This window comes from Hakea prostrata, chromosome 3, assembly GCF_041222555.1.
Source record: "Hakea prostrata isolate BN-2017 chromosome 3, UWA_Hpros_2, whole genome shotgun sequence".
Taxonomy (NCBI): domain Eukaryota; kingdom Viridiplantae; phylum Streptophyta; class Magnoliopsida; order Proteales; family Proteaceae; genus Hakea; species Hakea prostrata.
In genome coordinates, this window is record NC_142602.1 from 65,906,155 (window position 1) to 66,050,333 (window position 144,179).

The 144,179-nt window shown below is 37.1% G+C and overlaps 4 protein-coding genes and 1 long non-coding RNA gene across 12 annotated transcripts in view; 4 read left to right on the top strand and 1 right to left on the bottom strand.

Moving 5' to 3' along the window:
• The first annotated feature begins 12,566 nt into the window (after positions 1–12,566).
• On the top strand, positions 12,567–80,816 carry LOC149022792 (myosin-6-like). The gene is made up of 40 exons (XM_089150719.1): positions 12,567–13,174; positions 14,755–14,883; positions 15,180–15,323; positions 18,027–18,172; positions 18,266–18,422; positions 18,566–18,624; positions 18,725–18,884; positions 19,554–19,703; positions 19,794–19,930; positions 20,004–20,150; positions 20,264–20,365; positions 26,464–26,521; positions 26,624–26,725; positions 28,818–28,855; positions 28,981–29,107; positions 29,230–29,400; positions 29,487–29,618; positions 29,841–29,950; positions 30,051–30,111; positions 36,303–36,480; positions 36,636–36,841; positions 36,982–37,101; positions 38,848–38,946; positions 64,394–64,606; positions 64,996–65,208; positions 65,371–65,472; positions 65,636–65,775; positions 72,557–72,671; positions 72,749–72,793; positions 72,890–72,973; positions 73,092–73,262; positions 73,953–74,270; positions 76,624–76,752; positions 76,945–77,015; positions 77,102–77,201; positions 77,840–77,896; positions 78,027–78,083; positions 78,186–78,266; positions 78,365–78,447; positions 78,523–80,816. The coding sequence occupies exons 1-40, from the start codon at positions 13,172–13,174 to the stop codon at positions 78,635–78,637; spliced, it is 4,830 nt and encodes a 1,609-aa protein (XP_089006845.1). The 5' UTR covers positions 12,567–13,171; the 3' UTR covers positions 78,638–80,816.
• Positions 80,817–93,676: 12,860 nt separating this feature from the next.
• On the top strand, positions 93,677–95,926 carry LOC149022793 (putative indole-3-pyruvate monooxygenase YUCCA5). The gene is made up of 3 exons (XM_089147347.1): positions 93,677–94,518; positions 94,615–94,986; positions 95,121–95,926. Exons 1-3 carry the CDS (start codon positions 93,853–93,855, stop codon positions 95,367–95,369), a joined length of 1,287 nt encoding a protein of 428 aa, XP_089003473.1. The 5' UTR covers positions 93,677–93,852; the 3' UTR covers positions 95,370–95,926.
• Positions 95,927–99,562: 3,636 nt separating this feature from the next.
• On the bottom strand, positions 99,563–115,719 carry HCAR (coenzyme F420 hydrogenase family / dehydrogenase, beta subunit family). 3 transcript variants are annotated; one of them, XM_089150721.1, is made up of 19 exons: positions 115,567–115,719; positions 115,354–115,468; positions 115,141–115,225; positions 112,834–112,945; positions 110,427–110,496; positions 110,288–110,329; positions 110,109–110,187; positions 109,914–110,025; positions 109,755–109,817; positions 109,454–109,551; positions 106,415–106,450; positions 106,262–106,323; positions 105,837–105,864; positions 105,254–105,333; positions 104,971–105,040; positions 104,802–104,859; positions 101,631–101,695; positions 101,425–101,519; positions 99,563–101,331 (listed from the first exon to the last, which is right to left on the bottom strand). In XM_089150721.1, exons 1-19 carry the CDS (start codon positions 115,640–115,642, stop codon positions 101,241–101,243), a joined length of 1,437 nt encoding a protein of 478 aa, XP_089006847.1. In that variant the 5' UTR covers positions 115,643–115,719; the 3' UTR covers positions 99,563–101,240. The 3 variants fall into 3 exon arrangements, with proteins under 3 accessions (XP_089006847.1, XP_089006846.1, XP_089006848.1); XM_089150720.1 differs by having other exon boundaries at positions 99,567–101,331; positions 110,427–110,511; XM_089150722.1 differs by having other exon boundaries at positions 99,569–101,331; positions 109,914–109,965; positions 110,427–110,511.
• Positions 115,720–135,189: 19,470 nt separating this feature from the next.
• LOC149022795 (uncharacterized) lies at positions 135,190–136,085 on the top strand. The gene is made up of 2 exons (XM_089147703.1): positions 135,190–135,574; positions 136,000–136,085. Exons 1-2 carry the CDS (start codon positions 135,190–135,192, stop codon positions 136,083–136,085), a joined length of 471 nt encoding a protein of 156 aa, XP_089003829.1.
• A 1,932-nt stretch (positions 136,086–138,017) lies between these two features.
• Positions 138,018–144,179, top strand: part of LOC149022796 (uncharacterized) — an 11,031-nt gene continuing 4,869 nt past the window's right edge. The window contains exons 1-3 of one of the 6 annotated variants that reach the window (XR_016172467.1): positions 138,018–139,008; positions 142,711–142,748; positions 142,937–143,298. This is a non-coding gene — a long non-coding RNA (uncharacterized LOC149022796). Of the gene's footprint in view, positions 139,009–142,710; positions 143,299–144,179 lie in introns of all 6 variants that reach the window. The other 5 variants (XR_016172465.1, XR_016172466.1, XR_016172463.1 and 2 more) reach the window with 5 other exon arrangements.

The window sequence follows — 144,179 nt, forward strand, 5'->3', positions numbered from 1 at the left end:
AGATAGAATCAATCACATACACATAACACAGGGTTTACTTGGTTCGGTCAGAGACCTACATCCAAGGATGAGATATGCTCTCACCAAGCATATGCAATCTTCAAATACGAGAGGTTTCGCCCTAGCCTGTCAACTCTATCGACTAAAATCAACAACTAAGGTAATGAACACCACCGATCGTGCAACCCTGGAGATCTCTCTTGCGTGATCCGCACCACAACCGAGTCTTTCACGCCCGGGTTCTATTCCAGCCTTGATCGAGCAACCTCCCGCCACAGCCAACCAAACCCTCACGGTCGCCGGGCACTGAGAGCATGAGGTGATTCTGCGTGAATAAAACCTCCCCCAATCATATCCTCTATTTGCATTACCCTTTGCCCTCAAACATTATAAGACAAACTATCCTATTACATGGCCATCCCTTTGCTACCCCTTCATATTCATTCTCCACCTTGCTCGTCATTTTGCCGTGCATATACCTAGGACACACCCATCTTTAACAATGTAACAAATTATAGGGATACGGTTTCAATGAGTTTAGGCGATTTAAACTTATTACGTACAACCTTAGCTGATATCTGAGGGTTAATGGAGTATCTATCTTACACACTCAACTAACCCTTAGCAATATTCCCTTTGCAATTTACATCAACATGTCTTGTTCTTTCATGAACACATTGTTCCTAGCAGACACAGCACTGGATCACATCAGAATGCAAGTCATGAAACCGCTCCCTGGCCCCTTGCCACATGCATTCCTTACGCCTCAAACAAAGCAATGTACTCGCCTCGGTGGTTGGGCCACCACATGTTGGAGGGTGGACTTCAACTCACTAGATTCCCACCAAGAGTAACAAGTATCCAGTTGGACCTTCTCTTATCCAAATCGGGGCATCTGAGTCACAATATCCAACAATGTCTAACTTATCAACACAAGAGTTATCATGAACAATTTTATAAGATGTAGAATTTTTTAGATATCTCAACAACCACATAACTGCATCCCAATGTGAATCACATGGCCTACTCATGTATCTACAAACAATACCAACTGCATAGCAATATCGGGCCTACAACAAACCATAGAATACATGAGACTACCAACACATTCTTGATATGGTCTATTAGTTACGTAGCAATAAAATCCATTCTAAGCTTGAAATGAGCACCAAGAGGAGTATTGCGGTCCTAATATTATCATGTTCAAACTTGTTAACAAGTTTATGAATATATCCAACCCGAGACAAGGTCAAATACCATTAGGCCTATCTCTATGATATCATGCCAAGAATCCTTTTAGCAGCCCCTATCTTTCATTTCAAACTCGGATTTCAATATAGACTTAAGCTTACAATCTGAGATTTATCCTTTGATGCAATAGCATGTCATCAACATAAGTAAAGATAAATGAAGAATTAGTGCTAAACTCACAATAATAAATACAACTATCATAGGAGCTTCTCTTGTAACCATTCTTAGCATGATTCATCAAACCTTATATCCATTGCCTAGGAGATTGTTTCAGCCATACAATGACCTTAACAATAAGCGACCTTTGTCTCACTCCCCTTCACAACAAAGCCCTCGGGCTGAACCATATATATGCTCATCTAACTTACCATTCAAGATGCGGTTTTACATCTAATTGTTCAAGTTCAAGATCAGAGACGCCGGGCAAGAGTACTCTAATAGAAGTATGCTTCCGGTGACACTTCATTATAATCAATTCCCTCAACTTGGGAATACCCCTTAGCTACAAGTCTTGCCTTATACCTAGGTTGTTCAACACCGGGAATACCAGCCTTAAATTTATAAACCCACTTACAACCAATAGTTTCTTTCCTTTGGGTCTATCTACAGAGTCCAAGTCTGATTTTTCATTAAAATTCCATTTCATCTTCCATGGCAACAAGCCAAAGCTTGCTATCCCCACATCCAAGAGACTCTTTATAGGTTCTAGGCTCACATCCCTCAGTGGTCACTCATTTAAGCATAAGTAATCGATTTGGACTCCCATTAGAATCACACATATTAGCATATTTAGAGGTCTCTTTATCTCTCTTCTAGACCTATCTCTTGCCAATAAATAACCATTTAAAGGATCCTCATCTTTAGCTCTTCTTTAATATCAAAAGAATCACTATCAACTTCTAAATCATCATCCTCAACCTTAGGATCGATTCATCAACCACGCTTTAGATTTATCCCCTAACTCCACCTCAAATATGCCTTATCTAGATTATTGGAGTTAGGTCTAACACTTGATGAATCGGTTTTCAGAATTCAAGTTCATTGAATTTAACATCTCTACTAATTACAATTTTCTTATCTTGCAAACACAAAAGCCTATATCCTTTAACACCTAAAGGATACCCTAGGAAGATACACTTCCTACCCCTAGGCTCGTTTACCCTTGTTTTGATGAACAAACAACACAACCAAGGGTTTCAACAAATTGTAATCGTATGCACTTTACTCCACCTAAAATCAAGTGTTTCAAACTCCGGAGGAACAAGGAGATTTATTAATGACATAACAAGTCGTACTAGCGGCTTCAGCCTAGAATTTCTTACTTAGGCGATTCAATCAACATGCATCTAACCCTATCCATGATTGTCCTATTCATTCTCTCGGCCACTCCATTCTTTGGGAGTATGGTGCATGTTCTATGTCTAGTAATATCATGTTCCTTACAAAAATCGAAACTTTTCATTCACAAATTCAATACCATTATCGGTTCTAAGTTTCTTGATTTTCCTTTCGGTTTGATTTTCAACCAATACTTTCCACTCTAGGAACTTATCAAAGACAACTGATTTATCCCTAGAATATGCCATGTCTTTCTGAGTAATCATCAATAATAGACAAGAATATTAGGGACCAAGAGATAGTTACATGTGGACTTCCCCCAATCGAATGTATATATTCAGCACATGAGAGGTTTTATATGAGAATGGGGGAATTTGTCTTATGGAGCTTACCCATGGCACACACATCACAAAGTCAGGACTAAATTTCTTAAGACTTATCTGACCACTTTTATACAAGTGTCCAGCGCCTTACTACTTATATGACACAATCTCCTATGCCATAGCTCCACCTCACTAGAACCCCACTGAGCTGATATGCCCCTAAACCACACTTCCATTGAAGAGTATAACCATTCTTCAAATCACGTTAGAATTACACTACTACCCCTCATAACCCTAAGAGACCATCCCTAGAGGTATAATGAAACCCCTAGTATCAGCCACTCGGGCACCTTTCTCCTAAGTCCGGTCATGTCTTACCTCCTTTAAGTCTCTACGGTCCCATCATTCAATTTAGTCTTATTGATCCAATTCCCATAACATCACAAGCATGATCATTACCCTTAAAATTTTACCACTTCTAATAGACTCAGTGATAAACCACTCCCTTCTAGGAGTCATATGGGTCGCGAATCTAGATCCATGCATCATGATCACTACAAGATGAAACCACTAGTGCATCACTAGTAACATCGCCACATGGTGCCTCCATTCTCCTTTGCAACTTTTGGTTTCTCTCTACAATACTTTCTTATGTGACATTCCTTCTTATAATAATACAACCCTCTTGTTATTATAGACTTTGCATTAAAATTCTGATTTGTATTAACATTAGTGTTCTTTGCAACAAACTTCTTCTTTTTCTTATTATTATTGTTGAACTTCTTCTTAGTTTCATGCTGGTTTTATTATCAAGCCATCACTAACATGCTTTACCTTCCTCTCGTTTTCAATTCTATGTCCCTAATTTTCAATGCTTCCATCACGTTATCAGGGTTATAGATTGTCTACCATATTTAATAGCATTTTTGACACCAACATGAGAATCGGGCAGATTTCAACATAGGACAGCGGGTATTATCGGATAACTCTTCGTCCAAATCAGCCAAATCACATGACAATTTATAAAAGTCTTCTACATTATCGTTAAAGACTTAGAAGCATCCATCTTGAAACTAACAATTGTTCTTTTAATAATGTAACACTAGGAATAGAAGCAGCCATATATAGTTGTTCAGTTTGCCAAACCTCGCCGTCTTACACTCTCTTACCCTTCTCATTACGGTGTTACTCAAATGCAAATGATAGTGCTATAGCACATATCTTGCATATCTTCCTTCTCTTCATCAGTCATGGACAAAGGAGTTCCTTATCAATCTTCATGCCTTATGACATTTGTTTTGTACAAGAATAGCATGCATCCTATTCTTCCACACCATATAGTCCCCCTTACCATCAAATTTCTCCAACTCATACCGGGTAGGAGCCATGACAAACAAATGAAGAATATACAATAAGATTGTATCTCAAACTAGTAACACAAGATATTATCAATTCTATCAAATTTCAATTTAAATAACCACAAAACTGAGTAATGATATATAATAATATCGGTTTAAACCAAGAGAACAGGGATAGAGATCTGTGTTTTATCAAATACAGAATTCAATAATAATCACTAGAAATGTTACAGTACAGTTAATAGAATATCGATTATATAATCTATATGCAACTATAACCAAAAATCAAATCAAATTGAATTTCTTATAAACTAACTCAACAGTATTACATATATGCAATCTATTTAGCATAAAGTCCCAATTTATTTTCAAAGAACCAAGCAGCCAACCACTTATCAAGTCAATCCAATTAGATTCTAATTTCAAACATAAACATGAGATTTGATATGCATCCTAACAATAATAGATGCAAAGCCCTAACTCAATTTCAAGAACCCCCTGGCCGCCACTCCGTTAAATTGCCAAATCAAAATTTGATTTCGGTGAATTGAGAAGAGAGATTACACACAACAACTTCAATTGATCAATTACAACACCCCAACCTAATTTGGTAAAACCCTAGATTAGGGTTTCGGTCAGATTAGGGTTTAACGAAGTAATTGAAGCAATAGAGATTCAAGAATCAATCATATTAGCTACCGAATCAATGTTACACACAAATCAACAACATAATCTAGGTTAACCAAGAGTTAACGGCTCGCGGCAGCCTCGATGCCAAACCGTTAAGGAAATCAACCTAATGCGCGGATACATAACCAATGGAAGAGATAGAAGCAATCACACACACTAACACGGGGTTTACTTGGTTTGGTCGAGACCTACATCCAAGGATGAGATATGCTCTCACCAAGCATATGCAATCTTCAAATAACGAGAGGTATTCGCCCTAAGCCCGTGACAAACTCTATACAAGACTAGAGATCAAACAACCGGGTAATGAAACAACCACACCCGATACAAGATGCAAACCCTAGAAGAGATCTCTCCGTGAATCCAAGAACACCAACACCGGGTCTTTCCCGCACCAACGAGGTTCTGTTCCGCCTTGATCAAGAGCAAACACCATCCCGCCCGAGCCACCGAACCCTCCACGAGATGAAGAACCCCGCAGAGCCGAGAGCAAACCGGAGAGCAAATAGAGAGGAGAGAGGTGATATCGTGCAATGAGATGAAAACCTCACCCCAAATACATATCCTCTAATAAGAATATGCTTCCCTATTGCCTCAAAACATAATAATAGACAAACTATCCTATTACATGGCCTCCCCCCGTTCATATTACAAGTCAGAGTCAGATACTTCTATTCCTTGCCTCTCGCAATCCTTTCCGGTATCCTTCTCACTAGAGTCAGCGTATCCTATGGCTACAACCAACTCGGACTACTGACTCATCAACCCTATTGGTCATCCACTAATAGTAAATGGGAAGCTCTCATGTCCTCTCACGAGTTGGTTACCGGTCTTGAACGCCCATGAGCCCAAGTCTACTATTGCAACCCTACCAATGAAAGACCCCCACAATGTGATTCATGTCCTCTCACGGGTTGGTTACCGGTCTTGAGCACCCACAAATCCCCATTGCTACCACGGATTACTCGATCTCAATACCCTTCCGAATAGGGTCTAATATAACAGGGGCATCCTAGCCATACACTGCTAGACAAGCCCTAGGTATGTCAACCAATAATCCGGGAAAGAGTCAAGGGGCACCATAAGAAAGCGTCCCATACCACTTCCACTGATGTCCAAAGACAGAAATGTCAAAAGGACATTCCCCATTCCCAAATTATACTTAAGCAAATCACATTCTCAAATCAATCATTCGCATACACAACTGACAATCCAATACATAGAAAGATAATCATTCATACATGATCAATTTAATAAAAGAATTACATGAACAAGACCTACTGTAGTTGAAGAAATTACACTAGCAATACAATGATAGGAAAGCTAAGACAACAATAGTATGATCATGCAAATCCGAATCATAAACCAAAGATCATGCATTCTAGGTTATTAGAGAATCAACCATCCTTACCTTAAATAACTTCAAAGAAATCTAGACGAACAAAGAGGATAGGTCCAAGGTTAGCAAATAAACCCTAAACAAGCATAGTTCAATCATTAGGAACAAACCCTCAAATATCACAAGTCAAATGGATCAAGGCAAACAAAGAAATCAACTACTATCAGCTTGGGCAACCTGGCTGAGTCGATTGGTCCAATTGACCCAGGCAGTCGACCCAATGAACAGTACGAAGCAAAAATTAGAATTTTGATCCGAAACTCATCTTCCGGAATGCAAAACACTCCGAAAATTCAAAGGAACTTCTAGAACAGTAAACTAAGATTAACTAGCATAGATTAGACATCAACATTGATCAAGAGAATGGAATTCTAAATTGATAAAAAAAAATAGGGTTCTCAGAGAAAATAGTCCATGGATTCAACGGAGAGGCTAGAAAGAATGAGAATTCACTCTAGAAGAATGACAACAGTAGATCAATGATAGAAACTAATATAAGAATGAATCTAACATGCTTTGAAATCAAACACAATAGAATGATCACACCTTCATGAAGATTTCACAAGATCTCTTCATAAATTCAATTGTGTAGATCATAGAAGCGTTGGAGTAAATGGAGATTCACTCACAACTACAGAGATTGAAGAAGAGGTGTTTGCAAGGATAGAAAACCATTTTCATAATCACAGAGATGAGAAGAAATCAATATAAGAGTATACCAACAGAAGGTTAAGAGAGATTACTAACCTTAATAAGGAATAATCGCCGAAGAACTTGAGAATTCGCAATGGATCTTCCACAACACCAAAGAGAGGGCTTGAGAGAGGTTCTCCACATTCTCTAGAGGTTTTAGAAACAAGTGTGGCTGAAAATCACGTAGTCCCATCAAATAGAGCAATAAAACCCTAAAACCAGAATTCACAATTAAACCCTAGGAGTGTGGGTTGATTGGCCCAGTCAACCCAGGCTGTCAGCAAGCCCAAGTCAGGGAATTGAAGCTCCAAACCTCCACATTATAAGTGGGGCTTCTCCCAACTCAACAAGCAACTTGCTTAGCATGGAGGAATCCCTTCAAACCATGTCCAATTAGTTTTTAAGTCCATCAACCAAGCTCTTCTTCTTCAAGGTGCAGTTTCTTCTCCAACTCTGACAAGGTTTCCAAGTATGGAACTCCATCATCAATCTCCATGGGTTCTAGGTCAAACATCATGTCTTCCATTGAGATGGCCTATAATTGTCTTCTACCTTCACTTCGGTCTTCGGACCTACAAATAAAAGGGTTTCCGGATAGGATTAGGGCTGAATTTCACACGTGGGGCTAAAATTTTAACTTATTTAGGGTCTAGTGGAACTGTCCAACCGTGTTCATGTTGGACCATAACTTTGCTGGCTTCAAGGGCGTTTCCTTGGAGTATCTAATATGAATATTCTTTTGGACAAAAAAAAAAAAAAAAAAAAGGAAAGAGGTAGAAGATGCCACCTAAGAGTTGGGTTGGATCTTCTTAAATAAAAGTAAGGGCATTTGAGTAAATTTTATAATTCATTTTAACAGTAAAGTTAACTGTGGGTAACTTCTAATTTACTTGTAGGTGCCATATAATATATGAAGTAATAGTGGGTGGTCAAGAGTTTTGCTCCAAATATAGTAGGTGCCATGTAATTTGCTCTAAAAACTATCATAATAATATAATTGAGGTATACATAAGTTGATCCAAATGAACTCATATTAAAAAAAAGAAAAAGAAAAATTCAAATGCCACCTAAATCAGCACGTGCAAATACATGGAAAGAACATGATAACAAATTTGTTATAAGCAAGGATCCTCACGAAACATGACACCCCACGCCCACTTTTCTTTAATAATTTCTCCAACCCCAAGCAAAGTAGATGGATGGTTGGATACATTATCATGATCATTTATAATTTCTTTTTCCTTTTTCTAATTTATTAGAAGCAATCATCATTTATATTCTAAGTACCCCAAATTGTACTTTACCTCTAATTAAAGTTAATAACCTCTTTATTCTTTATATCGTGCATTGTGAGGAAGCTAGAAGCTTGAGTCTCACTTGATCAAAGTTTGAAATTTTCAATCATTTCTTTCTTAAGGTATCTCTCAATTTAAGGAATAATAATTCTTGATAGAATTAAGTCTAAGGAATTTTTCCAATTGGTAGAGACTAACCCATCATAGTATGCAGTTTAGAGATTCAATTTCCTTAAGACCAAAGCAAAAATGTATATACATAAAATAATTTTCACATGTTTTAACGAGATACATATTGAATAAACAATCGTTGAAGAAGAGTAAGACAATTTACCCTACTTTTTTTTTTTTCCAAAAAATTACTTTGATTTTTTTTCCTTTTTTGAAGGCATTTGCACTTTATACTCAACTATTGATTGTCAATCCCAAGATTACTATCCAACTATTGAAATCCTTACTTTGTATACATTGTGATTTAACTAAATCTCAAGAGATTGATTCAGTTGGCAAAAGACTAGAGCCTCATAGTATGAATCTTAGTGAGTTGGTTCAGTTGGCAAAAGACCCACCTCATAATATAAATTTGAGCAAATTGTCACTGGCACTCCAAAATAGAGACCTTAAAACACTGACACCCCACTTTATATTTAAAAAGCAGAGAGACCCCAAAATTGAATTTTCATTGGATATATTTGTTCAATTTATCACTAAAAACCTTTCAAATATTGATTATTATAGGGATATTTTTTAAAATAAACAATGATTTAACTGTTTACAGTGATAAATTTGACAAATATATTCAATAAAAATCCAATTTTTAGGTCTCTGTGCATTTTAAACATAAAGTGGGGTGTCAGATCTTTAAGGCTTCCATTTTGAAATGTCATTGCAATTTGCTCTATAAATTTTAAAGGGTTGATTCAGTTGACAAAAGACTAATTATTTATAGTAAGAGATTAAGAGTTCATATCTTATTGAGGCAAGAGACAGAACCCAGCCGTATATTTAAATTATGTATAAAAAATTACTTTAGCATGTAATTGAAGAGTCTAGATCACCTTGCCGTTTTGGGGATTTAATTTTTTTTAACCACACGTATTCTATGGGATCTATGTGGGAGAGCCACTAGAAATCTTACTTTGTAAATTATTTTATCAATATTCAAACTGGGTTCTACACAATACGTATGAACGAGAAAATGACCCAGACTCGACAGTCTGATGAACCTCACATCCAAAAAAAAAATTCAAAATTAATTTTATAGATGTGCAATAAAAGTATAAAACCATGTATCAAAGAAGTGCCATTGGTGTTTGAAAATGGAGAAAGTTTTCCTTTGACGTTACTTTTAATACAAAATATTAATATCTTTAATCGATCTTAAATTGATACGTTATCAGATCATAAATCTGGTGTTGAATAATTCATCGTGTAAGGAGAATAAGACAACTTACCCTTTTTTCTGGAGAAACTACTTTGATTTTTTCTTTTCTGGAGGCATTTTCACTTTGTACTCTACTACCGAATTGTCAACGCGAATTACTCCATGTCTAACGGAAACCCTAACTCCGTTGTCTAAGTTGAGTCTGTCCGTTAACGGCTTAAAGCGGTGACTCTCAAGTCTCAATCCATGTCGGTCCCACCACCGCTAGTTCGTTACATGATCCAACGGTAAAAGCTAACTGTCTCAGGTGGTGATCTTCAACCGTCGATATAAATTTATTCGTTTTCGATTTTTTAATATTCGGAGTTGTTATCGTTCGCCACACGTCCTATATGTTACATGCACCAAATCACGCAAGAACGTGCTTGTAACTTTGTAGTATCTCCGACCATTTCTACCTTTATAAAAAAAAAAAAAACTCCGTCATGGAGGAATGTTATTGTACTTCGCAATCTCTGAGGTCGTTCTTTCGGTGATGTAATCTGGACTGTCCACCATCCTTGATCCTTCCAACATGAGAGGTTCCTACATTCGAGGTAGCAGTTGTACGACTTGTTATTATAATTGTTTTATTTCCAGAAATACCCTTATTCGTCCGATTGAATAACGATTTTACCTTTATGTCTTTCTTTTGTGTCAGGAGGACTCACGACTCTTGAAAGTTTGAAAAACGGGAAAACTGAAAAGTCGGAAACGCCATTCACAGATAACGGACAAAATTACATTTTCATATCGTACTTGGCGCCAAATTCTGGTTCCAAAGGGGCCAAAGAAATAGACTGTTCATTTATTTAGAGATGTATCAATGAGTAGTGATTAAATCAAAAGAAAAAAAAATTATCTTAAATTTAACTTTTTTTTTTATAAACATCTTAAATTTAACCTCAACTCTTTAATGTAGTTTAAGAACACATATCACTTATTCATAAAAAAAAAATGGGTGATTTATTTTCTAGAAGAAATGAACTAGACAAGGGACTAGTTGAATTCAAGTTACTAATTTTTTTGGAACAAATCAAACCTGTTGTTGAATCGAATGCCACTATCCTAAAACTTAGGATGTATTTGCTTTAGCTTGGATCCTGACGCTTTTATGTGCGGGATCATCAAGCATAATTTGTGGTCGTAAATTCCGATCCCACCGCCCAAAGTGAATGGTTTGATGGTCCTGGGCATTTATTGCGCAGGACCCAAGCAACATCCATGTGTTTGACAACTCACTGAGAAACTGTTTTTGATGTTTCTTGCTTCAAGACACACAAAAATTGGTCTTAAAAACTGTTTGTTATAACTATTTTGTTTTAGATGATTTTTCAAGTATGACTTGAATTTTATGAAAATTTTTGTTTTAAAAAATAGTTTTGATGCATCTATTTCTCTAAGCAAACATTGGGTGCATTCCATATTTAAGTGATAGAGTTTGGAGAGAGATATTCATGGAATTTGACATTCTAAACAAAAAAAACTATGTTCGGATCCTGTAATACTATTTTCCTAAAACTTAGGATGTGTTTGATAATTCACTGAGAAATAGTTTCTATGTTTTTTGCTTCAACACATAAAAAAATTGGTTAATAAAAGGCTCCTGTTTGCTTCAAAATCTGTTCAATTAGTCTCTCGGTCATTTGAAGGGAACATGACTTTAAATTCATTTGTAATATTTTTTCTTTAAGGATTTTCTTCTTCTTCTGGTGTTGGTACTATTCTTGTATACAACAATGTAGATCCCACGGGTCGCAACATATGGACAGTGGAAAAATTCATTTTTACTCATGTAATGGGAACCATGGGATCTAAATATCTAAATTGCAATGTATATTGGATGATATCCATGTGGTAGAGAACGAAAACCATGTTTTTAGACATTCTCTCTCTCCTCTCTCTCTCGTTTCCTGTATTGGTAGCTTTTTCATAATAGTGGTTGAGGAATTGTTTTTGTTATTTTTTGAAACAGAAACACTTGGTGGATTATCAAAGGCTCCTTACTTGCTTCACAAGTTTGTCTGATCAATTAGAATTTCTCGTTCATTTGAAGGGAACACAATTTATTCTATTTGTAGCATATGTGTCAATAATCATTATGAGTATTTTTTTGACTTAAAACATCTCCTTGAGACTAATGTTTTTGATCTCATGGGTCGACAGTTAAAAAGTACATTTTGAAAACCCACGAATTTGTAACCAATGGGATCGATACAATTGCAATGTAATAGTATCGTTAATGATATCCATGTAAAGGTCGAAGATTATAGCAAAATAAGGTTAAAAACTTAAAATACAAGAAATAGGAAAAAGAAGGGACTTTTGCGACAGTAATTCGTAGCTTTTTTGTAAATATCGTGGTTGCTAGGGAGTCTTGGTGGCCCCATCACGGGCAAAATATTACTGACACTTTATACCACGCATATATTACAGAGAGACTCGAATCCATGACCTTTTCAATAAGAGGTGTCGATATTACATATTCTCTCCTTCTTATATTCCACAATACCATTACCTATTGTATCCATTGGCCTAGCATAATTTAAGATTATTCTTTTGGTCCAAAAGAAAATGCATTTTGATTTTTTCGAAGTTGCAGGTTTGTTAAAGTAAATGCAAGAGCAACAAAGACCAGCCAGAATTTTGAGTGAATCCCATGGCGTTGTTTTATGGTGGGTTATTCTCGTGATTTTGGCAATAAGAAGGGCTAGTTTAGTAAAATGAATTAATTAAATTGGTTTTTATATTTTATTTACGTGTTTTTTGCCGTTAAGCAGAGATGACCCAAAGAAAGAAAGGAGGGAGGAAGAAGGAAAGAGGAAGATAGATACAGAGAGATTTGGAATTGGAGCAGAAGAGAGAGAGGGAGAGCAGCAAAGAAAGAAGCAAAGGAGGGTTACACATCTTCTTCACACAGACCGGTTCCACGGCAATCGGGCTGGTGAAGGTGAAGTGTTGAAAAGGCTTGTTTGTTATAAAATCAAAAATATCAAACACAACACCTCTCTGAGAGAGAGGAATAGCCTCTGCAACACTTCACATGTGATGTTGTTAACTTAATGCATCACCACCGCCGTTTGCTGTCATTACAAAATTCCCATTTTTGATTCTTTGTTTTTTCATCAATATTACAGAAGAGAATAGAATAGGAGCCATGTCCATGGGGAAATTAACAAGAGAAGATAAGCCTTGTTCGTTTGATTGAATAGGTTTAAGAAAAGGAGGATTAGGGTTGAAAGAAGGCAGTTTTGGGAGAAAATATTGGATCTTGTTGTCGCCATTATTCTGTATTGCTGAAAAAAGTCGATAATTTGAGGGACATTGGATGGCCTTTGTTGAAGGAATTCTGGGTTAAATCGAGAAGCAGCTGAAATTCTATCAGATTGACCTCTGTGGAAATGGTATGAATTTCCACCTTTTATCCTGGAATTTTTGTTAATCGGAAGGTCGTAATCTGTTGGTCATTAGATTTTTTTTTAATTTGGATCCATTTTGCAATTCTGATCAAGGTATCTATGCACGGAAGCTGCATGTTTATATTGAGATAAATGGAAATGGAAAATTTCTGTTGTCTATTGAGTGCCGTTTATTCTAATCCAACTGAAAAGCACCTAATACAGTTTTTTGAGGTGCCCATTTGGACATAATGGCACACGCTTGCAGGACTTCCACTTTCATTTCCTCTCGTATGAAATTGTTTGAAAATGCATTGCTGGAGAGTTTGAATATTTAATCCACGTGTGCATTCAAATCAGCTGAAATCCTTTCCTCAACCAGGATGGAAAAGAGAATATGGAAAACAGAAAGCAAAAGACTGACCTAATCTGTATTGAGGCAAGAAAATGCTTTTGTTAGTGGTATTAGCTCTAAATAGGTTTCTCTAGAGCTAGGAAACTCGACGCATTTACCCGTAATTTTTAAATACCATGAACTTGTTGAGTTCTTTGTTTCATGCTATAATTCATTGTTGTGAGATGTAATTAAGTTCAGATCATATTAGTCAGAATTGCTTTAGTCAGTAGTACCCTTTAAATCTAGCCCCAAATGAAACAGCAAGATGACTTCTAGCATAGAAAGGGTTCTTACCTTCATTTTTTGTGGCACTCTCTATTAAATTCTGCTGTAAAGGGAAATTCTCATTGGTATAATGTACCTCACCTTCAGACTCCATAAATTAGCAACTGCATTTGCTTTCATATTTTGAAGAGGCTAAATTTTGTCCACTAGTTTGATGAAACTTCTTCCACTACATTTAATAAATTAAACTAGTTTGGTACTGAGATGTGGTTCTGTGACCCATCTTCATGTATGTTATTGCTTCACAAATTAATAACTATGAGGGGGGTGGGGGTGGGGGGTGGGGAGTGGTTGATCAGCAAACTGACAACTAGAACTTCAGCATATGTACTATTGTTCTAATAAACATACACTGAGCATACCGAGCATGCTGAGTTGTGGTTTAAGAAACATTTGTTTCTTTTTTTCTGCTCCACAATTGGAAGTTAGAACATTTTTTGTCTGGGTATGTTTCTTTAAGGAATGCCACTTAAACCAATGGTGTTAGTTGAATCATGAAATTGTGGTCTTTCGTGTTGCAATTACCTGAACTTGTCTCAATATTGGCATCTGCATGGCTGTTTTTGTTTTGAAGGGAGGAGATCCTATAGGAACCTATCCCAAATTTTCTTTTGCTAGGCCCATAGCTAAAAACCCCACTTTCTTACGATTACGAGGTTCATTCGAATATGAAATCCAATCCTGGAAATACAGCATCCCGTAGTTGTATACTTTTCATTTAACTTTGACATGGTTTCATTGGTTTCGGAAGTTGCCTCCAGAAGGTTTCTTGTTATCACTGATTACATTGTATCATGTTACCTTTTTTTTTTTTTTAAATTTGTTGGGGGGGGGGGGGGGATTTCTTTTCATGAGATTTGATACTACTTGAGGGATATTAACCTATCAACACCATTGGCTGTAGGCTGCTCCTGTCAATATTGCGGTTGGGTCTGTTGTTTGGGTGGAGGACCCTGACGAAGCTTGGATAGATGGGGAGGTTTTAGATGTCAACGGTGAAGAAATTAAGGTCAGCTGCACATCAGGGAAAACGGTGAGTGCTCTCAGTAAGGTTTTTTTTTTCTTTCAACAAAATTCTTAGAAACTGTTCATGTTTGTTGTTTTATTTGTGTATTTGTGTATGTGAATGTGTTTATTACTTTTTTCTCGTATGCATTTTTTTCTCATTACGTTTGAAGTGAGCAGTTTTATTCTTTTGATTTACTTTTTACATGCTATAATTTGGGAGTTGCGATTGCTATGGGTTATGGGAATCAGTTGGAATTGAACTTTGAACATTTTTTGTTTCTGAAACACTCCCATTCTGACCTGTATTCATGGAAATTGCAGGTTGTTGTCAATATATCTGATGTCTACCCCAAAGACACTGAAGCTCCGTCATGTGGTGTGGATGACATGACAAAGCTCGCATATTTGCATGAACCAGGCGTCCTTCAAAACTTAAAATCTAGATATGATATAAATGAAATTTATGTAAGTACTTAATGGAAGATTAGTGGCTTTTAAGTTCTAAGATTCCAGTTTTCACTGTGGTTTTAACATTGGTCCAGACTGAAACATAACACTGAAATAGCCTATTGATGAAAAGACCTTTTTGGGTGAATGAATAAATTAATTGAAAGCATAAAGCTTTGGAAGAGGATTAGAGGAGGGGGATGGGAGATGCCCCAACCTAGCATTTGTGTGTTTCTGGGGGTGCCATTACAACAAACAGTAATAGAGAAACATTTTGCTTTTACACCAAAGGAGGTGGATTCTCAAATTGACCAAAAGGTCTGGAGTTGGAGATCCATTTCCTGAGGTTTCACTCCATCCAAATTTGATTTATAGTGGCAGCAAAGAGTTACATTGGAGATCCTTCAATTTTTATGCTATTTCATTGCAATTAATGTGAAATTGAAATAGGTTGCTGAAAATTGTAAATTTGGTTGAAATTGTGAACCTTTAATGAATTTAGTATTTCCTTACTCTTCAGGGTTCTATTTTAAGTGAACTGAATTCTTATCACCAACTCGTGTGCAGTATATAATAAATAATTTTGCTCTTGATAATATGTGTTAATGGGTGTTAACATTCTCAGTGGTCCTTGTATATGTGACGGATTGAACTTCTTCTTCTTTTTTTGTCTTTTTATTTATTTATTTTTATTTTTATAAATAAGCTTTGTATTACAAAAGAAGATTACAGAATAGGGAGCCTCCTGGGAAAAACACCAATTACATTTTGTTATAAATAAATGATTCTGCCTCCTTAATGAGGTCTTCCAGTTCCTTAGGGAACTCCATAGATTCCAAAGCAGATGTCCGATATCCACCTGAACATCAGCCATATAATTCTCTGGCTGGTTTTGCTTTCTCCTTACATGCCTATATTTCTTCTCTTGAAGCAATGCAACCTCCTCAAGGATTTATCCTTTTAAGCCTTGCACTCTCTGAGGCCTTTGAAATTTCCCATTGGATATGTCAACCTGCTAGCTTTGACTCCAAGATGACACATTCCATAGTTAAAACCAACAACTCTTCTCCTTTTCCTGCATATGCCAACATCGGCCCTCGATCTGCATTTCTGATCAAACCTCCATAATTTGCATTCCAATGCACCACCATGATGTGAAGAGCTGGTTTAATCCAACAGCAAGCTTTAAAGACTCCTTTTTTTCCCACTCTGATGTAACCAAATTCTAGGGTTAGGGTTTTGAGCTTTTCCCCCTAGAATTAGGGTTAGCCCAGAATCTAATCCTCTTGTGAACCAGCAAAGTAATTATAAAATCTAGATGGATGGATAATATTGTTAAATTTGAGTTTTGAGTAAGGATGGGGATTAACTAAACCTAATTAGGTTGCAGCCTGCAGGGGTGGGATGGTAATGGGTTTAGGATTTATGTAGGAATAATTTGGGGATGGGTAAATTTGTTATGGATAGGTTTTGGGATGTTTGAGGTTTTAACAAATTTGTGTGGGCTGGTTTTTGTGGGACTAAGAGGAATAACAAATCCCTATGGGTTGTAACAAAGAATTATGGGGTGTGTCAAGTAACACCCAGGAAGCCTACAGTTGGGTTGGGGAGGGTTTCTAGAGATCTTTGAGAAAATTTTGGGCATTCTTCTGGTTTCTTTCTATTTTTCTCTCTTCTTTCTTCTCTTTTCTTTTCTTTTCTTTTCTTTGTTCTCTCTTTTCTTTAATTTTTCTTCGACTTTCAGATCTGCTGCAAGAAAGAAGGGGGAAAGGGCGAGGGGCTGAATGGAGGAAGAAGGGGGGGGGTGCGCAAGGTCAAAGGGAGGGAGGGGAAGCTATCTAAGCTTGCCACAGGGGTGGGGGAGGGGCCTAGGGAGGGTTGCATGGAGGTGGGATGGGTTGTTGGGGCTACCACAGGATTGGGAGAGGGGAGGGGGTTCTTGCGCGAGGTTGGTGAAGGCTGGTGGATGGCTGCGAGTGAGAGAGGATGCAGAGGAAGGGGATGGGGCTGCTGTACTTTGGTAGCTGCTGGGTTGTTGAATTGATGCTGGAGATTGGAAGATGCTGAATCCTGAAGATGATGACTCTCAAAACCAACCATGCCCCACCAAGAAGACTAGGATCCTATTCCCTCAAATTCAGATTCTTTATTCAATTCAACGTGCCTTTACAATGAACGGGGTGGACTATTTTAACCCTACAAGAGGAGGAAAAGACTTACACTCTAGCTGGGAATTAAAGACTGACTCATTTGGTGAATCCTTTATAGACTAGGATCCCCTTACAACCAATTAAATAACCACACATTATAAAAGAAACTTAACTTGCAATGGAACACCTAATTATCCAAAAGGAATCTTAATTTAAAATAGATTCCTAGTGTTACTCCAACTCTAACTAAGACTCACTTAACTGACTCAAACTAGGAAATAAAAACAGATTTAGACTCATAAAAAGAAAACAAAATTACTGGAATAAAAATAATTAACTAAATAGGAGGGGAAAGTGAGTGAATTGTGCCCCTACGGTGCTTCAGCCAGCCCTAGTTGTACCACTTGGGTAAGGCCTTGGGGCTCAAATTAGAGTTTTGACCAGGAGAGAGTTTCATGCTTAGATCGCATTCAATAGGGATATAACACTTCGCAGCAGTGTATTCTGATTTTGCATTTTTCTTAGGTGATTGAATTTGGTTATTGTAGCTAATCCAAATATATTGTTCCAGACTTATACTGGAAGTATATTGATTGCTGTCAACCCCTTTAGAAGATTACCTCACCTGTATGACAGCCATATGATGGAACAATATAAGGGTGCGACTTTTGGTGAGCTTAGTCCTCATCCGTTTGCTGTTGCAGATGCCGCATACAGGTAAACTGCCATACTTTCGTTTTTGGCTTGGCTTAAACTCTGCTGATGATATCCCATCTCTCATTTACAAAAAAAATTGCCATTATGTTGCAGACAGATGGTCAATGAGGGGGTTAGCCAAGCCATTCTAGTAAGTGGAGAAAGTGGTGCTGGTAAAACTGAAAGCACTAAAATGCTTATGCGCTATCTTGCCTTTATGGGAGGAAGAGCTGCGACTGAGGGGCGGAGCGTAGAACAAAAAGTATTAGAGGTAACTTTTGTATACCAGACGAAAACATTTTGAATTCTTCTTTTGATACTTTTACTTCTTTCTGGATGTTTAGCAAAAACAAGATACTGATGATGTGAATTTTCATTCTGTCTCATCTTTTCCCCCACTCCCCCCTTTGGAAGTCCAATCCTGTTCTTGAAGCATTTGGTAATGCAAAGACTGTGAGAAACAATAACTCAAGGTTGGAGGACCACCTATCCCAAAGTTCTCTTCTTATGCAACCTGCATATTCCCCCCCCCCCTTCTAATTATGTTAATTCAAACACTTTTGACAATTGCAGTCGTTTCGGCAAGTTTGTGGAGATTCAGTTTGATCATCAGGGGCGGATTTCTGGAGCTGCAATCAGAACTTACTTGCTTGAGCGATCACGAGTTTGTCAACTGTCTGATCCTGAGAGAAATTACCACTGTTTCTACATGTTGTGTGCTGCTCCACCAGAGGTAATTGGTCTATGTCCTTCCCTTTACTATATTTCATCACTAAGAAATCAGGTGTTGTTGATTCTTGTTTAGCCATTCAGCACTTATTTCTTATGGCCATGATATTTTCCCTCTTCTGTATGATATCTTGTTAGTCATATACAGACACTTCTGAAATAATAGTGAGAATTTATCATGGATATAGTTTCAGGTGACTGATTTAAATGTGGCTGTAGCTACTATTTATCTATGCTTTTGGCCTGGATGCTGACTTAGATTGGTAAGGTTATGCATATTTAGGGTTTGGGATAAAGATAATGAAGTAAACTACCTTAAAATCATTGACAGATTGGACTCTTTAGTATCAGCCCACGTTGTTCCATTGTAAGCTAATTTCTTCCTATTGTAGGTCTTCCTTTATTTCTTGTATAAAACCACAGTTGGCCCTTATATTTGGTGTTGGAAAGCTCTTTGGTTTGTAATGTTTCATTTGCATTTAGTTTTGTGATTGCTATTATAATCTGTCCTGGCAGCATTGTTTTGTCACATCAGAAACTTCCATCTCTCACTGGTGGTGCTAACTTTCTTTCTCTATTTATGATTTGCTGAGTTCCTCATTAGCCATCTCTTCGGTTGGTCCTCTAAATATGAGGTATTTATTCTCTGTTTCCATTTCTTGTCTGGTAACAGGATGTTGAGAAGTTCAAATTGGGAAATCCAAGAACATTCCATTATTTAAATCAAACAAATTGCTATGAGTTGGATGGAGTTGATGAGGGAAAGGAATACCTTGCAACTAGGAGGGCAATGGAAGTTGTTGGAATTAGTTCTGAAGAACAGGTGCAGATTCCTTCCGTTGGCAGATTTCACTAACAAAAATGTTTACTTTTCTAACATATTTTCTGTATTATTGTTCTTTTAATTTTATAGGAAGCTATTTTCCGAGTTGTGGCTGCGGTCCTCCATTTGGGCAATATAGAATTTAAAAGGGGGGAGGATGCTGATTCATCTGAACCCAAAGATGAGAAATCTTGGTTCCATCTAAGAACTGCTGCTGAGCTTTTCATGTACATGAACTGAATACATATGCTTGTGAATAATATATGCATGGATGTACACTAATCTACGAGTTTTCTTTAGGTGTGACGTTAAGGCTCTTGAAGACTCCTTTTGCAAGCGTGTTATTGTAACTCGTGATGAGAGTATAACGAAATGCCTTGATCCAAACTCTGCAGCTCTTAATAGAGATGCTTTGGCCAAGATTGTGTACTCAAGATTATTTGATTGGTAGGCTTCAGGAGTGCCATTTCTGAGGAGAGAGTATTTGTTTTGCTTAGAGATGATTTTGTCAGGTTTTGTTGTTACTCATACACTTGTCCTACTTTTTTTCTTTGTTACAGGCTTGTGAATAAGATCAATTGTTCAATTGGTCAAGATCCGCATTCGAAATTCTTAATTGGAGTGCTGGATATATATGGATTTGAGAGTTTCAAGACAAACAGGTGCTTAACTGGTACGCTTTTTGTTTCTCATGTTGAGGGGTAAATATTTTGCAGGAAACAGCTCCAAAAACCCGTGTTTGATGGAAGGGCATTTTATCTTGTGATCAGTGATTTGGGAGCTTCTGTAGTCACTATGCCAATTTTCTTTCAATCCAATGGGTTTTTGAGGTTCTGTTATTGAAATAATACATACGTAGACATACCATTCTGCAAGCAGCATTATTTGTGGTGCTGGTTATCTAGGGTGTTGGGCTGGCATTGGGACTGCCATAAAGTACATTCGTAGTACTGCAAGCATTTGATCTGTCCCATAAATTGGAGCTGCCACTCCGTATGATAGTAAAAGATCACTCTACATGCATGAAGATGTGGGCTTGTGTTAGACACTGGCTAACTTTTCATATATGACCAGATTCCAGTCGACCTCTCCTATACCATGCAAAAGTGTGAGTCCACCAGAGTCCTTTGGCCCATCCCAGAAAATAATGGAATTACTAGTTTGCAGGCCTATCTTCACCCACCCTGCCAGACAACCAATAGGAAATTAAGTATGTGTTAAGAAAACAGAACAACAACACAAGCACACAAGACAAAGAATTTACGCGGTTCACCCGAAGGCAACGTCCATGGCCGAGCAGATTTGGTGTTTCACTATGAGGAAGAAGAAGAAGATATTACAGCTTAGCCAATTTTCTCTATCCACTCTCTACATCTCTCAACCCAAATTAAGAGACTATAAATAGTTACAAGAAAAATGGACAATGATAGATTTACTCCTGTACCCAAAAGGAATGCCCAAAAATAAATTCAAGAATTTCCATATTCTCCAAGACCCATTGCAACAACTTCCTTGTGTGCACTGACTCTGCATGGAATCCAAAGTCAATACAATCTCTAGGCCTTCAAAAATGAGTCCAAGTTCATTTTATCACATGCATTTTCAACCTTGGCAGTAGTAGACTTTTCAAAACTTTATATTGCCAAATTATACTTTCTTTAATTTGTTGAGACACCTCAAGGCTTTCATTTTTACAAACAATTCAAATTTGAACATTTGATTTTCAAATTTGAACCAATTTTCACATGTGACGAAAAATTAGTCTACATCACAACAATCTCCTACTTGAAGACAATTTTTAACTCTTACCTCAAAAATCAACACCACACAGACAATCAAACGTACCATCAATGAAGATTGATCAATGTTGGGAAAAAGCTCAACTTCTCCCTGTTAGCCACTTTTGTTAATATATCTGCATGGTTTTTTCTACCTTCAATTTTGTCAAGTTTCAATAAGCCATCCTCAAGAACTAATTGTATGAAATGATATCTTAGCTAAATATGTTTTGTCCTTGAATGAAATGCTGAATTCTTTGCAAAATAAATTACACTCTGGCTATCAGTCCATAATTTGCTCTTCCCTTGCCCTCTTTTCAACTCTTCCATAAACCTCTGAAGTCAAATCATTTCTTTACTTGCCTCAGTGACTGCTACATATTCTGCCTCTGTGGTTGAAAGTGCAACTACGTCTTGTAGGTTTGAAACCAATTGCAATTCCACTTACAATAAAAATCTAACCAGTGGTGCGTCTTCCACTGCTCTCACCTGAATGATTTGAATCAACATAACCTTGCACATCAGTGTTAGAACCTCCAAAACATAAACAATAATGAGAAGTACCTCTAAGAAATCTCAAGATCCATTGGATAGCTCTCCAATGTTCTTTTCATGGGTTGTGCATAAATCTTCCTACAACTCCCACTGCATGTGCTATGTCCCGTCTTGTACTTACCATCGCATACATCAAACTCCCAACTGCTGAACAATATGGCACCTTTGCCATAGAGTCTTTTCATCCTTTGTTGAAGGACATTGATCCTTTGAAAGCTGGAAGTGACTTGCCAATGGAGTAGAAACCGGTTTTGCTTTGTCCATGTTGAACCTTTTTAAGACCTTCTCACATAATTTTCTTGAGAAAGCCATACCTTTTTCTCCTTTTTGTCCCTTCTTATTTGCAAGCCAAGAATCTACTTTGCTTCTCCCAAATCCTTCATATCAAAGGCTTTGGACAGACTCTTCTTAAAATTATTAATTCTCTCCATGCTTGATCCTGTAACAAGCATATCATCTACATAAAATGCAAGCATTAAGAAATCTCCATTTTCAAAATAAACATAGTGGTCAGATTTACATCTAACAAGTTTTGTTTCCTACATGAATTTATCAAATTTCAAATATCATTGCCTTGGAGCTTGTTTGAGACCATACAAGCTTCTTTTCAGTTTGCACACCAACTTTTCTTTTCCCTTCACTTCAAAACGTTCAAGTTGATGCATATAGATCTCCTCATCCAAATCACCATGGAGGTGCTATCTTGACTTCTAATTGCTCAGGATGTAGATCTTCTGTCGCTACTATGCTCAACAAAATACAAATTGAAGTCATTTTAACAATAGGAGAAAAAAAATTCTTGATAGTTAATACCTTTCTTTTGTGCAAACCCATTCACCACAAGTTGGGCTTTATACCTTTTTGTCCCTCCAACTTCATTCTTTTTTTTGTAAACCCATTTGTTATACATAGCCTTTTTTCCAGCTGGTAGCTTTACCAAATCCCAGGTTTTATTTTGCTTCAGTGAGCTCATCTCATATTTTATGGCTTGCCCCCACTTCACTCTAGATTTGTCCTGCAAAGCCTTATAAAAACTTTCTGCCTCACTAGCAATAGTGTATAAAACATAGTTCAAAGATGGAGAATATTTATTTTGAGGTCTGATTGTTCTCCCAGATCTTCTTAGAACAGGGGTTATTGGTTCCTGTTGTTGAAGATCATCACTATTATCACTAATAGTGCTTTCAGACTCATTGTCAGAGTTTTCATTTTCTTTATCTGAACTGTCATCCAAATTTTCTAGATTTTCTACGTTAGGTGTAATCTCACCTGCAAAAACTCAGTTTCATCCTCCTTTTGTTGTTGCCTATCCTTATACATGCAATTTTCATTAAACAACATCTCTGCTATATCCCATAGGAGATAACCAAATTGATCCCCACTATATCCAATAAATGCACACTTAAGATTTTGGATCTAATTTCTTCCTTCTTTTCTTTTCTTTTTCTTTTTTTTTTTTTTTTTTTTTTTTTTTTTTTTTTGTTTTTGTGTTAATATGAGCATAGGCAATGCAACCAAAAGTTCTGATAAAAGAATAATTACCTCCTTCCCTACTCAGGCTTCTTCTGGAATCCCTCCATCCAATGCACTTGATGGACTTTGATTTATCAAGAAAACTGCAGTATCAACTGCTACTGCCCAAAACTGAAGTGGTAACCTAGTGTGAATCCTTATGCTCCTTTCACGCTCCAGGGTTGTTCTGTTTATCCTTTCTGCCACCCCATTTTCTTGAGGTGTCCTTGGTGGTGTTTCTATTCTTCTGATTCCGTTCTGGGCACAATATTCCTTAAAGCCTCCATCTCTATATTCTCCACCATTATTAGTTTTAAGACATTTCATCTTGTATCTTGTCTCAGATTCTACTAGTGTTTTCCACTTGTAAAATATATCAAAAACTTCAGATTTTTCTCTAATTGCAAAAACCCATGTTTTTTCTAGTAGCATCATCAATAAATGAAACAAAATAAGATTTTCTACCAAAGGATTTTACCTAAGCTGCTCCCTATACGTCTGAGTGAATAAGCTCCAATTTCTTTGATTTTCTTTCTCTTCCTCCTTTATGAAACTCACCTTTTTTTGTTTCCCATACAAGCAATTTTCACAGAACTCAAAATCAATTGCCTTAAGATCAGGTAGCAAGTTCCTTAAGTGTAGTTTCTTCATTCCTGTTTCACTCAAATGTCCAAGTCTGTGATACTAGAGGTTGGTGTTCCCTTCGTAGGTACTACTTGAAACAAAATCATTAGTACTAGTAAAGTACCAACCAAATTTCCCTTGGCCACAACTAGAGATCCCTTTGTAATTTTCCATTGGCCATTTCCAAAATTTACATAGTAACCTTCTTTGTCCAATTTACTTGTGGAAATTAAATTTTTTTCAAATCAGGGACATGGTGTGTATCCTTTAATTTTGAAAAAACCACCATCAGACAATTTTAATAAAATTGTTCCCTTCTGTACAATCTTGCATTGTTGTCTATTGCCAGCTTACCATGTACATAATCATGAAAATAATTTCTATTTGAAGTGCAGTGAAACAAAACACCAGAATCAATAAACCAAACATCAGATTTAATATCTATAGATGCAGATAAACATAAATCATTGTATACCTCGTCATTTGTAGTCACATGTTCGCATCTTCCTCATCTACTTGCTTCCCTTTTTCTTCCTTCTTTTTCCCACTCCAACAATCCTTTTTCATATGCCCTGCCTTCCCATAGTTCCAACACTTTTCGGTGATTTTGCCATCAGATTTTTCCTTTCCTCTAGATTGCGATCTGCCTTTTGACTTTGACTTCCTTCTACCTGAACTTTTACCCTTTTCTTGTTGTCTTCCCCTTGTTTCAGTTGATAATACAATTCCAGATGAGGCCTTAGAACTCTTTCTTCACATTTCATCACTGAGTATTGACAATATCATTAAATGTCAACTTTTCTGTGATTGTGTTACTAATAAACATAACCAAGTTATTCCCACTTTCAGGTGAAGAACACAAAAACAATGGAGCTCTAAGTTCATCATCAAAAGTCACATCTACAGATTTTAATTGACTAGGAACCATAGTAGATTCATTCAGCAACAGATCATAATCAAACATGGTTGTCATTAAATAGTTTTTTTCATTAGAAATACTTTATTAGAGGCAGAGAGTTTTTCGTATAACTTAGCTAGTTGTTCTGTCACTTTTGCTGCTGTGGTCTCTTTTGTGATGTTGAAGGCAACCTGCGATGTAAGCGATAGCCGCACAGTAGCCAATTCCTTTCGATTAAGAATCTTCCATTCATCTGCCTTCATACTATTTGGCTTCTTTCGAGATAACGGGAGATAGAGATCTTTTTGGTACAAAAGATCCTCCTTGAGCAATTTCCACCACGTAAAGTTTTGCCTATTGAACTTCTTGATTTTTATCTTTCCATCTTCTACCATTGCTCCCAGTCAATCTAAAATCTCCTTCTAGGTTTACTCTTGAAACCAAAGCTCTGATACCAATTGTTAAGAAAACAAAACAAAAACACAAGCACACAAGACAATGAATTTATGTGGTTCACCCGAAGGCTATGTCCACGGCCGAGCACACCTCAACGCTTCCATTTTTACAAACAATTCAAATTTGAACATTTGATTTTTAAAGTTGAACCAATTTTTACATGTTACAAAAAATCAGTCTGCATCACAACAATCTGTAACTCATCCTAATTATTCGATGGGTTCGATTTGAATTGAAGATAACCTTTGGATTAGGGTTCTGTAGTATCCTTTAGAGCTTCTTGGAGAAGTATGTATTGAAATTCATTGCATGTGATAAATTACAGTAGAAGTTTTGAAAACATTGACGTTATAAATCTGAATGAGTTGAGGACTTTTCATCTCTATGAATTGGTTGATTTAGAAAAAACAGTGCTCATCCTATTATAAGGGGAAATAAACCAAGATTTTGTGAAAGAGAGCCAACCAATATGTCATTCCGAACTTGTTGTTTATGTACACGTTGAGGTTTTTCAATTGAGGCTACTGTTAAAGGAGAAAGGTATTACTGGCTCTGCTAAATGTGAGGAGGCCTGTAGATAATAAAGTGATTCCATGCTGAGGTTTTTCAATTGAGGCTACTATTTAGGTTATTTAGCACTAAATAGTAGGAGAATGTTTGGATTTCCATTATTTAATTGCTTCAACCATTTTCAAGATGATAGTAAATGCTCAACTGATAAATGAAAATAAGCAATAAGTTAAGGTTAAACTGGAGTATTCTTAATTTTCATCACAGGTCATATGTGGACAGGGAAGCCAAAAAATGAAAGGTTCCTTTGAGCATTAAATACTGTATTCAAAATGTATATGACAAGTTGAGACCTTTATTTAATGTGTTTATTTAAGTTGTCAAGACTGTCAAAGACGATGGCTTATTAAAGACAGGTTATTTGCAGCTTTGAGCAATTCTGTATCAATTTGACAAATGAGAAACTGCAGCAACATTTCAACCAGGTCTTTATAAAGAGATCTCCTTTTCTAACCATTTCTTTGACATTTTGTCTTTTCTTAAGCTTGAAGTAATGTGAATGTATCATGAATATTTTGCTTTGACAGCATGTTTTTAAAATGGAGCAAGAAGAGTATACGAAAGAAGATATTGATTGGAGTTATATAGAATTCATTGACAATCAGGACATTTTGGATCTCATCGAAAAGGTTTATATTTTGTCTCCCTCCCTTTTCTTTCCATCCCTTCCTTCCCCTTCCTTCCCCTTCTCTTCAAGGAGAGGGGGAAAAGAAAAGGGATTTCACTTTTTAACTTGCAGGAGTAGTTTTGGGTTCTACATATTTATTTTAATCCAATATGCAGTCGTAGAAGTTACTTCATTCTGACCAAGTAGTCACTGTTAGAGTCTAGGAACAGCCTCTATGCGAAAGCAGGGGTAATGCTATGTGCATTATGGTCCTCCCCAGATCCACAGTTCTTTTCTTTTTTTTTTATAAAGGGAGAATCATTGGGCTCTTGAACTGGGTATGCCTTTTATTATATTGATTAAAATCTAGGCCAAAAGAAAGTGAACATGATTAGAAGGTACATAAGTGAAAGTCCAGTGGAACTATTGAGCAGTTAGTGTTCTTTAGTGAATTTGTTTGAGGAAAAGAATAAATAAAATTATAAGTGGGAGCTACTTATTTTTATCTACGGCTGTGTCCTTTGAGACATGTTTGTCTTGATTACAACTGCTTTTTGTTCAAGAATACTTTGTTTTGGTCCAAATGATACCAATGGAAGTAACTAGAAGTCCAGCATCTGTGGCTTGGTTTCTTTTCTCTGTCAGACTTTTGGTGTCAATACTGCCTTCAAATGAGATGAAAAATTATTGTGCAACTGCTCCATGCAGCCTCAAAGATCTTTGATGTTTCGATTATTTTCTAAGATCTGGAAATATTTAATGAATTGATTTATGCAAGAGTGCACTGTCTACTGTGGTATAATAACCTCCTTTTCCCTCTTCCACTCCCCCAAGTCTTTATTGTCTTGCTTCTTTCCATAATCTTGAAGACATTTAAATTGATTTAGAACATTATTTTACCAAATGGTGGCTTGAGGGAAATAAAATACGCTTTTTTTGTTGCAGCTTGATGATTTGGCTTGATATAATGCTTGTCAGGTGGCATATGTAGATAGATGTGGGTGGTTCCATGCAGTGGAAGATCTTACATGCATCTCATATTTCAAATTTCAACCTGAAAAATGAGCATGGGAAATAATTAAAAAGTTTGTCTAAAGTTCCAAAAGATTTAGATTACCTGAATACTGCACTGTAGTTAAATCTAGTGGCCTTGATATAATTTCTGGTGACAGTTAATGCGCTTCTTATGTGGCTTTCTGGTTTATTTGGGGCTGAAAAATGACTTTTGTGGGTTTGTTTTGGATCTTGACATTTCCTTAACCATTGAGACTTTTTTTCCTGCTTTTAATAGCTAGACTTGATCACCTTTCATATATATATATATATACACACACACTTGAAGGGTGTATTGGTACAAGTAATGATAAGAATACAGAAAGGGGTAACCGGAGCATTGGAGAGTGTATTGGTTATAAATATGAACAAAAAATGGAGAAAAATATATGCATAATAGAATGAAAAAATGAAAATAGAAGAATTAAACATAGGCGGCAAGCCGACCATATGCAAATGCAAGAAAAAATGAAAGAAAGGCGGCAAAGCCGTCCATTTCGTGCATTGTTGTATATATATATATATATTTTGAGGTAGAAATCACCCATCAAGTAAACAGTAGATAAATCAAGGCTTTTGGTGAGGTGCAGTTCTGGGAGCTTAAGATTACATGGTTTGAATTTCTCTGACTGAATAATTCCATTCGGTACAAGAATATGTTGGCATAGGTTGTTTGGTCTTCACTCTTCACCATACTTAACTTTCCAGCTTTACTGGGGTGGCCTGGGTTATTGACTGAACACATGAAAGCTCAAGTGGAGCAGAAGGAATTTTAGTGAGTTCTCTTTCATCCATGGAGTTGCAAGTAGCTTTTGACATGTTCTCTCGTTGGTTTAGTGAATATGAGTTCCATAGAGTTCTTTTCATTTTGTTACACTCTTCTTTGTCGACACGTGGATTCCATTCTCAGGGGGTTCACAAATTCTAAACGTGTTCATTATGGAGATTTTCATTCTTTTAGCTATTTAGCATCAGTTTTTGATATGGTTGTCATTGGTTTCAACATGTGTTTAGTTGTTAATTTACACTATCTTTCTAATATTTTCTTTCTGTGCTTGCAGAAACCTGGTGGCATCATTGCTCTTCTGGATGAGGCTTGGTATGTTTAATCCATGATCTAGCTATTGTACTATTTCGTTTGTCTGTTAACAGATTTTAGTTTTTCCAGGAACTGTTATAATCTGGCTTGAGAAAGATTGTGAGATAGCTGTGATGTTTTTGTAGCATGTTTCCAAGATCGACACATGAAACTTTTGCCCAAAAGTTGTACCAGACATTTAAAAACCATAAACGCTTCAGCAAGCCAAAATTATCCCCGTCTGACTTCACCATTGGTCATTATGCTGGTGATGTAAGTATTCTGCAATCATGCTGCTGCTGCTTGGTAACTTGTCAGTTTCACATCATTGTACTAAGAGAGGACAAAGTGACTGTGACTATCTTTTAAGGATATTGATTTCTCTTATTTTTCAGGTTACTTATCAAACTGAGTTATTCCTGGACAAGAACAAAGATTATGTTGTTGCTGAGCATCAAGCACTTTTGGGTGCTTCTAAGTGTTCATTTGTCTCAGGTTTGTTCCCACCTCCGGCTGAGGAGTCAGCTAAATCATCAAAGTTCTCATCAATTGGTTCACGGTTTAAGGTAAAATGATGGCTTCTCTATTTGTCTATTAATGCATACGTGTTTCACTGGTAGACTCTTCAGTGATTAATTCTTTGTTTATCTAGCAACAACTGCAAGCTTTGGTTGAAACTCTGAGTGCAACTGAGCCACACTACATTCGTTGTGTGAAGCCCAATAATCTTTTAAAGCCAGCTATTTTTGAGAATGGTAATGCTCTGCAACAACTACGGTGTGGGGTAAGACTCTTAACTTTTTTATGGTTAAAGGCTGGGCACATACCCTCTCTAACCCAACCTCTGAAATGACCCCTATCCTCCCCATCCTACCTTCTCCATTGGACACAACCAATAGCTCCACAAAAGCCAGTGGCAGGCCAACCTTCTCCTGTTTTTATATTTTGATTTGGTTTGTTCTTTTTTTATTGCCACCAAATAAAATTTTCATTTACCCTATCTCAGGGTGTCATGGAAGCAATTAGGATAAGTTGTGCAGGATATCCTACTAGAAGAACATTTGGTGAATTTCTGAGTCGTTTTAGAGTCCTTGCCCCTCAGGTTTTAGATGGAAGGTAACTGGTTCACTTTTCGTTAATATTTGAGGCAAGCATTGGCAAATCATAGCCATTCTCTAAAGGTGTTGTCCTCTCTTTTCTATTCAATTTCATGTAGTTGTGATCAGGTTGCTGCTACTAGGAAGCTGCTTGAGAAGGCGAACCTTAAAGGGTATCAGGTAATTGCATTGATTATATTTAGTCGGACTTATACGCCCACCCACCCACATGCACACATATATAAGGCAACTTTTCAGTCAGTTTGATTTATATTTTTCCAGTCACGTTTCTATATTTAGAATTTATAAATTCAAACAATCCACCCCATCCTTCCATATGTTGAGCAATGAATGAGGCAAAACTCAAGAGTTTCAATTTTTTGTTGAGGAACTAGTTTATATTGGCTTCTGAGGATATATATATATATATTTTTTTTTTTTTTTGGGGGGGGGGCAAAGAAGTTCACTTTACAGACATAGTGCTGCTTTCGGTGACATGAATAAAGCCAGTTGATTTTTTATCCAAGAATTCGGTTTTACCCTGAAAAAATTCTGAACTTTTTTGGGTACAAGTTTCATTTTGAACTGTTCAGTGTTCAAATGGACATATTTTGGACCAAATTTCATGAAAACTGTAATTGAACAATAAACATATTGGAATCTCTAAAGGTCATAGCTCAATGCACAAAATTCCTGCATTTAGAAGGTCTGGGGAAGGTCAACTGGATACCTTCTCTTATATGGCCTATTCTACACCTTGTTTTTAGGTAATAGGTCATTTTATCTATAAATTTTAAAGGAAAAGTTACAGAGTGAAGTTATGAAACAGAATATTATCAGCTACAAAACTGTCTCTTCTATCTGAAAGCCAATCAAAGCTAAAGCTATCAACACAAAACCAGTTCTAAAGAGCTGCACCAACAATCACATTGTTAATTATAGAACCTGTGTCTAGGTTTCCTTATTGCATCCCCTTCCATCTCTTTTTGAATTGTAACTGGCCCAAGGCACCACTGGTTGGGACGGCTGCTCTTTTGCTACCAACGCTGCTGGGTAATCTGCCACTGAATTGGTTTCATTAAAGTAATCTGCCACTGAATTGGTTTCATTAAAGCAGTGGGCAGTCTTCCAAATTATTGTACCCAAATATTGTTGGAGAGCCAACCATCGCTGCAGAACAAACCAAGGAGGATTTTTCTTAGGAGTCAACACCTCCACAGCTGCCTAGCCACTTTTTATGCACAGCTTCTGTAAACCAAGCTCCCTTGCATTTTCCAATCCTCTGATAAGAGCTTCAATTCTGCTTCATGATTCGATTTCACTGCTAAAAAAGTACAGAAAGCATACACATATCTGCAGATGCATTCCTTGTAACTTCCTCTCCTGAAAAACCTTGGTTTCCAATTGAGCTTCCATCAGGATTTACAACACTTTGTTTTTAACCTCACACCAAATCTATTTGCCACTAGCAAATAATTCTTTATAGTTACTTTCAGTTCCACCAAATAGGTCATTATGGCAACTCCCTCAAGAAACACTTTGAAGACCCATTCTTGGGATCTTGCTACCCCTCATAACGTCTTGAAATCAATTCCAGCCAAATAAAAAAAGGAAGGAGAATAAAACCTTTCGTCTAGACACCGAGATTTGTTGATTTTGCCTTTTCTTCCCAACATGCTGACCAATTCAAGCCAATTTGCCATGGATCTGACTCCAAACACCTCTAGCAACTGTTTTCACTGCCTATTCTACACCTAATTTAGTATTAAAACGCAGAAGATTGAGTTGAAACAACTTGGGTATGCATTAGGAATGAAGAGAAACCATCTAATAGTAAGAAGTGTGTACCCAGTGCACAGGATTCCCACCACTTCACGGTCTGGGAGGGTACAACTGTTCCTCTGGCTTAAATGTCAGTACCAAGAGTTCTGGGGATCCTCAAAAGCCCTAGAATATTGCTGTTGTGAAGTGATAGATTGGCCAACAGTGTGTAACATATATAGCATTGTTCCCAATTAACAGGGTTAACTCTATTTTTTTTCAAAATTTTCAGCAAATCCCATTTGATTGAAAAACTTTAAAAGGGAAAATGACAATTTGACTCCCTTGGTACGATTAAGTAATGCCAAACACCCCCTTTTTCATTCTGAAAAAGATGGACCTTCCCTTGCAATGCATCAAACATGACAAATGTACCATTTCATAAAAAAAATGTTTCATGATGACATTACTGTTAGCATTTTCATTTAAACACTGTTTGCCCTTGTCTTAACCTCATAAAGGTGGGTAAAAACGTCCACCCCTTCACTCATTCCCAACCTCATAGAGGCGGGTGGAGACGTACTCCCTTCACTCATTCTTAAACTCATAGAAGTGGGTGGAGAAATGCCACTTTCACTCATCTTTTTTTTCCCCAAAAAGAGAAAAACAAATTTTCTCACCAGTCACCACCACCACTCCTTCCCAGCTCTTACCTCTCACCATTTTTTTTCTGATGAAGGCAAGTTTGAAGTTAGAACTTGAACCAAACTACTATAATCATTCTTATTTTTCATGTGACACTGATGTAGCCTCACTGAGGTGAGGACTAATAAATCAAGATCTCTCTGCAATCTGCATTCTGATTAGGGTTTACAGAACCCTGCAGCTATGGGATTCGAGGGCTGTTTAGGGCTTTTGGGTCTCTTGGATGGGTGTAGAGGGTTTGGATTAGTGTTATAGGCCTAGGGTTTTTGAAACAGATATCTGAACCTTACTGTTCTCAGTTTCAGATTCAAATTCTTAGGTTTTAGGGTTGGAAATTTTAGGGTTTTTGGAACATAACTAGGGCAGGGGCTGGGATGAAGTGTTAGTGGGAGTTTGGGGGGGGGGGGATTGAGGGTCTAGAAGGAAGGGGAATTCTAAGGGAGGGTTTGAAATATATGAACTTTAAGGTTTTGGGGAAGAAGAGGGATGTTCTAATGGGATAGGCTAGGGAGAAATAGCAGGTGCAATTTGGGCCGGGGGGGGGGGGGGGTTGGATGAAATAGGGTGAAGTGTAATTAATAGTAGAAGGCCTGGGATGGAGTGGAGGCAGACCAGCAGCTCTGCCGATGGAAAATTCCTTTAATCTGAAAGCCTAAAAAGCCTTACTTCCACATCTGAACTTGCTGCAAAAAACTTCTCAGTCAAAACCATGTCTTGTTTCATACTTTCATGCATAGGTTGTCTATTTATAGCCTCTAATGATGACTCCTTGCAGTACTCAACATAAAAAATGGAATTCATATAGGACTTCACTTCTTATCTCAACCTAGCCTGACTCAAATAACAATTCAAAAAGAGATCTGGGCTCCTAACAAACTCCTAATTATAGTTAGGCCCAGCTGGGATTGAGTCAAAATTACCAAAGTTCCCCCGTATTGTATTATGCTTCTAATAATTTATTTAGTTTATGTAGTGCCCTTTGCTTTCATTTCTATTTAGTAGATGATGAAAGACACATCTATTTTAAACGTCTTTCCAACCCGCCTTCCCCACCAAAAAAAAGGAAGAAAGAAGTTTGTCTTTTCCTTGGCCCCGTTGTTGTAACTAAGATATGCCTGGCACCAGCAGCAGCATCAGTTTACAGTCTTGACTCAGAATTTAGACACTTCATGCTTAACAGTGAGTCACTTGTACTCAGCTTCTGCTAAACCTTTCGACAAACAAGTAGAGACACACCACTACCAAATTCATCCAAAGAGAATGAGGGCTTTTAGGTTTTAAGGCAATTCTAGTTGACTTCTACCTCTGGGTTCAGAGATATAGGAAAGAAGGGGGGTGAGAGGTTGGAGCGATGGTGATGGCCTCATATACTTTCATCTCCCCATATCCTGATCTATCCTTATGTAGGAGAAGCCCAAGTGTACTACTCTTTTGCCGCTTGGGATGTGTTCCCCAAAATTTGATCTTCTGGCATTAGCCCCCTTCATGGTTGGGGCTTCTTTAGTTTATGCTACTTGTTCGACATGGATTCATGGAGAGCACAATCACCATCGTTTGAATGTATATAGTTGTGGCACTCGGGGCAATGGCAGGTGGTGGTGGTGGGGCAGCAAAGTGAAGCTGGGAAAAGGGGGGGGGGTTTGGCGGTGGTAGGTTTCATGTTTTGTTTTGAAAGAAGGAAGAAGATTGGTGAAGGGGGTATGTCTTCATTCACCTCTGTATGTCTAAGGATGAGGGCATTTTAGGGTTTAAATGAAATACGCAACAGTCATCACTTACAGTTTTTCTGACTGAGTGCTTTTTTTTTTTTTTGTCATGTTTGTGCATAGCAGTGAGGGTCCAGATATTTTCAGAATAAGGGGGGGGGGGGTGTTTGGCATTAGTTATTGTACCAAGCAAGGTTGTCAAAGCGACAAAGCGACCAGAGTGATGGAGGGCTTCCAAGGCACTAAAGCGACAAAGCGCAAATAAAACAATGACTAAGTGGTCAAAACGTTCTAGTGTTAATTTTTCAAATTTGATCTAAATATAAAAAATTACATAAAATTCCTAGCAGTTAAGTATGAAACATTTTGCAAACTTAATGAAAAGTTCATTCATGCAATTAGTATATAAGATTGGAAAATGTAACATAGTCATTAACTTCAAATATAACAACATCAAAGTCACAAATCAAACTTCAAAGTTTAACAATCAAATTATTAAAACAATTATACAAGCCTACTGGGAGACAAAAAGTAACTCAGACAGCTGCTCAATGAATAAGTTAGGCATTATGCATTCACTTCCAGTTGATTTCCAAGAAAAGTAACATAAAAAGAACCCAATATTAGAATCTCAGAGAAGAAATGCTATTTCAAAATCACAGAGATTTGATATTGGGTTTATTGTTGGTAACCAAAGATGCGATATACTGATATTGGGTTTACCATACAATATTATTTCAGAATCTCAAAGAAGAAAATAGAAAGAAAGGATATTACACTACTATTATAAAAGTATGAACTCAAGTGACATGGCTACATTTCGTTTCCCTTCAATACCCCTTTGTATTCAATCAATTAGACCTTTGTATTAGTAATAAATGATGTCTATAATGGTCAATTAAAATTCTTGAAATTATTTGAATCAATTTAATTTTCATTTTCTCCCCTTATCATTTTTCAAAGAAACCATTAACAGCCGAAGGAATATGAAAAGTTTTTCTCGAAAACCAAGAAATGTTAATTGAAGAAGAAGAAACTGCATTAAAAACGTTTAATCAAAATCACCCATCCAAAAGATAAACTTATTCAAATTCCAACCTTAGCTGTTGTTAACAGGTTCACTTATGCATAGGCCATTCAACTTCCATGGCCAATACATGGTGATTGATAAATACCTTGTGCATTTGCACATGTCACTTTTACTAGTTTAAAAAAAAGCACCAATAAAGTGGTGGTTGGGCGACCAAAGCATCTAAAGTGCCCGCTCGGATGCTTAAGCGTCACTTTAAGCGACAAAGCAACCACTTTATTGACTTAAAAAAATGGCAATCACTTTGACTGGACAGGGACCACCCAAAGCCCTAAGCATTTCTTAAGCGACGCCTTGACAACTATGGTACTAAGGGAGAAAAATGCTATTTTCCATATAGAAAAGTATAAACTGAAAATTAGGCTAAACCCATGAACTTATAGATTGGCCTATTTTGTCTAACATATAAGAATATTTAAGGCCAACCACCCCTTTTTGGGTCTGCAAAAATTTATTCTGGGAGAAAGGGTATATCTCCAACTTTGGAATCTTGACCAAATCCAGCAAATGGTGCCGTAGATGCATTAGTTGTTCCCAACACCTTGTTTCAGTGAGATATGTATTTGATTTGTCCAAAAGTGCCAAATTGGTTCCCCACTCCCTCTTTCTTTTACCGTGAAAACTACCGAAACCAATGAAATGGGTAAAGTTCTAACCCATTTTGATCAAAACAGATACTTGTAAAAGCACTGGTTTCTAAATTTTTGTATAAAACCCCAAAATGCATAACATAACTGGAATCTTGACTGGAACATTATATTCCTGAGAAACTGTGTTACATTTTTGAACGAGTAGATTACTGTGAATGCAATTCATATAATTTGCTTTTCTTTGTATTTCTTGCTTTCCACCTGAGTGTCAGATTGCTAGGTCCTCTTGGCTTGATATCTCTTTCATGGTATCTGCTGGTTATTTCTTGCCTTACTAAATTATTTGTAATTTGCTAAAAAGGAAGAAATCGAAGCAAACGTTGCATTTCTTTTTAACGCTTGAAACTTGAAATGCACCACATGGTGTATGGATAAGATTCTTTGGTACACCTCTACATAGGTTTCCTCGTTAGGTTTTGGAAAGTTAAATATTTAACTGATCTGCTTTGACCATTGCAGATCGGAAAAACAAAGGTGTTCCTTAGGGCTGGACAGATGCCTGAACTTGATGCCCGTAGGACTGAGGTTTTAGGAAGATCTGCAAGCATTATCCAGAGGAAAGTACGATCTTACATAGCTAGGAAAAGCTTCATCGAGTTGCAGCGCTCTGTCATACAGATTCAAGCTGCATGTAGAGGTAGTATTGCTATATTTTGTTAAGACCAATGTATCATCTACTGGAATTTGTTGTCTCCGTTATTCTTCCCTGCCAAAGGATTAGCATTGAGTTTCAGTTTTTCCTTTTGGAGGCTGTATGAATACTAGTTAGCTTCTTTGTATTTCTGATTGAAGGGGAGCTGGCTCGGCAACTTTGTGGAAAGATGCGGAGAGAAGCTGCATGTATAAGAATCCAGAAAGATTTCCGGTCACATCTTGCTAGGATAGCTTACAAAGCATTGCAATCATCAGCTATTTCAATTCAAACTGGTATGCGTGGGATGGCTGCTCGCAGTGAACTTCTCTTCAGACGACAGACAAAAGCAGCAATTATGATCCAGGTAAATCAATTATTTTCATTGAATGCTTTATACATGACATCTCTAAACCTGTTTTCCCTTGCTTATTTGTTTAAGGTTTTTCCCCCTTTCCATCATTGCCCTGGTTTATGATTCTCATAAATTTGTATGTTTTGATCCAGAGTCGATGCCGGCAATACTTAGCTCACCTGCACTATACAAGGATAAAGAAAGCTACTATAACCACTCAATGTGCTTGGAGAGGAAAGGTTGCTCGAAGAGAACTACGCAAACTAAAAATGGTGATCTTCTATTCCCTCTTTATTTCCCACAGTTGAAGCTGAAAGGCTATTGTTTTCATATTTCCTTTTATTTGATGTATAGCAGATAATAGCAACTTTTTGTTGGATTTTGGTAATTTTTTTCCAACAACTTAAGCATAGCAAACCAGTTAATTTTAGTTACCTTGGGATGTGTTTAATTGGAAATTAGACATTAAGTATGGGCTTTGGGACTAGGAATTTATATCCTTCAATGTTTACTTGAATTTTGAATCTTTTGTAGCCTAACCTAGTAACATGCTAATTTGGGTTCTGATGATAATTTCATCAACTTAAAGAAAAGAAAAGAAAGTGATGTGAACACAAAGACCCCCTAGCTGGAACCTCAATTTGGGCCCAAGATGGCTCCAAGAAACCACCCTAAGCTGGCCAAACCCTTATTGGGGGTATTTTGGGCGTTTTGCGACTTTTGCCCCTTATCTTTATGCTGGAATCATCGCCAGAATAATTCAGAATTTTAGTTGAGTCCAAATTAGTAAGTTGAGTTGAGTTTGGTTTGGTTTGAAGAGTTAATTTTGATCTAAAGTTGTTTTTGATGAGTCCTAAGTTATATTAATTAGCATGTGCTTTTTAAGTTAACTTAAAGTTTAATTAGCTTGCGTGTTTAGTAGATTCCATATCTAGGGTTGAGGCCTTTAAGTAATTAGATTCCAATTTAAGTGTTTTGGTCAAGAGGTGGGATCCTTCTCAATTAAGGATTCCCACCCCAAGTTAGAGTCTTTTGCTATAAATAATTGATCATTTGATGTAATTTTCAGTTTTGATAGAATAAAGAATTTGAGTGTTTATTGCCAAGCTATGCCAGGGTTCCTTTGAGGGGGACCCTGCAGTTGTCAAGTTGAGCGTTCTGATTTTCTGCATTCAATCTTCAAGGGCATCCTTCAAGCATTCAATCACAGATTCACTGCAGGCAAGTAAGTTCAGTAGCTTCCCCACCCCTCCCCTGCCATTTCCCTTGTCCGCAGCCCTTCCCCAGCCTTCACCTCTCCTGCGCAACCCTAGAGACCCTTCCCCCTTCCACCATAAGACTCCTCTGCCTCCCCTCTTGCACAGCCCTAGAAAACCACCCCAAACCCATCATAACTCACAAGTACTCCCTCTCGCTTCCCCTCCAGTTACAGCCAAGCCCTACCCCTTCCCCTAGCAATCGTAGGCCCGTCCCCCTTTCCCCTTCTTCCTGCAATAGCAGCAGCCCCATCCCCTGTTAGATCTACCTCCCCAGCCCCTTTGGATCCCTTTCCCCTCCCCCTGGGATCGCACCTAATCCTAGAACCTAGCCCTATCATAGTTTCCCAATTAAACCTAATTCCCTTAATCCAAATTTCTGCACTTCATCTTCTTCCTTGGGAATTCTGCAGAATTTTTATAACCCTAATTTGACTTTAGTTGAATCTTCAGATCTGAGTTATCAAGTACAGAGGGTTTTTAGGGCCTTAGCATATCCTAAACTTCCTAGTTTAGCCTTCCCAATTGCTGGATTTCCTGGGCAACCCTTAAATCTAGGGAAATTACCAAATTACCTTATCCCTAGAGCCGGGGGTTCACATCAGAAAGTCACCTATAACTTTATGGAAGTGCTATCTTTTTAATTGTATACATATTCTTAGACCTGATTTGGAAATTGATGACCTGTTGATGTGAAACTCTGTTCCTTATACTTGCTTTGAACTTGGGTTTGGATGTGATATATCATGAGTTTATCTGCAGGCGGCAAAAGAAACCGGTGCTCTGCAGGCTGCCAAGAATAAGTTGGAAAAGGAAGTTGAAGAACTGACATGGCGGCTGCAACTGGAGAAGCGCATGAGGGTAGGTGTATCTATCATTATGAATATTATGCACAGTCCCATTAATTTTGTTTTCCCTTTTATAGGTTTATTGCCACTATTAGGCAGTAGTTTCTTTGGAAGGAAGCATCTTATATAATTCAGTTTTATGACTTTCGTGTTGTTTATATAACTAAAAACGAAAACAATCAAGTGATATCTTTTCCATAAGCTGTGTCAAGTCATGTTCTGTAAATGTAGCCTGGTTGCTTCTGTTTTCTGAGAGACTTCTAAGGTTTTTCTTATCATCAAAGTGTTGGAGATGCCAAAATGTGTCTTTAGTGCATATACCTAATTCTCCATATTAGTTTTTTTTTTGGGTGAATAAATAATATATTAAGACAACGAGCAACACAGAGGAATACAAATGAGCTAAGAGGGGGGGGGGGGGGAGGAGCAAGAAGCTTAAGAGGGAGAGATGAGAGAGCAGTTGAGACCCCAGAAACTAACAATGAACATATTTCTGGGGTTGTCGGCAACAGGGGGATGGGGGAGGGAAAGTAATCTCGAAGAAACATCAAAGAACATGGCTTTCCAAATCATGTCTAAGGATTGGGATTTGGTGGTCCATCTTCTAAGATTGTGCTCCCACCAAATGTGGTGGATGGCGGCACTAAAGACAAGCTTGCCTAGGCGATCACAAATGGAGCGGCCGGAGAAGTTCCTTGAGTCCAAGACCAATCACAAACAAACCCTTGTGAGCGTCTCGAGCGGGGCCAAATGGAAGCAAGGGCTCTATCCCAAAGGGGACGGGAAAAGGGGCAAGAGAAAAAAAGGTGGTCAATGTCCTCAAAACCATTCTAGTAAAGGGCACAGCTAGGGTTGGTGGGGATATGGCGGCTGATGACAAAGGATTGGGTAGGGAGAGCAAGGTTGAGAGCTCTCCAAAGGGTGAGGGAGTGAGGGGGGATGTGACCTTTGAACCAAACCAGATGGGACCAAGGGACAAGGGGATGAGGGGAGCGGAGGAAGTAAAGGATTTGGAAGGCGAAGGGGACCAAATGGTGGTATCACGAGAATGGTTAAGGATAAGGGGAGCGCATGGAAAGGGATGGTTAAGGATGGTTAGTTAGTAGGATTACTGGCATGCTGCTGTTGTTCTTATCTAACAACTGAATTTTTGGGATAAGTGGTTGTAGCACTGCAGTAGAGGCAGGATATTAGGTGTTCAATCCCTGATATATGCAATAGGTTTGTTTTATGCATTACTGTGCCCCTATAGTTGGTGCTCTGTGATGGTATCATGTTTAGAGTGCTTCTTCTTTATTTATTTTTTTTTTTTGGGGGGGGGGGGGGGACACTACACATGTGGTAAGTGTTTTCTGTTGATGTGCATTATTGTAGCCATTAAGGGCTTGAACTATTAAAATAAGTCATTGTAGCTCTGGAGGTTGGGTGTTTAATCCCTGGAATATGTGAGGGGTTTTGTGTGTTATGCCCCTACAGTTGTGACTCTTGGTACCAAATGGTGGTTCTCATCCAGAGCCATGTGTACGGTGGACTTGACTGAGGCACATTAGCCACCAAGTGAAACATCTGAAGAATTAAAAATAGATGAATTAGAGTTCATGGAAAAGAGAGAGCAAAGGCTGCAGTAGGCACTGTTGAAGAAATGGTGCCTCTGTGGCTCATGAGATGCCACTGTGCGTGCACAGAACCTGCAAGTGCAGTTGTGTTGTTGTAGTCCTTTACTAAGGGTCTTGGGCTTTTAGGATTGGCAGTTGTAACAAGGATCTTGACATGTGGAGTGGTGTAATGAAATAAAATTGGACATATTTCAATGTGATTGTTGTGGAAAATTGTCTCTTCTTGTTCTTTGTTTCCTAAGCTTCTATGTAGATTCAGTAAGTCTTCATCCCATGTGGAAGCACAATGAACGAAATTATTGTTATTTTTAAAATGGGTATCTGGATCTTGTGCAAATTGTTTTTAATATTGGGAAAAGGTTCTTTAAACTGAAAGGGAAGAATGGAGTTTCCCACTCGCGATTGATTGTTGGATGAGGGAAAAAAATATCTCAGCAATTCAACCTGTTCACCACTTCATTTCTTTCTCAACTTCCTTACCCCCTCTCTCTTCTACATTTCTGCTCATCACTACTACCCACTGCCTCTTGCATCTGGCATTCTCCCCTCCTTTCCCCCCCCCCCCTCTGGAGAAGAAAAAAAAAATCCGCATCCCCCGTTCCCCTGTCTTTACATCAAGGTTAATGTGCTGATGCAGTTTAAGAATATCTAAAAGGACCAATTGAGAATTGAAATACTTTATTTTGGCCTATGGGTGGGTTATATAGACATTACAGTTCTTAGTTTTGGGTTTATTGATGAAATAGGCCTAATTTGGGTTAATTCAGTAATCAGATTAGTAGTTAATTTTAGTATTTAAGTTATATTATAATCCTCAATAATCAGATGGAATTCATTCTATTTACCTTTTTGAGCCTTTTAGAGGGATTATGGGATTGCTATTCCCATCCTGATTTCTTCTCTTCTCTTTTCTTTCCCAAGAGCAACTTCAAATTCCAATCCAAATTCTTCTTTGTCTAGCCTATCAAATTAAATCTCAGAAGACTGACCCCTATTTAAGCATCTTCTATCTAGGGCTATATCAAGTGGTATCAGAGCCAAAAATTTATATCTGCAGTGTCGTTCTTTGAACTTAATATTCATTGGCAGGGTTTCACAAAGGATTTTGATGAAGAATTGTCTGATATCAAATCAGACTTTGGAGATGTTTGATATAATTTATATCTTTGATCAGATATGCGAGAATCCAGCAAAAATATCATACAATATTGTGATGTGACATACTAGGAGGCTTAGAAGAAGAGTCAAGTGAGAGAAGATCTGAAGTGTGTACTTCAAGTCCTTGAAGAACAAGTTACTTACATTGAGGACTATATTACTATACTGTTAACTGTTGACATTGATTCAGAATTCAAGCACTTGGAATTCGTGATTTGTTAACAATTGACATTGATTCAGGCTTTTTGACTTGAAGATTACAATCTAAATACTAGTGATATGCTGGAGTATTCTTTTATGCTGAAACTGGTACTCAAAATTTAATTGAACTCATGGTTGAGTTTTTTTTCAGAACTAGAAGAGTTGATACAGCTAAGAATGTCCAAAAGGGTCAATTAAGCTTTGAAATACTTTATTTTGGGTATTTCAATATGACCCATCAACTAGAAATGATTTGATTGAGGAATGACTTTTTTTAGTAGAGTTGGGATTGCTACCCCAATTCTGATATCTTCTCTTTTCTTTCCCAAGAACTCCACAAGATCCGGGAAGACTGGCCCCTAGTTGAACCTCTTCAATCTAGGGCTACATCATGTATACCCGCAATTTTTTTGCTGGCAAGCGAGAAACTCTAGAGAAGCGCTGGAATCTGACAAAAGGATAGGTTCTATGTTGTTTTATTGGTGATCATATTGCTAATATGAACAGCTAAATGATATGATACCATATAACCTAAGTCCTAAAGAACTGTATAACTCTACGGCAGATAATCATTGAAGGTCATTCATGTTGGGTAAAGAAGGCTTAGTGTTGGTGATTGGCTTATTGATCAATGATCTCAAGCCCTCTGTTTATAATTAAATGGAAAGCACACTATTACAAGGAATATAATTTTACATGAATATAAACTCTAATTTAACTCCTATACAAACTCTAATTGAATTCCTAGTAGAATCCAACACTCCCTCTCAAGTTAAGGCATAGAAATTAATCATGCCCAACTTGCCTACAATAGGAAGGAAATCTCTTTCTTTCAAACCCTTAGTGAAAACATCTGCTACTTGGTCTCCAAATCTTACAAAAGGCATGCAGATAAGCCCTTGTTCCAACCCAAAAAACCTGTCAATTTCAATGTGCTTAGTTCGATCATGTTGCACTGGATTATTAGCAATACTAATAGCAGCCTTGTTGTCACAATATAACATCATAGGATTTGGAACTTGGACTCCAATATCTTGCAGCAAGCCTTTCAACCATGGTAGCTCATAAACTCCATGAACCATAGCTCTATATTTAGCTTCGGTACTAGATAAAGCTACCACATTCTGTTTCTTACTTCTCCAAGTAACTAGATTATCTCCAAAAAGGTACCTGAACCTGAAATTGACTTCCTGTCTGAAGATCAAGCCCAGTCTACATAACTGTATGCTTTTACTTTTAGATTATCAGTGGGTGACAGAAGTATCCCTTTTCCAGGAGTTCCCTTCAAATACTGTAGTATTCTGGTAACAGCCTTCATATGAGCTAAATATGGATCATGCATGAATTGGCTCACTATCCCTACAGCATAAGCGATGTCTGGCTTGGTGTGGGACAAGTAAATAAGCTTCCCTACCAGCCTTTGATATCTCTCTTTGTCCACTGATTCTCCCTCTTTTTCTTTAAGTTTAGCTCCAGCTTCAATAAGGGTATCAATTGCTTTACACCCCAACATTCCCACTTCTGATAATAGATCTAGGACATACTTTCTTTGGGATAGGAATATACCTTTCTTTGATTGAGCCACCTCAATCCCTAAGAAATATTGTAACTTCCTTAGATCTTTAATTTTAAATTCTCTGCCAAGAAAGTCCTTCAACTTTTGAATTTCTTCACCATCATTCCCTGTGATAACAATATCGTTTACATAGACAATGAGAAGTGTGATGTTAGTACCTGACTTCTTGACAAATAGTGTATGATCAACATTGCTTTGCTTGTACCCATTAGAAGTCATTGCCTTCAGGAGGTGTCCAAACCAGCATCTAGGAGACTGTTTTAACCCATAAATTGACCTCTTCAACCGACAAACTTTCCCTACAGTATTGTTATCGGAGAAACCATGTGGGATTTCCATATAGACTTCTTCTGCTAACTCCCCATGTAAGAAGGCATTCTTTACGTCTAGTTGGTGCAAGTTTCAGTCTTTGTTCACAGCTATAGACAACAGAACTCTGACAGTGTTTAGTTTCGCAACAGGGGCAAAGGTCTCCTGATAATCAATCCCATAGGTCTGGGTAAACCCCTTTGCAACTAGTCTAGCTTTCAACTTGTTGACTGATCCATCCATATTTTGTTTAACCACAAATATCCATTTGCAACCCACTATTTTTTTTCTTTTCTGGAGGAAGTGTAACCAGCTCCCAAGTGTCATTTTTCTTCATTGCCTGCATTTCCTCTACCATAGCTGTTTTCCATCTCTTATCAGCATAGGCTTCCTGTCAACTTTTAGGAACAGATATAGATGACAGAGAGGATATAAAAGCATGGTAGGAGTCAGATAAAGAGTTATAAGAAACATATTTAGCTATGGGATGTTGAGTATAAGATCTGACCCCTTTTCTAATAGCAATAGGAAGTTCAGAAGAAGATACCTTAAGGGGAACAGTAGAATCTGATTCTGGAGCAGGAGACTGAAGTGGTAACGTATCACCTTTCTCCACCTGCCTTAGCCGGTCGTAATTCTTCTTCTAATAAGTCTGCACCTCCTTATTCTGGTCAATCTGGTTTTGAAAGACCCCAACAGTGTGTCTCACAGGAGTGGTCTCCCCCTGACTAGGTTCTTCACATGGTTCAGAAAATGAAGGGGGAGGATTAGAGTTCTTAGGTATACTAGTCGAAGTCTCCCCCTGGTCAAGAAACTCTTCTGAGACTCTTAAGTTGTGTTGGTGTGTGATAGGAAGATCTAGAGTTGGAAAGAACACCTCTCCTCTAGGACTCTCCCCCTAGAGAGGTATATATAGTAAGGGCAAGACTCATTAAAAATTACATCCATGGATACAATGGTTTTCCTGGAAGGAGGATGATAATATTTATACCCTTTTTGAGTAGCAGAATACCCCAAAAATATGCAGCGTAAGCCTGAGGAACCAACTTACTTTGGTGGGCTGTGATTCTGGCATAACACACGCATCCAAAAACCTTTGGGTGAATAACAAAAGAAGAGGCTCCCTGAAGAATCTCATTAGGACATTTAAAACCAAGTATCCTATTAGGCATCCTATTCATAAGGTAATAAGCAGTGAGTATAGCATCACTCCAATGTTGGTCAGGTACATTCATAGTAATCATAATGGAACGGGCTATCTCTAAGAGATGCCGATTCTTCCTTTCGGCAACCCCATTTTGGGCAGCCGTATCAACGCAACTGGTCTGGTATATTATGCCAGAGTCAGAGAGATATCTCTGAAATTCACCATCAATATACTCTATGCCATTGTCATTGCGCAGGATCTTCACAGTGGCATTGAACTGAGTTTTAATCATATTATGAAAATCACGAAAACATTGGAAAACCTCTTTTTTTTTTTTTTAAAAGATAAATCCATGTAGAACGAGAGTGACAATCAATAAAAGTAACAAAGTACTTATGGCCAGTAATAGACACACGTCGGTAGGGACCCCACACATCAGTATGAATTAGCATAAAATGAATAGTTTTTCTATTATGAAGAGAAGGCAAATAAGTAAAACGAGTCTGCTTTGCAAAAATGCAGGCTTCATAAAAAAAATTATCCTTATTACAAGAAGAAACCAAATCAAGAAATATTTTCTTAAGAGTTCCTAGAGGGGGGTGACCTAGCCTACGGTGCCATTGATGAAGGTCTGATATTACCGAATGGACTGGATTAGAAGATGTAGTCAAAGCAAAAGCAGATCCTACAATCGGCTCGAGCAAATAAAGTCCATTGTCTAGTTTACCACGTCCAATCTCCTTCCCGTGACTAGATCCTAGAAGACATAGTAAGATGGAAAAAAAAGTAACTTTACAATTCAAGTCATGTGTAAGACTACTAATAGAGAGCAAGTTAGTAGAGAAAGAGGGAACATGTAAAACTTTAGACAAAGAAAGTGATGGAGAATGCTGAATGATCCTTTTTCCAGCAATGGAAGAATAGGAGCCATCAGCAATTTGAACTTTATCCTTTCTAGAAGATGGAGAATATTGTAAAAAAGAGGAGGATAAACCTGTCATATGATCTGTGGCTCCTGTATCAATGATTCAAGGAGTAGATACGTAAAAAACTTGAAAGCCTGTAAAAGTTTTACCTGAAGTAGCAAGGTAGGAGTTGGTATGGGTAGTAGAAGAAGCAGTGGTCGAGGCTGTACCAGCAATAGAAGACTGCAGAATACGTCGCAGAGTAGCGAACTCCTCCTGTGAAAAACCAACGTCTGCAGAGGGTGTGGTGGAAACTGTCTCAGAAAGATTAACCTTTGGTTTTCCCTTTCTTTGCGCTGGTTTTTGCTCAAAATCAGTAGGCTTCCCATGCAGTTTCCAACAATTTGCCTTGGTATGATATGGTTTGTGACAGTGCTCACACTTGACAATCTCCTTAGCTGGATCAGATTTAGTGCAAACAGACTGTAAGGCTGATTTCTCCATAATAGGAGTATGAAGCATGGTTAATCGACGACTTTCCCCACACTGAACAAGAGCATAAGACTGTTCTAGTGTACGAAAGGGAGAACGACTTAAGACTTGCACTCTGATCTGATTGTACTCCACATTCAAACCTGCTAAGAAGTCATATACCTGAATCTTATCAATGTGCTTCCTAGAAGTAGTCACATCATCTGGGTTAGTGGGATGATAATCTCCATAAGGATCCAACTCCTGCCAAAGAGATTGCAACGTGGCATAATATTGGGCCACATTCAGTTCCTTTTGGGTAGTTTCATGAAGCTTCTTTCGTAGCTCATAAACATGTGCATTATTCCCCAACTGTCCATATGTTTTGGTAGTAGCCTTCCAAATTTGGGTTGCACTATCAAGTAATAGATAACCTCGGGCAATAGTTGGATTCATGGAATTCAAAATGAATGACATAATAAAAGAGTCATTTGATATCCATTTATCCTGTAAAACACATATGGTAGTAGGTTTAATAGTGGTGCCAGTAATGTGTCCAACTAGTCCTCTTCCAGCAATAGTCAAGTAAGCAAATCGAGACCAGATCAAATAATTTGTCCCATCAAATCTTACCAAAAGAGGATGAAGAGTGGGATAATGTTCGGAGCCAGTGGGAGTAGTAATACCATCGGTAGTTTCCATGTTGAAAAAATTGTCTGCAGCTTCTTCAGTCTTTATCCTTTCAGAAATAACTGAAACGTTGCATAATACAATGGCCGAACAACCCAAAACAATTCTAAGTAATGATAACACGTGAAAAGTATCTCCTCAGGTTACCTCCAATTAGTATATTGTTGAACCAAAGTACACCAGGAAAGTTTCCAGGAAAGACTGGAGGGACACAACCGGTCCGCTTAAATGCCAGACTCCTTAGACAAAATTTTCCTAGACATATGCACTTAATCACCCAATATACATTTTCAGAATACCCGAAAAGAAAACAAACACGATCCAAAGAGCAATGGGTCTTTTTTTTTTAACTTTAGAAAATTACAAATATGCCCCTGAAAAACTGGAAATTACAAATGTGTCCCTGGAATTTTGGAAAATGACAGTAAGATCCCTAAAAAGTGCAAATTACGCATAAGTCCCTGCAGTTATGCTAATTTACTAATAGGTCATTGAGAGAATTCAAATTTACAAAATAAACCCCTCGTTTTAATTCGATAAATCGACGGTAAATTCAATCGGTAGATGAAGCACCACGAACACGGAAACTCTTCAGCGATTCAATCGCGATCGATCGCAGGGACTTCGGCAACGAAACTGAGACTTAAACACCAGAAAATTGAGAGAAAAATCAGAGGTAAACTCACTACTGTTAGGCGCAGGAAGCAGCAGCAGTAGTAGCAGGGTCTTTGCGTCTGCTGTTTCGCCTCCTTTTTTTCTGTCAATTGCACAGGAAGCAGCGGCAGTACCTCAGCAACGGTCTTCAAGGTTTGCAACAGAAAAGATAGGCAGCGGTAGTAACTGAAGAACGATGGTGACCCAATTGCGATGGTTTGCGATGGGTTTGAAAGAGAGAAAAAAAGAAGGAAGAGAGAAGAAAAAATTCTAATTGAATTTAGGCTTTGATACCATGTTAAAAGAAATGATTGTGGTGAATGGGTTATTGATCAATGATCTCAAGTCCTATATTTATAATTAAGTGGAAAGCACAAGGAATAGAATTTTACATGAATATAAACTCTAATTTAACTCCTATACAAACTCTAATTGAATTCCTAGTAGAATCCAACACTTAGTCTTTTCTTAACATCATTAAGTGTCCTCTAATCAGATCATTTACCTATTTGGATGTATCAAAGTGTGTATTTTCACTATACAAGTGAATCCCAATTACATGCAAGATAACTGTTTCTCTTTGCGAAGTGCTCTGTACCAACATAAGGCTTCCGGGATGGCTCTCATCCTTGCCATGATGAGAGCCATCCCATGTCCTCCTTTGCCCCAGCCACCTCTACTATGTTTTGACCTGGTCTCCCTGCTACCGCTGATTTCTCTGTTGAAGACCCTGCTTGGGATGAAGATTCTGCATAGATGCAACCTCTTCGTCCTCTGGTTCTGAGATTCCTAATGTTAGGGCCTCTAAATCCTTAGCCAGCCCTGCAATAACTGAAACAGCCCTCTCCAGCCATGCTCTTGCAACTTTTTGATTCCTGCCCAGGCACTACAGAAGCATCTAGGTCAAGAAATCCTTCTAATTTTGTTGCTCTACCACCTGCGATCCTTGCCGAGTCAAGGAGAAAAAGAAAAAGAATAGTGTGATTTCTAGGTTTAGCTCAGTCAAGCTTGGCCTCTTGCTGCTGCTCAAGCCCTAGTGGACACCAACCCTGCTGTCCTATTAGGGGCTGTCACCACTGTTGCTGCTCAAGGCCATGCAAACTCCATTGTTGCCGCTGCTGCTCTAGATCTAGCCGAAGACACTACCGCCGCTGCTGTTCAAGGCTATTTACCAGCTGCTGGTTTTAAGGATACCTCCTCTACTCCAACTAGAGAATCTCACATGTCTAGCTCTCTGAAATTTCTGCCATCGTCGATCTCCCTGCCCAGACTGCGACCTCTCCTTGCTCTGCTCCCCTGCTTGAGAAGCCCTCTGTGGATCTCTGCCATTTCACGACAGTTGACGCCATTGCTTCCCCTGTCGAAGCCTGGAATCGTGCTCTTTCTGCTGTCACCAAAGGCTCTACTTCTACTTTCCTTTCTCATCTGGAACCATCACATCTCTCCCCTGCACCTTGCCCAACCTTTCCTCTTCTGTGAAACTTTCTTTGAGACCTCTGTTGTGTCCTTGTCTTCGCCTCTCCAGCCTCCCATTTCAGTGAATAACGCCAGGGAGTCTGTTTCAACTGAAACCTATTTTGACCCTTCTTTCTCCTCCCATGATCAACTTAATATGCCCATTTTGCCCTCTCCTAATTGCTCCAATTTGGGGCTCATGGCCCATGGTCCTATTCCTTTTAACCTTGCTTTGCTCCTCTCTCTCCTACCTCCCTGTGTATGATCTTGATTTTGCCAAGCATAGACGGTGTTATCGCCCTTCCAAAGGGCGCAACCCATTCAAAGACGACCTCTTGGTTGATCTCAGGTCCTCCAAGAAAATGTCCACAAAATTGTCTCCTTTTGGCCCCTGTTTGGCCCATTTTTTGGGTCTAGCCCATTTTGCTTTATTTGTGCACCATAGCTTGCTTTAGTTATGCTCTATTGTATGTGTGCCTTTGCCTTTTAATACATTTATTTATTCATAAATAAAATAAAATAAAATAAAAAAATAAAATAAAATAAAATAAATAAATAAAAGAAAAGAAGAAGAAGAAGAAGTACAAGAACGAGTTTGGTTCTTAGTTTGGCTTTGGGCCACTTATGCTTGTGTAACTAGTTTGCTTTAATTATTGCTCTTGGGTAGTTGTTTGGCTCAATGCCTCTTAGGTTGCTTGTTAGTTGAGGCCTCTTTCTCGCTTTGTTGGGTTTTGTCCCTTGTGCTCTTGTATTTTCTTTTATTCTCTTTGGTAATGAATTATTTGATCATTCAAAAAAAAAAAAAAAAATTGTTCCTCTTAAACATCAAACTTTACTGATTGAAAGTCAAGTCCACTAAACCATATTTTACATAGATGAAAATTTAGAATTTATTTTCTAGGGTAGGGGAATTTAAGAAACCTTGACCAATGGAGGCAAAAGAACAACCAGTTTTGCTAGATGATCTATACGTGATTTAGCTAGCTTAGCAGCAAACCAATTTGACTTTGTGATCAAGAATTTGAGCCACATATGCTCACATGTCCTGTCATGGTCTGGAAGAATTGTGATAATGTACTCAAAACCACCTTTGAAGTTTTGCCATTATTCCCATTTTTAACAGCTCAGGCTGAGGTCCCTCTCACTGAAAGTGCTTTTCCCAATTCTGCAACTTGCATAGTTGCATAAGAAGATGAATAGGAGTTAACTCTCCTTATTTCTGACGATATACCTTAAACCTATAAGACAATTATTTTTTTGTCAATAACTGTCTTTAAAACCAGAGCCATCCTGTTCTTGGGAGCTTTAAAACTAGAGCCATCTTGTTCTTTGAAGTCATTGTGGCTTCCTTGAACTTCGTGTCAATGTGGTTGGAGTTAAACTTCCTGGTTCTAAGCACCAGTGGCTAGCCAGGGTACAAGAGAGGTTTGCAAAGGTGTTGGAATTTGAAGAAATTGTGGAAAATCTTAGAACCACATCATAATATTTTATTAGTATCTTTAATCTAAGTAGATCAGATTGTAATATTCTATTACAGGTATTTTTCTTATTATTGCAATCTTCTATTCTAGGTAGATTTCTCATTTATTCTAATCTTCTAGGTAGGATATTTTTTCCTATTCTCTAGATAGTAGATGGCAGCTGTATAGCTTCTTTCCTATTTCATAAATAGTAGCTGTGTATATATTGATTGTAAAGTTCTGAATAATATACAAAATAATCAAACATTTCAATTCATATTTCGTCATGGCATCAGAGCCAACCAATCTTGGGATTGCTGTCCAGCTTTCAGGCCTTCATTGCCTTTAATCTCTGGTGTTTCCGCCACACAGAGATTATTCTTTCTTTGGCCTTTATCGCCATTCTTTATTCAGCTCTGTTCTGTTTATTTTTCCTTACCTGAAAAACAGATTTTTTCTTTCTTCGCCTTATTTGTCGTTTTATTGCATCTTTGGTTACTGTTTCACATACTATTTTTAAGCACCTATAAAGAGTATGTCAGAACCAAGAGAGGTTACTTTGGGGACTGCATTTGATCAGACAATCAAAAATCTGCAGAATGGAGAATTGCAAAACAAAGATAATCTATGGTGTACCTACTGCAAGAAAGCTCGTCACACATGGGAAAGATGCTGGAAACTTCATGGGAAACCTCCTAGCCGAGAGTGGCGGCACAAAGGAGAGCAATCTAGAAATAATGGTCAGGCGCATGTTACATCTGCACAGCAACCTGAAGCCACTAATAAAGAAGTTGCTAGCCTTAATCAGGAGGACATAGAACGTGTAAAAACTCTTTTGAGCAACCTTAACAAAAAACCAGGTACATGTTCTTTGGCATATTCAGGTGAGTTTCCACTTTCTATTGGATTAAATGTCTCTAGTAATTGTCTTCCAAGCCCCTGGATCATAGATTCAGGTGCAACTGACCACATGACACACTCACCAAATCTTTTCACCACATATTCTCCTTGTCCAAGTAGTAGGAAGATAGCTACTGCTGATGGCTCATTAACTACTGTGGCTGGAACTGGAAATATTGAGCTCAACTCGTCCCTCACCTTGAAAAATGTCCTACATGTTCCTAGACTATCTACAAATCTCATTTCTGTGAAGAAACTCACGCAAGATTTACATTCTAATGTAGTCTTTCACCATAGTCATTGTATATTTCAGGACAAGGACTCGGGGAGGACGATTGGACATGCTAGAGAAAGGGATCGACTCTACTACCTTGAGGCACCAAGCCAATCACATGCTACTAATGGTAGTCCTTCTCAAACCAATAAAGAAAAAATCTAGCTTTACCATCACAGACTTGGACATCCTTCCTTTAGGGTAATCAGTCTTTTATTTCCTTCTTTGTTTCAAGGCATACATGTCGATGAGTTTCATTGTGATGTGTGTGAGCTTGCTAAACACAAGCGTGTACCACTTCCTTTAAGCAAGAAAAGAAGTTCCATCCCCTTTTATCTCATTCATAGTGATATTTGGGGTCCTTCTAAAGTTCCTAATGTGTTTGGGGCTAGGTGGTTCGTGTCATTCATTGATGATTGCACTCGTGTCTCATGGATTTTTCTACTCAAAAATAAATCCGACGTTAGTTGTGTTCTTCCCAACTTCCATTCCATGGTTAAAAACCAATTTGGAGTTAGTATAAAAAGATTTAGATCTGATAATGCCAGAGACTATTTCAATCAAATTCTAACTCCATTCTTTCAAAGGGAGGGAATTATACATGAGTCATCGTGCGTTGATACCCCACAACAAAACGGAGTAGCTGAACGGAAAAATGGCCACCTTATTGATGTAACTAGAGCCTCCCTATTCCAATACAATGTGCCTAAGTCATTTTGGGGGGAAGCAGTCTTCACAGCAACTCATCTCATAAATCGGCTGCCTTCGAGAGTCTTAGGATTCAAGAGTCCAATGGATGTCCTTTCCCAGTTCTACCCAAACCTACAAACGACAAATAACCTTGTTCCTCGAATTTTTGGGTGTGTCTCATTTGTTCATATTCATGGACCACATTTGGGTAAATTAGATCCCAAAGCACTCAAATGTTTATTTATAGGATATTCCTCCACTCAAAAGGGCTATAAGTGCTATCACCCTCCTTCAAAAAGGTTATATGTTTCCATTGATGTCACTTTTCATGAACATAAGTCTTATTTTTCCACACCTCATCTTTAGGGGGAGCATTCAATAATGGAAGATATGAATGGGAATTCCTTACTTGACTTAGAGTTCACTCCCAAATACTTCACTATGTCACCTTAGTCAAACTGTGAACAACCTAAACTTGTGTCAGACTCGTCTGTGTCAAACTGTGAACAACATGAACATATGTCAAACTTTGAAATGAATGAGCCTATTTATGATATTGAGCATGTGAGATTTGGCAAAGGAAAGGTGTTCTCAAGGAAGAAGAATCTTGTTCCAGAATTAGTGCAAGTTCAAGACTCCAATCCAATTTCTGGAAAGAGGTACAAATAACTAATCCTTCACTACAAACCGAATCTGATGTGCCCACAGATAGTAATGAACTAGACCTTCCTATTGCCATTAGGAAAGGCACTAGAGGATGCACAACGAAACCCATGTACCCTCTTGCCCAATTCTTGTCCTTTAAACATTTTTCCCCATCTTGTAATGCCCCGCATCTTTTTCTATTATTATTTTATTATTGTGGGTGAACGTGTCATTGTGGTCAAGGTCAGACATCGCTTGTGGGTCCCACAACAATGGAATTAGAACGGACTGGAAACGAGGAAATGATCAGCGTAAATTGCTGAACCCGGAGGTATGAATACTCACACCCCAAAGTGGGCCCTGTGTAATTAAAAGAGCAGGCCCACGAGCCCATAAAGAAGCCCATTAGATATCTTATAGATGATATGTTATTATATATATTATCTATATCATTATATGATTATATTATAATATATATAAAATATATTATTGAGGGAGGCTCGGTGGTGGAAAAACAAATGGGGTCGTGACAGAGGTGGTATCAGAGCAATAGATTTTGTAGACTAGAATGACTGATAATATAAGAAAGGAAGAGAAGAAGACTTATTATACTTGGGGGAAAGTTAATTTTGATTAAGTGAATGGACTGATTGGAGGACCAATTGTTTGACTGATAATATTGAGGATTTGACTAGTGAAAGAAAGATGAAAAAGCCGATGAAAGGATTGACTATGTAATGTCATAGATGGGGATGGCTAAATTGGAAAGACTGGATATTTGTAAATGTTGAGTTGAGATATGATGATTGGAAAGAATGGATGATTGGAATATTGAAGTGTGATATGATGACATTTCTAGAAACACCGAGGTGAATCGTGAGTATTATGACTGAACTCGTGGGTATATATAAGTGTATTATATGTTATGAGGATTGTACTTTCACTCATAGATGTATATGACTGTAGTGTATGATGTGAGGAGTGTGATTTGCATGCATGACTGTAATGTACTAAGATATTATATCTTATAGATGAATGGTTCTTCAATGACTGAAATGAGGACATGAATGATTGTATGATTGAACTGTATTTAAGATTATGACTGTATATTGAGTAATCGTTTACATTATTTTGTCTATGCATGATTACATTTTGGTTTGAAATATATACTTGTTTCAAACATAATGACAAATGATTGCTCATATAAAGAACTGTGTAAATGTTGGACTAAATTGGATGAAAAGGCATCGTGCTGTCAAGCACAACCCTTGTGGTTAGACTGTAAAGTGGAAAGACTGGGTCTAAGCCAATAACAACAATCTATGAGATGTACATGGCTTTGTGCCTTGAGACTGAAACCACTTCTGTGGTATGACTGAAACCACTTCGGTGGTATAGACAGATGTACATTCTCTATGATTCACTTAGGCTTATGACGAAAACTGAAATGAAATTGAAAGGATTTGAAAAGAAGTATCTTTGATAGTGTACATTCTCAAGATGAATGAATAATGTATTTTACGAAAGATATCTGAATTCATGTTAGTTATCGATTATGAAAGACAAATTGGAGGAACTCTCTAAATATGCACCTCATATTAGAAGCACTGAAGAAATGAAGGCTCAACAGTTTGAGCGAGGGCTTAGGTCTAATATACAGAGAGTTATGGGTGTTCATCAACTAAGAATCTATATTGATGTGGTGCATCGATTTCAAATATAAGAAAGCATTGAGAAGGCAGAGGGACAAAATAAAGAGGAAAAGAAAGGTGATGATTGGAGGTCTTTTAAATTTTAAGGAGTTTGATGTGATTCTTGGAATGGACTGGCTTATTACTGATCATGCCAGTGTTTTATGTTATGAGGGAATGGTGATACTAATACTTGTAGGAGAACCTGAAATCCAATTCTCAGGATTGCAAAGAAAGTCTTCCCCAACAAGAATGATCTCAACTATCCAAGTCAAAGGATTGCTCAAGCAAGGATGCTAAGGCTATTTAGTTTCTATGCAAGATTTGGAGGTAATTGGGGTGGCTTTACCTAAAGTACTAGTTGAAAGAATTTCCTGATGATTTGTCAGGGTTACCACCAGAAAGAGAAGTGGAATTTACTATCGAACTTATCCCTAGCACAGGCCCAATATCTAACGTCCATAAAGACTGGCTCCAAAAGAACTGAAAGAATTGAAAGAACAATTGCAAGAATTGTTGAATAAGGGATTCTTACAATCTAGTGTATCTCCTTAGGGAGCCCCAAACCTATTTGTGAAAAAGGAAAAAAAAAGAGGATGGGACATTGAGAACGTGTATTGACTATAGAGAATTGAACAAAGTGATTGTCGAGAACAAGTACCCCTTGCCTAGAATTGATGATCTGTTTGATCAACTACAAGGAAGGTATTCTCTAAGATTGATTTGAGGTCAGGCTATCACCAATTGAAGGTGAGGGAAGAAGACATGCCAAAGCTTGCTTTCAGGACCAGATATGGACATTATGAATTTCGTGTCATGCCTTTTGGGTTGACTAATGCACCAGCAGCCTTTATGGATTTAATGAATAGGGTGTCCCACAATGTCCTGGATCAGTATGTTATTGTCTTTATTGATGATATATTGATATATTCAAAAAGTAAGGAAGAACATGAGGAGCATTTGAGAGCAATGCTACAGACCCTAAGAAATGAGAAGCTTTATGCTAAATTTAAGAAGTGTGAATTTTGGCTTGACAAGGTTGTGTTCTTAGGACATGTGATCTCTGCTGAAGGTATTATGGTAGATCTCAGCAAAGTCCAAACTATCATGGATTGGGCTAGACCAACTAATGTGACTGAAATAAGGAGTTTTCTGGGACTAGCTGGTTATAGGAGATTCATTGAAGGATTCTCTAAAACTGCAATGCCATTAACTCGACTCACTAGAAAAGGAGTCAGATTTGCTTGGACAAATGAATGTGAGCAAAGTTTCCAAGAGCTGAGGCGAAGGTTAGTAACTACACCTGTCTTAAGTTCCCATATGAAACTGGAGGATTTGTTATATATAGTGATATACCAGGAAGTGGCTTGGGTTGTGTGCTTATGCAACATGGAAAGGTCATCGTATATGCATCAAGACAATTGAAATCTCATAAACAAAACTACCCAACTCATGATTCGGAGTTGGCAGCAGACATCTTTGCATTGAAGATATGGAGACACTACTTGCATGAAGAAAAATGTGAAGTATACATTGACCACAAGAGTCTCAAATACATCTTCACTCAAAAAGAGTTGAATCTGAAACAAAGACGATGAATAGAATTATTGAAAGATTACGACTGCAATGTTAACTACCCTTCTAGTAAGGCAAATGTGGTGGCTGAGGCTTTAAGTAAGGAGTCACAAGGTCACTTTATAGCTCTATTAACGAATCAGCCTCATCTTATAAAAGATGCAAGGAAGATGGAAATTGAAATCATGCTTGGATGTGAAGTTATAGCATTGGTTGCAAGCTTGATTGTAAAACTTTCCATTCTGGAACAGATTAAAGAAAAACAAAGGAATGATACAGAAAGTTAAGGGAAGAATGAAGGATAAAGAGTTAGTAGATTTTAATGTTGATTCAGCTGGAATCATTCGATATAAATCCAGGTTGTGTGTGCCTCAAGATGAGGAGTTGAAACGAGAACTGATGAAGAAAATACATAACAGCCCATATTCAGTGCATCCTGGTGGGACAAAGATGTGTCAAGATTTGAAAGAGAATTTTTGGTGGAACAATATGAAGAGGTAGATAGCAAAATATGTACAAAAATGCATGACTTGTCAAGTGGTAAAGGCAGAACACCAACGACCCTCAGGTTTGTTACAACCCCTAGATATACCTAAGTGGAAGTGGGAGCATGTTACCAAGGACTCCGCAATGTGATAAAGCAATTTGGGTAATTGTGGATAGACTGACAAAGTCATCCCATTATTTACCCATCCAGATTGATTGTTCCCTAGACAAGCTAACTAAACTATTTGTGAAGGAAATTGTGAGATTATATGGAGTACCCAATTCTATTGTATTGGATCGTGATTCCAGATCATGATTAAACTTCTGCACAACTTTTCATCCTTAGACAGATGGAGAATTTGAAAGGACTATTCAAATATTGGAAGACATGCTTAAGGCTTGTGTAATTGACTTCAAGGGTAGCTGGAGTGACCATTTATGTTTAGTAGAGTTTGCCTATAACAACAGCTACTAATCCACCATAGAGATGGTGCCCTATAAAGCATGGTATGAAAGGAAATGAAATTGGTGAGAAGCCAAATTGGGTCCAAACCTAGTACAACAAACTTGTGAGAAAATAAAGGTGATACAAAAGAGAATGAAAATTGCTCAAAGTAGACATAAAAGTTATGCAGATGTGAGGAGGAAGCCCTTGGAATTTGAGGTAGGCGATAAAGTTTTCCTAAAGACAACACCAATGAAAGGTGTGGTGAGATTCGGAAAAACAGGAAGCTAAGTCCAAGATATATAGGATCATTGAAATTCTGGAAAGAATTGGAGCAGTAGCATATAGACTTGCTCTACCTTCCAGATTTGTCCAACATATATGATGTGTTTCACGTTTCTATGTTGAAGAAGTATGTAGCAGATCCTGTTCATGTGCTACGATACAAACCGTTGGAATTGAAAGAAGATCTTTCTTATGAAGAGAAACCAGTTGAAAGTGCGGTGGAACAGTCACCTGGGTCAAGAAGCCTCATGGGAGATTGAATCCGATATAAATACTCGATGTCCCCAGTTATTCAATGGATCAGGTATGCAAATTTCGAGGACGAAATTTATTTTAAGGAGGGGAGGATGTAATGCCCCGCATCTTTTTCTATTATTATTTTATTATTGTGGGTGAACGTGTCATTGTGGTCAAGGTCAGACATCGCTTGTGGGTCCCACAACAATGGAATTAGACTGACCTGAAAACGAGGAAATGATCAGCGTAAATTGCTGAACCCGGAGGTATGAATACTCACACCCCAAAGTGGGCCCTATGTAAGTAAAAGAGCAGGCCCACGAGCCCATAAAGAAACCCATTAGATATCTTATAAATGATATGTTATTATATATATTATCTATATCATTATATGATTATATTATAATATATATAAAATATATTATTGAGGGAGGCTCGGTGGTGGAAAAACAAATGGGGTCGTGACACATCTCATAGAGCCTTTTTGGTAAGTTTAAACACCATTGCCATTCCTAACACCTTATCTGAGGCTTTATCCAATAAGGAGTGGAAGCAAGCTATGAATGTGGAGATGGAAGCATTAGAAAGTAATGGAACATGGGAACTTGTAAGATTACCAGAAGGGAAGAAACTTGTGGGGTGCAAATGGGTATATACATTGAAGTATCGAGTAGATGGATCTTTAGAAAGGTACAAAGCAAGGTTGGTAACCAAGGGCTACACCCAGACTTACGGGATTGACTACCTTGAAACATTTGCTCCAGTTGCAAAAATGAATACTGTCAGAATCTTACTATCCTTGGCGGCAAATTAAAGTTGGGACTTGCAACAGTTTGATGTTAAAAATGCATTCTTGCATGGTGAACTAAAGGAAGAAATTTACATGGAGGTTCCACCGGGTTATGAGAAGGATTTAGCTGCTAATATTGTATGCAAGTTAAAAAAGGCCTTATATGGACTCAAACAGTCACCGCAGGCATGGTTTGGCAGATTTACTAAAGTCATGATTAGTATGCGTTACAAGCAAAGTCAAGGAGACCGTACATTGTTCATCAAGCACTCATCATCTGGGGGAGTCACGGCACTACTTGTGTATGTTGATGACATAATAGTGACAGGAATGAAGAAAAAGAGAAACTCGAATTTGACTCAATGCTTGGCTAAGGAATTTGAGATCAAGGCTTTAGGAAGACTAAAATACTTTCTTGGCATTGAAGTTGCTCACTCTCAACAAGGCATTTTCATCTTTCAACAAAAGTATATCACTGATCTCCTTAAAGAAACAGGAATGGCCGCGTGTAAACCAGCAAGCACTCCAATAGATCCCTACAGTAAACTTGGGAATGCAGAAGAAGATGTTGTTGTGGACCGAGAGATGTATCAAAGACTAGTAGGAAGACTAATCTACTTGTCTCACACAAGGCCAGACATAGCATATGCAGTTAGTGTAATAAGGCAATTCATGCACAGTCCAAAGGAAATTCACTTGCATGCAGCTCACCATGTGCTACAATATTTAAAAGGGACGCCAGGGAGAGGCCTTTTATTTAAAAGGAATAAAGGAATGATACTAGAAGCATACACTGATGCTGATTATGCAGGGTCAACAGTAGATAGAAGGTCGACCACAGGATATTGCACATTTCTTGGTGGCAATCTTGTGACATGGCGGAGCAAGAAGCAGAATGTTGTGGCCCGGTCAAGTGCAGAAGCTGAATTTCGTGCAATGGCTCAAGGAGTATGTGAATTACTTTGGTTGAAGATTATCTTAGAAGACCTAAAGGTTGAATGGGGTGGACCAATGAGACTCTACTGTGACAACAAATCAGCAATCAGTATAGCACATAACCCTGTTCAACATGACCGAACCAAGCACATTGAGATTGACAGACACTTCATCAAAGAGAAGCTGGATAGCGGATTGATTTGTACGCCGTATGTGTCTACACATAGTCAACTTGCTGATGTACTTACTAAAGGATTGAGCAGCTTAGCCTTTCAAAAATGCATATCCAAGCTGGGAATGGAGAATGCCTATTCACCAGCTTGAGGGGGAGTGTGGAAAATCTTAGAATCATATCATAATATTTTATTAGTATCTTTAATCTAAGTAGATCAGATTGTTATATTCTATTACAGGTATTTTTCTTATTATTGCAATCTTCTATTCTAGGTAGATTTCTCATTTATTCTAATCTTCTAGGTAGGATATTTTTTTCCTATTCTGTAGATAGTAGCTGTATAGGATATCTTCCTATTTTGTAGATGGCAGCTGTATAGCTTCTTTCCTATTTCATAGATAGTAGTTATGTATATATTGATTGTAAAGTTTTGAATAATATACAGAAGAATCAAACATTTCAATTCATATTTCGTCAGAAATTATTGCTCAGTAGGTTATCTTCATTCATAGGCCCCAATGGGGTATTTATAGTACAATCTAAGTAAATCCTACTCGAGTAGGATAAGGGAATATGAAACTAATATAAAGAATATAAGAAAACAAAGTATATAACTAAAAGAGGAGCCTACTCCAATTAGGAAACCTCATTCATACTTCCAACACTCCCCCTCAAGTTGAGGCATGGATATCACACATGCCCAACTTGGCCAAAATAGTATAGATCATCTGTCCAAGTCAACATCTGCAACTTGATCTTCATACTTCATTAATAGCTTATAGATTACGTCTGCCTTATAGACTTCTACTTGCTTTGTCCTCATCTTTACTGCAACTTTAGGTCTCCAAGGAAGATCACCCAAGAAAAAGGTAGAATCTTCAAATGTTGAGTAGACCAAATTTCAGCATAGATCTGAGGGAAAATATATTTTTGGGGTAACAACTTCTATGGTATAGCAGGAAAAGTGAAACTTTAGATTTGTAGAAATGTTAGATCTCTAAAGGGAAAAAATTGTCAAGTAAAGGGACAATCTCTAAAGGTAAGGGACAAATTGTCAAGATAAGTGACAATCTCCAAAGATAAGGGAAAAATTGCCAAGACAAGTGACAATCTCCAAAGGTAATAGAGATCAAGTTCTGCAAAGGCAAATGCCAAATCTACAGCAAGGTTAGATCTCCAAAGTGGAAGATGTCAAGGTATGGGGCAAATATCTAAGGGTAACAGAGAATCAGGTTCTGCATAGGTCAAAAAATTCAGATCTATAGCAATGTTAGATCTCCAAAGTGGAAGATTGCCAAGGTAAGGGACAAATTTTCGAAGGTAACAAAGATCAAATTCTGCACAAAGAAGTCTGAAAGTGACAGAGATCAAATTCTACACAAGGATGTCTGAAAGAAAGCATTTGAACAATGACCTGAAAAATGTAGACAATACTCTTGAAGTAAACATTGAATAGCAGACATCTTCAATCTCCCCCCCCCCCCCACGTGTAGCTTTACACGTGGGTAAAACAATGACAAAGGAAATCCCTAACTGATATGGTCCATGGTCCACCAAGGTAAGATAATGGCCCGAATGTAATGGGTAAACTTGGAAAGGAAGAATCTGAAAGGCCCAACTAACAATCACTCTCTTTTTTCTTCTTTTTCTTTTTTAATTTACGAAAATGAACCCCTAGAAATATTGGAAATCACAATTAGCTCCTTGAAAATATGAAATTCACAATTAGACCCTTGTGACTATGGAAATTCCAATTAGATCCTTGGGAATATGGGAATTCACAATCAGACCCCTAGAAATATGATAATTCTCAGATAGACCCCTGAATTTATGTGAATTCTCAAAAAGAGACCCCCAAACTCGTATGAATTTACAAAAGAAACCCCTGGAAAATCAAGTTCTTATAAGAATGTTGGGGGTTTAGAAGAGAACTAAAAAAGCCAAACCAACTGTAGTCAAGAGGTGATGTGGAGGGATGGCTGAAGAGAAGAGGATGCAGTTTTTTCTTTCTTTCTTTTCTTTTTTTTTTTTTTTTTTCTGATTTGAAGTTCGCAAGGCTGAATAAAAAAAATTGAAGGTGCTGGTTTGGTGATACCAGGTGACACTTAGAGGTGCTAGAATGGTTTTGTTTTTTCCGTTTTCCCTTCTGTTTTGCAGGTACGATCTCTTTTTGGAGGTGGAGGCATAAGCAGCAGCAGTGATGGGAATTGCTTCAGTCTTCAGTTGCAGCAGGTGATGACGGCAGTGGTTGCCGATGGTGGAGGAGGTGGAGGCAACGGCAGTGAAAGAGAGTCCTATTGTGAGGAAAATTGAGAGAGAGAGAGAGAGAGAATCCATTTCTCTAGTTCCCTCTTTTTCCCCCTTTTTTTTCTTTTCTTTTTCCTATGGGTATCAAGTGTGATGGTTGAAAAAAATTGCAAAATCGAGTGATGGTGATTGCAGGTTAGGTGAAAGGTTGGAGACACAGCAAGAGAGAGAGAGAGAGAGAGAGAGAGAGAGAGAGAGAGAGAGAGTGCAGTGGTGTTTGTGGAGACACAGTGGCAATTGTGTGTTTTAGGTTGGTTCCAGGTTGCAAGATGAAGAAGAAGAAGAAGGCGATGAGTTTCAGGTTGCAGTTAATGGAATGGGTAGTAGCAGCAGCAACGATGAGGGAAAAGAGAGGAACTAGGCTTTGATACCATGTTGGAATTTGAAGAAATTATTGCTTAGAAGGTTATCTTAATTCATAGGCCCAATGGGGTATTTATAGTTACAATCTGAGTAAATCCTACTCAGAGTATGATAAGGAAATGCAAAGCAAATAGAATAGAAAAACCAATCCTAGATATTGGGAAACCTAGTCTAACACAAAATATGAAACCAATATAAAGAATATAAGAAAGCAAAAGATATAACTAAAAGAGGAGTCTACTCCAATTAGGAAACCTCAATCATACTTCCAACAAGAGGGGATGCTGTAGGAGGGGATGTGAGATGTGACTACTTGGTATGAACCAATGCTGAGTTTTTGCAGCAGCTTGAGAAGAATTTGGCCCTGCAGATGCCCTGGTATTCTGATTGGCAAAACTTAATACTATGGTTTCAGGGAAGAAGTATTTGATTTATTTGCAGGTGCTCATTGTCAAGTTTAGCTGCAATGGATGACCAGGTGCAGCACCAATGGGGTGGTAATAGTGGAGGAGGAGAGGTGCAGAGGGTGCAGCAGTGGCTGAGAGCGAAATACAGTGGTGGCTGATTGAAAGGTGTATTTCACCCAATCTTAAAGGTGCCTGGTTGAAGGGCATGAAAGATTCCCTTCTACCATTTCGGTTCAAAGGACCTTTTCCTTTTAAGTGTATTCAATTTCTTTTTCCTCCTTGGGTGGGGGTGGGCAGTTTTGTCAGCATTGTGATTAATTTTCAGGTAATGCATCTCTTTGGTTTGGTTGGTGGTTTCTGTGATGCAACTAGATCATTAAAATGCTTCTGTTTTCCATTTAAGTATGTCCTTGACTCCTTGTTGGTGTCCAGGACAGTCTGGCAGGTTGTGGTTCCTGATTGAAACCACACTTCTCGAAATGGCAATCCCTCTTGATTGCATTCCCTATTAGGTAGCTGGTCTTGAGTTTTCCTGATTTGGGCTATTGATTTGAATTGGGGCTATCATAGATATGTGTTATATATATATATATATACTATATATAATGCTGTTATCTTTCCACTGCATTCCTCCTATTGAATTACTTGTGCCCATTATCCAAGACCCTTCTCTGTGTTTGTATATTTTCGCTTTAAGTCATGAGGGGCTAGAAACCCCAGTGCAATAGTGAGGAATCCTTTTAGTTTCTTGTACAGCCGGACCTAGTAGAACTAAAGCTAGCTTGGCCCTTTGACCTCAGTTTGTAATATTGCATGGGCACATGATGCATCTGACTGGAACAATGCCTTTTGTACACAAGGTCTATGTATTACATTCTCATTTTTTATGCCTTACTGCATTTTTTTGGGGCTCATGGGTCCTTTGACCTGCAATTTTGTAAAGATGCATGGGATATATAATAGATCTAGCTGGAACTATGTCGTCAATGTTTTTTGTAGCAAGGTCCATATTTGTAGTGAGGTCTATGTGTTTCTCCTCTCTTTTGCATTCTTCCTTTTACGGTTTTCTGGGGCTTCTGATTTTGTTTCCTAGTTTATTTGCATTCAAAGCAGAGTATTATAACTCAAAGATGATATAATAGTCAATTTTGTCTTCTTTTATGTAGTTGAGCAAGATATGTAGACAGGCAGATTCAAAACTGTTTTTTTTTTTTTTTTTTTGGGGGGGGGGGGTCAAAGGAAATCAGTAATTTGAAAAATCAAGCTTAAGAAAGATAAACCAGTGCTATATGATTAAGAGCAGTCCACTAATTCACATGAGAATTCTGACTAAATACAGTCTTAGGATTGATAGTGTTTCACAAGTTTCTCTTTAACTTTTATGATTATGCTTTGGAGAGTTTGTTATCACTTCTTATATTTGTTCACTTAACACCCCCAGTCCCGTAAAGAAGGGGAGGGGCACTGGAGAGAAACAAAGAAAAGGATTAACCAAATATCTATACCAACTGTAGCCTTCTTTACACACACTGCAAGTCATACTTTGCCTCCTTGTATATGTTGGAATTAGTGATTTTTCTTATGAATAAGTTGTATACTCGTACATTTTTAGGCTGACATGGAGGAAGCAAAGACACAAGAAAATGCTAAACTGCAATCTGCTTTGGAAGAGATGCAACATGAGTTCAACGAAACCAAAATAAAGCTGTTGAAAGAATTGGAGGCTGCTAGTAAGGTAGTGGAGCAAGCCCCCATCATCAAGGAGGTCCCAGTTGTCGATAATTCTTCATTAGAAAGGCTTGCTGAGGAAAATGAAAAACTCAAGGTAATGTTGCTTAAACTCTAGGATATACTTGTTGCTAATGGTGCTAATTCATGTTTTGAGTATTCATGAATTAAGAGCAGTCCACTAATTGACATGAGAATTCTGACTAAATACAGTCTTATGATTGATAGTGTTTCACAAGTTTCTCTTTAACTTTTATGATTATGCTTTGGAGAGTTTGTTATCACTTCTTATATTTGTTCACTTAACACCCCCAGTCCCGTAAAGAAGGGGAGGGGCACTGGAGAGAAACAAAGAAAAGGATTAACCAAATATCTATACCAACTGTAGCCTTCTTTACACACACTGCAAGTCATACTTTGCCTCCTTGTATATGTTGGAATTAGTGATTTTTCTTATGAATAAGTTGTATACTCGTACATTTTTAGGCTGACATGGAGGAAGCAAAGACACAAGAAAATGCTAAACTGCAATCTGCTTTGGAAGAGATGCAACATGAGTTCAACGAAACCAAAATAAAGCTGTTGAAAGAATTGGAGGCTGCTAGTAAGGTAGTGGAGCAAGCCCCCATCATCAAGGAGGTCCCAGTTGTCGATAATTCTTCATTAGAAAGGCTTACTGAGGAAAATGAAAAACTCAAGGTAATGTTGCTTAAACTCTAGGATATACTTGTTGCTAATGGTGCTAATTCATGTTTTGAGTTTATTGACTAGAGCAACATTTCAACTGAGCTCTTTTAGGTCGCTTGCAGCAGGTTATGCTATTTATTGATGTTTATCTTCCTTACTGATTTTTATTTGCAGGCATTAGTGAATAAATTAGAACAAGGCCCCATCATCAAGGAGGTCCCAGTTGTCGATAATTCATTATTAGAAAGGCTTACTGAGGAAAATGAAAAACTCAAGGTTATGTTGCGTAAACTGTAGGACATATTTGTTGCTTGATGGTGCTATTCATGTTTTGAGTTTATTTGACTAGAGCAACATTTCAGCTGAGCTCTTCTAGGTCACTTCCTGCAGGTTATGCAATTTATTGATGTTTATCTTCCTTACTGATTTCTATTTGCAGGCATTAGTCAATACATTAGAACAAAAAATTGATCAGACTGAAAAAAAATTTGAAGAAACAAGCAAGCTTAGTGAAGAAAGGTTGAGGCAGAATTTGGATGCAGAGTCAAAGATAATTCAGTTGAAGACTGAAATGCAAAGGTTTGTTTTAGTGTTTCTGTGTTTAAGACTTGGATTAAGTTTGAAATGGGTCTAAATGACCAGATGAACATCAAGCAAAAACTGAATTTTTTTGCCTCGTTGTCTTTTCCTGGTGAATTTGCAGTCTCAGATGTCAAAAGGCCTGATATGGTGTTAGTGTTTGTTTTTTTCAATAAGTGTGATTTGTATTAGAGATGAGTACATAATAGGCAGTCTCCAAGTATCACCTAAAAGGTGGGAAGGGGACTTCATCCAAGAAGGGTATTCCCTTCTAACCATTACCCCAAATAGGTAAAAACAATTAGACCCTGTAAAACACATAATACTCCTCGTCCTTCTGGATCAAATCTAGCAACTCAGACACTCCCTCACTGCTTGCAGAACCATATCTTTTTGCCTCTCAACCCTTGCATTTCTTAGTAGCCACTGCATCCCTTTCTCCACCTTCTGCATTTCCTGTGACCATGGATGGGACAATACTCATCACCTCTTTTTCTCCTGCCCCTTCAGTAATCCCATCTTGTCCCTTGCCCTTGCTTCTTTTTGGCCCCCTTGCAGACACCCACTCCCTCTTGACAGGTAATGCCATTGGCTGGTTGACAGGTTTGGTGGTTCTACAATCTGTGACACTATTGCTCATTTAGCTTTCTGCGCCACTATCTCCAATATCTGGCTTGAGTGCTATCTCCACAGATGGTCTTCCAAACCTTTTCTGCTAATCAGGTTTGGGGGGCCATCCGCAAGGATATCAAAACCAAGGTTTCCTCTTCCTCCCCCCCGCGAAACCCTGAGTAGATACCCCAAGAAAGAGATTCCTTGTTGTTACCAGAGGTCTAAATTCCTCTATTTTGTATACCCCTGCTGCCCCCTGACCTGGGGTGCTTCCCCCCTTCTCCTCCTTTCCTGCTTTGTATGTTTTCCTCCTTTGCTCCTTTGGAGTTTGATTTAATATTTTATTCGTTCATCCAAAGAAAAAAACAGAAAAAGAAATTAGTAACTCATTAGGAAGCTCCTCAGGTGTCCTCACCAGCTGTTCACTATTTACTTAACTGCTGCCATGAAGTCAGCCGCTGGTTCTGGTCTCTCCGCATGTGCCTGAACTCTGTTTCATGAAGCAAACTAGCTCTTTGGATGATTTTCCATTTCCTACACTTCCTGAGGCCCTTGAATGTTCCAATTGATAATGTCAATGGCTAGTTGTGAATCTGAAGGCATAGGTACCTCCATAAACTCCCTAGTGTTACTGTTTATACGTCGTGTTACTGATGTGAACCACAGGATCTAGGGTTCAATTGATTGAAATGTTGCCCTAGATCCAGGCTCACTCCAGGATCCTCTTCCCTGGGAATCAGCACTCTTGTATGGTTGCGAACTCCTTCGATGAATGGGTTTAGGGTAGATTCTTGGTAAGCAATGATTTGGCTAGGGTTAGGGTAGATTCGGCCAGGCTTAGGGGTCTAAAGTTTTATGTTTACAGGCTTGAAACCTTGCTGCAAATGTAGTTTCAGATATGAATTTTAAAGTTTAGGGTTTCGAAACTAGGGTGTGATAGAAATTAGGGCTTCTAGGGTTTGGATTAATGCTATGGTTTGGTCGAGTGTTCAATAGGTAGTGTAGAAGCTAACTCTAAAAGTGTGTAGGATTTGGTTAAGGTAGTAATGACTTTTAGAGTTTTGAAGATTTCAGGGATAGGGTTTCCTAAAGAAAAAGATGAATTGCAGGACTTTAGGGTTTTGGGTGTGGGAAGGGGCTGGAATTTAGGATCGAAGGTAGGGGTTTAGAGCTTAATTATAACACTAAGCTGCTGCACTTAAGGTTCTTAAATTTTTGAAAATTCCTAATTTGCCACAGGTTTGTAGAAGGGAAAAGAAGAAGGAAAACTATGGGGGAAGAGCTGTAACTATGGTTCAGGGTTAAGGGTAGGGGATTAGCTTGGGGTAAAAGGGGAGGCTTCCAAGGCTGCCGCAGGGTTGGGGAGGGGCTGGACCTAATACAATGGAGGGGGAGGGGCTGGGGTTGAATAAAACTAGAGTTTAAGCTGGGTTGAATAAAACTAGAATATAACTGTTTAAGGGGAGGGGTAGGCTGCAGCAGAGAAAAGGAGGGGCTGAGGTTGCGGGAGGGGGTTTAACTTGGGACTTGAAATAGAATCTGTAATTTCAGAAAAACTGCAGAAGATCACTCTCTGAAGTAGACGAGGCTCCTGTAGGAACCAACAGCCTCCTTTGGTTGCATCCAAAACTCATTCATAATTTTATTTATCAAATCAACTTGCTCTTTACAAGGTTTGTAGGCTTACTTATACATAAAGAAATTAGACTAGGACTCAACTTGACAAATCCTACTTGGACCTAACTTGCAACCGGATTTTGACTAAAATTCATAATACTTTAACTTTCCCAAGGAACCTTCATAACTTACTCTAGAGAGTTCCAATTTGAATTTTAAGATTAGATGTTGGCTCTTGCAAGGAGTATGACAATCTAATTGGATTCCTTCCATAGTTCGAAATTTCAGTCTGACTCGCCATCTCGGTACCCGAAATTTTGGATTTTTTTCTTCTTTTTATTTCGACCTTTAATTCAGTGTGTTTTTTGGGTTATTCTATCCTAGTTTTCAGTCAGCCGAGCTTGAGGCCAACAAACACACTGGGAGTGTTATTTTTGCCTAAAACCTAACCCAAAGTGGTGTTCTTGATTGGCACTTTAGTGTTTGTATGCCGGTGAAACTGGTCGCTTGGAACATGAATTTAAAAAAATATAAATATGGATATAATGCAAGAGAACACTAAGATTTTCTTTACAAATTATACTACACATCAGACCTACTCTAACCTAGTAATGGTTGATGTAGTGGGCTAACTCCATCCCCTAACCCATATAGCTCTGTGAATAGTGGACTAACTCACTCCATGACATGGAATGCCTATAGTGATTGACAAAATCAGTCAGTGCCCTTATGTAGGTGGCATCATCAACATAAAATAGCCAACCCATCTTAGGCAATGTGTCATAAGGGAATTCACACCTATAGCCAGTGCTTGGAACGGGATACGTTGAAGTTATTGAATCTACCTAACTACCTCTGCTGCTCCTATTGGTGCTAGTATTGGTATTGGTATTGGCACTACTGTGGCCCTAATGGATATCCAAAGATGGAGTCCACAAATGATTCGCCCGATCTATCCTTATATCAATATGCAGACGTACCACTTAAATCAGCAGATGAGCCACCATATTCCCCACCATATGCATTGGACCCAACAGATGACTCAGCATATGCCCCACCATAAGCTCCACCATATGCTCTCTCGTATTTATATCCTGGATATCCATATTTGTAGCAAGGTCCATAAGCCCCATATGGTGCAAACCCCACACTCCCTGCCATCGAAGCTCATCAATCACATCGAATTTGCTAAGCTAGCCATATCAGTGCCTTTCTGGCTCAATGGGTGGAATTCGCCATGGGGCCCTCTAGTGTAACCCTGAAAAGTGGAGCCCTTATCCCTATGACGAGGTGTGCCCCCATTGTGCTCATCCAAGGTGGCATGTGTAATTGTCTCCTAGGTGATCTATTGGGGCTTTGTTGTGTCTCCAGTAGTGGAAACACCAATGCGCTTTGGAAGTCCTCCACCACCACCATGACCATCATCACCATCACCATCATTATCATCTTCAGCCTCATAATCATCACAATCCCCATCATCACCACTGCCACCACCACCATCATCCCCCTGTTGAGTTTGACTAGGAGCTTGGGTCTCATCTAGATCTTGTGCGAATGTGGAAGGCATCAAATTATAGTTGAGAGGGGCCATCGTTCAATCCTCATCAAGAATACCAGTTGCCTCCTATGCACGTATCATCTCCTTGTTAGCCACAAATGCATTGACACCAACCCTCATATGACAAGCAATCTCCAGGTCTCCCTCTAGGCTAGTCCAATAATATCCCACCCCTGTCTCTCACCCAACCAAGAAGGGGGTCTTTATCATTTGAGTCCACCTAGAAGATATCTGTGAGTCGATTTTCGCCTATTTTGCTCACTCTCCACATGGCTCATTATGTGTTGCATCTTCAATCTAAGGTTATAGTGGAAAAAACAAAATTATTTAAGCATTGAGATCACAATCTGTTCTAGATCTTTGAGTGGATTATGTTAAATGTGCTCCAGTTCCTTTCACATCCAAAGGCGGAGCAAGTATGTGAGAGGACCTTAATTGCCACTTTCCTCATGTTCTCTACACTCCCACCACAAAGAACCCACCACTCAACTGCTGCATTAGGACATAAACTTAATAGATAATCTAATCATTTTTAAAATGTATTAAAATGTAGTAATTCTATATGAGTTATTGATCTAGCCTAGATTGGTGTTATCATATCCCTTCACAACAGCATTTTCTCCAAAGGACCCAAATCCGTCCTTGAAAACCTTTATCTACAATCATTTGTAATAATAGTTAGATGAAGTTTTTCAAAATTCAAATGCAACTCCTTAGTCCTAATGCCCTACTATCTCACCTCATTGTTACACACGGATTGGAGCATTGAGTTTGGCTCCAGCTTCTTAACCACGGCCTCATTGAGCTCCATCTTTAACCCCAAACAGTTGTTGTAATGGTATTTTGGGCTAAGATAGTAGGTTGCACAATTTAGAAACTCCCAATTACAGTTGGGCTACATTAAGGATAAGCTTTAAACCCATATTTATTTCACCTTATAATGAATGAATTACCAAAGCCATTCAAGATGATGTTCCTTGGTGTATGTTTTTTGTTGATGATATTGTGTTGATAGATGAGACTTAAGTAGGGATTAGTAGCAAGTTAGAATCATGGAAAGCAGCATTGGAATAAAAAGGCTTTAAAATAAGTAAAACAAAGACAATATCTAGTTTGTAACTTCATTCATGATCAGGCAGACGATGAGGCGGTGAAACTTTATGATACGGAGATTCCTCAGGGTGGTTGTTTTAGATACCTTAGTTCAATCATAAATAAAAAATGTGATATAGAGGATGATGTATCCCAAAGAATTAAAATAGGATGGATGAAGTGGAGAGGTGCATCTAAGGTCTTGTGTAATCGACATATTCCTTTAAGCCTAAAATGAAAGTTCTATAGGACCGTCATTTAACAACTATGATGTATGGTGTAGAATGTTGGGCTGATAAAAAGAATATGTAAATAAACTAAATGTAGCAAAAATGAAGATGCTAAGATGGATGAGTGACAAAACTAGGAAGGATAAGATAAGGAATGATCATATTATAGTTGGTCTGGGAGTAGCTCTAATAAGTGATAAGCTACAAGAAAGTCGTTTAAGGTGGCACAACCACGTTCAATGTTTGACCTATTAATGCCTGTTCGGAAAAGTTATATAATCCAAATTGAAGGAACTAGAAAAGCCAAGGGCAAACCTAAGATAACCTTAAAAAAAGTGGTGAGAAAGGATATACATAGCTTAGGCCTTGTATCTAGCATGCACTCAAGCAGAGCTGATTGGAAGGCAAGAATCCATGTAGCCGACCCCATTTAGTTGGGACAAGGCTTGTTGTCATTGTTGAAAATTTTTCCTGCAAGAAAATTGGCTACCCATACCAAAACCGGCAATGAAACCATAGGGACAATATTTCAAAAGCACATAAAGAGCCTTTCCATATTTTCTATGATTTTTAAAACTTTTTTTCCTTATTTTCCCTATTTTTTATAATTTTTTATATTTTTAAATATTATAATAAATTTTCAATAATAAAATAATTATTTATTGAGTGGAAAAATATTTTAGCTCGGTGAGACCGTGGATCGGCCTATGGAGTTCAACATATATTTATTTGATCCATACAAACCATATATCATGTATATCTTATACATTTTATTTGTATGAAAATACCTTTTTTAGACATCCAATAAATAAATTATCCACTTTACGGAAAAAAATTTAAACTCCTTCTGTTTGTAGATCGACCCACTATTTTCAACATATATTATTTGCATACCCATTTGATGACTTTTTAACATGCATTTTGAAAAAATCTTGTTTGGAGAAAGAATGGTTACCTCTAGGATGAAAAACTCAAGATTTGATTAAAACGTAGTTGGATCCAAGCAATGATCGACTGAAACACAACAAAAATCAAAGCTGGAATAAAGAAATAGCACTCAGAATCAAAAGTCGAAATTTTGCTCGAAATGAGCTATGTTTTGATCCTTTCTCCTTTTATAAACAGAGATTGGGTCAAAATCTCACTGAGATTTTGACAATGGCCGAAATTTCGATGAAATTCACCAAAGCCTCATACTTCTTCATTTTGCATGGGATTTTGTTTTGGTCACCTTTGAGATACCGAATTTTTGAAATTTTGATGAAATTCACCAAAATCTCATACTTCTTCATTTCGTATGGGATTTTGTTTCGGTCACCTTCGAGATACCGAATTTCCGAAATTTCGCAAAATTTAATACTATGACTTCTTCACAAACTAAGAATCCTAATCTAATCAGGACTCTTCAATAACTTGCAAAATAAGAACTCAATTCAAAAATTAAAGTAGATTTGCGGTCCCACTAACATGATGGACCCAATGAGATCCTAAAATTGGACTCCAAAATAATTTCAAGTGACCAAAACACCCCTGGTGGAATTAGGGGCTGTAGGGTTTAGGAAAGCAACCTAGGCCCTGTGCTGCTCCTGGAAATTGTTTACATCAGTTACATTATTCTTTAGTTACTTTTTGGTATCAATATATGTTTCTCAATGGCTTCATATTGTTCCAGGCTCGAAGAAAAACTCTCTGACAAGGAAACTGAGCGTCAAATTCTCCGACAGCAATCCTTGTCAAGTACACCTGTAAACAAGATGTCAGAGCTTTCAACTTTACCTTCAACTAAGGTAAAATTTGTGTATAGTCATAGGTGATCATGTTTTTCTTCCTCCCTATGTTATTTACCAGAACTTTGTCCTTGCAGTGTTTGACAAATGGTCATCATGAGAGTGAAGAAAATAGAGCCAATGTAATTTACAAACAGGATCACTTTATCTGTTTCTAGTTTGTGTCCAGCATATTTATGTGTAATGATATGCCATTGTAACAAAACCTGTTCCTGCAGGAATCACAGAACGGAACACCTGCCAAGAAGTTGGGAGCAGAAGCTGACAGCAACTTGAGGAGATCCCGTATTGAAAGACAGCATGTATGTGCTTCCTTGTATTGAAATATACTTCATTATTTTTTAGGATTGTTTTTGTTGCTTTTTCTTCCTCTGTTAAATTGGTGGGTTTGTTTTAACCTTGGAAGTTGTATTGATGCAGGAGAATGTTGAAGCTTTAATAAAATGTGTTGTGCAAGATCTTGGGTTTAGTCATGGGAAGCCTGTTGCTGCATTTACCATATATAAATGTCTGCTTCAGTGGAAATCCTTTGAAGCTGACAGGACCAGTGTTTTCGATCGTCTTATTCAGATGATAGGTTCTGCAATTGAGGTAATTCAGTGTCACTTTTTTTTTTTTTGTGAGGGCTGACTAATATGATACACAACATTGCTTGGTATAGAATAGGATGATATTTTTTGGGTGAATTACAGAATAGGATGCTTCTTTGTGTTAACTTGTTGGGTGATGGGTGTACCCAAAAGTTTCCTATATATGTATATAAACTTATTGGATACTTCCTTTCCCTCCAAAAAAAGTACACACGATTTGGGAGTATCCTGAAAAATAAATAAACTACATCCAAGTAATACAGAGGACCCGTCTTGTCCAAATCCTATTCTACGCTGAAATAGCATGAGGAAGGAGCTAGGCTGACTGTTTTCTGGAATTCCTCTAGCATGGACTTCTTTGTGGCATCATGGAGAGTAAAATTAGTTTTGTTCAGAGTGCAAGTGTAAATAGATATTATTTTTAGTTCTTGGTTACTGGTGGAATGTATGTGTCCTTCAGTTGTTATCTAGGAAAGTATAAACTATCTTCTATCTGTCATGCATGTGTGACTGTATCTGACGTCTTTGTTCTTCATTTCCACTTCTCCCTCTTTTGTTTCCTCTGAACATTTGAAGCTGCATGCATTTATGAATCATAAGATTCTAGATTTATATTCTTCACTTCATTGCCAGCCCAACTCGGTTGTCGTATGTTCATAATTTTTGTTGGAATTTTTCTTCTTTGGTGCAGAATCAGGATAGTAATGAGCACATGGCATATTGGCTGTCAAATACTTCTACTCTGTTGTTCTTGCTACAGCGAAGTTTGAAAACTGCTGGTTCAACCTCAGGGAAGCCTCCTAATCCTACATCTTTATTTGGGAGGATGTTTCGCTCGTCTTCTGCTAGTCTCAACGTAAGTGGGCTGGATGTTGTACGCCAAGTTGAGGCCAAGTACCCAGCATTGCTTTTCAAGCAACAGGTTACAGCATATGTGGAGAAGATATATGGAATCATTAGAGATAATGTGAAGAAGGAACTATCTTCACTGCTTTCCTTATGTATCCAGGTATGGTTAACTTGAGGTTGTCTTAGAGAGTGAATTTTGTCTCTGATATCTCATGCAAGTTATACTGGTTCAGTGTAGGTTCTGTCTGAGAAGTATGTAGTTGGAGTGATTATTACATTCCTGATAAAGTATACCTTTAAGAAACGACATTCTGTCACTTCTTAGTTCATGAAGAACTGGGAGTCCAGTCATCAGTCTATCAGGGCAGCCCTAATAGTATGGACCAAGATTCAAAATTTTATTTTGTTTTAGTATTTTAGTCATACTGAAACAAGCAGGCAAAATATTTAGATCACCAAAACAGTGTATTGTTCCCATGAGTTGCTCTTGGCCTTTTTTTTGGGATTTTTATTTGTGGCAGTGGTGGTAGGCAGCCGCTTTACGCTCAGATCATGACACTTGTATATGATAAATCCAATGTTTTGAAAATGTGGGATTTAGTTGTAAACATCAAAGTTTTAATTTTGCACTTCTTTTGAACTTTTCAAATTACATAGAAAACCGCTGTGTTCCCAAAGGCTTTCCTCCTTCCAATTCCAAGCTCCCTCTCTCCCTCTCCCCTCTCCCTAGATATTTTCATAGATTTTTCCCTCTGCCTTCTCCATCATATTCTTCAGCACTGGCACCACATCATTAGACCATCATGTCTAACATCAAAGATACTCACTAGGGTTCAGATTATTCGGTTCATTACCATAGACAAACCTAAAAATCAAAACAAATCTATAACCGTGTGAGGGACTGAGATTTGTTGCCAAACTAGATGGGAACCACTACCTCTTTAACGGTCAAACAGAAGAATCAGAACATCAAAGCATCCCCAAAAAGAAACGAAACAATTCTAGGGTTTCAAATATTGTTGATTTCTTCTTCTCCCTCGCTTATTTTTCTTTTCCTTTTCTGGAGAGTCTCCCACTCTCTGTAAACACCATTACTACGAATTTCGCTGTCGTTTGAACTATTGAAAAGCAGGGAAGAATAGTATAACTTGATCCTTCCAAAATATCTATGAAAACATCTGGGTTGGGAGAGTGAGAGAAGACAAAGGTTCAAAATCCAAAAGAGGAAAGATTCTGGGAAAACAGGGTTTTCTATGTAAATTTGAGAAGTTTACAGGAAGTTTTTTAAAATCAAGATTTTGATATTTACAATTAAATCCTGTGTTTTCCTTAAAATTTTGATATTTACCTTATTAGGAGACTTTTGGGGAGGTATAAAGTATAAAAAAGATCTTCATGTGGTTTTTACTAACCTGAAAATGTTACTAGGGTTATTTTGGGAAGTACGAGGTGAGAAATGCTGCAAATAAATATGTGAACATAGTTAAAGATATATATGGTGGTTCAGTGACAATTGTAGGACTGGTGGGGGGAAAGTGGTGGATTCCCAATTAAAGTTAGGCTACATTGTCAAGGGTCAGCTTTAAGCCCATATTTAATAGCACTTGGAATGAATGGTTTAACAAAAGACATTCAAGATGAAGTTTTTTGGTGTATGTTTTTTGCTGATGATATTGTTTGGTAGATAAGACACAAAATATGGGTTTTAGTCCAAGTGTGGAGAGCAACTGTGGAATCAAAAAGTTCTAAACTGAGCAAAACAAAAACGGAGTATCTAGTATGTTACTTTGGTCGTGATTGGATGGATGATGATGTGGTGAAACTTGATGAGAAGGAGATTCCAGAAAGCAATTATCTTAAGTTGCTTGGCTTAGTCATAAATAAAGAAGATGACATGAAGGTTGATATTTCCCAAAGAACTAAAATAAGGTGGACGAATTGGAGAGGTACATCTATTGTTTTGTGTGATTGACATATTCCTTTGAAGCTCAAAGGAATATTTTATGGACCATTGTACAACCAGCTACATATATCGTGCAGATTGTCGGGCTGTTATGAAGTTTCATATAGGTGAACTTAGTGTAGCAGAAATGAGGATTGGTAAGATGGATGAGTGGCAGAACTAGGAAGGACAACATAAGGGATGATTGTATTAGAGTTGGTGTGGGAGTAGCTCCTCTAAATGATAGGCTACGTGAAAGATGATTGAGGTGACATGACCACGTTCAATGGAGGTCTTAAATGTCCCTATATGGAGAATTGATTTAATCATTGAAGGATCCTAGAAGAGCAAGGGAGATATAAAATAACCTTAGGAGAAGGGATATGCATGGCTTAGGCAGTATGGCCTCAAATACAGCTGATTGGAATGGAAGGATCCATGTAGTTGACCCCTATTTAGTTGGATAAGGCTTATTGTTGTTGTTTTGTTTCTGACATGTAGAAAAAAGAAATATCTGATAATTTCGCCAGTTTTTGTGTTATGATTGTCATGTTCTACATTGGAATTTCAGGCACCACGAACATCGAAGGAAAATGTGCTGCGGTCTGGACGCTCCATGAGCAATAACACTCCATCCAATCATTGGCAGAGCATCATTCAGTCCCTAAATAATATTCTCAGTATAGTCAAAGAGAACTTTGTATGTCATCTCTTTTCCCATGCGCCAACCCTCCCCCCACCCCCTCTTTCCCCCAAAATAAAAATAAAAAAACCCCACAACAGAAGGAAAGAAAACAAAAATAAAAGCTGGTTTCTTGATTTTCCACTTGAAATATTGCTCAGATGAAACTCGATTTTTAATAACATGATCATATGCCTTTCCTTTTTCCAGGTACCTCCTGTCCTTGTCCAGAAGATCTTTACTCAAGTTTTCTCGTACGTCAATGTACAGCTCTTTAACAGGTTAGTAATTGCATTTTTCTCCATTTTCTTTTTGGTGGTTAAACGCTTAATCAATAACATGGGGATATGACTTTATGCTGCTACAGCCTTCTCCTACGACGAGAATGTTGTACATTCAGTAACGGGGAGTTTGTGAAGGCTGGGTTAGCTGAATTGGAGCTGTGGTGTTGCCAGGCTAAAGAAGAGGTACTTTCAATCATAAAACTGGAAAACCTTTCAGGCCATGTACTATCCCTATCCCAAACTATATATGCAATGTTAGAGAGTATGCTATGGTCAGGAAAAGGGGGAGAATTCTCAAAATACATGTGTTATTTCAATCAATTAATTTAGAAAGAAAAACTTAAGCCTTCTGTTCCTGCATTAATTCTGATCCTTAACCTAAGGAAACTTCGAAGTGATATCCCTTCTCTTCTCCTGAAAAGATTCGATGCCAAAGGATCTTTAGAATTTGCCTTTTGGTTAAAATTTAACATCTTTTGAGTTGATTTTCGAAAAATTTCCAGTCGAACATTTAAGAATGTTTGGTCATTAAATTTTAGCTCGTTGACCACTACTTCAATTGTCTAGAAGTTTTACTAATATGCAACTCTTCATTATACATCCAAGTAAACATGTCTAGATTAAGTGAAGTCACCCACTAAAGAATCTTTCATTAAATAGGAAAAACCATTATTTTCTGCTCTTTCTTTGATAAACTTGATTTGTGTTTGTAGACCTAGATGATATTTTGAAGCTGAAAATAATCATGTAGTAGAATACTCCAATTCATTTAGATCTTTGTGTAATATTTCAATTTTGTCATGTCTAATTAATCATTGCAGTATGCGGGCTCATCTTGGGATGAACTTAAGCACATAAGGCAATCTGTTGGATTCTTGGTATGTATATCTTGATCTACTAAATCTTTGTCTATGACCCTGTGAACGCGGGAATTGTGGATATACTTCTTTACGGTCAAAATTTCTTCCATATCATATGACTTGGCATCTCTTTTGGTAACTGCTACAGGTTATACACCAGAAGTCCAAAATCTCATATGATGAAATTACCAATGACCTCTGCCCTGTAAGCTTCTCTATCTCTCTCTCTCCTCTCCTCCTCCTCCTCCCGACCCCAACAGCCACCCCCTCAACCGAAGCATTTGTATTGATTCGTTATTTTCTTCAGATTCTGAGCGTCCAACAGCTTTATAGAATTTGCACTCTATACTGGGATGACGACTATAACACTCGCAGTGTCTCCCGAAAGGTATGTAAAAAAGTAATATTTATCCATATAGGGTCCAGTTTGCATTTTCTTATCATATGCTATCCAAGTTCAGACCTCCAACGACAATCTTACTGCAGGTCATTTCTAGTATGAGGGTACTAATGACAGAGGATTCCAACAGTGATGTTAGCAATTCCTTTTTGTTGGATGACAATTCCAGGTGAAAATTCCTGCCTTCTATTGTTCTGGAAATATTGCACCATGGTTTGTAACTGATGCATGTCCCTTGATGCAGCATTCCCTTCTCAGTAGATGACTTGTCAACTTCTCTACAAGATAAGGATTTCGCAAATGTAAAAACTGCGGCAGAACTTCTAGGGAATCCAGCCTTCCAATTTTTAAATGAGTGAGGGTCGGAACGTTGAAGATTTTTCTCATTGCATTATTCCGTAATTTGCCAAGGTAGAATGCAGATCTTCAGTATTCTCTTGATGATTTTCAAGTGATGTAAATCCACGTCCTTTATCTTATATTCTTAGCTATATTTTCCTCCCTTTTCTCCACATCCATGCCCTGGCTGTAAAATTATTCTTTCAATTTAGATTTTGTAAAATTTCCTAGGGTGATTCAGAGTAGCTAGAGGGGCATGATGGTTTTTCCTGTCAAACAGAGTGCGTATCACTTTTTCTTTTTTGGGAGGGAAGTTGGGTTTTTCTTTTCCATTCTTCTTTTTATGTTATTTGGAGCCCCTGTGGTAATCATTCTTTGTTAGGGAGGTATGGAGACAGGCATATTGTAATTCTAGTATGCTGGAAGAAGATGTTCTACCATTATCTTTTCCTCCCAATCTTCATTGTATAAAGCAATTAGTTTATATGTGAAACACATTTGTAGGGAAATTTATTGGTGATTGATTTGTGTGCACCATTGCAGACAATCAAAATTAAAATTTTGAGTGGAGTGATAATTGTAGAAATAAATGTCCTCTACTTTGCTGCACCTTTTTCTTTCTTTTTAACTTCATGGGAACAAGAATTCCATGTGTTGAACAATGTTCTTCATTCCATTGTAGCAGTTGATGGAAGTCTGGTGAACTGTGATATCCCTTAAATTATACAAATCTTATTTTCCGTTTTAATTTGTTGTTATTTTGACTTGTTGCCTACCGATGTGGCTAGTGGCACTTTACATGCCATTAGCATATTGCAAAGGTTCAGGAGAAAAAGTTCCTCAGAGTTTCCATGGGGCAAATGAGTTTTGGTTAGATGATACCTGTACATTTCTTCTTTCAAAGATCCTATGTGTTAAATTAGTTTTGATTGAATGAATGGTATTTCTACATGATTTTCTGTGTGAAACTGAGTAGCATTCATTTTTAAGGAATATGGATTAGCCTCTCCAGCCTCCACTTCCAATCTTAACAAGGAAATAAAGAATGTTGTAACAGTCCCAGCAGTAATTCTTCTTGTTATCTCTTCTGGTTGAGTCGTCATGGGGAAAAAAAAAGGGGGTTGTGGTGTTGGGAACTCTTTTGTGCCACAGGGACTCATTGTTGGATCATTTTGAATGTTGGATAGATCTGAAGTTCCTGCAATAGGTTATATGCAGTGGTGATTATGTTTTGAATCCATACATGAGGAGCTTTTTGCCCTTCATTAAATGGATATAATTTTGAACTTGGTTGACTAATTCTTAATTTTGCAAAGCTTTATTTTGACCACTAGCAACAGAATTAACCCATGATTAGAGGATGATTAATTATACTGACTCCAAATACTGAGACAAGAGGTTCAAAATCATTTTGAGAAGCACTTTTTAGGTGTTCTGGAAATTGGTTATAGAATGGCAACTATGTGATCTTATGAACCTGACACTGCTTCACTTCCCCTCTCTGCTTTCTCAGCCTGCTTTGTGTTCAAGGGTTCAGTTCTGCATCTAAGAGTAATCTCAGAGGCGTTCAAAATTTTCCAATTTCATTCAGATCTGGCAAAATGTGGTATAAAAGAGCTATAGCAAAATCCAAACAACACATCCTTACTGTTTCTTAACAGATGGTGTGGCCGTTAAACTGTATAGATAGGTACAGTCCCCGATGCTCCTGCTATCTTTAATCTTGTTTTGCTTGTATTCATGCTTGATCCATAAGGAGTTCTTTGTTGCAGCTCATCAGTTACCATTAAGATCACACCATCCAAGATGAGAAAAGCTGTTAATGGTCCACAGGGACCATCTTTCTCAAACCCAATCATGTATATGGGAAGAAAAGTACAGCAGATATTCTTTATTATACAGGATAGAGAAGCCAATATTTTTCACTAGAAGAAGCACCATTTAATGAATAGAATTGAAAGTAATATATAGCCAATTTCATCTACAACTTCTGTAAGGCAAGTTCTTTTGCTAATGTCCATGAGTTCACATGTAGCTACTGCATCCTGCTACCATGAACACAAGGTTGGACATATCTACACTACCTAAAGATGTTCTTTATAGATCTGGGACCATAATCCCATTCCTGCTGGACCATCAAAACTTTGTTCTTCATTGATTCTCTTCGAAGCCGTTGCCGCTAAATTCCCTTCTCAGTGTTTGCTACCACTATTTATCAGCATGTTGCCCTCATTAAAGCTCTTAAAGTACAAGCCTATCATACCCAATTTGCTATATGGGTCTGTGATACGCTTGGACGCTTTACTTGACTGAGCAGTTTAAAAGAACATCACAATGGTCCAGTTTTAGGACCTAAAGCCAAAGGTCCCTCTCATCTAATGTTACCTTCTCCTTCTGTACCTGGAGATTGCATAAAACACATGTGAATTCTGAATCACCTAAACCAGATTTTCAGACAATGTGGGTCTATGGTCCTCTATCTACTTGGGTTGTGTAAGCCACTTCTGTGATCTGAAACCACATTGATCTTAGTTGGTGGCTTGAGATGAGTCGGACCTGCAGCTTGGAGGTGGTCCAACTGTGTCACTTTCTGTTTCCATCTCTCAAATGATTCATTATCATGCTCATATGGGTGTTAGTTTTGAGCAAGGTAGTGAAGTACAGGAATTGCTCTCTTGGGCAGATTGATCTTGTAAGGTTAAAGTACTTAAATCTGTTTAATGAAGTGAACCAATTAAATAGAATGGGTATGGGATGGGTGGGCAAAAATGTGCCAAAAGGGCTCATAGGGATGATTGAGTTTAGCCTATTCAATGGAATGAATCTGACAGAATCACAAAATTGAAATAATTAAACCATGCTTTCAAAGTAATTTTTTTTTTTTTCTTTTGGGTCATCATCAAACCAGTCACAAGAACTAGAGGGCCAAAGGCCCATAAGTCTAGGGGAAGGAAAACAAGGAGGGGACAAAGGAGGTGTTAGGGCCTGAAGTTCAAAACAATGTATTCTCAATCGTATTGCTTCTTCATAAGAGACTGCCACTAGAATACAAAAGCACACATCTATGCTATTAAAGTTTAGATCATCTCCACCCAGTTTGCACTTATACTCATACATAGGGGTGTCAACTGTGCGGTTTGGGGCGGTTTCAGACTGCGCCTAATGGTTTCGGGCTGAAAAACACTTACCCAAACATGGCCCATTAGCAAAATAACGGTTTCGGGCCGGTTTCAGTTTGGTGCGGTTTGGGTTCGGGCTCACTAATGGTTTGGGCTAACACTTTAAACTCGGGTTGACTAAAGGTTTATAGTGTGTAAGAAAAAGAACAAGAATAAATAATTGTGCACCATACAACAAAAGCCAAAATTTTAAGGAAAGCAAAGTTGTTATTGGTCAATTTCCATTAAAAAAAAATCCACCAATTCTATAGAAATCAAGAATCTAGATATTAAGTAGTAGAATGACTACTTGATCTTTGAATTCATGCTTAATTTTTTTAGTTGTTTGTACCAACTACCTAGTGGTAATATATTGATTCAAATATTATTTAATGTAAAATTACAAAACGGGTTGTAAAACCGGCTATAATGGGTTGCGGTTATGTTTCGAGTTGGTGAGGGCTCCGCTACCCTCAACCCAAACACAACCATTAAGGTTCAGTTCAGGCTGGTTCGGGCTATAACGGACCGGTGTGGTTTGGTTTTAACGGTTCGGACTACAAATTGACACCCCTACTCATACAGTTACAATTACATAAGTGTAAAACCACATTCACAGGGTCTGTTTGTGTTAGGCAGGGGCAGTAGGCCCCACACTCCTATGAATGTGAATGTGAATGTGTAAATGAAAGGATAAGTTGGGTTATGGATGGAGGGACAAGGTAGGTGAAGAGGATCTCCACTAAGGCCAGATACGGTTAAAGTGGCGAGAAAAGAAATTAGATGTTACATATATGACTCCGAATAAGAAAGAATAAGAAGAATATCAATCTTCTAGTAGCTAACCACAATTAGTTGGGAAGACTTAGTTTAGTTGACTTTCAGTGGAGCATTTTTGTTGTTGGTAAGAGTTGACTTCTTAAAAGTACTATAAATGCATGATTATTGAACCGACAATCCTACTAAAAAAGTCAAAACTCTTTTATTCTTGTGAACAAGTCCAACTTCCACTAGACTTTGGAAGATGAATTTATGTAATTAGATTTGTAGTTCCTAAACTCTTTCCACATTCATACGTAAAAGCAATATAATTGAAATTTATTATGGCCCTTTACTAATCATTTTTTATTCATATTTGGTAAGAAGGATGTCCCATTTACAAGGAAGAACGAATTCACACAATTATTGGATTTGAAGTTCAAAACCTGCCTAGACCCCTTGGAATCTATCCTTAAATTTTTTTATAATCCACTCTCTTCGTTTGGTTGACAACAGTATTAAAATCATGGACGATTATCATCTTCTAAGTTATGATTTGCAGATCTAGTCAACTTCAAGTAGTGGGGATTGATTAGGGTTAATTAGTAGCACATTAAATTGAATTATGTATCCTCTCTTAGAGAGAGTAGTGTAAAGGTTCATCATAATGTTTAACAGAGGCCTTCAAGTGCTTGAGTTTGAAGAAGTGATTTGATTCAAATTAAGGTTGTACAAGAATTAATGGCAATTTGAAGCTAAACAAAGGAGAAGTGGTGAAGAAAGACATGCATAGCTTAGGTTATGCTCCCAAGTGGAGCTGATTAGAGACATGCAAAACTTAGGTTTTGCTTCTCTTATTATTTCAAATGGAGCTGATTAGTGGCTGACGCTATTGACTCTACGTTGTTGTAGTGCACATCTTTGTCGAGGTCAAATCCAGCTACTCATTTAAAACAAGGTTTTTCTCAACCCAAACCAAGTCAACTTCTCATCTTCAACAATTAGAATGTGATTTGCGACTAAGTTGGTCGGTCAATGCCCTAAAGTTTCTGTGATTTGTTAGTTTCTTTTCTACAGCTATTCACCCAGTGACAACATGGCTGAGCATGTTTTGCAAAGCTAGTTAACCTCAAGAGGTGGGGATTAGGGTTAGTAGTTAGCACATTAGTTTGAATAAGGAGAGGGTCATCTGAGCATGTATGACCATGTTTAATAAAGGGTTTCAGATGCCCTAGTTGAGAAGTGTGATTTTGGTTCAGGTTAAGGGATCAAAAGAGCTAATAGCAGTCCTAAGTCAACCACAAGAGAAGTATCTTACACACTCTACTCCTTTATTATTTCAAATATAACCGATTGGAGAGCAAAGATCCATGTTCCCAACCCCATCTAGTTGCATTAAGTTGTTTGGATGTTATTGTCTTAAGCATCGTTCTCGAGGATCAAAAGCATAGTATTGAGTTCTACCAAAAAAAAAAAAATAGGGGGCAGTGTTGAGCAGTTATATATGATGTGATTCATAGCTAAGTCATTGGGTCAATGTCCTAGAGTTTGTCTCATTTTTGTGTTCGATCACCTTCTTTTATTTATCTTCTTATTATTATTAATTATTTTAAATGGGATCCATGTAACTGATCCTATTTAGTTGCGACAAGGGTATGTTGGTCTCAGTGGTGTTGTTTAGTCTCCTCTTATTGGCAATGCATTAATAAATTTGTAGTCTTACTGTCATGCAGGTCCTTACATGCATTTGCTAATGAAATCCGCAAGTAATAATAGAGATTATCACTAATATCAATGAAGTGATAATTAGGAAGCTTGATCAAGATTCTGTTGATGATCACTAGACAAGTACAACTATGAGTGTCTAGATACAAACTATCCTTGCAACTGACAAAGCTTAATGTCTCAGATCTTTGGTTACATTCATGCATACAGATCAGTCTCACAAAATTATTGGAATTTTATAGTATCTAGATCTTGAGTGATAACAGGAGAGTCAAACATAAGCAAATGTCAACCAAGACAAGCTAAATGCATGAGTGGAATCATCATTCTTCAAGTTACTTAGCTTAATTCATGCAGTGTTGCATTGTTTCATACCTTTTCTTCAGAGTAAGTTCATACAAAGTCTCTCTTACTCTCCAATAATATGGCAGGAAAGTAAGATATGGTTGTTCCTCACAATCAAGAACCTTGAAATTGCTGTTCTTGGTAAACAAAACTTGGGAACACAAGTTTAAAATACTAGATATGAATGAATAGGCCTTGTCATTCTTTCCTTATTGATCTAAAACATGCGGAAACCATGCATCTCATCTGTACATAATCAAGAATATGGATTCCTTAGAAAGAGAAGAAGTGAATGATAATGAACAGAAAAGGGGCACTCAATTCTAACATGTTCCTGATTGTTCATGAACCTTAGAAAATGAAATGATCATGAGCCAAAATAATTAGAGAACAGCTAATCCACATCTTGAAAAAGAATCCTATCACGATACGTATTCCAAGTTACCTAACCTAATATCTAAAGAGTGCATTACATGTTTTTCTATATTTGATTCTCTGCTGATTACCTTTTTTTTAATGTTTAACAAAGTTGTTACTGTTGTCTTGATTATCATGTTGAGTCTCATACTGGACTGAGGAACACTATAATGTATAATAAATAAATACATTATATACTCGAAGGCTTGAAGCCATGGAGATGAACACAAGCTAAGCTCAAGATCAGAACTAGAACTATTATCCTAGAAAATTCTGTTTGCAGGAGTTCATGTATATTTTCATGATTATTTTTTAAAACAAGTAGTTGGTTTTTCAGCATTATATAGTATAGCCAGCCAGACGACCACACACACTCATACACACAAGATTTGTGTCTCTATATATAGCTTTTAGGCTTCCTAACCCATCATAGGAAACCAACTTCTTGTACAAAATCTTTGAAAATGCCCCTGAATTCCCTTCCATTTTTACAAAAGACAAATATAGATTCTAAACCTAAACCCTAATCATATTTTTGAAAGTACATTCATAGATGCTGAAGTTTATTAAATGATTCATGAAGGATTGATCATGCAGAAACCTACTTTGCTACAAGTGGTGGCAAATTAAATACTGTGATGAGTATGGTGTCCTACTTCTGTTGGCTTAGAAGCCATAATCGCCAGACATCATAACTCAACCATTACTGTCAAATAACTTGATGCTTTGTCAAGACTCTAAAGAGTGTATACAAGAATCAAGATATTGTTAACTACCAACATTTTCATGGCGAAAAGTTGTCCTTAATAACCTGGTTGAAGTTGTACATATATGACTTCATGTTGGAAGTTTTAGTAAACATGTATTGTTGATTTATGTTAAAGATAAGTCTTCACAAGGATTGGTCGCACAAAACACTAACCCTAATAAACTCTTGCATGAAGTGGTTGCACAAGTTAAGAGTCCAAACTTTGATTGGTTAACATGCGATAACAGTTTATCAACCATTAGGATTCTTCTTACAAGATGCATCCTTCCTGGACTCAAACTCTTGTACAGCTCAAAATAATTTGAATTCAAATACTTGTAAACCCTATCAAAATCAAAGACATTGAAACTTAGGAACTTAGGTTTACATGAACTCTGAAACATATAAGAATCCTTCAATGAGAAAGGGTGTAATACACTATTTAAAAACAAAGTGAAAAACCCTAAGCTACAGTGGACGTAGTTAGGTTGATTACTGCCGAACCACTCTAAAACCTCTCTCTCGTATTCGTCTTTATCTCTCCTTATCTCTCTCACACGATTTCAACAATTTCCCTCATCAAATAATTTGAAGCAGAAAAAAAGTAACTGATCATCATATCCAACATCAACCACTTCTAATCGAAAGGTTTCTAATCAGATTTTACGGTTGCACCAATGGTTTGTATTAGATATTGCATTTTCTGAAACTCCAAATGATAATATATACTAGGCCAGTTATGGATTAAAAAATTCATGTTTTTAAACTCCAAGACCAAGAGGCGGTTGATCACCACCAAATGGTAGTTGGAGATGGTTGCTTCGATTCTAGAGAGATCATAATGAAACCAAACTACCTCTATTATTTGTTTGCACATGTTAATCTTGCATCTGAAAATCTGTTCTCAGAACCCATTGACCATTTTCTAGTTTACATTCTCTTAGCTGAAGTCTGAATAATCCAAAATTATATCTTAAGATGCATTTATGATGGCCATTCCATGTGGTCTCATGTGTTCCATTCTTCTCTTCAGTGACTCTCTCGTGATTCTGGAGATGAATTCTTTGGTCAGACTTGTTTCTCTGAGACAATTGATAGAATCTATGGTCTCATTCATGTTCTTCAGGTATATTGTATGACCCACTAGATAAATTTTATTGAATTCTTTATGCTCCTACCGTTATAACAGTTTGAAAGTTAGTTATGGGAAGAAAGAGAGAGAGAGAGAGAGCATTTATTAATAGCCACCCATCAATATGGCACAAAAGAAAACTTATCATAGACCAAGAACTACAAGATAAGATTAACAACTAAGGGAAGTTAATTACATTTTAGAAAATTGTATATGTTTGGCTTACCTCATTTTAGGGTTTTGCCTTGTGACCCACTTGATCAATGGTGTAAAACTGCAACCCTTTTTGAGTGATTCAACACATGGATTCTAATTTTCATTTCAAGTAAACCACCAAGCATTTCTTCCGGTGCAGGTGTTTTCTAGAGCTACAAGGCTTAGTGAAATATAATTATGTACTGCACTCTCTTTGGAGATATCAATTTATGGAAATCGAGAGCTCTAATCGACGTGGAATGCATGAATCTACCAACCTAAAAATAATGTTTATAAGCATATTAAAACATATGTTTACCTTGAACTCCTCATTGCACCATCTTAGAGAAAGGAACCTTGGGGTTCAAATATTTAAATTTTTGAAGAAAAACAAGCACTCCGTGTCAAAGATGAATCTCCCACCTCCATTTTAATTCATTTTTCAGTCTTAAAACAGTAATGATGTGAGAACAAAAATAAAATTAGTAGGTGATTATGGTCACTAAATTAAAATCCCCTCATTTTTGTTCCATGAAAATGCCCTAAATGTGTCATGCATGACAGAAGCTGGCTTCAGTGGTCCATAGGGATTGTTAGCTGAGTTCTTGTTGGACCTTCCATCAAACTGGAATCTTTACTGATCGAACGGCTAAGACTGAGCTTTCAAGTCAATGCTGTGATGAAATTTAATAGTTAGAACCCAATAGAATTGACTTTGATATATCTAACAAAAGGGATCCTACCAAACACCGGCGTTGTATCACACTACCCAAAATCAGTATAAATTAATCAAAAACCAAATGAACTACATAGATTAATTAAGCTAAGTTTGATCTTTCTCCTTGCTAATTTCTTGTTTTGGCTTTTTGAAGCCATGTGGTATGAATAGGAAATTTGTTTAGATAAAATGAGGAGAACCCTCTAAACACATCTCATTAAGAGTCACCACATGTTTTCTTCTTTAATTTCTTCTTTTTTAATTAGCACCCAAATTGAGATTCGTGTAGTAGATAACCTACTTATGTTCCTCTAGTTGAAGATCTAAAGCATTATTTTCTTTTTTCCTGTTTGTGAATGTGTGAAGGGTGTTTTTGTGCTGCAAGTGTGGAATGGGAGAACCTAGGGCAAAGAACCCAATTCACTGAAAATTCAGATAAAATATAGAGCTGCCACATGCAAGCCCTTGGTTGTGCCAGGTGCAGACCCCTAAGGTATCTGGATGAGTGACTAATAGGGTTGTTCTAAATTTACTCAAAACTGTTTCTACATGACCTCATTAGTAGAATCAACTCTTTGGGAATTGGTCAGATGAAGTAATCAAAGAGAACGAAGTCATCCACTTTGATTCAAGCTCAATCATTTAGACCACCCTTCACTAATGGGTTTTTGATTAATTTTCCCAACCAATCTAACATGTTATTAAGCCACAAAGGATCTGACAGATTTTCTACATTTTGTTGGCATTCTTATTTTAGTAATCTGTACTTCATCAAATCATAGTATATATCCTAGTTCATATGCTCAGTGACCAGTTGGAAAATGGCTTCATAGAGAATGATCAAAGTCATGCATGGATTAATAAATCTTGGTTTTGTGGATGTGGTCTAGAGCTAGATCTTAGCAAGAACAATTATCTTGAGTAAGGACCACTTTTATAGACTTTACAGATCGATCAAATGGTTTAGGAAAAAAAAATTTAAGTGCAGTTGCAGTAATTAATTCATGAAAATAAGTTCTAATAATAAGATGCAACACTTGGAAGTTTCTGTTAATCATAGAGACAAACAGTGTTCAAAATTAAACACTGATCTAGATAATCTCCTGATAATAATTGTTACATGAATATATTTCATGTTTAACAAGAAACTAGAAGATCTCAAGGAAGATATCCTCCTCACTATGATAATTGTTTGATCTGAATTCATTATCAGACTAATGGGAGCTTAGTTAGTTGATATCCTTAATTAGTCAACTAATTAAGAGAAGCTTTCTGCAGCACTTAAGCAAATGATGCCCATGTAAGCTTGTGGTTCTTTTTTTCTTCTATGGGTTCTGGTGAGCCATCTGACTTTTCTTTTCAATTTGACTAGGCAATTGCAACCCTAATATTTAAGAAATTTATAAGTATTCTTTCTATCTCAAGGGTTCTTGGCTAGCATTACTTAGCAACATTCAACTTTCTTTGTGTGGATTCCATTAGGTGAATTAATGACATTACAAGATGCTTTCACAGTGGGAAAAACTCACTATAGATCTTATAATAAAGGTTTGCCTTTTGTTCTTTGGCCTCTGCCATCAGATAATATAAAACCCTAATACCCTAGAATGCAAGGAGGTGAAGTAGCATTTACCTTTGTGTTGATAAATTTTCATAGTAAAGAGAATAGCCTAATAAGTAGCTAATTTTAAGAAGTCTGAATGAATGATGAGGGTGTGGTTGAACTAGTAGAAGTTGTGGAGGCAATGAGTATGTTAATATATATACATAAAAGTAAGGAGAGAGAAGAGGTGAGAAATTAAAAATTGCTTAAAGCTTCACAGAATAAATATAAAAAAGAAATCTTAATTTTTTGTGGGTCCTCTTCTAATCATGAAAGAAGCCTAAGAAACACATTTTATATGATTTGGTAATCCAATTAAAGAAATGTTCCCTTTATACTAGAGATTGACCAAAGTGGAAAACCAATTAAGGAAACTTTTGAATACTTAAAAAAAAGGAGGAAAGAAGAAAATAAGAAATGAGTCATATTATGGTAGGTTGCCACAACGCGTTTGCTTATAATAATAGTATTTTATCATTATTAAAACCCTAATTACATGGTTAATCATGGGCTGCCATTTCTTAATCAGTTTGGACTTTTCAAGTGGTTGAGCCCACATATAAGGCCCATTAAACTGAAGAATATTAAATTTAATCAAATGCTTGGAGTACTTCTCCTCCAACTCTTCTAGCTTCCACATGAGATACTCAGTACAAGTACACAAACATTCTTTGATTGACAATCAATGCATTACCAACTCTAAAAGATCTAAAAGAGGTGGCAATTGAGCTTCTAGGAAGGTTGTAATATCCTAAGGATATCATCTTTATTGATAACGTACTTTTTTTCATTTACGCGTGATTAGATCTTATCATAAGTCTAATGAACTTTTGTATAGTTTAACAGCCGACCAGAGAATGCATCTACAAAACCCTAATAAGGTTTTGGTTTGAATAAGAAGAGAAGAAAAGAAAAAGAGAGCTGCAAAAGATAGAGAAATAGCTACCAAGAAATGGCCCCCCCAAAGCTGGCTGGGGTCATAGCAATAACAGGCTGGGGAAACTAGCTAGCTAGGGATGATAAAAAGCTCAAATCCCTATCAGATCATGCATGGATGCTAGCTAGTTATATAATATCCTTGTTATATATCATATCCCTTTTGTATGTTTGCATTTGGTTTCTTCTCTTTTAAATTGGCTTTGGGTGGCCACTACAAAGTTGTCATGCATGATGTGGAATATTATGTGGTTCTACTTCTCAATCCAAAGCTTCTCTGTTAGGTCATTTAAAATAAACACACCAACTCTCTCTCTCTCTCTCTCTCTCTCTCTCTCTCTAGTAGTCTTTACATGAAAAGGAGAGAGTCTAGGAAACCAAGGTTTCATTCACATGCCTCCCTCCTTCCTGCCCCATGAGTCCACATTTTCCAAACACAAGGGTGGTGGGGTTCACTAAGATTATTCAACTCATCAAAACTAAAGCTTTGTCATGTACATAAGAACACATACATGCACATTAAACTTAATTTTCTTATCATCTTTACAACACATATATAGTCCAAACCCTAAACCCTAAGTACAATAGTCACTATGATTACACAAGATACCAATGCACTACAACTAGATTTTCAATGATAAATAAAAAATAAAAAACCCACTTTACCCCCTTAATCAAGGAGCAACTCATTTAAAACATTAGTGCCATATGAATTTTTAAATATCAAGTTACTGCTTTACCTAGCTTCTTCTTGTTCTCACAAGATGGCTATCCACATTCCCTAATATAGATTAAGCACATTCTAGTACTGATTGGCCATGGTAACACATTGTCAAGGAAGGAGCAACTCATTCAAAACATTAGTGGAATTAAGATATTATTATTACTATATACAGTACTTTAGGGTTCTCAACCTTCTTCTTGTTCTTATAAAATGGCTTGGTTGAGCTGGTTCTATGAGTGATTGGGTAACCATTAGCTAATGCAAGGAGCAACTCAAGTTAACACTAGTGACATCTTTAAATTTTAAATATCTAGGTTACTTCATCAGCATGCAGTACTTTAATTAGGGTACTTTAGTATCTTCAAGCTCTCACAAAATGGCCATCACATTCTTTAATGTAGGGTTAATCAGGAGTCCTACAAGTGATTGGGGTAACCCTAGCTAGCTAACGACTATAACCCTATATATACAGTGTTTAGGGATTGGCTTTGTTTAACATTTTAACCAGTGAGAGAACAGCTTCTTGGGTGAGTTGGTACTGCACTAAATAATTAAAAAGGGAAGGCTATGCAGTTCCAAAGATGCATGGCCTTTAATTTGCTTTGTTAAATAGATAGGAAGCTACCTAGGGTTTTGACACTTGGGCCAGTAAAGTGCGGAGAGATAGTTGATATTGAGTCGATATCATACTACAAATGATAAGAATTAGGAGTAGAACAGTTAAAATTTTGTTTTTTCATGAATGCGAGATTTATGAAATCTTAGATATTCATCTTTTTACACTAAAAAGGTGAATGTGTAGATTAATGGGTATGTGGTGGAATCCAGAGACTCGCCCTTACTATAAAAGCGCTAAACATTTGCGCATTCATAAAAGTCACACCGACCAAATAATTTTTCAGGATGAATCACATATTTCATTCCACAGATTCGTGTTAACCAAACAATTAATTTTATGAATTATGATTCTATAGATTTGAAATCTCCAGACTCATTTAACCAAACATGCCCTAAACTAACAATGATAACTTGTCCAATGTTGATTCCATTTTTAGGTCAACAGCTATCGACTTTAAAGACGATCAATATTTGATTTGATACCCTGCATTGTATTGCATAAAAAATAGGGATGTATGGATCATATTGAAACTTGCCTATAAAGGAAAGCAAAAGAACAAGTCCGACCTTAATTGATCAAAAAATTGCAATGCATCAAAAATAGAGATGTATGGATCATATTGAAACTTGCTTGTAAAGGAAAGCAAAAGAACAAGTCCGACCTTAATTGATCAGAAAATTGCAATGCATCAAAAATATGAATGTACGGATCTTATTGAAACTTGCTTGTAAAAGAAAGCAGAAGAACAAGTCCAATCTTGAATAATCAGAAAATTGTCTCCTACGATCAAGTCAGTAAATAAATATGTGAAAATGAAAGAGATGATTCAAGTCAAACACTCTTAAAAAGTCTTGCTCAATACGGCGCAAGCCAATTACTTATTCCACGTGGACACATAATATCTTGCCATGTGGATTTTCAAGCAAAGATATTTGAAATTTTATAATCCTAGGTGGGCCCCATTCTAATCCACTATTTATGGATCCAATTTTCTGATGTCAATACGTTTCCGCGTATCAAATGATGATGATGACGTGTACTATTCAAAAACCTCTAATCCCAAATTCTCCCCTCTCCCCCCACTTTTACTATTTATAGTAAAAATGCACATTATATACTACATCTCAAGTCCATGGTCATCAATGCACCTTCCGCCAAAACTAAATGAACGATCATGATGCCAATCTAACGGCAGTGATAATTAGATATCTTACGAGTAATATAATTATAATTATGGGAATAAACATGTCTTATTTTTTCTGACTACGCAGCCGGTTGTTTCTGGGGCCCAACGGCCAACCACTATTCGGATTTGATAAAAAAAAATTTAAATAAAAAAATTAAAAAAAAGCGCGTAAAGCTTTTGGTTATTTTTTTTAGTCCCCCAAGAAAAAATAATTTGGTAGTAATAGATTTGAACACAAAAGGGCTATAACCAGGGTTGCAGGGTAGTGAATGGAGAATCTTAGGAATCTAGGGGGCCTAAATGAAAGATTTTGGGGGATCTATTTATATTATTTTTCTATTCTGTATATACACAATAATTACAAAAATACATTAAAAAAATACTTTAAAGACACATAATAGCCCTTGAAATCTTGGGTTTATTCAGATGATCACAATTACTAGAGCCTTTTGGGAGATTTTACTGAAAACGAAGAAGATTTTTATTTGATATTATTTTTGTAGATTGGTCCTATTTATTTCTCTACTTGCACTTTAATCTTAATGCTTGATTAACAAGGATTAATATTTAATCAAAAAAAAGGGATTAATATGAAATATAATATTAGTAGTAGTAGTAATAATGGAATTAAAATTGAAAATAAAATAAAACAAGGCGGCCTATGGTTTAGCATTTGTGAGAGGCTGAGAGGGTTAAGGCATCTAAGCTTCCACCCATCACATGCAAGTCTCATGGCAACAACTCTTATTTAAACCCCTTCACCCTCTCCTTCCACCATCACATTACCTCACAACACAGAGCTCTTCTCTCTTCTCTCTTCTCTCTTCTTACTTCTCTTTTTCAGCTTCTGCTCTATTGTCATCTCAACTACAAACAAACTTAAAATCTCTCTTTTCAATCTCTTCTCTTGTCACCTTCAATACCCACAAATTTCAAATTTCAAATTTCCCAACCTCTACTATTTACAAACATGTTTTGTGTTGCTGATCATGAAGATAGTCCTGCTCCCCGGACTGTTTGGGTTAATGGTCCAGTCATTGTCGGCGCCGGCCCTTCTGGGCTTGCCGTCGGCGCCTGCCTTAAAGAACAAGGTGTACCCTTTGTAGTTCTTGAAAGAGCAGACTGCATTGCTTCTCTATGGCAGAAACGGACCTATGATCGCCTTAAGCTTCATCTCCCTAAGCAATTCTGCCAGCTTCCTAAACTACCATTCCCAGAAGACTTCCCTGAGTATCCAACCAAGAAACAGTTCATTGACTACCTAGAATTGTATGCCAAGAAATTTGAGATCAACCCAAATTTCAATGAGTGTGTTCAATCTGCTAAGTATGATGAGATTAGTGGGTTTTGGCGTGTCAAAACAGTCTCTACCAGCCATAGCTCTGGCCGTGCTGAGGTTGAGTACATTTGCAGGTGGCTTGTGGTGGCCACAGGTGAGAATGCAGAGTGTGTGGTACCAGAGGTTGAAGGGTTGAATGAGTTTGGTGGTGATGTTGTACATGTCTGCAATTACAAGTCTGGTGAGGATTACAGAGGAAAGAAAGTAGTAGTTATTGGCTGTGGCAATTCAGGGATGGAAGTTAGTCTTGATCTTTGCAATCACAATGCTCAGCCATCCATGGTGGTTCGCAGCTCGGTGAGTCTTTATTACCAGTAGAACAACAGCATTTTTTGAGTTATTGTTTAGAGTTTAAATTAACAACTAACACTGTTTCTTTGTTTCAATGTTCAGGTTCATGTATTGCCAAGGGAAGTCTTTGGGAAATCGACGTTCGAATTGGCTGTTCTAATGCTGAAATGGTTACCACTTTGGCTAGTTGATAAGCTGCTACTGATCTTAGCATGGTTGGTGCTGGGAAACATTGAGAAATATGGACTGAAAAGGCCAGAAATGGGTCCTTTATTGCTCAAGAACACTGCAGGAAAGACCCCTGTTTTGGATATTGGTACATTGAAGAAGATCAAATCTGGTGACATCAAGGTTGTACCTGAAATCAAAAGGTTCTCAAACGGCAGGGTTGAGTTTGTTGATGGTGAAAGTATTGAAGTCGATTCAGTGGTTCTCGCAACTGGCTACCGCAGCAATGTTCCTTCTTGGCTACAGGTGAGAGGATGTTCTTGTTCAACTTCTTAATAATTTTTCCCCTGTTTCTGGATTCAAATGAGAAAATGGAGCAAAGTTTTTACACATGAAGAAGGATAAATGACTGACCTTATCTTGATCTTTCATTTTTACAGGAGAGTGAGTTTTTCTCTGAGAATGGATTTCCAAAGGCTCCATTCCCAAATGGATGGAAGGGCAACAGTGGACTTTATGCAGTTGGGTTCACAAGGAGAGGGCTCTCTGGTGCCTCCTCTGATGCTACGAGAATAGCACAAGATATTGCTATGAGAATAGCACAAGATATTGGTGGAGTCTGGAAAGAGGAAACAAAGAAGACAAAGAAGAAGATCGCTTGCCATAGAAGATGTTTCTCACAGTTCTAATCATGCATTTCAACACTCCATGAAGATTCACCTTTGTATTCTTTTATTTTCTTATTTCTGGGTTGGCAACCGATCGATCTATCGATTGTGGTAGCCGGACAGAGATCAATCATGTACAATAAAAAAAAAATGAAAGTGAAAAGAAAAAAGAATGTACAATAGGACAAAAGCAACACAGGAAAAGAAACAGTTAGCACAGTGAGCCCTCTCCACAAGCCCAAGTTTTGGAAATAATTGGGAATTTTGTGTATAGAGGAAGATGAGGCTTCTTTGGTTTTCCAATTTTCTGTATACTTCAGTCAGTTATCAAGCCAAATAAGAAAAAAGAATTCTTCTTCATTCCCTTCAAATTTTGTCTTTCATATTCTTTGTTTGTTAAATTACAGAGCATGGTTCTTTCATCCTCAAGTAAGACCTATACCCTAAGTTATCACACATGTTCACTTGATGTGAATAATTCATTCAATAAAAACCAAACATCACATCCTTCATTTATCCCAATCAAGAGATGGCCCACGGATCGAATTCCCAAAGTCGGCGGGCGGGCCACTTGTATCATCAACTATGGCCCATTAAGATAAAGACGAACCTGGTTTCAAAGGCTTCCATGCAAGCAGAGTTGGGGTGGGGGGGGGGGGGCAATTTTCCTACGCTCGCTGCCTTAACCCCAACAAATTTTTGCTGATATGTTGTTTCGGTACCTTGCCCTCAGGCTACAACTTTGGTCCATAGACCATTGTGCCAAGGCCTGCCCATAATTATGGCTCATTAAGGTGAGAGACTCAAATCAACTTACAATTCCCTATTTTTATTCTAGTTTTCCTTGTTTCAATGGCTACAGGACTTTAACCAAATCAGAAATGACATTCTGTTCTCCATTAGTATATATGATGCTTACATGCTTTGTCTGTATTCTATTTTGTGAAGTAAGAAATCCATAACATTCATGTAAACAGGTTTAGCTAGATTTTTATGGATTCTGTATTCTATTTTGCTGAAATTGTTGTAAGAAATCCATAAAAATTTGTCTGTAAAGTGACAAAGTCATACAGTTGAACTCAGAATCTACTTCTCACTGCAAGTACAGTTAGTTTAGCAGGCTTTCCACTAAGGAAAGTAAAGGAAGATTTTAAATTATTACCTGTGTGAGTCAGAGTGAGTTGTACTAATGCTGTATATAAACAAGTCAGAACTCACTGACTGTAGTGGTTATTTTTATTAGATATTCATACAATGAACTGCTGATTCAGTTTTTTACAGTAAAATAAGGAGAGTCAGAAGTTAAACTATTTCATCTCTGTGTAGGAGTGAGATGTACAAAGGCTGGGTATTGGTTAATGCTTTATTCAACACTAAGTAGAGTTAAATACTAATCCTGGGTATGAACAGGTTGTTCCAGCTTGATACCATCAAAGAATTTCTGACTAATTGCATGGGAACAGATTCATCTTCGAAGTTCAATGGAGACTGCCCAAATTCCTTTTTTATCGAACAGAATGATGTGAATCAAGCTTTAATGAAAAGATTAATTAAACGAATCACAACTTTTTAGTTATTAAATCACTGATCACTAACATTGTAGTCTGTTAACTTATACTCCCCCTTTTTTGTGGGAATTCAAGACTATACCTTCAGTGTGTATGATCATGACCAATTGCAGAATGACAGCAAAATGCTTAATTAAGATTTAAGCAGTTTAATATAGCCATTTTTAAGACACTAAGCATAGCCCACCTCCTATGAGAATAATGGTTTTGAACACTAACAACAGTTGCATGAATGCCATATGTTATACTTTCATAATGGTGACTATTTGTATAGGATCATCAGTATATCTATAAAGATTTCATTCTTAAGTTTCAAGTGACTCATAAATTTAATATTGTATGGAATAACATATCTATTTCTCTTTCCCAAAGCTTCTTGTAGACCCAAATTCCTCTCCCTCCAACAAAAGTTAACCTTTGAATTCAAAGTACTTTTTCATTCTAATTTTCAGTGAAGAAGCTGAGAAGCAGCTTCACTCATTGCCTTCCACGCTGCTTCAAATTGAGAACTCTAGAAGCCTAAGTTTCTAAAATCTTCCTTCCCCACCCACCCACCTTCCTCCTTTTTTTCCATTTCTTTATCTAATCTAATCATTCATCAGTCAAATTAATAGTAGAAAATAAGGAAACAGGGAATGGCAACAAGAATTAAAAGCCAAATCCAGTCATGTAGAAAAGAGAAAACAAATCATATGAAAACCCATGTGTTGAATCAAGCAGGTATAGAGGCTTGAATGCAGAAACTCATACGTGGCGATGCAGATCTTTCTTTCATTTTTTTCTCTTTGTTCTCAACTTGCTTCAAGATTCTGCATTTGAAGCTACTTCCAGGCTGAAACATAAAAGAGTACAACTGTGTTAAGGTGTCTTTTTCTATTTGGATCATACGAGTGATTTCATGTTTGGAGCAGCAGAGGCTTTCATCACCACTCTAACATCACGTTTATTCTTCACAGAGACCAAGAATAGAACGGATGGGCATGATGGTCAGCTTCTTTGTTTCTCCTTTATAAATTATAATTTCAGAATCCCTTACAAGAGTTTTAGGGCCGATGCTATCTGTTTGTACAGAATACTATATACTATGGGTTCTGGGTAGGTCCGATCACATTTCTCACTCCACCAGAATCCCATACTTTCTCTCTCCATGAAATCCATGGCCCCTACTTGGATTTCTCACAATCTTCATTGGTGGAGAAGTATCATGGTTTAAAGTTTCTGTATCTGCCAATGATAGGGAGAAGGTTAACATAATCAAAGCATTGTGTTTTTCTTTTTTTCTTTTTTTTTTTTTTTTGAATCCTTGCTAGGCCAAGTTGAAGTTGGATCTGTAGAGGAGAACACAACCACCACCTTTCACCATAGTTTCAGGAGGGCCCACCCACCTCTAATTTACCTTATCAATGCTTAGAAGTAAAATTCACCTTCTAAATAGGAGGTAGAAGGATGTGAGAATAGTGCAATCCTCTACCCTTGCGCGTAGAAGCTCCAACTCTTATTATGCCATCTCAGTCCATGCTCAACCGTGCAAGTTGTTTGGCCGTTCACAGAGTCTTTTGATATATAATAATATGGACGAGGTTAAAATAATCAAAGCATCGTAAATTTTTCAAGGGGGAAGATCCTTGCCAGGCAAGGTTGGAGTTGGGATTGCCGAGCATAACACCATCCTTGCACTCTTTCACTACAATTTCAGGAAGGCCCACCTTTTATTCACCTTATCAATGCTCAGAAGCGAGTCTCCCTTATCAATGCATAGTGTAGGGCTGTTCACAGAATTTTTTATATATAATAATATGTAGGTAATGGGTTGGTCTAACACGAGTCCGGATCAGCTCCCCGATGGGTTTACCACCATAAATACAGGGGGACCCAGGGGTTGGATGATGGGATCTTTTTGTTTTTTTTTTTACCTGTGGGTCCCACCAAATTTGTGGTGGTAAAGCTGTCGGGGAGCACAGAACGCTCCCCTGACGGGGTGATGATCCGGATACGTCTAACACAGCCTCAAATTGGGTCTGAGATCAATGGGCTGAGCAAAAGCTAGATTTGAACCCTGTTCAGCCCAGAGACAATCCCTGAACCTTGCATCAGAGTTGGATCCTAGATTTTTTTACTCCACCATTGCCCTTCCTTGTTACTACATTTTCTAGTCTCTAAATGGTTGCAAGAGAAATAAATGCCAAGGAAGTGAAATTAAATCAAGACTAAATGGTACTGGATTTTACTTTGTAAACAAATCTCTTGTCTGTTGGATTTTAAAATAAAATAAAGTGTAGATCTTTTAGTCATTATAATTATCAACTGTGAATAGAGCTTTCAAGTAAATTGCACAATCATGTCTAAAAAGAATCTTATGTTTTGCGTCTTCCACACTAGTTTCACTCCCATCTCCTTCTCTTCCTTGCAAGATGGGTTTTACTTTTACTACCCTAATGGTCCTGCCCAAGATGTTCTCCAAGAATGGTCCCACCCTCAGAAGCCATAAGATAAGGTTCAGAAAAAAAACAGGAAAAAAAATATAATTTTTCTAACATTTTATTGAGGGTTGGTCCATGTAGAATTTTCCAGTGAGGACATATGGAATGGAATTTATTTTATATATATTAAAAATAAATAAAATAAATAAATAAAAGGCAGCCCTTCCCTATAACATAACCTGTAGTAGGCTAGATTGGTCCTAAAAACAGAGTTGAGAACTGCCAACTTAAACCAGCTAGGTGTGAAGACAAACAGTAAGCAGAGCAAAAGAAACAAATGAACCTAAATCAGAAAAGCAAATAGGAACGGAGAGGAAAGCAAAGGCTATAAAGTTGCAAGAAATTTCAAGAAATGGCCACTAATGGTTCTAATAAAGTTGATAGTAGTGAGTTGCAGGTAAAGATTACTGCTCCAACCAACCAGTGAAGCTGTTTCTGAAGTTGTTAAAACCATAGCTTCCAACTTCATTTGGGCACTAGAAACTACACCTTAGTGGGTATGACTTTCAGTTAAAATATCAACAGAGTTGCAAGTTGCAACCTGGGTACCTGCACTCTAACCTGCTTTTGCTTTGGGAACTGTGAGAGGAAATTAAAATAGAAAGGCAATGAAGAATGGAAACTTTAATGTGAGAAAGTGCTGGAATTTCATAACTGATCCAATAAAATCTAAAACAATTTAATAATATGTACTCAAATCTGTCCATTTATCCTCCTAACAATGCTATACTAAAAGATCAAGTTGATTCTTGTCAACATACTCAGATAAGTGACAATGCTCTTCGATGGAAATAGATTCCATGGTATCATATGGGTGACCATTGGAGAAAGAGAGAGAGAGAGAAGAGCTTTCTATCATGAAGAAATGAATGGCTGTTCCTAAAATTTTCTGGTGGATACCCCCTGACTGTTCTTGTCGACTTCTGTTCCAGGTGAGATTTGAAGCTGTTTCTGAAGTAGTTAAAATCATAGCTTCCAACATCACTTGAACACTAGAAGCTGCAGCTAAATGGGTATCACTTTCAGTTAAAATAACAACAGAGTTACAAGTTGCATGATGTTTGTTTGGATAATCTAGATGTATGAGACACATTTAATCTGATAATCTGGGCCATGCTTTTGAAAACCCATGCCAGGCCCAGAGATTTCCAAGGTTCAGTCCTGGCCTGGTCTGAGGTAGGTTAGGATATCTCGAACCCATGCCAGATGCTATAGGGCTCAGGGCCGGCCAGGCTTGGCCATGTTTTTGTCATTTTTATTTTATTTTATAGCAAAAAATTAGAAGAGAACTAATATTAACTAGACATAATTATGCTACATTATCCATGATCCTTCTATTGAATACATCTTGCATACCCAGTCAATGACAGTGAGCAAGCAGGCTCAGCCCTGGCCTGGCAAGTACATTCCTGGTCTTAAAATCCCAGCCCACGGCCTGAAATTTGTGGGCAGGCTTCGCCAGAAAAAGTGGGACACCCTAAATAGACAACAAGAAGGCAAACACAAACACCACAGGATGCATAAAGAGGTGGATACCCCAAACCCATGAACTGAGCCAAGGCCTTCAATATCCACCAGAGGTTCCATTTTTGAGGTCCCTTCGGTTGTCTTGAGTCACTTTCAAGGGTAATACTTGATGGCTTACCTGTGAGCAGGCAACATACGCGGAGAGGAATGTGATTCTAAATGTGTCACCACTCTGATCTGGATGATACTATAACACTAGGTCCTCATCTGTGCGGGGCTGTAACTCTTGAGATGCTCTGATAAACAATCTGGAAATTTTGTAAAAACTGAAAAAGAAAGCAATATAAGGACATGGAGAGCTCAGACTGCTTGTAATATCATTTGTTCATGAGCATCTCATCAACTTCTCCATTCCGGTTGTACATATCTACAATTTTCTTTGCATATGATGGCATGTGCCTGTCAGCTCTGTGTTCACCAATCACAACATAAGAAGATAAGTGTGAGAAGCAACTTTCTGCAACCCACTTCAGGCCTTGAGTGTAGAATACAATTGCTAACCTTTGTTTTCCCCAAGTGCGATTTGTGTACAGATAATTTCTTATTGTGTGGTAATCTAGTGAGTACCGACCAAATTCCAGACCCTTTGGACCAATCTGAAACAAATAAGCACCTTCATTAATGAGAAACTAATTCCCAAAGAGTGAAGGCTTTGCAACCACCACCTTCATCACCAAGTGTCCACATTGCACCCAAAAAAATGTTACCAAGTTAAGTATGAATGCTATCAAATTCCCAACAAACATAGGAGCAGCCTGTGATGGACCCTTCCCTGAGACAGAAAAGATATAACCAGATCAGCGGGAACATTGCTAAGTTCATGAAGAATGACAATTACACACCTTCACTTTTGTGCATACACATATATGATTAAAACAAGATGCCCCTGAACCACTTCTTAAGCATAATTACAATACACGAAATATGTGTTGTAGGTGCAGATTTTGTTGCTCCATCACGCTGTCATTACATTCATGGGAAAATATATGAGCTCTCTAATGTCAAACTTTTGCAGTTTAGTATCAGCCGAGAGAGAGAGGTGAAATCTATACTGAGTATCACCTAAAAAACATGGTTGTCAAAGCAACAAGGCAAGGCAAGGCAAGGCGATAGAGGCAATGAAAACCATGGCAACAAGGCGTTGCCTAGGAGAAAACGCGACCCGGTGTCTCCTTGATCCAAAAATGGGCCTAGGCACCTAGGCGGCTGCCAAAGAGCACCTAAGCAGAAGCTTTGACAACCATGCTAAAACACAAATATTTTTGTTTTACAGCCGTTATCATTCCATGGCAGCTCTTCTCTTCTTGGTCAAATTAGAATTTGAAATAAGCTCAGTAGAATTCTAGTTCATTTCGTCATTCAAGTATAACTATCCAGACCTGCTCTAGCTAGAAGCCTAGAACCGGTTGGTTTTTGAAATAAATATGAGAACTTGATCCACAGAGCAGGTTAGGAGTACTAGTTAACCTAAAAAACCTAAGTAGTAAGGGCACATAATCACACAACGGGTCATGTTGTTCAAGTACAAAATTAAAAATAAAAAAGGATAGCTAAAGTAATTATTAGAAAAGTTTTGATAGAGGTTAATGCAAAAATATTTCCTCAACTACTGGTATCTTCTGCTACCACAAGGCTGATTTACTAAATCTGCATGATTAAATAATATATTTTGGATCTAACAGGTTTCAAGTTTTAAATACCAACCCAATTACCTGCCCTTCCATGTGTTGAGTTTTTCCCTGAATTTTCAGCCATCCATCCATGTAGACATTAATCCTGTGTGAATACCTATGTGCAAGTTTGTGAAGTTCACAAGGAGCTTATTGGAAGTCCAGGATGAAATTTACCCTTTGGGTAGTAGTTATATCAGAGGTTGGTCTTCCTTTTCTTTTTTTAAGGTTTCCAGAATGGTTTTATTTAAAAATCCATAAGGTGGGGATAAAGTTATTACACATGAATACATGATTAATAGTTAACTAGAGTGTTTAAGTTAAATTAGAATACTTCAGAGCTAGATAGATTTCTGTATTGAGTTTATTTAGTTTATTGGGTGTGGGTGAGTGTGATTACAAATCCTTTATGAGTCAAATTAGCTCTTTTCAATGTCTCCATACACATCGTACAGCAACCCCTCCCTATCCTCCCCCCCCCCCCCACGAAAAAAAAATAATAAGTGATGACTTAAGAATATGAGTTTTATTAGGAGTTTTGGTGTCGTTAAGCAGTGGATATGTGATTGGCATTATATGGTACCAAACCAAAGCAGTCATGGTGATGTGACCATGATTTTACCCCCTGGCCAAAACCCTAAGTGGGGCTCACAAGATGCCCCTAAGAAGCCTCCCTAGGCTGCTGAACCCTCTAGGAGGGGTATTTTGGGCATTTTCAGCCCTAATTAGTTGCTGGAATTTAATCCCAGAGTCCAGTCTGGTTAGGAAGTCTGGCACTATCATAACCAGATTATCTCTTTATTTTCTTATCGAAGTGTTCATCCTTATTATTCCAGCAATTAAATCTCACTAATTTTCATATCCGATCCTAACACATTCAAACATTGTTATGGAGAACTTTAACATTTTTTCACCCTTGCTATGACATGGCAAGCTTATGCACTAAAGTCAGAAGATAACTTGTTTTGGCAGAAACAGAAACATTCTAGCAGTTCTGATCCTGCACAAAACTTGATGTACTAGTAGGAGTTTAGGACTTCAGGATGGACATGAGGGGTGACTTGTTTCTTGTATTGTTGACACCAGTATATGTTGACTCTTTATGACAAACCATGTATAATTCATGATCTATGAAATGCTTTATAATTTGATGCCTTCCTAATGCATATTTCAGTTCTTTTACTTTAATTAAACATATTCTAGTACTTAATAGTAAGTGAACAGGCCACAGGGAAAGTTTATAGCATCATACATAGGGTCCAAAATCTAATTAAAATCTTGGGTGTGATATTTTAAAATCTAAAGGTTCCACTATGTTTGGGGGCCGAAATAGGATTTCCTAGAAATTTCAGGACCTAATTTGGCCATTTGGCCCACTAAGTTCATAAAAGAAACTTGCACAGGGAAAGTTTATAGCATCATACATAGGGTCCAAAATCTAATTAAAATCTTGGGTGTGATATTTTAAAATCTAAAGGTTCCACTATGTTTGGGGGACGAAATAGGATTTCCTAGAAATTTCAGGACCTAATTTGGCCATTTGGCCCACTAAGTTCATAAAAGAAACTTGCACAAGAAAAAGGTGAAGAGGTTTCAGTCGAAATATTTCAGTTTCAAGCCTGGCCCAAAATTGAAACCTGGCACTATCCTTCTGTTTTCATCCTTCCAAGAAGATCAATCTAATCTCATCTTCTTCCTCTTCCACAATCTGATTTCTGCCCATAACAATGCAGTTACTTCATTTATTTAGATCTGGTTTGGATTTGATCATTGCACCTGCTTGCTTCCAAGATCCAAAATCTGGATTTTCAGATTGCATTAAACTGGTTTCAAATGTACAAACACTTTTGACCTGTTATTAACCTTCCTTCCACAAAACCAGACAAGGCATGTGGGCAGAAACTAACTGCAGAAATGTGTTCACTACATATGAGTTCCCACCAAGTGCCATATGGCACATTTAGCCAACAGTCAAGGAATGGGTTTGTTGATTGCTGTTCCAGGAAAAATAAAAAGCTGGCTCATTGATCGAAAATTAGTAAGGTTGACTAAGCTATTAATGCAAATACCAATTACCACCCAGTCACCCACTACATGACTTAGAGATTAATGAGAATCAAAGGCAATCAGTGACATCTCCAAACCTCCCTGATTCTCATAAAATACCTTACATAAGCCACAGTTTAAGATTCAACGCAGATCATTTACCTAATTTTGCATTATCATCAGCTTTAACAGTTTCCGTCACAAATGGACGACGATTTCCCTGCAATTACACACTTTATTTTGATCAGACATTCACCTTACAATCACTTATCTTGCTATCAGTTAAAATAGTTTAGCAGTATATCATTCAACATGATACAAGTTATCATACACTGCTGACAGTTGGGCTAATCTCCAAAAGATTCTTCACCAGACTAAGCATTTCTCTTCCGCGTTCATTCCTGCAATTTGGAGAGTCAAATTAATCTTAACTTTACAAAAAATATGATTCACATTAGAAAGGGTACCATCAATGTTAACACTTCAAAATATTGCCTTGAATATGATAGACCAAAATGCCACTACTGTAATTTGATTAAAACGGTTGCAGCAATAATTAGTCAAAAAATCTGAGAAAAACAGCAGTGTTTCCCATAATCTGTTGAAGATTGTACCTGACGGTAATATACTGTGGATGCTGTGTCATGCTTACTCCAGTATATTTTGGAACACCCATGTACCCTACCACTAAATCCTGTGGTTTTCCAATGACAAGTTGGAAGCATAGGTAAGAAAATGGAGTAGAAATATTTTCCATTTTTAATGTAAAAAGTAAACATCATGTTCATAAGGGTCGAAACTCTTTTCTTTCAGAAATGGTGAAAAAGAAAATCAGTTTAATATGTCCAACATACTGACCATCCACAGCTCATTGCAAGACACTAAATTTAGATATACTAAAGCTCAAACAACTTATGAAGCAAAACAAAGATTAAACGCCTCTTTTTATTCATTTAAGCACCTCACCTTTAACTTTGAGAATTTGACATGAAACAAAAGTGCGTATATCTATTTGCTTGATGCTTACGTTTAACCAGTTTTTCTAGTGCGGTACAAGAAATATTTCCATTATTTTTCTTTTCACCAGCAAAAACTATTTGCACTTTTAGTGCAGGAATTCAATAGGATAAATAAACAAATACAAGTAAAACTTACAAAGTTGGTACACTTGTATGATCAAATGAAAAACAAACTCACCGATAACGCATTTGTGTAGTCAAAGCAGCTGTCGGACATGACAAGCATTGAAAAGTTAGACCAAGGATTTAATATGAGAATTAACCTCGTAGGTGTGTGTCAGTGTGCGCATGTGTGTATATACGGATATTAAAATAATTATTCAGACAATCAAAAAATTCATGCGGTTAAAAGTTCTTCCTTCCCAGCCCCTGTATAGAACAAGCATTGGGATATGAACAGTCGCTATTTATGCTCTTCTGTCTAGCCCTTCTTAGTTATTTTCATGAACACATGATTCACCTTCCCAACCCCAAATATACAGGATTAGGTATATACACAGTCTATCTCTTCAAAAGTGACTGAAGTATTGCCATAAAGGCATTAATTGAAGTTAGATCTACTAAGAAGTATCAAATTCAACTGAACAAAGAACATGAGATTACCTGTAGCAGGATGGTGCAATAACATCAACTAGATCATTTGCCGGTAGGCAGAAATAAGGAACCTGCTTTAGTAAAAAAGTTAAACTAGGGAAACAACAAAGTCATCATTATTAAGAGGAAAGAAAAGGAAAACAGTATAAGGATCAGATTTACCTCTTCAATATGACCATCCAAATGCTTTAGATGTACCTGTACAGAGCATGAACAATTTAGGTATCTTGAATCAAAATTTTGGATGACATCTCCTAAATAATAAGGCATCCTGATGAACATCTCCTAAATAGATCATAGAAAATGACCCATTGTGGTTGGCATAGTTCAAAAATTCAAGATCTTGGAAACCCAAGAATCTTGACCATTTCAAGACAAGATGACATACAAGAGCGATTTCATCTCCTTCCGCAAACGTTAGCATGCACCTGAGCACGGAATATATAGCTTGGGATAGATAGCTGTTACACATTAGCATGGGCATTTGATTGCTGCTAGCGTGACACAAAAAATTCATAGTTTCAAATACCTTGACCAAATTTTTGAAAATTTCAAGAATCTCAAAAAAAATTCGAATATTTGAGGACCACGACCTCCTTAGTAGGCAGTTAAATACTCATAGTATTGTACTGTTGGACTAGGTATAAGGTGTCTATGACTTGTGTTGGGTTGGATGCTTACATAATACGCATTGTGAACACTTTTACCCTATCTTGGTTCTTTTAGTAAAAGCTATAAATCTTTAACTATTTCTTAAGTAAAAATTATGTGTCTTTACATATGTATTGCAACTTTGCAAGTATGCCTCATAGACTCATAGTACTCAAACAAGGTGTAGAATAGGCAATTTCAAGGTTTAATGCATACTAATAATCTAGGATGCAAAACCAAAAGACCAATTTTTTAACAATTTGAATATTAAAATAAGTTTATCATGTTGATATATATCTTTAAACTGTCATTCCCTAACAGTTAAACAATAGCTGATATGGTATCAGACCAAGGACGTTGAATGTTCAACCTAGCGAGTACAAAAAGGAAGTTTCCCCAATTATTATTGTCCGTGGGGGTCATGGGTGGGCATCAATATGTGTCACACACAAGGATTCAACCAAATACAAAGAAGTGAGCCTAAGATGCAACCACATTTAGACCTGTAATGGATACCAAATCCTCCGTTCGCATTCATATTCGTTGGGTTCCGTTCATTTTCTCTTCCGATTCAACCAAATACAAAGAAGTGAGCCTAAGAAGCAACCACATTGCCTTAGAACTACTTGTAGATTAAATCTACTATTTCACAAATAAGGCCAATTAGGGCTGCAACATTTTCTTTTACAATCCTAAGCTCAGCCCTATATATTCAAATATAAGTCCATTCCAGCGTTGACCCTAATTCAAGGCCAAGGATTATTGTACCTGACCTTAAGCCGTACAGGGCCAAGCTAAGCCCATTCCCATGCCTTGAATTTGTCCATTCTACTATTTCACAAATAAGGCCAATTAGGGCTGCAACAGGGGGCCTTTTACAATCCTAAGCTCAGCCCTATATATTCTAATCTAAGTCCATTTCAGCCTTGACCCTAATTCAAGGCCAGGATCCCTGTAGCCCCGATTGGCCAGCTAGCCCATTCCCCGATTGGCCCTATCCCTGGCCTTAATTGACCCAAATTGGGTCTATCTTTGACAAAGTATGTTTTCATTGTTCGATTAAGTTAATATCCCTATTCAAAAAAAAAAAATCCCTATTCGAAACCTGGTTAACAAGTAAATCAAAGGTAATAGTAAAAAAATAAATAATATTTTAGTTACAAACATAACTATTTGTCCTTGATAAGTTTTTTTGAGATACCACATTGGAGGCAAATGAAAGATGTCAATATTTTTGAGAACTAAAAATGACTTAGGTCGAATCTCAAGGGGTCTACATAAAAATTACCCTAAAAATAATATAAAAAGTGAACTCATAGTTTCATATGATCAAAATGACTCAAGGTCAAAATCAAGGCTATTATCAAGGTTAATATGAAGATCAAGGTAAATATCAAGGATAGGATCTGGGTCAAGATTAAGGACAAAATTAACATCAATATTAGGGCCAAAATTAGGGTTAAGATCAAGGCCAAAATCAGGCCAGAATCAGGACTAGGATTAGGGACAAAATCAAGGACGGGTCAGGATAGGCTTGGCAGGCCAAAGAGTAATCTCAGGCCCACCCTTGGCCCTAGTCAAGGCCAGAATATTTTAGCCCTGACCCGCCCTCAGGGCCAAAATCTTAAGCCCAAGCCCTATTCGGGCTCAGGGGAGGTCATAGCCACCACGGCCAAACTTGCACCCCTAAGGCCAATCTCTTTGTGCGGGCGGTGGCCGGCCTGGGTGCGAGCCCCTCCTAGCTCAAAACTTTGAGAAAACAATAGAAGCTTGCCAAGGGAAGAATCACTACATAAGCAAATAGAACTTTTATTGAACACACCCACCAATAAATCTCAAGAACTTGCCTCTCACCTAACCACATCCACTATACTTCCTATTTGCCACAGAAAATCCAGTCATTCTAGATGTAGATTTATTCAGCAAGTGTAAATAACTCCTATGAATGGTAAGCTACGAGAAAGTCAATTGAGGTGGCACAACCACGTTCAATGTAGGCCTTTAAATGCCCCTATACGGAGAAGTGAGTTAATCCTAATCAAAGGAACTAGAAGAGCTAAGGCTTAAGGGTTAGACCTAAATTACCATAGGAGAAGTCGAGAAAAAGGATATGAGATGGCTTAGGCCTTGTATCTAGTATGGCCTCAAACAGAGCTAACTGAAAGGCAAGGGTCCATGTAGCCAACCCCATTTAGTTGGGATAAATTATGCTGTTGTTGCTGTCAGCATGTGCCAATAGAAACTGAGTTTTCCCTTTCATAGGCAAGGAATGGCTTTTAGGATTGTACATGAAAATTGGATCATTGGGATTTGGTGTGCCAAACCCTAGTTCCCAGTATGTAAGGCTTAACCCCTCCATGGCTTTGAGACAGAAATTGCAATCTAGATAAACCATTCTCACATGCCCATGTAGTAATTGACCAAAATTTCAAAATGTGTTCGCATGTATTTTTAGAGAAGCAACTGAAATGAGGAAACAATTGTATATTTCTAAGGCATTACAGAACATATCATTCTCTCATTTCTCAAATGATCAAATTATAACAATACCTTGTAATCTTGCATAAACTCATAATGCAGAACTGTTTCTGGATCACTGCTTGCAGCTTTCAGAAACTTATCTAGCCCATCTCGAGTACCATTATCCACTATGACAAAATAAATGTCAGTTACATTCCAGATAATATTATTAATTAGATATAAAAAAAAAAAAAAAAAGACGCAAACATTTAATGGAGAGATAACACGGAGAATTCCTTACTTCTGATGTTTCAGCTCCTTTGCCTAAATACTAGAAGTGACAAAGTATGAAACTAAAACAACAATAGATTGACTAAAACTTCCTAATTACCACAATTTGTTCCAAGGACATAGAGCTTTTCCAAGTTCAAGTATTTCTCCACAGATCTTAGTGCTGCAGTTTAAGAAATCACTCTGCATTACAATAGTGCAAGTCAAAACAGAGTAAAAACCAACCCACAAAAGTAAATTTTGAAAACGTGAAGCATACCTTGTACTTGGCAACCCACACCACAAAAAAGAAGACGCTTCACACCAGCTGCCTGCCAGAAGAAAGAAGAAGATCTGATTCTTTCTGAAATGCTGAAGCTGCCATTCATATTCTTGAAAGAGAATAATGGCATCACATAGATATAAAAGAGAACAATGAAAATAATCCTAAATAGTAAGAAAAGTGACGACGCACCTCAACTAGGGCAAGTGTATTCAGATTAGGAGACAATGTTGGTTTAACACCTTTCGCTGCCAGAACTTCTTCTGGTGTCCTATTAAAGGGAAGATAAATTAGCTTATATTTTTAAAACTAAGGACTCCTCTAGAATTTAGAATACAGTGCCATTGGAATATTAATTTCTCAAAATATACCTGGCCAAAACTGGCCTCGGACTAAACCGGTCCTCCGGATCACTACAGACGGTTACAGAAAGAATTGGCATCAGAATTCACTCATTTGCAGATTATGGGAAAAAAGAATCTTCAAATCATTAATTTCTAATTTTACTACCTCTGTACGCAAATGACAGCTTCAACCATGTTAGCTTTCAACATCTCTATTGCTATGGTTGTAACAATTCCTGTCCATTGGGCTCCTACAATTCAATTACCATTTAACACAATAAACAACCAATTTAGGATCAAAGTCCAATCTTATCCAAAGAAACCTTAAAAAAAATTTGGCGAAGAAAACTTTGAGCAGTCCATCATTGCACATTTCTCTAACCCTGTTAGAAGGGGATATATATCATATACAAAAAGGGAGCTACTACATTGGTAAATTTCCTTTAAATCAGCCATAGATACTCTCTAAAAAGCAAGAGAAGGAACATAATGGAGGTTGGATCCAGCAGAAGCCTGCAAAGAGAAGTACTTTTGCATCTCTACTGAAATACAATATCCTGTTGGGAAATGACCCCTTTACCCTCCACTAGTTTTGATGATCACAAACACATAATAATGTACTAACAAACTACTTGTGCACAAATGAAGAGAAGTTTCAAATGGACTTAAAATTTATGGACGAAAATACCCTGAGAGAGTGCAATACTACAATGAACAGAATTTGCTTACATGATAGGACACATGACATGTTGTAATTGCATGAAAATGCACTTCTATATTTTTATGTTTTAAGCATACATGCAGGAGCTAGTATTGGGTCAGACATTAGAATAGTTGACTGTTTTGTTGAATGTTTTAATTTACCCAATAAGTGACAGCTGAAGTGCAGGACGACCATCTGGCATTTTGGCTGGATCAACCATCAAAGTCAGGAACCTGACAGCTGCGACCATCAGACCTGAAGATTGACCGTCAACCTGACAGTCACTCTACAAGTCCACCATCAAGCAACTGTCTGGCCAAATAAGCCTCCAAAATCTAGTTGTGTAGGTTGACCAACACCCTGTACAGTCAACCATCAGGCCAAAACTATGTTCCACTTTCTATCCGTTGGGATTCAAATAAATCACACTTTTTGGCTATAGATAGAGGTTTTAATGAGTAATGACACTTTAAATCATAATTAAGATGACATTAATTAGCCTCTCATTCTCGCTTGTCCCTATCAAGCTGTCTCCCTTGAAGTCCAAATTCCATTGAGTTCAATTGCTTTTAATTTAAGAGCTTGGTGTGAAGAACTCAAAGCATTCTTCCTCAAGCATCATCAAGAGGAAGAAGCCATTTGAGGAGGCTACTCGAGCATTATTCATCATTCATATCATTGTGCAATCACTCAAAGGGCACTGTGTCACCTCTTCCAAAGCTAACATTTCTATCACTCTTTTCCTTTGTAATTGTTGATTGTACAAGCCTCTAACTAGACATAAGAGAAAGTTAGAAGGACACTCTCATCCTCAAGAGATTGGATCCTCTTCTCCAGAATCAGGTTTGTAAAGGTTCTTTTGTTCTTAACAAGATGATAAAGGTGTTTTTCCCCACCTATTGTACTAAAAGGGAATCACTAGTGAAAATCACTCCAAGGTTAGAGAGGATGGACGTAGATTCAAGTGAGTCAAACCACTATAAATCTTGTGGTTACTCTTGATCTTGTGTTTATTTTTCTATATCGGATTTGCTTTGGTTTATTCCTTAAAAGAGGCAATTGGCACTAAAGGTTTAGTTGTCTTATATCTAGAATAATTGAAGGTTTGGTTCAATGGTCTAAATGGGCTAGTAAAGCAGGTTAGGTCTTCCAAGATAGTGGAAAGGAAGGTTGAGTCTTCCAAGGGAAGTGGTAAAGACATTAAGTAAGATAGAGACTTCCAAGAATCACTTCAGAAGAAGTGTGAGTGGAATTTATCTAAGGAAAGTGAAAGTTAATTCTTGTCCGACAAGCAATTGGAGAAAATGAGATGTGAGATAAAAGGAAAAGAGGTGTTTATCATAGAAAGTGAGTGGAAAACAAGAAGAAGAAAGTGAGAAGAGTAGGTAACTGAGCGATAAAAGGAAAGGGAGAGTGTGTGACAAGGATGGGTTTGAGTATCAAATCAAAAGGGGTGTACTATTTTTCTTCTCTTGAGCTTAGTGGAATATTGAACCACACCAGGTATGTAGCCAATATTGCTGAACCACGCTGGCTTCTTGTCTTTTGTATTTTGTGTTTGTTTTAATTTTCTACTTGTTTCTGCAAACACTTTCAGTGGGAGCATACAATTTCAAGTATTGTACACATCAAAGGCAGAACACTAACAATATCTTTAAAACTAAATTCCAAAAGAAAAAGATATGCCCCCCCCAATCACCTTAAGAACTCAAAAGTGCCTGAACTGTCAACCTGCATCACTAGATTAACATTCATCTTTGGAAGAAAAATTAAAAATTAAAAATTAATTAAAAAAACTTCAAAGATGGAAAATTGTAATTTCAGACCTACAAAATAACATATAAATAAATGCAATTACTTGAATGTTTACCTTCTACAGGCTTTATCTTACGAGCATACAACAAATCTTCATGGACCCCAAAATATGTCTCATCTAGGGAGTCCACTTTCCTCCCTCTGCCATGAACTATAGGTTCCAAACCCTGATACCAAGAAAGCTTATAATAGATTCAGAGGGCGAACAAGACTAATAAGAAAAAAGGAGACAATAAATAGTCCAAGAACAGGCTCGAGTATCCACCAAACAGTTCAGCAATTGTTATCAAATAGAAAAAATTGTTTACCACAGAAGTCAGGTGGAACAGAATAATGCCAATTCTTTAAACTGACTCAAACACGTAGCTTGGAAGCTCATGAACTTCTTTTTTTTTCAGGCAACTTCTGATTCTTCTAATGAGAAATAAAAGTAATTGCAAAAGAAGAATCTTGAAAACAAAAAAATCACAAGATTTTAGATGTCAAATAATGTATTTGACACAATGTCTTGTTGGAATTAGATGGTCTAATTATACAGAGGTTGTACTTATAAGTCTTATGTAATTGCTGTAAGGTCATTTCTGTCATTTCAGTGGTTTGTATAAATAGGTAATGTTTAGGTTTAGGGTTAGACGATTCATTCCATTTTTCTGGTTTTTTCTGGGTTGCAGCTTCTTCTCTGTGAGTGCTCTGGTTCTAGGGTTCTTCGACCCTTGCTGCTCTCTTGTTCAATGGTGTTTTTCCTTTCGATTTTAGCGTGGATGAAGCATGGATCTACAGGTTCCTTTCATGCTAAGTGAGATCTTTCCAATACAGGGTGTTTCGTGTTTTGTGTTGATCTAAGTGTATTGTTGTTCTTGAGAGAGTGAGAGTGCAGAGTGGATATTCTTATAACCACTTTTCATTGACTTGGTTAGTGCATGGTGCCTCAAGTCCTCCGTACTCATCCTTGGATGTAGGACGTAAGTCCAAACTCCAAACCAAGTAAATATCATGTGATTCATGTCCCTTGTGGTGTGTGCTTGATATCTGCTGTGTATTCGATTATTTTCTTAACATGTGCAATTTTGCTGCTAAAGTGGTTTCGAATGCTAATTATGTTAAGTATAGGTCATACTATGAAATTAAGGGAGAGAGTAATTGAGACCCCTTTGAGACACTTAACCGCAATTAGGGGAGAACCAATTTGGGTTTATGCCGGGAAGATCTACAAGAGAGGCTATTTACCTAATTAGAAGACTCATGGAAAAGTATAGAGAATGAAGGAAAGACCTTTATATGGTATTTATGGACCTAGAAATAGCTTATGAGAGAGTTCTTAGAGTATTAATTTGGCAAGTACTAGGGAAAATAAGTGTTGCAAATAAATATATGGACATAGTTACGGATATGTATGATGATTCAGTGACAAGTGTAAAAATAGTGGGGGGCAAAATAATGAATTCCCAATTACAATTGGGCTACATCAAGGATCAGCTTTAAGCCCATATTTATTTACACTTATAATTGATGAATTAATTGAAGACATCCAAGACAAGGTTCCTTAGTGTGTGCTTTTTGCTGAAGATATTGTGTTGACAGATGAAACTCAAGTTGGGATTAACTCCAAGTTAAAATCATAGAGTGTAGTTTTGGAATCAAAAGGCTTTAAACTAAATAGAGAGAAAACAAAATATCTAGTGAATAATTTTGGTCATGATTGGGTAGACGATGAGGTGGTGAAACTTGATGATAAGGAGATTCCTCAGAGTGATTGTTTTTTTTACCTTGGTTCAATCATAAATAAAAAAGGTAATATAGAAGATGAAGTTTTCCAAAGAATTAAAATAAGATGGATGAAGTGGAGAGGTGCATCTGGGGATCTTGTATGATCGACGTATTCCTTCAAAGGTTAAAAGACAATTCTAGAGGACTGTCGTTTGACCTGCTATGATGCATAATGCAGAGTGTTGGGCTATTAAAATGAATCATATAGATAAAGTCAGTGTAGCAAAAATGAAGATGCTAAGATAGATGAGTGGAAGAACTAGGAAGGATAAGATAAGGAATGATCATATTAGAGTTAATATGGAGTAGCTCCGATAAGTTATGAGCTACATAAAAGTCGTTTGAGGTAACACGGCCACGTTCAACAGAGGCATGTAAATGTCCTATACAGATAAATGATATAATCCAAATTGTTCATGTAGCCGACCCCATTTAATTGGGACAAGGATTCTTGTTTTTGTTGTATGGGCTGCTTTGGTTTAGGAAAGATCAAGCTGGTTCCACTAAATGGAGCATATAAATTTGAAAAACTATAACTAAAAAACAAATTAGGCCAAAATAGCATAATATGATTGAGAGAATAAGAGCTTCTTACTTCAATCCTAGACATTCCATCTCCTAAGAAAGCACACGCGTTCTTCACATGAGCAATGTAATAGGTGTCGCACAAACCACATTGACTGCCAAAAATGAATAGTTCGTAAAACCTAATTCCAAATTAAACTAGAAAAAGCTAGTTTCTCAACCTATAAAACCAAGAAAACACGATTATTGCAATTGGAACGAGCAAGGGGCACAAAATAAAAACCTGCAGTGGTCTTTAGCAGGATAAGTGCCCCCAGGAGGAATAGGTTTCGAACGCTTCCTCCAATCTTCCCTCAGCTTTATTGAGTTTGAGTTTGAGCTTGAGCTTGACTTCGCCTCTGAGTCACAAAACTCACTGTTAACAAACACTTCTTAAATCGAGCAATGGTTTGAGTCTTTGAGAGAGAGATTCAAAGCAAATCAACTATTTAAATACCTTTTGATGATGATGACGCAGATATTACAGAGATGGAATGATGCAACGAAAATAAATTCGCGATTGCTAAAGCCATGGAAGCAGAGAAAGTGAGAGAGAGAGGAGTGTGTGTGAGAGAGCAAGGAGGAGCAAGACTGGAAAACTGAAAAATGGGTAACCCCGCAGAGCCGCAGACGCAATCCAACCAGTGAGGATGTGGCGGAAATTACTTTACGTGACGTGTCATCTCACACGTGAAATTATGTTTTGTTCTTTTCTAAATTATAATTGATCGAGCGCCTTTGTACCGAAAAATTATAATTAAATGAGGTTTTCGTCCCTTACGAACCGGCTTATGTAATATGCCAAATATAAAAGTTGATGTTTTAAAAAATACATATATACATATCATACTATCATACTACTATTATAAGAGCATGTACTCTTCTTTCAAGAGACATTGGTAAAACCGCAACCCAGATGTGAAACCCGCCCCGCGCGAACTCCATCACCATCCCGCCGGTGGGCGGGGGGGGAGCCGCTGCGCCCCGTCCCTCCTCTCTCCTCCTCTTCCCTCTTCCCCCTACCTCGCCCGATCGTTTTTTCTTTTCTTTTCTTCCTTTTCCGCGCGCTTTTTACCTATTTTCGGCTCTCCTCGTCGTCTCTCCCTCTCCCGCGCTCTCTCCGCTTTTCTTCTCTGTTGCGCTTTTCTTTTTTTTCTTCTCCATTTCGTCGCGCTTCCTCTCGTCCGTTTCCCTGCCCGCCCTCGGCTCTTCCCCCTCGTCTCCTCTCGCCTCCCTCCTCGCTCTCCGTCTCCTCTTCCTCTTGTTTTTTGTCGGACAATCCGTCGGGTTTTGGCTTGGTTTTGTTTCCGCCTCTCTTTCCCGGCGTCCTCCTTTCCCTTTTTTTTTTTTTTTCCTTTCTTGGTTGCGGCGTCGTTGGTGCCCGGGCTCTCTGTCGTCTTCGGTTGCGCCTGGCGGTGGCGGTCGCCCTCATCCGCCTTGTGTCCCGCAGCGTTTGTGGTTGTCCGCCCTTGGGCGTGTATTTTCCCTATGTGGGTGCGGTGCTTATTTGGTCTTTTTGTTGCGGCGTTATTTCTGGGTATCTGGGCTTGACCCATCCCTTCGGGTGCCGCTTTGCATGTTGGTTTGGTCCTTTCGCTCCTTGGTTGGTGTGCCTTGTGTTTTCTGCTGTGTGCTGTCTTTTTTTCTTTGTGGTCGCTTGTCTCTTCTTTCGCTGCAAATCTTTTCATTGACTATTGTATCCCTTATTTTTATTCAAATCTCACATTTTGCCAATTAATTTTCTTGTCTGTATTCTTTTTCCTTGTAAATTACTGGTATCCTTTATAATTTTTCATTACTTTTAATTTATAAATTAAAATAAAATTAAAATTAAGAAAGAGAATTTCCTCCCACTGATTTGGTTCTCTTATAGTCTTATATATATATATATATATATATATATATATATATATATATATATATATATATATATATATATATATATATATATATATATATATATATATATATATATATTTCAATCCTTAATCAATAAAATATATCAATCCTTAATCAATAAAATTTTGTTCAAATTAGATATTATACACAAATAACTCATAAATATTGTTATATTAAACCCAACAAATCGATTTATTGGTAAAAGGTGCTTTGAATTAGAAACTAGAAAGAAAAAGAGAGATTACATCCTCTGATAACGCTTCCCACAAGTGTCCTCTAAAACTAGTTAGGACAAGCCACGTGGGAAGTTACAAGGGTCCAAGACGGTTTCCGAAGAAGTCGTAGCAAAGCTAGCAAGAAAATCAGCACACATGTTAGATTCACAGACATGATGGACGAACACAACCTTGTGAAATCTCTATTTGATCTCCTGAATATCATCAAAAATATCCTACACCACCCAAGGAGTGCTTAGTGATTCCGTAACAATGCGAATGGCTATTTGGGAGTCCGATCGAATTTGCAGTTTCGACACACCATGACGATCAACTTGAGTAAGGCCACACATAATTGTTTTTAATTTCATCTTCAAATCATTAGCTTCCTCTGACCCACCTGCAGCAGCAAATATTACCTGGCCAGTTGAGCTTCTTCCAATCGCTCCATACCCACCTCGATTACCCCTTACAGAGCCATCACAATTTATTGCTATCCAGTCATCAGGAGGTTTTACCCAATGATATAGAGTGCTTTGTTTGTGTTTCATCTTCACTCTGATTCCCCATTTTTCTAAGAAACTCCGGTTATTATAGTTGTTTTCGATAAATTCTTGAGATTTAGTGAATCGTTGACAAGTATCGGCAATGATGTGTGCAAGAACAGCCACTGCCGTAGAGTTATCTCCCTTGTGGATACAATTATTTCTAGCATACCAAATGCGATAAATAGTTGATGTGCATGCAAAGCATTTCACCTTGCTTTTGAGATTGGCTCCTGGCCAGTGAGAGGAGATCCAATTTAATTCATCAGTCCATGTGCTCAATGGAGAACGATGGTATCCACAAAGTGCAAGCACCCCTTGCCAAATAAACTTGGTAAATGAACAATTGAAGTACAAATGGTCCATGGATTCAGGTGCTTGATGACAGAAAACACATGTTGGATCAACTTGGATTCCCCATGACAGTATGATGTATTTAGTGGTTAAGCGTTTATGGCATGCAAGCCAAGAGATGAAGGCATAACGAGGGTGAGTACCATGATTCCAAACTAGCTTTGACCATGAGACTTCATCGTTGCGACGACGAAAGGCATTCCAAGCAGACTTAATAGTAAATTCCCCATTTGCCACAGGGGTCCAGATGACCTTGTCTACTGCAAGACGGGGATGAAACCGAATAGATGAGATTTGATTCCAATAGTGAAAAATAGCAGTATCAGTGATGTTTTCTCTCCAAATCCTAGGGCTTGAACATAATGATGCCACCTTGTCCACAAGGCTTCGATCGAGGGCTTCTATAATGAGCGTGTCATTCCGACGAATAGGGCTGTCTTGTATCCAAGGATCATCCCACAAAAATGTTGAGGTCCCATCTTTTAACAAAATTTTAGAGTTGGATAATACCTCTTTTCGAGCTTTAATAATGCATCGCAAAGTGTATGAGCATTGATTTGGTTGTTGTAGGCCCCAAATCGATTGATTTGCCAACCATCTATGATTAATATAAGAGGTCCAACATCGGGTACGGTTAGTTGCTAAACTCTAAAAATGCTTCATGAGAAACGCATGGTTCCATTCACGCAAATTTTTAAGGCCAAGGCCCCCCTCCTTTTTTGGTCTACACACCATCTACACACCATCTCCCAAGCAACTTTATAGTTGCCAGATTCAAAGGCACCTTTCCACAAAAATTTAGCTAGGATGATGTCCAGTTTTTGGATTATGGTAATTGGAATGTAAAAAGCATTAGCCCAGAAAGAAAAGATCCCCATTAAGATAGACCATATCAGTGCCAATCTGCTCGCATATGATAGTACACGATTTCTCCAAGAATTTATGCGATTGTTCACCTCAGATCATAATTCATATTGTTGGGCTTTGTTGCAGTAATTGGCACGCCTAGATACTTGAACGGGAAGGTACCAGTTGAAATATACAAGGTATTTTCAAAGGTCTCCATAGTGGTGAGAGAGCAATTTCCATAGAAAATAGAAGACTTCTCATGGTTAATGTAGAGACCAATCTGAAGAGCAAGACCTTGGAGGGCATTACGGAGGTAATCTGCATTTTTGCAAGTGGCAGCACCTAATACAAAAAGATCATCCAAAAGCTATTGTCATGATTTGAGGGGCCTTGCAGTGAGGGTGATAATCAAAGTTACCCATGGTAGTAGCATAAGTGATATCATCAGAGAACTTTTTATTAAATTTTACCATCCTTTTATATCAAACGATCCAATCTCTAATATTCTATCAAAAAATCAAGTTCTATCAAACTATTTGAATATCGTTTGAGATTTCTTAAGACATGTTATTTTCTTAATAAATAATGAAATATGGTATAAATTTTGAAAAGGTAATTAAAAAATTAAAAAATTAAAAAATGAAAACTCTCTCTCCCTTTTTTATCAAAAATATTTTTTTTAATATAATTTTATATTTATAGAAACCAAAATTATTGTTTTGAGATTGGATTGTTTTTTATTTTCAAGAAATAAGGTCTTATGGATTTATCTCATATTCGGATTTAAGTTTCACTTTTTATGTTTAATTAGAAGTTATTGGAATATTCTTAATAGATTAGTTGCCTTAAAAAAAGTATCCTAATTTTATTCCATTCCTTCTATCTCAAAATGAATAAATAATAATAATAAGGGTAATCTCACTTACCTCCCTTCTTAGCTGGACAAATAGCACTTACCCCTCTTAGTTGGATAATATTACTTACCTCTCTTCTTACCCAGCAAATATATCAAACACCTCTCATCAGTTAACTTTTACCGTTAAATATTTTTCTAAAACCCAAACTACCCTTGGCTAAAAATATTTTTTACTTTAAACCCTAAATTATCGTAATCACCTTAATAGTTAAAATACTAAATTACCCCCAATAAAAATAATTGTTAAAAAACCAAAACAACATAATTAAAACCCAAATTATCTTTAATTATTAAAAGCCCAACATACCCTTCTTCTTCTTATTCTTCTTTGAATTATCAAACAATTAAAAAAACCCAAAATAGCAGTACGTATTTAATTTTATCAGCATACTCTTTTATTTAATTGCATTTTTAATTTTACTTGATAGTAGTACGTGTTTTTTTTAAAAAAAAGGTATGTTGGGCTTTTAATAATTAAAGATAATTTGGTTTTTAACTATGGTGTTATGGTTTATAATAATTATTTTAATTTAGTATTTAACTATTAGAGTGATTACCATAATTTAGGATTTAAAATTAAAAATATTTTAAACCAAAGATAGTTTGGGGTTTCAGAAAAATATTTAACGGTAAAAGTTAAATTTAACCAGAGAAAGTTAACAGAGGGGAGGTGTTCGATATATTTGCTAGGCAAAAGGGGAGGTAAGTGATATTATCCAACTAAGAGGGGGTGTAAGTGCTATTTGTCCAGCTAAGAGGGGGAGGTAAGTGATATTTACCCTAATAATAATAATTGAAAATCTTTTCTTAAATTTGAACATTCTCTCAATTTCTATTTTTTCTATCAAGTTTTTTTTTAAAAAAAATAAAAAAAGATCTCAGGTATTTTTCTCATCCCACAATTTGAGTTTTCACTATTTGATGTGTAATTAAAAATTATCCGAATATTCTTGATAAGTTAGTTGTCTTAAAAAAATTTAGAAAATATAGAATCAAAACAACAAGGAGAATTTTAGATCCACATCCCTACAATATGAGTTTTCATTTTTGTATTCTTGAAAATCTAATTATTTCCCTTCTTTTACCAAAAATGCATATTTTTCTTTATAGAAATAAAAAAATTTTATTTGAGATTCTGTTAGTCTTTTTTTTTTTTATTTTGTAAGCAAAAAAGTGTGAATTTTCCCCACCCCACGATTTCAATTTCTATTTTTATATTGTAAAAAAAAATCTAATTCTCTCCCTTTCTTATAAAAAATCATATTCTTTTTTTATAAAAGCCAAAAATCCTTATTTGAGATTCAGATTTTTTTTTTTTAGCTGATAATTTTCCCAATATTCTTGATATATTGTAGCCTTACAAGTTACAAGTCTCATTCTTCCTATCTAAAATCTATAATAAAAAATATAAAAAAATTTACCCCAATACTAAGGTTGGAATTCAACTCTTCCAAATTCAGCTTCCACTATCCAACAAAAAATTACGTTATTCTTCTCACATTCTCCTTCCCTCCCTCTCTTTATTATCCATTTTTCTTTAATTTTTTCAAAATAATTACCTTATTCCTCCATTCACGTTCTCCTTCCTCCCAACATTATCTTCTCCATTTTTTTTTTTCTATTTTGAAAATACATCTCATCTTAGTTTATATTTTTTTCGGTAAAAAAAAAATTATTTGTATCCTTTACATTTTTATTTTATTTAAATTTATAAGACCAAATCATGAAAGTTAATATTCTATATATTTCACATAGATCACAAATCAGCATTCACACTCAAAAAAGAAAAAATAATTTCATTGAATATCCAATAAGGAAATCAAATTAAATTAATTTAAAAAAAAAAATTACCATTCTTCTCAGAGAAAAATCCTCTGCTGTGCACATCTCCCTGCTGTGCACAGCAATGCAGCACCACAAATTGACACGTGGCGTATTCTTAATAAACGGCTTAGATTAAAAGGCAATGTTTCAAGTGAAAGTGACCCATTTTATGACCCATTTTATGACCCGTTTTAATAAAAAAAAATATCCCGTTTATTAGACTCGGTTCTAAATATGGTTGCCCAATGATTTGTTTCCAAGATTCTCCCATCGTTCCCATGACTCCATCTTCTTCCCTCCATCGATCTTCTTTTCCTATCATTGCTAAGCACATCTCCCTGCTGGATGTATTTTCTCCTGCAACCTGCTAGTAAGATCTTCTCCCATTCTATGCTTGAAAGTGACACCATGATGAAAGCCATAATTCAAATCCTATGGAGTTATAATTACCTACATCAGTATAATGACACCAGAAATTTCAGTCCAGGAACACGGTAGTCGAAGATATTTTCAGAGATATGAAAACTGGACTATTTCAGATAAATTGAGAAACCTAGACAAATGCAACAGTAGACTGGGAACGCGTTGTGAAGAAAGAACCATTCATGAATCTAAAACAGAGTATAAATCAGCGAATGTCGTGCGAAACCATCCCGAAAATAAAAGGGAAAATCAGTAAACAGGGAACAAAAATAGAGCTACGGGTGTGGGTTTTGTTTACTTAAAATCTGAAAATTTATTTAAATTTGGAAACGATGTTGGAACCAGACACCTTGCGTAGCCCCAAACATTTTCCCGCGTGTTTATCTGGTTGTAAATCGCAAGTAGTCAGGGAAACTGAAAGAGATGAGGAACTAACCTATTAGCGCAGAGCCTTTCACCCAAAAAGCTGCAAATCTTAGTGAAATTCTGGAGGAGTAGCAGAGGGGGGAGTCCTCTGGGTGGCCGGAGGGCCTTCCTGCGGAGATCATCCGCGGAGACGTTCTTAGCAATGAGAGGGATAGAAGATCGATGGAGGGAAGAAGATGGAGTGTGGGAACGATGGGAGAATTTTGGGCAACCATATTTAGAACCGGGTCTAATAAACGGGTTATTTTTTTGTTAAAATGGGTCACAAGATGGGTCACTTTCACTTAAAACCCTGCCTTCTAATCTGAGCCGTTTATTAAGAATACGTCATGTGTCAATTTGTGGTGCCGCATTGCTGTACACAGCAGAGGATTTTTCTCCATTCTTCTCACGTTCTCCTCCCCTCCCTCTCTCTTTTACCCACTTTCCTTTAGCTTTTCCAAAATAATTAACTTATTCCTCTATTTGCGTTCTCCTTCTTTCATTCTCTTCTCCACTTTCTTTTTCTTTTTGAAAATATATCTCATCTTAGTTTGTATTTTTTTTTTCCAATAAAATTCTTAATTTTTAATTTATTAATTTACAAGGAAATGGGCGTATCTTCTGTATTTGTTTCTTTTTTTATTGCATGATTACTTTTATATTTATGATAGGACCGATCAATCCCTATTGTTTTTACCTTCATGTGTAGGTTTTCATAATGATAATAGAACTGTATTAAATTGCAAAGAGATATTAAAGACACTCCTGAAGAAAAAAGTATTTGCATCCATTGCCGGAATGTTTGGTTTCTTACGAGTTAAAAGTGGTGACCAAAATTGAATCAAACAATAAAGTTCAACCCTAGTAATGCGTCTTTAGTGCATCAATCATTGTAGCAATTATATCTATGGTGCTAACACATATCTCTGAGAACCTTTCTATGAAGGATCTTATACTTAAATTAGTATTTGGAGTTTCATTAGTCATAATCATATTAAATTTTCGCTTGACAATAACTTTCAATCTCCACAGAAGTTTCACTTCTAGTTCCTAATGAGGGTTTACTTCCGACACTAATACCACAAGACAAATTTAAAAATAATTTTGCAAAACTATATCTCATAGGATGAATGTCCTGAGAATTGGAAGATGAAACTATAATTTTTTTTTCATACATTGTGAAATTAATTATGTCATCTTCTTTTAGTTCATATAGAGAGTTTTGTTCACCTTGAATTATGTCCCTATTGTACATTGTAAATTAGAGATGATATTCAAGTTTTAAAAGAAAAGTAGAGAAGTAAAGTAACATATGGGGAATTCCTTCCCAACATTGCATGCTTATACAGTGCCTTTAGATTAATCCATTAGTGTCCACTTATATAAGTAAAATCTATCTCTCTTAGTGGTTATAATCAAAATAAAAGATGTTGCAGTAAAAATTTCCTCTAATTTTGTCTCAAATGGATTTACTTGAAAAAGAATACACATTTTTTTCTCATTTGTTTCATTTTATTAAAAACTAAATGATACAGGTTTTAGATCCATCACATATAGATGAACAAACATCTGTAAATTTAATATGGACTCACCAAAATCAATAAAAGGACATACTAACAAAGAGAAAAATAATAGAAAAAGATTCACAATCTCTATACAGAACCTTTACAGAGAGAATAATTAAAGTAAGTAATTATAAATTAGTATGTGATAAGTTTTTTTTTTTTTTTGTCGTAAAAAATGACAATTTTGTTCAGTGAAAGATTTATTATGCATGAAAATACGTACTTAAATTATTAAAAAAATATATCAACAATTTTATAGAAATAATTCTATGATAAGTCTTTTTGCTAAAAAAGTAGAACAATTTTGTACAAGGAAAGATTTGTTGCAATCTGAAAGTATATATACACTTTTATATAATAGTAAACAAATAGTATAGTATAGCATATAATATAATAGTGATATGATAATATAAATAAAAATATAAAATAATTATAAAATTATGTTTTTTACGTGTGGATCCTTCTTTTTTTTTTTGGTACAAAGGCGCTTCATTTTCGTGTGGATCCCTTTAGTGGACCATAAACTAATGTTGGGTCCCCTAAATGCAGTATATTATGTGTGGGTCCAACCAGACTAATATCGTTAGCAAATTTAAATTTCAGACGTGAAGGGACCAAAGTGGCCTTCAAGTTATTTAATAGATTGTATTAATATAGGGTTTTTTTTTTTTTTAGAAATTAATATAGGGTTTCAAAAATAGATAATTGTGTTATAAATAATATTTATTTATGGATGTCCATTACCCCCAAAGAGATTATACTTCCAATTGAAGATCTCAACTACCTCAGAATGCAATCTTGGTGATTCACATTCTTATATTATTGAAGATCACAACCATCTCATTACACAATGTTGGTAGTCAATATTTCCATTCTATGCACCTCTATCTTGGGTGACAATCCATCATTTCATATCAAGATTATCTTATTGTGTGTGAGAATCATATATTATATTTCTTTGTAGACTCTAATATTCCCATATCAGAGAAGATACTAGTTCCATTATAAATATCTAATGACTAACTCAATAGAATAGTTGAACTCATATTGTCTTTTTTCTTTGTATTCGATGTATCTTCTTTATTTTATAACACGTCATCAGCACAATTCCGCTCGAAATAATTGTGAACGACTTTGCTCATATTGTGTTTTGAAAATAAAAACAACAGACTATGTATCATTATGTTTTCTATTCCAAAGTAAAAAGAATGATCGACCTCCTCGTGCATTTTTCTAAACAATGTAGTTTACCTTTTCCATCTTGAAATGTAAGTGCATTGTGATAGAAAATATATGTATTTTATTGAATATAAGAATCAAATAACATATTAGGTTGCCTTAACAATTGTGATTTGTCATTAACCAATTTAAACATATCGGTTTTATTTATTTTATATAGTGGTTGTTACTCTTGCACCACAAATATTGTTAAATGCACTTGAAGTTGCAAGATTTGAAACTGTAAATGAATACAGTTCTACAGATGCACATGAAGTTACAAGATTTGAAACTGTAAATGAGTACAGTTTTGCAGATGCACTTGAAGTTGCAAGATTTGAAACTGTAAATGAGTACAGTTCTGCAGATGCACATGAAGTTGCAAGATTTGAAACTGTAAATAAATACACTTCTACAGTTTTTGAAATTAATTCTCTATTGAAATTATGTGGAGAAAATATTATTGATGAAAATATGCCATCAAATTTTCAAGCTTTAAATTTGTTGTTATAATAGTAATATTGTAAAATGAATTTTAAGAAATACTATGAATGATATCATGCCTATTTGTAGTTGGATAAAACAATTGATTATTAATGAAAAGTCATGAAGCTCGTATTATTAGTACTACTCCATTCCCTGAAGTGAATGTAGCAATTCATGATATGCCTAAAAGAAGGCAAAATTATAATTATGGTCATGACTATGGAAGTGGAAGAGGCAAAAGACGGAAATATTACCGTTCTTATAATGAAAATAAATAAAAGAATAATAAGGATTCTCAATATAACTTTTCAAGGAGTAAAGATAATATATGTCATCGATGTGGTATGAAATGTTATTGGGCACGTATCTGTCATACTCCACAATATTTTATTAAGTTTTGTTAAGTTTCAATTAAAGGAATGAAGATAATGTGGAGATGAATAGGATTTTTCAAAGCAATGACATTGAAGCAAATTTTGCTCATAATGCAAATGATTTTGATAACCTTACAGATACTACACATCTAGATGTTGCATGCTCCTTTGAAAATAATAGTTGAAGATTTGATTATGTTATTGGAGTTCAAATAAAAATAAAATAAAATTGATATTATGTTATTTTGTAATTTTTTCCCCCCTCAAATCTCATCTCATATGTTAATTTATCTTAAATTTAATATTTAATATTTTTTATTTTTTACAAATATTATCAAGACAATTTGTCTTGATAATGTTGGTGAATTTACATCTCAGGCTTTATGATTATTGTATAACAACTGAGATCACAGTTAAATAGTCTGTTGCTCATGTTTATATCCAAAATGGTTTGGAAAAATCATTTATTAAATGTCTCTAATTAATTGTTAAACCATTGTTTATGAGAACAAAGTCCCGTGTCGGCATGGGGATATGTTATATTCAGCATCGTTTGTATGCATCAGGCCAATAAATTGTTATAAATTCTCCCCATTACAATTGGCTTATGGTCATAAGCCAAATATTTCTCATCTTAGAATCTTTGATGTGCGGCTTATGTTCCAATTGTTCCACCACAACGCACAAAGATGAGTTCCCAAATAAAATTGGGAATATATATTGGATATGAATCTTCTTATATAATTCAATATCTTGCCAAGGATAGGAGATTTATTTAAAGCAATACTTGTTGAGTATTATTTTGATGAATTAGTTTTTCTAACATGAGGAAGAGAGAATAAATAGTTGGAAAAAGAGATTGATTGTAATGCATTATCATTATCTCATTAGATCATCGCATTGAGCAATGTGAACTTGAAGTTCAAAAGATAATACATTTGCAAAATATTATGAATCAACTGCCAGATTTGCTGACTTGCTAACATTTACTGAATCTCATATTCCAACTGCAAATGCTCCAATTAGGATTGATGTCCCAACAGGACAATCTATCAATGCAAATGAAATTAAACCACATTTAAGATGTGGAAGATCAATCGGTTCAAAGGATAAAATCCTCGAAAAAAGAAATGAGCAAATGATCAAAATGGTCATAATATGGAGACAATTGATTATGAAAATCCTAAAGACATAATGTGAAATCTAGCCCAAACCTAGACAAGACACCCTATTTGTTTTAGGTGAAGAAGGATTTGTTTAATATTTGACCTAGAGTTGGACCTTAAGTACCGTGTTGTTATCCTTGGAGAGTCCTAGGAAGTCAAGTCAGACATCTCCCTTAATGTAGATCCGAAGTCCTAAAATGAAGGAAGAAGTCTTTGTGGGCCATCTCAGTGGAAGACATGGTGTTTGACCTGAAACCCATGGATATTGATGATGGTGCTTCCTTATTAAAACCTTACTTGATTTGGAGTTGAACTGAAGAAGAACTTGGTTGATGGGCCTAAAGCCTAGTTGGACTTGGTTTGAAGACAAATCCCTCCATACTAGGTAAGTAGTATGATGTGTTGAAAGAAGCCCATCCAAAGATGTTGAAGTTAGGCCCATTAAATCCCTATTTTGAGCAAGCTGCCCAGGCAGGGGCAATTTGGTAAAATTCTATTTTTAGGGTTTTTAAAAGCTTTATTTATTGGAATTTCTTGGTAACAATCCCACTAGGTTTCTAAGTCTCTAGAAAACGTGGAAAGGACCTTAGAACCTCCTCTTTGACAACCAATCAACCAACAGGGGCAGTTTGGTCAGTTTGGTGAAATCATTGCAATTTAGGGACTTCTTATGCTATTTAAAGGGGGGAACTCCATGTTTTTCACTCACAATCAATTTTAAACCTTTGGAGAACATGGGAAGAGCCCTAGAACCTCTCCTCCAAAGCCAAGGATGATCCTCAAGCATCCGTTCAAGTTTCTTCATCGGTTCTTCTTCTAAAAGGTTAATAATCGATTCGTTTTTTCTTTGATTCATTCTTTCTTCTATACTTCTGATCTTCTAATTATGAGAAAGGTATTACACTACTGTAATGGCCTCTTCTCTAATTCTATTAGCCCTAGAGTGAATCCCGGATTCACTCTATGTTCTTGAAGCCATATGGCAATGATTCTTGAAATCAACTCTACCCATGATCTTGATCACTTCCTCATTATTATTTTACTGATTTTGGTGATTGTGGGAAATGTCTCACATCAGTGCTACAAACTTTCCTTCTATCCCCATGAATTGTAGCCTGATTCCCTCTTTCCCCCATCCTGAAAGCAAAAGTAAGGGTTATTCTATATTTCTATGAGAATTGATTTTGGGTAACTCTCATGAGAGGTAACCAAATTAAGAAACCCTAATATTTTATTAATTGTTAGACCCTACCCAACACTTTTCTTGATTATGTATTTCTACTTTTGTTTCCCTAGGATGAATCTTTGTTCTCTGTGAACCAAAAAGATGATGATTTTGTGAGAGTCTAAATTGGGTACTCTCATGAGAGGTAACCAAATTGGGGAATCCAAATCCACTCTTAATTCATTGGATCCTCCCCAAGACCTTTTTTTATTATGATTTCTTTATCTTTATTCCCTAGGGTGAATCTTTATTCTCCCTAGTCTTCCCGTGGAATACACAGATTCTAGTTGGTAAAACCCTCATTGTAAAGTTAAAATTTATTTCCTTTGACTTTAATTGAGAACTTTGTTTTCTCTCATTATTAGACCTTTCCAATACCTTTCTTGATTTTTAAAATACTATTCTTTCTTTCTTAGAGTGAATTCCCAATTCACTCCATGTTCTTGAAGTTCTTGAAACCATATGGGGATATTCTTGTTTCTTGATTCTTGACTATTCTTTCTTTCTTAGAGTGAATTCCCCAATTCACTCTATGTTCTTGAAGTTCTCAAAACCATATGGTGATATTCTTGTTTCTTGATCTTGTTTCTTGATCTTACTAGAATCCTTGATTATTCTCTTGTATTATTTTTCTACCTATCTTTATGATGGTGGGGAAGGTCTCATACCATTACCATGACCTTCCGTTGTGTCTCCATGATTATTGGGTGAATCCCTTTCTTTCCTAAATGAGAAACTTTAATAGTTGAATTTGGGAGGAAACCCTTGGGTAACCCTCATGAGAGAATATCCACATTAGGTAAGCCTCATGAGAGAGTATCCAATTGGGAACCCTAAATTTCTAATCCTCTCCAATTGCATTATTGATACTGAATTGCTAAGCAAATTATCCCCTTTCACCCTGTGAACCTACCTAGGGTTATCTTGAGAACCAATCTAGGGGAACCTTCATGAAAGGATATTAATTGAAAACCCTAACTTTCTTATTAATTATTGGGTCATCCCCAAAGCCTTTCTTAATTATGATTTCTTGTTCTATATTCCCCTAGGGTGAATATTTATTCTCCCTGGTTCTTACAAGATCCTTGGACTATATGCCTTGAAACCCTAACTTCTTGGTTCAAATCAAGAACCTATCTTTTTACCTTTGTTTGATGCTTTGACCTTCTTAGATAGTCTTAATATGTTCTAGGAAGCTCCCCTTCGAATTTCGAATCAATCGGACTTCAAACGATGAAGTTATGACCAAAACATCGTATTCTATTCGTACTGAACTTGTTTGGTCGATCCTGCTTGGTCGATGCCATCAACCAAGGCCATCGACCAAGGTTGCTGCTGACAGCAAAATTTCTCAGTTTTGCTCCGTTTTGACTCCAATCTCTTGGGATTTGTTTCTTATGACCTATACATGTTTTGTCAAGCTTGTTTAGGTTATTTTGATCTTGATCTTTGATCTTTGATCTCTCATTTGAAGACTATAAGTTTGGATTACGAGGTGAGTATTCCACTCACAATATGCATATTTACATACCTTGTTATGATATGATTCGAATGCATGATTTAGCTACTGATGATTTACTTTCTTTATATTATGTTACCTCTGCAATTACAGTAGGTTATTTATATTGTGATTTACATATTGGAATGAATAATGAATGATGTTGAATGTGATTTGGACTATGGTGTGACATGTATGGAATCATGACTGTGATGAGATGTGTATGCCTAGGTTGTGATTGGGGATTGGGGAATGCCCTTTTGGCGTTTCTGCTTTTGGACACCAGTGGAGGTGGTATGGGACATTTTCCTATAGTGCCCCTTGGTGCTTTCCCTGATTACTGGTTGACATATCTAGGGCATGTCTAGAAATGTTTGGCTAGGATGTCCCTATTATATCAGACCCAATCGGAAGGGAATTGAGTCCGAGCAACCCGTGGTTACAATTTGGGTTTGTGGATACTTAATAGTGGTGCGTAATATCCGTGAGGAGAACATGAATCCCATTGTGGACAATCAATACCAGAGCGTAATATCCGTGAGAGGCCATTCATTGGTACAATTGCAGATGTGGAACATGGGCCCCTGAAATCAAAACCAGTGAAATGATCCGTGAGAGGAGATGGGAACTTCCTGTTAGCGTGATGTAACTGACCAATAGGGTTGATGAGTCCGTAGTCCGAGTTGGTGGCCACCACGAAGATACGTTGACTCTAGGGTGAAGGATACTGAAAAGGATACCGGGATGGGAAGAATGGAGGTATCCGGATCTAAGTTGATATAACTAAGTAGAAGACTTGCATTTGGCTAGGCTTAAACCTGACATGCGTCAGTACTCAGACCAAACGGTGATGTGAGAGAGTGTTGACCTAAACCCCAGCCAAGGTTGTCTGAGAAGGTTTTATTACCCATTGCCAACCGGAGAACCCAAAATACTTAGATGGTTGAGGGAGAGTGATTTTGGACCTTACCCATGGGAGTATGGTGCTATGACTTAAAGTATGTCTGCCAATAAAGACCAACATACATATGTAGAGTTAGAAGCATACTTGCACATGTTGTTTCATGTCATTGCATTTATGTTTGCCTTGGAATGTGTGTGAAGATGTTTATTGTGATTGAATACTTGTTGAGTTCTTTTGAACTCACTCATTTTTGCAACATCTTTTGTTAGACTTTCCTGCAGAGTACTACTACTGTTGACTATGATGGTCAATATTATGAAGACCAAGTTGACGACTCTTATGGTACTAGTTACGGTGACTATGTCGACAAAGACTATCAGTATGAGACTGACACTTATTAGGAGTAGTCCGACTCTTGCACTTGAGTGCTAGCGATGGGACATCGTCTCATTATCTTTTTGATCTTTTATAGAGACCTTAGTTGTTGTTCCCCTTTTTATTTTGGGAGCTGATTGTAATATTTTATGTTTGAGCTACTTTTCTGCTGCTACTGTGGAGTGAGTTTCCGCCTCACTCTACACTTGTTTGGTATCTTTTTTGCACTCTGATTGTATTCTTGAACCTTATCTTGATATTTTGATAAAATAAGTTAACATTTTGATTTAATCTTGCTTTTGATTATATTATTGTGCTAAGTGGATATGATTGTTCATAAACTTGATCTTTGGGGCTGTGGATCACTCCTCCAGGTATTCCAGATAGGGTACCGGCTGGCTGGATGTGACACATAATTTTTTATAAAACCTCAAGAAGAGGTTCGGGTACTGAAAATAATGAAGAGATATTGATTTGTTTTGTCATTGCAGAAAAAATGATGGAACCGAAAATATAAAGTTGTTTTTTGCATATTATGTTATTGTTGAAATAATGCAATAGATGAAGATCTTGAACACAAATTTGTTGATGAATGTAAATGAAGAAATGATTAACCAAAACGTAAAGACGCAATTCAAGCAGTATTGAATTCGTTTGAAAAATTAAAGTTTTTGGACCTGTAATTCAACATCTGAAGGTATAAAGCCAGTGGGGTACAAATGAGTTTTCATGCGAAAAATGAAATGAGAAAAAGAATGAAATTATGATATATAAAACATGAATTATGGCACAAGATGAATTATGGCACAAGAATTTTCGCAGAGGCCTAGCATTGATTACATGGAAACATGTTTTTTTTTGTGGATGCAATCACCTTCAAATATTTTATTAGTCTGGTAGTATATGAAAATTTTGACATGTGTCTAATGGATATTATTACAGCCTATTTATATGGCTCACTCGAGTGTAAAATATATATGAAAATCCCTAAAGGATTCAAATTGCCTGAAGCATATAAAAATTCATAGGAAATTTGTTTAATAAGGCTTCAAAGATGATCAAGGCATATATGGTGTAATCTCCTTAGTGAATATAACCTAAATGAAAAGTATAAAAATGATCCAATTTATTATTGTGCCTTTATTTAAGGATATGGATCTAATTTTGATAAGTGTATATGATGATGACTTAAATATCATTGGAACTCCTAAGAGCTTTCAAAAGCAGTAGACAATTTGAAGAAAGAATTTGAAATGAAAGATCTTGGAGAGACAAAGTATTGTCTTGATTTGCAAATTGATCATTTAACGAATAGAATATCGGTTCATCAATCGACTTCTATAGAGAAGGTTTTGAAGCGATGGTACATAATGAAACACATTCATTGAGTACCCTAATGGTTGTGAGATCATTTGACATAAAGAAAGATTCATTTCAACCCGAATAAAACAATGAAGAATTTCTTGGTTCTGAAGTATCATATCTCAATGCAATCGATGAATTATTGACATTATGTTTATATTTCAGTACATTCGATGAATTATTGACATTATGTTATTTTATGAATGTGGACATCAACTTACTTGTTATGCAGATGTAGGATATTTATTTGATTTACATAAAATTAGATCTCAAACATGCTATTTATTAGCCTGTGTGGGGTGGTGGTCAAGCTCATATCAAAGATCTTCGCAGACAAACTAAAAGACTCCCTTTCAGGTATTATATCCCCCTCCCAATCAGCTTTTGTCCCTAATAGGCTCATTTCAGACAATGTTTTTATGGCTCATGAAATTTTTCATTATATGAAACATCGGAAAAAAGGGAAAAAGAGATTTCTTGCTATGAAAATGGATATGCGGAAAGCCTATGATAGACTTGAATGGCCTTTCATCAGAGCATCTTTGCTTAAAATGAGATTTTCATTGAGATGGGTTGATATGGTAATGGAGTGCACCACTTCGGTTTCTTACACTCTACTGGTCAACGGGGTGGAGAAAGGTTCTTTCTGTTCCCTCTCGAGGAATTAGACAAGGTGACCCTCTGTCTCCTTTCATTTTCATACTTGGTTCTCAAATCTTAAGTTCCATTATGAATGTGGCGGAAAATCAAGGATTAATCAAGGGCATCAGTGTAAAGAACAGGGCTCCTTGCATCTCTCACCTTATTTTCGCTGACGACTGCTTATTGTTTTCTGAAGTCAATCTCCACCAGGTTAGTCATCTTAAAGCCTGCATGGATCTCTATTGCCAAGCAAGCGGTCAAGCAATCAATGAAAGCAAATCTTCCTTTACTTTCAGCCCTAATACACCAGTTTGTTTTCAAAGATGGTTTGCTCGGGTTCTAAAAATCAAATATGGGGAAGGTCCAGCAAAATACCTTGGTCTTCCTTCTGACTTCGGAGTCAAGAAGTCTGACATCTTCAACGACATAGGGGAAAAAGTCTTCAAGAGAACTCAAGGGTGGAAAGCAAAGCTACTTTCCCTAGGCCGGGCGAGAAGTACTTATCAAATCTGTGGCTACTGCTATTCCATCATATGCGGGGTCTCATTTCATCTTACCGGCATCATTGCATAATGAGTTGAGGAAATCCGTGTCAAACTTCTATTGGGGACAAAAAGAGGAGGAACACAAGGTACATTGGATGTCTTGGTCTAGATTGTGTCGATCCAAAGATAAGGGGGGGCTAGGCTTTCGTGATCCTATTCTCCACAATCGGGCCTTACTTTCGAAAGTAGCTTGGCGGTTATGGGCTCAGCCAGATTCAAATTGGGCGAAATTCATCAAAGCTGTGTACTTTCCACATTGTGACTTTATGGAGGCGTGGAAAGGATCGTGTTCATCATGGGCATGGCAAAGCATTATGAAAGGAAGAGAAGCACTACGGTTGGGTCTCATAAATTTGATTGGAAATGGTGAAAAAACTCAAATATGGGACTCAAACTGGATCCCAGGTCTATCTAATTTCAGAGTCTTTTCTGCGAAGCCCAGAGGGTGTTCTTTTCATTGGGTCTCCGATCTTATAGAACCCAACTCAAGATCTTGGAACACAAGTGTTTTACAACATTTATTTACAGATCAGGAAGTGCAGGCAATTCAAAAGATTCAGCTCAGTCATTTACCATCGGAAGACTATACAATTTGGGGAGGTGCTTCGAATGGTGTCTTCTCTGTTAAGTCCTCCTATCATGTGCAATGCAATCATAGAGATGCCCAAGCTCTGTTAGCCCCATCTTCTTCTCGCCGCCACAGATGGGAAGAAGTTTCAACTGAGTCGTGGAAGAGAATCTGGAAAGCGAAATGCTATCCCAAAGTTCAATCTTTTGTATGGAAGGCTGTGACCCAAGCTCTGGCCACAGGGGAAAATCTTCAAATTAGACAGATCAGAGGAGATTTTACCTGTAGAAGATGCGGCAGCGACCTGGAGTCTATTGATCACCTTCTGTTTGATTGCGATTATTCCAAAGCAATATGGTACGGAATGGGATTATCTGGTTTGATCGAGCCACAACATCAAAAATCAATGATTCACATCATCAATAATTGGGGTAATGGGCAGTTCCCGGATGCAGTTACTAGCAGAGAGGCCCTCAGTATCTTCTTCTTCACCTGCTGGTTCGTATGGCTTGCAAGAAATTACTTGATTTTTAATGGGAAATTATGGACTCCAGAACAAGTTGTGAAAAAATCTTGGAAAGCCTTTTACGAATTTTGGAGCCTGCAACAGCCTACTCGTGATGATGTTCAGGATGTTGCTAGATTTTAGATCCCTCTCTGTCGCTGCTACTAAGATCAATTCGGATTTCTCTCTCTTTTCTTTTGAAAATCTGGCTGGTATGGGTTTCATCGCAAGAGATGACTGTGGCTCTTGCATCTTTGTGGCTTCAATCCCTTGCTCGGTCTCCTCTATCATCTCAGGCGAAGCTCAGGCTCTCAGGGAAGCCCTCCTCTGGGCTGCGCAGGAAGGCTTAAAGAACATCTTTTTTGAAAGCGATTCCTTGACTCTGTGTAAAGGTCTGCTTGATCCTTTTTTCCCTTTTGAGCTAGATGCTCTTCCTGTGGTGGAGGATATTAGGATGTTGCTATCTTCTGAACCATCTTGGTCGGTTCAGTTTGTCTCTAGGTGGGCTAATTCTCTAGCCGATTCCCTAGCTAGGAAGGCCCGGTCTATGGCAAGTAGGACCATTTGGTCTGTCTCCGTTCCTTGGCTTCTTGAAGCTTGTAATCAAGATGTCTTGGGTTTTTCTTGCCTTCCTTCTAATTAAAAATCTGTTTACCAAAAAAAAAAAAAATGTTATTTATTCACAAGTGAAGGTTAGCTATTTTATGGCATTCAACAAAACAAATTATAGCTGTCACTTCTTCAAATCATCCAAAGATAATAGTGATTTATGAAGTAAGTCGACAATATATTTGGTTAAGATCAATGATACAACACATTCAAGAAGTATGCAGTCTTTTATTAGAAGAATAAGTTTCAACAATATTATATGAAGATAATGTTGCATGCATAGCTTGATTGAAATGAGGATATATCAAAGGAGATAGAACGAAACATATTTCATCAAAATTATTCTTTACTCATGATCTTCAGCAAAATAGTGAAATCGATGTTCATTGAATTTGTTCAAATGATAATTTGACAGATTTATTTACTGATGTATTGCTTATTTCAAATTTTGAGAAGCTGGTATATGATATTGGAATGTGCGTCCTCAAAGATATTCAATGATGTTTTCATCAAGGGGAATAAAATACGTGCTGCACTCTTTTTCCCTTCACCATGGTTTTGTCCCACTGCGTTTTTTTGGTAAGGTTTTTAATGAGGCAGCTACCAATACGTATTATTTAAATATGTATACTCTTTTTCCTACACTAAGATTTTTCCCACAGGGTTTTTTCTTAGTAAAGTTTTAACGAGGTACATTATCTATTGATGGACATCCAAGGGGGAGTGTTATAAATAATATTTATTTATGGATGTCCATTACCTCAAAAGAGATTGTACTTCCAATTGAAGATCTTAACTACTTTAGGATGCAATTTTGGTGATTCACATTCTCATATTATTGAAGATCACAACCATCTCATTACACAATGTTGGTAGTCAATATTTTCCATTCTATGCACCTCTATCTTGGGCTACAATCTATTATTCCATATCAAGATTATCTTATTGTGTGTGAGAATCATATATTGTATTTCTTTGTAGACTCTAATATTACCATATCAGAGAATATGCTAATTCCATTATATATATGTAATGACTAACTCAATAGAAGAGTTGAACTCATCTTGTCTTTTTTCTTTGTATTCTATGTATCTTCTTTATTTTATAACAAATTGATCATTAAATGTTAATTATATGGTGAAAAAAATATATCTAAAAAAAAAAAAAATTATAACACAATATATTTAATAACCTTAGGGGCATTTTGGTCTCTTTACGTTTGAAATTTGAATATAGTTAATGACGAATAATGATATTAGTCTGGTTAGGACTCACATGTAATATATTACACCAAGAAGACCCAATATTAGTTTGTGGTCCACTAAGAGGACCCACACGTAAAATTATATTATGATACGATATATACCCAATACACGGTCGTCATTTTTTATATATTTTAAATGATCGTCATTTTGCTAGATTTAAAACTCTAATCCCTTCGGATTTTTATTTGCAGCAGCAACTGCAGGCGGCTGCCAACGGCCCAGATTTTGCCGCATCTAAAAAATTTAATCAGATGGATGCAATTAAAAGGGCGGGGGCTTATTTATAATTGTAATTTTTTCGTTTTACATTCTAAGGTTTAATATTTTTTAAATTTACAAACCAAAATCCCAAAATTTTCTGTTGAGAAGATTCAACGCCTACCTTTACTGCCCAGATCACCATGAAAGTTATTCGCACTCCATCTACTTCTCTTTTCTCTCTCCCAAAGCTCAATTTTCGCAAGTCGAGGAGACTTAGCTTGAGGTCAAGTACAAGCAACCGCTGTGAAATTAGGGGGATTTAATTCTCCAATCAGTTCATCAAACTTACATCTCTCTTTTCACTTCACACTTCTAATGGAATTCGATCGGTACTCAAAGCTTCTGGTGTTCGTTGTTCAGCCGCTGCCGATTTGTCTGCTTTCGTTTCGGACAGTAGTCCGTCGGAGTTTTTAGCCAAGTTGTTGGGCATGGAAGTCACTACATTGAAGAAGGTGATACCTCTGGGGCCTATGTTCTTCTGCATTATTTTCAATTATACTATTCTTCGGGACATCAAGGATGTGCTCATTACTACCAAGGGGAGCAGTGTAGAAACTAGGGCTAAATGATTCTGTTTCCAAGAGGGTTGGACTGATTTATGCAAGACAACGATCTTCAAATTGAGGATTTATTGGTTTTCGGTATGAAGGTTCCATGGCCTTTGATGTCATTATCTTTGATTGAATGTCATTGTTTTCGACTTCCTATTCTACGTCTTCAAATTGGGGATTTGAGTCAGTTGGAATTAGGGGTTTTGATTTGTAAATTTAGAAAATATAAAACCTTAGAATGTAAAACGAAAATATCATAATTATAAATAACCCGTCATTTTAATTGCATCCGTCCGATTAAACTTTGTAGACGTGGCAAAATTTGGGCCGTTAGCATTACTGTAAATAAAAATCCAATCCATCCCTTCGACCAGCGGCAGCGGAGTGTGTGTCCTCCATCACTCCATGAAAGCCAAGGTGAGCCTCCTTCGTTTTCCTACGTCTTAGAAACAACCCCATCACGATTTTCTTCGTCTTCTCTGTCTTCTTTGACGGTTCCTCAATTCCATTTGTTTCACGATATTTTAGTTACTTGTCAGATGGTTAAATCTCCGGCGGTTGGAAAATTTTCGAAGGGGACAGGATGGGTTCATTATATCTTACAAATAGAGTTTTTTTTTTTTTTTGTTTCGCAACTTAGGACTGCTATGTTTCGATGTTTAGATTCCGCAGATTGCACTTTTCTTCCTTCACAAATTCGGGTCTAGGTCATTCTAGTTATGCTTCCCGATTCGAGAGTTTGAACATAAATCCAAGTTTTCAAAAGGCTGATAATTGGATTCCAAAACCAGTAATTTATAATCGATAATTGGTAATAGAATAGTTCATTGAGTTTGGATAATTTCTGGATATTCGATAAATTCTTGAATTTAAATTCAGAAGCCATTTCTGAATATCCCACAGATATCTGATCGCACTCAGATAGAGTTTTGCTATTGGATATGGATAGTGGCATATTTGATCCAATCCAATCTGTTTATAAGTTAAATGCCAACTGACTCTGAGTTTACCTGTAATTCATTTTTTTATTTTTTTTCCTTCCAAAGGATACTTCAATAACAAGCGTTTTCATTTTACCCCATCCTGGCTGGTTTCCCTGATAGCAAGCTTTGGTACCTCTCTTTTTGGTTGCTCCATGTGATAACTCCACTTTGGGGTTTATCTTCTGGATCCGGTAAACTCTGAAGAAATTGCCTCCAGTGAAAGAGATTCAAACTTAGCTATTGGTTGTGTTTCATTCTTTCATGGTAGCTTATGCTGGTTGTATTAATGTGGAAAACAGTCAAACTCATACACGTTGGTGCTTAGGAGTTCCTTTGGAATTGGTAGTCTCGGCAACTTGTTACAGTAAGTACTTTTGCGTTGCTTTATTTTATCAATATGATTGGTTATGAATTTTATTTATGAAGGATTCTTTATCAAACTATACATATTTATGAAGAACATATGCTTTCATGTACAATAAAAAAGTTTAGATTAACTCCTTCATATAAATAGATTATAGAGGGTGCAGTAAAGGATATTGTACACCTGAGGTGTCCAATCATTGTTAGAACTTAGAAGGATATATAACACTGCGTTTTGTTTAATGATTCCTTGAATGTAATTCTCGAGAATCATGATTATTGAATCAAGAAGATGGTTTTAGGTTAGAAAAATCAGTCTTTTGAGAATAATCCTAAATCTTTGTTTATACATATTTTTAAACATTCCGATTCTTTGGTGACATCACCTCAAGGAATCATGACACTTGTTAATTAGGAAAGAATCACCCGAGACAGAATGAGACCTAGCAATGCTTATGACTTAGAAAGAAAAGCAACTTTGGGCTTAGGTATGTCTCTCACTCTCTCTGATGTAACCCCCAAATTGCGGGCCAATCTTCAGGATCAATTAAGTTGAATTCAGCAGTAAATTAAGCTTCTTAAACCCCTGCACTTCTGACTCTTAGGGCAATCTACAGATGGGTAGCAGCTGTTAGGGCAAAATATACCTTGTGGCTATGGTTTATAGGGTTCTAGGGGAGTTTAAGAGTTGAGGGGAATGAGGGTTAGTTTGGCGAGAGGGTTTAAGGTTAGGGTTTGGAGAAAATTAAATCTGAAAGTTATTATTTTACTGTTCAGACTTAATTCCAGAATTTGAGGCTTTAAATAATTAGGATTTTCTCAAATTTAGGGTTTCCAAAGGAAGTTACAGTTAGGTTGGGATCGAAGTTAGGGTAGGGGTGGGGGATGATGATCCTAAGAGAAATGAGGGTTGGAATGAAGGGTTTGTAAAGTATGGATTGTAACTAATTTTAGGGTTTTAAGAGAAAAGAGGAGAATAGGGTATACTAGGGCTAGGGTGAAGGGATAGGGTTGAGACAGGGGATTGAAGGTAGGGAAGGGGAGGGGGAATTTGATTCCTAGAGGGGTGGGTTTGAGTAAGGGGTTAGGGTTTGGGGAAACATTCTAGTATCCTAGATTGCCACAAGTAGTAAAAGAAGAAGACTAATTAGAAAGAGGGACTGGAGGGATGGGTTTGGGGAGGTGAGTGGTTGTTGCTGTAGGGATTAGCAGAAAGAGGGAAGGGCTTGTGAGAGGGTTGGGGCTGGGATTAGAAGAAGTTAGCGTTTGGGGGATGAGGACGGGTTGAGTGGGAGAAGGAAGGAAAGAAGGCAGGGCTGGGATGGGGGTTTAATACTTGCTGTGAGGGCTGACTAATAAAACATGCAAAAACTCTCCTCCCTAGAAACTCTCCAACACGGCAACACCTCTCAAGTCCTTCAATCATAAATTTTGTTAATCATCAACTTGGCTTGTTTTACATATGAATGGCTTCTTATTTATAACCTCTGTGTGATGGATTTCCTAATAGGACTCAACAAACAAGGAGTTCTATTTGAAATAGAACCCACACTCACACTTTGACTCAACTAGGCACTAATTGAAGAAAGAAATCTGTTTTGAGGATTCCTACATTAATAATAATTGCAGAATCAAATTAAACTCCTAACTTAAGAAGGAATTTAATTTGAAATAGAATTCCAACTTGACTCTCCTACTTGGACCGGACTCTAAACAAGGAATCAAGTAACAAAGTGAAAGCAGATTTGGACTCTTAAAGTTATGTGTTATCTAATCAGACCCAAAAGGGACTCAAGAGGGGTGGTAGATGACCAAATTGCCCCCAATATGGTTCAGCCTTCCTATAGGTCAGCATGGTTTTGGGCTGTAGTGCATTCTTTCTTTTATGCTGCTGGGGCTTCTGTTGGGAGGAGGGTGCCCTGGTTGCATCACTGTCTCACCCCTCTCTCTGTTACTCAGACGTGATCTCTGTCTAACCTCTATTTCTCTCTTCCTTTGGGTTTCATCACTAATATCTATGAGCATAGTCTTATTTAGGGTTATAAACCTCATTTTGGGGTGAAGGTCAATGATCCTGAAAAATCTTGTTTCAATTCATGTAAATAGAAAATGAAAAGGAGCATTTGGAATTATGCTGCATTTCACCATCTTGATTCTTGAGTGATCCACCCACTCTACTTGTCAAATTATTACAGCAGATCTAGGCTTCTCTATCTTCTGCGTCTCTACTCTCGGCCTCTGCCCATGGTTCTTTTTTGACAATTAGAGCAACTAAATGAGAATTAGGTGTACCGTTTGTCTTTGATAGATCTAGATAGTTGATGTAATGTTCATTATGTGTTGACTCAGGTGCACTTCTACTACTTCCAAAGAAGTTTGTCTTTTAGAGTTTGATCTATAGGAGAGAACCAGCAGTAGGTGTTTCTTTGTCATATGTATCTGTTACTGTGAATGCTGTTGTAAATGGAAGTGCTGTTTTATTCTAATGACCTGTTTGAATATTACACAGGCAAAGTGTCAAGTGATTTTCAGATACGTCGCCTATTAGATCCATTTTCTCGATAAACAGATGCAATCTCAGCTTTGCTTAGAGAAGCAGCTTCTCCCAACATAAAACTTAACGATAATAGATAATTCTAGCTTCCATCGACTCCTTAAGTAGCAAGTTTGGTGATATATTCTAGCAACTCAAATCTTCATCCAACGGCTTGAAAAGTGTTTGGTTGCATAATTTCGTACAATGGGTTTCGATGGAATCATGATTTGATGTTGTGAAGACTGTTTGTTTAAAAAAACATGATTCACTTGAATCAGGTCAGGTGGTTTACTCAAATTCACATTTTATCCTAGAGGCTGACTTACGGTTGAGATGCCTCAATGGTTGTCTCAAAGTTGAATCAACATCTAAGACCTATAGTATAAGGGATGGATTTCACATAATCCAATTTATCAGGGAAAACTTGGGTCGCATGACTTGGTCTTCTCCAACTAGCACGGAAGACGAGTAGAACTCCATGTTCTCGGATGTGCTTGTATTCTCCAACTTGCATAGAAGATGATATTAAGGTTCCTTTCTCTCTCTCTCTCTCTCTCTCCATCTTTGAATTGCTCCCTTGTTTGACCATGGATTTCTTGTTTACTCTTTTTCTTAAGTTCTTCTTGAGGCATCATGGTAGAATTGGGACAAATTGGAACCAGCCAGCTGGTTCAGCTAGAAGGCCCCCTTGCTCCATAATATTTGACCAGTCAACTTGGACTGTTGCAATAGGGGACAAAGTATGAAGAGAAGAAGCCAAACCACTGTTCACGTCATTGTTCATGTGAACAGTGTCAAAGTCCATTCTTTGGCATGTGGCAAAAACTCCTAATGGCTTTTCGGGGCTTAAGATCAGATTATGTGAAGATTTTGTTCTTAGGAGATTCTTGAATTTAGTTTGGTTTTGTTTCCTTTCTATTTTAGTTGTTTATGCATATGTGGCTTAAATATAAACCCTAGATTTACAGTCAGGACGTGTTATGCATGTGGTCTTCAAGAGATCCATTTATGTTAAAATAAATAAGAACCATGTTCACAATTCATCATTACTATGTTATAAGTTCCTTTTCCAGTATAGCATTATTGGTTTTGGCCATTTCCTCGAAGGGTATGAGATATTGAGATGGATTCGTAATTCTCTACCATTTTTATGCATGATCTGTGTAGGATTTCGAAATTGTGATCGTCAGCATCAAGGAGTAGAAGTAATTGATCATATCCCTTTTTATTTCTTAGTCTTTAATAGTTTCACCTAATTTCAATAGAAAATAAATTCATAACCATTTTCAAAATCAGTAATTTATAATCGATAATTGGCAATAGAATAGGATATTTGCTAGACGGATTCGGATATGGATAGTGGCATATCTGATACAATCCAATCTGTTTACAGGTTTAATGCCAATTAATTCTGAGCTTATCTATACTTCAGTTTTTTTTTTTGTTTCAAAGGATACTCGATAACAAGTGTTATCATTTTACCCTATCTTTGGCTGGTTTCCTGGATAGCAAGCTTTGGTACCTCTCCTTTTTTGTTGCTCTGTGAGGTAACTCGGCTTTGAGGTTTCTCTTGTGGATCCAGTGAACTGTGAAGAATTTGCCACCATCGAAAGAAATTCAAACTTAGCTATTGGTTGTGTTTCATTCTTCCAAAGTAGCTAACGCTGGCTGTATTACTGCAAAAAACAGTCAAAACTCATTCATGTTGGTGCTTAGGAGTTCCTTTGGAGTGGTTAGTCTCAGCAATTTGCTACAGTAAGTACTTCTGCATTGCTTAATTTTATCAAAGTGATTGTTTATGATTTTTATTTGTGAAGGATTTTTTTATCAAACCATACATATTTTTGAAGAACACTGCTCTCTTGTACAATAAAAACAATTTAGATTAACCCCTTCATATGTCTACCAGATAAAAAACCCTTCATATAAATAGAGGGTGTAGTAAAGGATGTTGTACACCTGAGGTAACCAATCATTGTTAGCACTTAGAAGGATATATAACACTGCATTTGGTTTAATAATTCCTGGAATGTAATTCTCCAGAATCATGATTACCAAATTAAGAAGATTGTTTTGGTTTAGAAAAATCAGATTCTTTTGAGAATAATGCTAAATCTTTTTCTATACGTGATTTGTAAAATTCTGATTCTTTGGTGACATCACTTCAAGGAATCATGAGACTTGTTAATTAGAAAAGAATTACTTGAGACTGAGGATGAGACCTAGCAGTGCTTTTGACTTAGAAAGAAAAGCAACTTTGAGCTTAGGTCTCTGTGAGTGTGTGTGTGATGTAACCCCCAAATTGTGGGCCAGTCTTCAGCATCAATTAAGTTGAATTCAGCAGTAAGTCAGGGTTCTTAAACCCCTTCGCGTATGACTCTTAGGGCAATCTACAGATGGGCTTCTATTAGGGAAAAATAGACCCTGCAGCTATGGTTTATTGGGTTCTAGGGTTGTTTAAGGGTTGAGAGGAATGAGGGTTAGGTTTGGGTAGAGGGTTTAAGCTTAGGGTTTTGAGAAATTTAAATCTGAAAGTTGTTATTTTAATGTTCAGAGTCTTCAGACTTAGTTCCAGAATTTTAGGGTTTAAATAATTAGGATTTTCTCAAATTTAGGGTTTCTGAAGGACAAGTTAG

Excerpts from the sequence above, each read along its gene's own strand:
- LOC149022792 (XM_089150719.1), top strand. Across the intron at positions 65,776-72,556 it reads TTGAAGACTGAAATGCAAAG|GCTCGAAGAAAAACTCTCTG; the intron begins GTTTGTTTTAGT and ends ATATTGTTCCAG. Across the intron at positions 72,794-72,889 it reads GTGAAGAAAATAGAGCCAAT|GAATCACAGAACGGAACACC; the intron begins GTAATTTACAAA and ends CTGTTCCTGCAG.
- LOC149022793 (XM_089147347.1), top strand. The coding sequence starts at position 93,853 with ATGTTTTGTGTTGCTGATCATGAAGATAGTCCTGCTCCCCGGACTGTT. Across the intron at positions 94,519-94,614 it reads CCATGGTGGTTCGCAGCTCG|GTTCATGTATTGCCAAGGGA; the intron begins GTGAGTCTTTAT and ends TTCAATGTTCAG. Across the intron at positions 94,987-95,120 it reads ATGTTCCTTCTTGGCTACAG|GAGAGTGAGTTTTTCTCTGA; the intron begins GTGAGAGGATGT and ends TCATTTTTACAG.
- HCAR (XM_089150720.1), bottom strand. The coding sequence starts at position 115,642 with ATGGCTTTAGCAATCGCGAATTTATTTTCGTTGCATCATTCCATCTCT. Across the intron at positions 112,946-115,140 it reads ATGGAATGTCTAGGATTGAA|GGTTTGGAACCTATAGTTCA; the intron begins GTAAGAAGCTCT and ends TCTTGGTATCAG. Across the intron at positions 104,860-104,970 it reads TTAGCCCAACTGTCAGCAGT|GGAAATCGTCGTCCATTTGT; the intron begins GTATGATAACTT and ends GTGTAATTGCAG.
- LOC149022795 (XM_089147703.1), top strand. The coding sequence starts at position 135,190 with ATGGGTTTCATCGCAAGAGATGACTGTGGCTCTTGCATCTTTGTGGCT. Across the intron at positions 135,575-135,999 it reads TCCTTGGCTTCTTGAAGCTT|ATTTATTTACTGATGTATTG; the intron begins GTAATCAAGATG and ends ATAATTTGACAG.